The sequence below is a fragment of the Sceloporus occidentalis genome, unplaced genomic scaffold (genome assembly GCF_023333645.1).
Source record: "Sceloporus occidentalis isolate IW3139 unplaced genomic scaffold, rSceOcc1.0.p SCAF_3, whole genome shotgun sequence".
NCBI lineage: Eukaryota > Metazoa > Chordata > Lepidosauria > Squamata > Phrynosomatidae > Sceloporus > Sceloporus occidentalis.
The window spans coordinates 39,997,498-40,141,676 of NW_028316983.1; the positions used below are offsets into that span (position 1 = coordinate 39,997,498).

The following is a 144,179-nucleotide window of genomic DNA, read 5'->3' on the forward strand; positions in this document are numbered from 1 at the left end:
GTGTGCGCATGTAATGTGTGCCTTCATAGAATCATAGAATCATAGAGTTGGAAGAGACCACAAGGCCCATCCAGTCCAACCCTATTCTGCCATGCAGGAAATCACAATCAAAGCATCCCCAACAGATGGCCATCCAGCCTCTGCTTAAAGACCTCCAAGGAAGGAGACTCCACTACACTCTGAGGAAAGAGTGTGTTCCACTGTCGAACAGCCCTTACTCTCAGGAAGTTCCTCCTAATATTGAAGTGGGATCTCTTTTCCTGGAGCTTGCATCCATTGCTCCGGGTCCTAGTCTCTGGAGCAGCAGAAAACAAGCTTGCTCCCTCATCAATGTGACATCCCTTCAAATATTTAAACAGGGCTATCATATCACCTCTTAATCTTCTCTTCTCCAGGCTAAACATCCCCAGCTCCCTAAGTCGTTCCTAGTAGGGCATGGTTTCCAGACCTTTCACCATTTTAGTCGCCCTCCTTTGGACACGCTCCAGTTTCTCAATGTCCTTTTTGAATTGTGGTGCCCAGAACTGGACACAATATTCCAGGTGGGGCCTGTGAGCTTCCCTCCCCGCTTTAATTCTTGTCTGGCTCTTTGCTATGGAATTCTGGGAGTTGTTTGCTTGCTTTTGTGTGTTGCTACAAACAGAGGAGCTTTTGTGGGTTCCTTCCTGGAGGGAAGGAGGAGAAGGTCCTGGGCATCCCTGCCATCCTTGCCTCCTGCAGGCTGCCAGCACAGGAGCCCCGCTGGACATGACACTAGAGGCCCCCGCAGAAGCAGCCAGACCCTCTCCCTCTTGCTCTCTGCTCTGGCCCCCCTGTTTCCCTCTCTCTTTCTCTCTCTTTCCCTTCTTTCCTCTTCTCTCACTTGTCCCAACTTTCCTCCCTTCCCTCCCTCCTTCTTTCCCCCCTCACACACACACACCTTCCCTCACTGCAGTCGCTCGCCTGCCTCCCTCCCTCCCTGCCTGTCATTCTTTCAGCCAATCAGGAGACGGAGGAATGAGAGAACGGATTTGAGAACAGATAAGAATACCGCACACACCTCTGTTGGAACGTTCTCATCATGTTTCAGCTCTCTGGGAACACATTCATATCTGTACCCTCCTGGAACACATTTGGAACACATTTAAACGTTCTGAGAACCCGATTGGGACACATACGTGCGGTATACTCAAATGCGTTCCGTTCTCATCACGTGATGAGAACGTTCTCAGAACACAGTGCGATAATCTCCCAAGTCTTGGCACACAGAGAAACCAGCCAGGCTGCTCCTTAGGAGTCTGGCTGGAGGCTATCTATCATCTATCTATCTATCTATCTATCTATCTATCTATCTATCTATCTATCTATCTCACATGCCTCTCATGGTGTATCTACACTGTAGATATAGAATGCGCCATCCACTTTAATTGTTGTGGCTCCATCCACACAGGAGCATAGGATTTGTAGTTTTTATAAGTTTTATAAAACTACAAATCCTAGGATTCCAATAGGAGCCACTTGAACTGCCACGGCTCCATCCATACAGAATCCCTGGGATTTGTAGTTTGGAGCAGCCCCCCCGCATTCTTTGGGCAGAGAAGGCAAAAGACCTTATAAAACTACAAATCCTAGGATTCCAATAGGAGCCACTTGAACTGCCACGGCTCCATCCATACAGAATCCCTGGGATTTGTAGTTTGGAGCAGCCCCCCCCCCCCCGCATTCTTTGGGCAGAGAAGGCAAAAGACCTTATAAAACTACAAATCCTAGGATTCCAATAGGATGGAGCAGCGGCTCTTAAAGTGGCATCAAACTGCATTAATTTTACATTGTAGATGCACCAAGAGGAAGGGCGGGAGGAGTTGTCAAGGCGGGTGAAATAATATTGTGTATGCTGTTATTTCAAAAGTGGAACACACTCCTTCCTCGGAGTGTAGTGGAGTCTCCTTCTTTGGAGGTCTTTAAGCAGAGGCTGGATGGCCAACTGTCGGGGATGCTTTGATTGGGAGTTCCTGCATGGCAAAAGAAGGGAGTTGGACTGGATGGCCCTTGGGGGTCTCTTCCAACTCTAGGGACATTATCAGAAGGCCAAGCCAGCTGGTTAAGTCCTAAAGAGAGCTTGCGGCTCCCTTGACTCGGGAGAAGGCAGCCAGCTAGCTGGGGCCTTCCTCTTTCTCCTCCTCTTCCCCTCTTCTTTTTCTTCTTCTTCTTCTCCTCCTCTTCTTCTTTTTCTTTCCCTCTTCTTCCTCTTCTTTCTCCTCCTCCTCCTCTTCTTCCCCTCTTCTTTTTCTCCTCCTCCTCTACTTTTTCTTCCCCTCTTACTCTTATTCTTTCTCTACCTCCTCCTCTTCTTCCCCTCTTCCTTTTCCTCCTCGGCTTCTTCTTTCCCTCTTCCTCTTCCTCCTCCTCTTTTTATCCTCTTTTTCCTATTCTTCTTTCTCCTCCTTTTCTTCTTTCTCCTTCTCCTTTTTTCTCCTCCCCCCTCTTTCTCCTCTGCCGCTGCTGCTACTGTTATTGTGTGCCTTCAGCTCCTTTCTGACTTATCATGGAAGAGAGGGGTAGTCTTATACGGTGAGTATATCCCAAACACTCTATTTTAAGTTGTAAAGTTGGGGGTCGTCTTATACGCCTGGTCGTCTTATATGCCGGAATGTAAGGTATATATGCAAATACAGTAGAGTCTCGATTATCCATCCTTTGGTCATCCGACATTCTGGATTATCCAACGTCGCAGCTGCTTGGAGGTATGGCTGTAGGCATTTCCGCATCCCCAGACATGCCCGGAGAGAAGGGTGAGTGAAGTTTCGCCCCAAAACACAGCCCCAAGTGCAGCAGCAGTGGCAGTGAGCAGGGCAAGTACCTCCAGGTTAGCAATTCATAGTGATTTCAAGGCTTTTCTTGGACCCTCCGGATTATCTGACATTTTTGGCTATCCGACTATCAGCCCGCCCGTTTATGTCGGATAATCAAGACTCTACTGTAAGTATTTCAAAATCCCAAAAAAATATCCAAAATCCAAAACACTTCTGGTCCCAGGCATTTTAGATAAGGGATACTCAACCTGTACAACAAATAAATGTCTTAGTCTGTTTAATAAACAGGCATACTCCCCATTTTAAAAAGGATAATATACAACAGCAAAATAACCATGTTATATATGCACATCTGTCTTAAATTATCTTCACTGAAGAACTTCAAGGTTAAAAAGGAAAATACCAATCATGAAATCTCCAAAATTAATCTCCTTTCTTTTGGAAGAACTTTGTCACTGTCACAGTGCAACTTTGCCACCCAGTGTTCAAACACAGCATTTCATCAGGCTGTATAAATCCACTTCTGAATGGATGGAATGGAAACAGTTCAGGCAGAGGAGCTTAATGATGCTGGTCTTTCAAGAGGCTTGATGGAATGGCACTGTTACTCCTTTTCTGACTTCTGTAGCTTGGTTGCTATAATGAGTACAACCTGAAGACAAACATTCATTCTCTCTCTCCATTCATGAGAACACTGACACAAATTAGACGAGGAAATCCATGAATCCTCCTCTTTATATTTTTAAAAGGCAGTCGAGGCAGAGGAAGATGAAGTTGTGATCAGGAACACTGAATTGGGTTAGCTCTTTCACTATACATGGTTTTCCTGATTACACTTCCCTTTGAAAGCTAGTTTATGTAGGTACATGCAAACAAGATCCACTTACTATTCTAGTTTGATCCTGAGCATTTTCAAATGGAATAGGCAATTTTAAACATAATATATCAGGCATTGCTCTATAAGCTATCCAGACAGTATATCAGAGAGAGAGCTCACAGCACTGTGTATGATGTGTTCAGACACATGCAATCATGAACCCCCTGCTTTCTTCATATCAGCTACTTCTCTTGAAGTATTCAGCAATTTGCATTACACCCTTGCACAAATCAGGGCAATGTGCATGGCAGTTAACCCATTTTATCTACACAATGACCTTTCAAGGTAGAGCAGACAAGAGCAACTTCAACTGGCCATACAGCTGTTCTGTGTGCTTAACAGCTGAATGGGTATTTGAACAGGCCTCTTCTTTCAAGTCCAATGTTGCATCACCTAGAGCATTACTTTAATTTCTGTAGCATATTTCAAGAATATAACATTTTCTTCCACATCACCTAATGTTATGGGGACGCTGCTTTTTCTAACCTAAACCCAATCCAGCAAGTAGTTGGATTTGAGCCTTTTTTGGCCAAATCTGTCACAGTATCAACAACCCTATGAAAAAATTAGATGCTCATATACCGTGATGTACAAGAGACAATGGCAAGAAAAATTATCCAATTTCATGTATACGTCTTCTGCTTCGTCTTGCATCTGACCAATAGTGAAAATGCAATTTTTAAAAGCACCATACACCACTTCTGTACAGGCCTCCCCCCCCCCTTTTGTGCATCTGGCCTTTTGCTTTGTGGTGCTATATCCAGTCCCCATGAGAAAATTATTCTTCCAAGCTCAAGATATAAAGAGGCGAATTAAGAGCAAAGCTGAGGTGTATACATATGCTTCACTGATCTCTCATTCTACAGCCCACATGAAAGCCTTGGTTTAAACCAGGGGTAAATATATCGCAGATGTACTTGCACTGAAATTTTCATCAGCCCTAACCAGCACAGCCAAAGATAAGGCTAATGGGAGACACAGCCCATCACCACCTGGAGAGCTTCACATTCCTGAACCATTACATAGATCAATATATGAAAGTCAGACATTACTCTGAAGGCTATTAAGTGCCTTATCTTCAACAATCTTGGTCAAGAGAGATATATCATGTACCAGAAGAATACAGCTCAAGTTGAAAAATGAAGAAAAAAAGTTTAAGATCACTACTGTATATATGCATGTATATGTCCAGAAATTTTAGGCAAAAATTGATTCCCAAAATCTGTGTCTACATATCCAAGGGTCAATGAAGATTTCCACACCAGCTCAGAAGCACTGGTAAAACGTTGCTGGATCATTGAGGAACCGTGCACGTGTGAAAACCTGGTGTGGCGTTCACACAGTTTCCATTCAGAGGAAATTGGCTCTCCTAGAACGATTCAGTGACACTAGAGCAAGCTGACGATTCCATGATGATGAGGAAGCGCCATACGTTCATACACATGTGGTTCCTCATCGTTTGAGGGACGATTTACCAGTGCTTGTGCCTGGTATGAAAATCTTCATCATAAGTATGGTACTTTAACACTTATTTTAAAAAGGAATCGTTTAAAAAGGTGAAAGGCAAGAGCATAATCTGTCCTGAAAGCACTGCCCCCTCCCCCCCATTCTCTCATCCATCCAGCCTTTAGTATAAGCACAAACAATGTCTGCCAGAATTTTCTATGTTCTTTGACATTGTTTTACTTTGCTTCATTCTTTACATCCTTTGTTACATGTCCCTAAATTTTACTCTTGACTTATCCATGGGTCATGTCAAAATCCCTAACTTTAGCCCCAAAACTTGCCCTCAACGTATACATGAGGTAAACTTATATACAGTATACCCATTATACCATTTCTAAACAGCAAGCAAGAAAGAGCCTCACATCAATAAACTATGAGCCCTGCTTTAGATACAATTGGACTAAATGTAATCTGTGGCAGCAGGCTTGATAAGGATTTAGTGGCAGGGGAATATGAAAGAAAAGTGTTATGAATTAACTTATTTTTCACCTCTCTTTATGCATTCTCCCTGTGTGAAACATTCACCTAGATTACTCACCCCTAGATAGCAGTCTTCTTCAATTTTACTTTTATTGTACACCTAAGCAAAGGTACAACTATAGCATCTCGATATTTAATGATCCAACCGTTGTCTGGTTGGGAGTGGTGAGAGTCAGAAAAACGCTACATGGAATTTAGTCTGTGTTCACAAATAGCAGCTAAAAGTATTCTGCATCCTCAAAAGAAACTGTGTGTCCCAATGGTGTAAGAAAAATGATCAAAATTAACAAGTTTGCTTTTTAAAAAGTAAAGTTCACAATTAGTTTATTAAGAAATAGTTAGTTGTGGGGATTGAAAAGCCACTGGATTGTATACTTTAAGAGCCATTTATCCTAGCAGAAAAAATATGAATTGCTTTAAATGAACCTAAATTACACAACAAACATGTAAACCCCGGGACAAAGATGCACAAAACCAAAGGGATCAATTTCTCCAATATTAGACCCTTTTTTCATTAATGAAGCCAGACAGACTTGGCAAAGTACAAAATCATTTAAGTTTTCTTGTTCTGAATCAATCGGAACCCTTTTAATAAAAAAAAATAGTGAGCAGTATGAAAATATTTTAAAGCAATAATATTTTTGTACTATATAACTATGTTAAAGTATCTTACATTATATGTCAGATGGGCTGGATGGCTGAATATTCTTGCAGGGTATGACCTCTGCCTACATAATGCTTTTCAAAACAAAATTACTAATTCTAACATTTTATTAGGCTATACTACAACAAGGAATAGAATGACTGCAATTCTCCCTCCAATCTCTTGCCCAAAGTACAACATACATAAGAGTTTGTAAACAAAGAAATAGCATGGCAATCCCCCTATTATCTTATTGTACTTATTTTTCCAATTAATTGATGTAATTCATTTTGTAGTATTTGTAATTAAAGAAAAATTTTAACTTCAGAGAGTTGCTTAAAATAAGAGAAATGTGGAGGGGAAGGAAGAGTAAAGCTATGAAACCCACATACAGATGGTATTGTGGGATTTATTCCATGGCAGCAGAATAAAAGAAGTTTAACCTATTCATTATATTGATTAGAATTATTACAGCTCTCTGATTCAGAAGAATCTCATTCAGACACTCAGGCTAATTTTCTAAATACTCTACATTAAAGGGTCTAATAGGCTCATCAAGTTTAATTACAGAGTGAGGATTACAGTAAATACAAATCTGTAAAGAATGTGAATGGATCAGCAGCTGGAAAAGGATCACAGCCCCCTTCAAGAGGGAAAAATGCATTTTCAACAGGAGGCAACTATATGGTATCTACTCAAGAAAAACATCTGAATTGTAGCTACTTTAGGACCCCTGAGATATGTCTCAATGCCTTTTATGTTCTTCATACAATGCATGGTGAATGAGGATTATTAATGTAATTGCATATATTTACTGTTCTGAAGAAACTGGGCTCAGAATCCTGGGAACAGGACACTCACATACATAGCAAAATCACAGATATCAACACTGGGAAGCATACTAAAAATACACTGAAATGCAACTTCACAAGGAATGATATGCTGAGATCTTCTTCAGGAGTAGCACCCCATGGTTAGCAAGAATGACTAATATTTGATTCTTTCAAAACTGCACCTTGTGTTTAATTTTTTTTAAAAGAGAGAGAGAGAGAGAGAGAGAGAGAGAGAGAGAGAGAGTTAAACCACAGTGCATATCAGACTATAATCCTCAGGTACAACTCAAGTTAGGGAACAGAGAAACTGGCATGAGCAGTTGCATTGACCAGAATCTCTTCATTTGCATTTCTACCCGATCCTATCCCAATAATCCCAATATAAAATGTGATAATATCTGGATACCTACATTTCAGTATCAAAGGGAGAGTGAAGTGCCAAAGAGAATTATGAGAACAACTGATGTACAAACTAGAAGATGAAGTTTCATTATATAGCGATATAGTGAAGACATCAGGCACATGTGAAAATCACTCAAGATATTTAATACAGTGCAAACAAAAATGCTTCTTTAAAATAAAATTTTGTTTGTGCCTGAATGGGGTATTGGTAATCACAAACAGCAATCAACATCCAAGTGCTATGTAGAAAATGAACAGCTAGAACTGAAGTGTAAATTTCAACTAATTCCATCATAAAATCAATTTATCATTCCAAATCCACCAAAAAAAGTGGGAGCGGTGACCAAAAGTTCAGTATAGTGATAAGTAGAGTAGCAATTGCCAGTGGATATAAATACAGAAATAAAAGCCTAATGTATTTGTACATCTAAGCATAATAAGCCAACAATGGCTTATATTTTTTTTCTTTTTCAAATGCTTTACAAGACTTTTAAAAACTCTTCAATCAACTTAAATTACAGGAGTCACATCCCAATTCAGTCAGACTTTACATGGCCAGAAATCTGAAAGATGAAGGTCCAGCAGTGGCGTTAGCGAAGTCCAGAAGCTGAATGTTGGAATTTTGCCAATAAGGTTTATTATTTAAAAGAATTCAACATCCTAAACTACAGGCAACTTTCCTTGGAAATTTTTTTCTTTCCCTTGCTCAGACCATGCTATGTAGAATGCAATTCCCACAGCTTTGGGCTTAAAGAAATATAGACGTTGCGCTTAATGATGTCTCCCACCCATGCGTGGACCTGTTGTACCAGATGACCAGAGTCTTGATTGTTTCTCTAGCTGACATGCTACAGCTACATGTTCTCAGCCCAGGCTTCTAGCTCTTTCATATCATTATCCTCTTCTTCTTCTTTCTTCTTAGCTAGAAATAAACAAAATAACACAGAACTAAATACAGTACCTAGCTTTTAAACTTTGATTGTTCAATTACATATAATCTACACATTGAATCTCTTACAATTTATATGATTTGTGAAACAGCTTATTGAGCTGGACTAGTGAAACTATGCAATGGATGCAAGCTGCATGAAAAGAGATTCCACCTCAACATTAGGAGGAACTTCCTGACAGTAAGGGCTGTTCGACAGTGGAACAAACTCCCTCGAAGTGTAGTGGAGTCTCCTTCCTTAGAGGTCTTCAAACAGAGGCTGGATGGCCATCTGTCGGGGATGCTTTGATTGTGATTTCTTGCATGGCAGGGGGTTGGACTGGATGGCCCTTGTGGTCTCTTCCAACTCTACGATTCTATGATTCTATGATTCTACGCAGTCTTATACAGTACTGAAAATTAATTATACACTTTGAAGAAAAAGAATATTCACTTTGAAGTGTCCTTAAACCACAGACTTAAACTTGCAGGCTAATGTAAATGATGCCTTTCCTCATGGTATTACTCACAGATGAGAGCATATTGTTTTAATGTTCCTTGCTGTTTTGTGTACCCAAGCCATGAGTAGCATCTGCATGTTGCCTTCACCAAAAATAACACAATGAAACAAACTCCACGAAGACTCTTTCACATTTAAATTTCCTATTATGCCAAAGACAACAATTTGCAAACTGACAGTAACGACCAAACTAGCAGTATGGGTGGGAAACAACCCTTTCTAGCAAATACATTTTCTCAATTAGACAGTTGCTCTCAAACCTGGAGGAAGGCAAATAAAGTAAGCAATCCCTCCAATTTAACAGTTTATGATTAATTGTAATACGAGATCAGAAAGTTGTTCAGAGCTCAAGACATCAGAGATATGTTCTTAAAAAGCCAGCTGTGTGCCACTCCAATCCAACCTTCATTTTGAAAAGCAGCTTTTTATATAATAATAATAATAATAATAATAATAATAATTTGTTTTATTTATATACCGCTATTCCAAAGATCATAGTGGTGAACAGCAAGTAAGCTAATTAGCAAGTAAGCTAATTTGCCCCCAACAGTCTGGGTACTCATTTTAGCGACCTCGGAAGGATGCAAGCCTGAGTCGAGCTTGGGCCCTTTTGCTGGTCATGAACATGAACATCTCTTTCTTGAGACTTCTGTTTATGACAAGGTAAGGACTATTTCAAGCACCTATCACTAAGGTCTAATTTTGCTGAGGAACAGTCACAATTTGTGAACATCATCAAACCCACACTTAGATAATAAGAGAGAAAAATACACAGTATTTCTATAAGTTCGTAATAGGAAAACAGACAGGAAATCCTTTAGGAGCATCAATCTCTAAATATATATGATACACAACAATTTTTAATATATTATGCACTACAGTTGAAAAGTAAAGTACCACAGCTGCCCATTAACACACTTACTATGGCAAATACAGCTGCCATAAAACATCACTGCCTTCAAGAATGGAGACACTTGCCTGGCTTTGAAGGTATAGATATTGAGGGCACATTGGGTAGTGGAACTGTCTCAGGACCACTGATCTCCAGTAGGTTTTTGTCCAATTCTTCCTGTTCTAGTTCTTCTAGCTCAGCCATCAATTCATCCTGTTATTGAAGAAGAGAAAAGAATTGGTTAACACATGTATTGCTAACAATACAGCCCAATGCACCTTCATGATAACTCAACACAACTGGATGTTCTGGGAAATAGATAATGAACAGCATTCTGTCAGAGAGTTGTGTCATCATAAACCAATTTGTTGAACTATGTTGTTGGGCAGCATTTGTATTCCTCTGGAGCAGTCAAAATTGTCCAAGTGAAGCCAGAAGTGTAGTCACTGAGTAAGGTGCAAAGTGACCCAAACCACAAGGTGACTCAATCAGCAATGGAAGTACCCACTGCACAATAGGACATTGTGTGTAGTGCACCACTGTGCATTAAAACAAATCACTAATAAGATTAAATGGTGTCAGTGACATAGTTCTGTGATTGTAAACGTATGCATTGTAGCCTCTGGTGCAAGATCTCAGCCAATATTTACACACCCAAATTATTCTGCTGCTCTTAATAGCTGGCCACAATACCAAACACAAGATTCTCTCAAATACAGATGGGTAAATTGTGGCTATGGTACTGCATGTAGCCTTCTAAGGATGTTTTTGTAGCTTTCATTCAGTATCCCTCCAACCATCTTTTTTTCTGTCATCCTGTCACACTGCAAAAATTGAACTTGCTTTCCTGAAAGCCTGCAGGAGTGTCCATTCATAGAATCACAGAATCATAGAATCACAGAGTTGGAAGAGACCACAAGGGGCATCCAGTCCAACCCCCTGTCATGCAGGAAATCTAAATCAAAGCATCCCCGACAGATGTTTAAAGACCTCTAAGGAAGGAGACTCCACTACACTCCGAGGGAATGTGTTCCACTGTCGAACAGCCCTTACTGTCAGGAAGTTCCTCCTAATGTTGAGGTGGAATCTCTTTTCCTGTAGCTTGCATCCATTGTTCCGGGTCCTAGTCTCTGGAGCAGCAGAAAACAAGTTAGCTCCTGCCTCAATATGACATCCCTTCACGTATTTAAACAGGGCTATCATATCACCTCTTAACCTTCTCTTCTCCAGACTAAATATCCCCACCTCCCTAAGTCGTTCCTCATAGGGCAAGGTTTTCAGACCTTTCACCATTTTGGTCGCCCTCCTTTGGACACGCTCCAGTTTCTCAACATCCTTTTTAAATTGTGATGCCCAGAACTGTACATAATATTCCAGGTGGGGCCTGACCAGAGCAGAATAGAGTGGCACAATTACTTCCCTTAGTCTAGACACAATACTTCTATTGATGCAGCCCAAAATTGCATTGGCCTTGTTAGCTGCTGCATCACACTGTTGACTCATGTTCATCTTTTAAATGTGCTGCAGAACCCCTCCAATTTAGCCTTTAAAAAAAATCAGTTTTTCAAAACCATGATGAACTTTTTGATTTTCGCCATTATGGGCGGTCTATGAAGCCATCCCCCAGGTACAGAAAACAGGCCCCAAACTCTCCATGGTAACCTTCCTCTGCTATAGACCATTGCATTGGAAAACACAGATATTTTTAACAGCTCCACCACAGTATTTGATTAAGAAGATTGTACTATGTTTCCAAGTCACTATATGACAGCAAGTAAGTATATATACCTGAATAGTACAGGCTGACAAGCTCAACAGACCGCCCCAAACCCAACCCTTTACTAGCTGGATTGGGGCCACAACAACCACATGCCGTGTCCCCAATCCAGCCTTCTGAGGGCATGAAAAGGAGCTGCAAAAAGCAGCTCCTTTTTGTACCCCCAAATGGGCTCCATAGCCACGCTGCCGCAGCTTAGCAACACTCCTTTGGCACTGCATCGTATAGACACAGCGCTGGAGGAGCACCATGACACTGTGTAGAGCAGCGCACGGCGTCATGGAGCCCTAGGGTGGAGTCAAGGCGTGCGTCATCTGGACAGTCTTAATGGACAGTCTGAAGAGGGCCTGTGTCTCCCTTATATGAAAGTACTGGGGACCAGAATGTTTTGGATTTGGAGGTTTTGTTTTGTTTTGTTATTTTTGTTGTTGTTTTTATCTTGGAATACCTGTATTTGTGTATATGTACATAATGAATTATCTTGGAGATAGGATTCACATCTACATACAAAATTCATTTATGTTTCATATACAGCTTATGTATATAGCCTGAAGGTAATTTTATATAATATTTTTATAATTTTGTGCATGAAACAAAGTCTATGTACACTGAACCATCAGAAATCAAAGGTGTTACAATGTCAGACATTCATTGAAAAAGGTGTTGGGTTTTGGATTTGGAATATTTCAGATTTCGGAATTGTGGGTAAGAGCAACTCAACATGTAATGTTTAACTATTCACCCTTACCTCATCAAATTCTTCACCAATTCCTACAGGCTTGGAGATAGCTGTTGAAATTTCATCTGCTAACTCCTGCTGTTCTGCAATATCTTGCATAAGTTCATCTACTTTGTCAATATCCCTGTAATAGAAGGATTTGATATATTTCAACCATCCGTACATTCATATCCATAACTGTCTGAAAAATCAATAGAAATCTCTATATTTTGAAGGGAAATATACAGTGGACCCTTCCAATCCACAGTAATTCAGTTTTCCTGACCACCACCACCTCAGATGAGAAAAAATGAAGAAGCCCAAGCTCGTATTAGTCAACATAATCTAGAAGAGCTAGCCTGCCATCACGGAGGGCTCATTCTACTCTTGAGGTTCTCTATTCAGGTTAGAGACCCCCTAATGATATTAGGTATTTCCTGAGCAACAATATGTACTAGACATCTGGTGTAACATTTAAAATGTATCTGTTTGCAACTAAACATCTTTATGTAATCTAGAAACATAATGCAAAACATCTGTAATAAAACATATATAGCTTTCATACTCTATGCCTGCTTTTAGACAAGGACATTATCATTTACGTGAAGGCTAAGACTATAATTTTTTACATATTAATACAGGAACAAGCCCTTGTTATAAAGAAGAATTTACTGAAATGTAAACAGGCATAAATGAGCTGCAATGAGTGCCCAAAAGTTTTCAGAAGGGAGAGGGTGGTAGTTATTGGGCAAAGTAGTGGATACAACTACTGGCCACTTGGTTAAAAAAACCTGATGATAATTACAAAATAGGATTTCTTGAGCACTTCATAATACTTCATCTCCAGAGTTAGCAAAAGCAGTCTTTAATTTAGTGCTTGACAGATGGTAGTGATTCATATGTAAGAGACTGGAGGATTTAACATGCTCCCTCACACACACATCTTTATTTTTTAAAAGCCAATATATATAAATATAAATTGTTTATTTATATACTGCTTTTCCTTGTAGATCAAAGCGGTGAACAGCAGATAAAATATGACCAATGTCATAATACAATAAAAGCAAATTAAGAATAATACAATTTTCAATCCAGCATAATTATATAAAAGCATGCAATTCAACAATATTAAAATCGAAGGATATATATACAACATAGTCAATTGGGGAATATTTTCACTACAGGGAGTTGGGAGGATAAGCTTGTAGGAAGAGGTAGGTTTTTAATGCCTTTTTAAAGGCTTCCACTGTTCCACTGAGGCGGATCTCTTCTGGAAGAGCATTCCAGAGAGTAGGCGCTACTGCTGTATAAGCTCTTTGATAGGTAGTCGCCAGTCTCACCTTAGAGTGTTCAAGTAATAATTTACCTGTTGTTCTGAGAGTGCGGGGTGGATTATGCAGGGAGAGGCGTTCCCTCAAGTAACCCGGGCCCAAGCCATTTGAATGGGATATTTTTCTTCCTTATCTTTGTCCACAAATTATATGTGCATACACATCTGTTTCTGGTCTTTGAAAAACAACCTGGCACCCAAATCATGCAACACAGAGAAATGCCTTAAGTATGCAAGAAATCACCACTTAACGACTGGAAATTTTACAAAACAGTTTTCATTTTTCCCTTAATTATTTCAATTTCTGTACTTGATCATGGGAAAAGATGGTAGCTATATGGCCACAGGGCCTACTTCAGACACAAAATTGTGTTTTTTTAAATGAAGTGATTTAAAACTGGGGTTGAAGTGATTTATAAGAGGACAGTAACAGTCTGTCAAGTTCCAAAAGGAATGAAAACGGCTTCCAGACTTGTCTAATCTGCTCTAGACAGCGGCTAGCAGTAATGTCTACACTGTCTAAAAAAAATACAGGGCTTAGAACAATGCTTCTTAGGCTATTTTGGTTAGGAGACCAGGAATTATTTTTCTAATATATCAAGGACCAGTACTGTATTTTTGCCCATTGCCTACAACTGAAATGCTCTGAAGACTGGCAGATGGCTTGTGGACTGGCATCAGTCTAAAGACCACCGCTTTTGTACTGTGCTAGAAAATAGTATTACTGAAAATATAAACATGTTGTAAATAATGTACAGTATAACTGATTTGTAATATTAAAGTGCAGGATCTCTATTTCTTAGAATTTTAAAACTGTTGTAAATTGGTAATTTCTAACTAGTAGACAGACAAATCCCCAACAGACACTGTTTGGCTGATAGGTCAGCCCTCAAAAGAAGAATTCAACCTGCATTTTAGATTAACTTTAACTAATAAAATGACACATGCCCAGTGGTGTATTTCTAGTCATCCAAAATTAAATTCATATCTTGCTTTCCATATTTTAAAAGGCTCTAATATAGATGTTAAAGTATGGACAAGTAGGGGTTCCAGTTTTCTCAAAGAAAAAAAAATACAGCTTTTTTGGTGTGAGAAAAGTATCCATTTCAGAACTACACTGCCATAAAGTGCATGTCTAATCTATTTTATAAATTAGACAATATTAAAACCAGTCCAGTGGCCACTGTCTGCTAAATCCCTTTGTCACAGGCTTCACTAACTAGCAAGCTGATCTACATAGTAAACATATGAATATGCCATCTTACATGTTGTCATGAGCAGCTTTCATTGCTTTAGCAGCAAAGCCCATATTCTTGAGCACTTCTGTGTTGGTGTTGGCATTTTCCAGGGCCTCCCTCTGGAATTCGATTGTGGATAACGTGCCATCTATTTGTGCAAGCTGTTTCTCATACCTCTTCTTTCGTTTTAGGGCTTGAAGAGCAGCTGAAGAAGCACAAGACAAAGCAAGTTTGATATAAGATGTAAAACAGAAACTGTCTTTGCTAGAACAGTGTTCAGTACACAAAATTTTAAATTTATGCCGCCAATTAAAGCTCTTGCATTTTTTTTGTTTAAAATTTATTTATCATTTGTTACCAATATATTTTCTTTCCTAAACAATTCAATTCTGATGTAAGCAAGTGTCTTGTCTGCTTTGTATGAAACATCAGATCATAAAGCCAAAAGAAATGATAATCAGTACTAATGACAAAAGGCTTTTGTAAAGGTTCATTGACAACTAAAACCTTCATTCTGTCCTTCTCCAGGAAGATGTGGCAGCTGATGAGAGCAAGAGAAAAACTGTCAGAGTGTAAAAGAATAGGAAATAAAATTATCTCCTTCCCATTAAAGAAATGAAATTTGATGTTTTCTGGTCTAATTTATATAAGTGGTTCAGCTTTTACCGACTCCAAGACATAATTAGGAGTTTTAAATCCCACAAATCCTAACCAATGGTCAAGGATTCTGGAAGCTAAAGTGAAAAGCAATGCAAGAACTACAGCTTTACAGCACAACCAACTAAAAAATTGCAGGTAATGAGGGGAAGTGGGAGGCCTATGCCAAGCTGAGCATTTACATATTAGTAGCAGTAGTGTAATAGTACCCAGATCATCCTGTTCCCACAAGAAACCACTACAAAGAAAATATGAAGCAATAAGGCTTCCCATTTGCTTGATGTCAATCAGGTTTGGGCTGTTTGTTAACATGAGACAGGAGATATTCACAAGTATTTTTGATAGCACTGCAAGTTGCCCAGAGATGGTCTTTAGGAAGCAAAACCTTCATTTGAATATGCTTTTAACCCTGATTAAGTACAATATTATCAGTCCACATTCTCCAAGCAATCATCTACAATTTTTCTACTGGGGTGCCAGTACATAAAATCAGACTTTAAACAAACAAAGCTAGGTTTCCTGGTTGCATCACCTACATCACTTCCTTTTGAGGCTAAACAATCTGAAGGTCCGTAATTCTGATACTAGTCTTTTCTGACACCTTAAACCACATTCATGTCTGCACTTGCTATTCTGTTTTAAATTCTGGGTTCTGTTTTTCCCATTTTTATTTCCCTTTTATTATGAAGCAGCCCAGGTATGAGCTTAAAAGCTACCTAGAAATAGAAATTAGGAACTACTGCATACATTTCTGGTATATACGTAGGGATGCCATATCCCGGTGGCCCCCGGGACAATTCCGCTTTTGGGGGCCCCCTGCCTGCCCCGGTCCGGTTCCCCCCCAACCCCGGCCTTTGTCCCGCCTCCGGGCCGGCCCCACTCATGCGGCCATTGCCGCGACCGCTAATGCGGCTGACCGCCAACCCACCTCCTCCTCCTCTTCTTGGGCAGCGCCACCCTCCTGCTCCTGGGCAGCACCGCCTTCCTCCTCCTTGTCGGCGCTGCCACCACCGCTGCACCACCCGCGGCGGGGCTTTCGGACGAGCTCCTCTTCCCTTGCGCGCACCGCCCCGCCCGCAACATGGGCCAGCGGCAGCACGCGCGCATCCACCAAGGAGCCCTTGCGCTGAGGAGGAGGGGAGGGAGGAGGAGGAGGATGAAGAGGAGGAGGAGGTGTAAAGGTGAGTCAGTGGCCATTTCAGGTCTGCCTTGGGGTTTTTTTTAATTAATTTTTAAAAATATAAAATACTTATTTTTTTGTTTTTTTATTTTATTAATTTTTATTATTGCTTTTTTATTTTATTTTATTAATTTTTATTACTGCTTGTTTTTATTTTATTTTATTAATTTTTATTACTGCTTGTTTTTTATTTTATTTTATTAATTTTTATTATTGCTTGTTTTTATTTTATTGCATTTATTTTTATTATTGCTTGTTTTTTTATTTTATTACATTAATTTTTATTATTAAATATATACACCCCTGCCTTATTTTTTATTTTTTCCCCATTATTTTTTATTATTAAATATATGCAGGTGCATTTTCTGTGTATTTATGGCGCTTTGAATGCTAACAAGTCTGCCTTTCTTGGACAATTATAGTGATGATGATAGTGATGATGATGATGATGGTGATATTGATATCAACAAGCCTCTGAGGCACGGTCAATGTAACTTGCTGTGATTTTTACAAACTCATGCGCAGTGAAGAAAAACCACAGTCCCTTGACCAAGTACACACTTCTGAGAAGTACAGTTGAACCCGAGGGCAAGTCCATTTCTGCCATCTGTCTAGGAATAATGCCAAAATGTCCTCCATTTTGATCATGCCTAAAAAACATGCATTTATATTAACATTTTTAAAAAACCCTCAAATTTTTTGTGTGTCCTCCATTTTTTAAAAAATGTGTCCTACATTTGAAAATGTTGTCCTACATTTGTCCCGGTTTGGAGGTCCTGACTTATGGCAACCCTATATATACGCCAACATTTACAGATGCACTGTGTAGGAATCAACTGGCTTCTGCATGTCTATAGATCTAGTTCAATGTTATCATGGTACAAATCTGCAAATTGAGACCAAGAATATGAAATACAACAAACAAAGTTAGGTTTCCTGGTTTCATAATCTATATGAAGTTGCATGGTTTGGGCAGTTTAAGCCAATGCAACAAGTGGGGTTCAATCATAATTTTAGCTAATTACAATACCTGAAATATTGCCTCTATCTATTAACATCAAACAGTATGCAATCAGATGTCAGTTTTTACTTGTAAGGGTTAAATTTCTATACTAATGGAAATTGCATTATGCTGCCCTCCATGGTCGCTGGAATTTGAGCTCTTTCCATTGTAAAACATTCAAAACACAGGCCAGGGGTTATAACAGAGCCACAGCAAAGTTTCCACCAGGAAGAGTTTCATTATCTTCAAAAGAAAAACAAGTTTTCAAAGGATTCCATGGCACTGTTTTGCAAAGCAAAAGCAAGCCTTGCTCTAAGCTCCAAACTTTCACTATTTTCAGCTACATCATTTACAAGCTTGTACTGCAGACCAAAATGAAATGAAGTTATTCACATATGGTTTGTCAAGAGCTACAGCTAGGTAGAAGAGTATTTCTGACAATATTTGTATCCGGTAAGTATGAGAATCTGTCTCCTCTGTAGATCTATTCAGGAAAAATCTCAAGACCTTCTTTTTCTGACAAGCTTTCCCTCATGTGTCCTAATTCCATCTTGTTCTCCCCCCAATACACAACTGTTTCTATCCAGCTAACTTTGTTGTCTTGTAAATAGTAATGTTTTTAACGATGTGTTGTATAGTATGGGTTTTTTGGGATGGGGATATTTGTTGTTGGGGATATGTATTATGTTTTTTATTGTATTAATGTTGTTAACCACTATGATCTAATGTTGGAATAGCGGTATACAAATAATAATAATAATAATAATAATAATTATGTTTAACTGCAGTCAATTTACTCTGATATAGGTACTCAAATTTTCATGCAATTAATTTTTTATAACACTCTTATCTAAAATAGATACAGCACGATTATTCTCATGCAAAAAATTTCACAATCTTGCCAATAATTTCTGACACTTATGACCAGAATGCCTCTAGAAAACTATTTATCCAGAGGTAAAACATAATATCTAAAACAATAAATCAAATTCTGTCTCTTTTTTTGACAATTTGAACATAATACGATAGATCCTAATCATGCTTGTTATGCTACATTTATTGCATTGTATGTTATATCTGATAAGGACCTTATCTATTATGTCTCTAAGAGACTTGTAAATTTAGAAATCATAATTGATTCATTTTAGTATCCAGATTTGAATATTGATATGACTTGAATCAGAACAAAGCATAACAGAGTCATTTAAAAACTGTATGTAACTATGTAAATCTTGAAAGACTGAGGCCATGAGCAGTCAGGCCAAGATAGCACAGGCTGAGTCTGGGTGCTCACTGAGGTGGGTCCCCAGGCCACCGTAGGGAAGGGCAGGTATTTACACACCTATCCTTGGGGCAGCATGGGGACCCGCCATCGCCATGCACTCCTTACCTTTCTGCAACATTACTCTTACTGAGAAGTCTGTGATGTTTATCACACTATACCCCATGGTGGTCATGGGGGACTCTTTGCTGAATGGCACTGAACCAGTGATTTGTGGGACTGACAAGATGTCTCGGGAGGTGTGTTGTCTCCCTGGGGCAAAGATCCGTGATGTGACAGAGAGGCTGACAAGACTTGTCAAGTCTACTGACCATCACCCCTTTCTTTTGGTTCATGTGGGAACCAATGATACTGCAAGGCACAGCCTTCAGAATATCATAAGGGATTATGAGGTTTGGGGTAGGAAATTGAAAGAGATGCATGCACAGGTTGTCATCTCCTCTCTTCTCCCAGTCGAAGGGCATGGTCCAGGAAGGGAGGAAAATAGCAGAGGTGAATAACTGGCTCCGCAAATGGTGCCGCCACAGGATTCTGTCCTGGGCCCAATGCTATTCAACATTTTTATCAATAACTTGGATGACAGAATTGGGGGTATACTTATCAAATTTGCAGATGACACCAAATTAGGAGGAGTAGCTAATACCCAAGAGGACAGGATCAAACTTCAGAATGACCTTTATAGATTAGAAAGCTGGGCCAAAGCTAACAAAATGAATTTCAACACAGAGAAATGTAAGGTACCGCACGTAGGGCGGAAAAATGAAATGAACAGATACAGGATTGGTGACACCTGGCTGAATGAAACTACTGTGAAAGGGATCTAGGAGTCCAAGTAGACCACAAATTGAACATTAGTGAACAGTGCGATGCGGCAGCTAACAAGGCCAATGCAATTTTAGGCTGCATCAATAGAAGTATAGTGTCTAGATCAAGGGAAGCAATAGTGCCACTCTATTCTGCTCTAGTCAGGCCCCACCTGGAATATCGTGTACAGTTCTGGGCACCACAATTTAAAAAGGATGTTGAGAAACTGGAGCGTGTCCAAAGGAGGGTGACTAAAATGGTGAAGGGTCTTGAAACCATGCCCTATGGGGATCAACTTAGGAAGCTGGGGATGTTTAGCCTGGAGAAGAGAAGATTAAGAGGTAATATGATAGCCCTCATTAAATACTTGAACGATGTCATATTGAGGAGGGAGCAAGCTTGTTTTCTGCTGCTCCAGAGACTAGGACCCGGAGCAATCGATGCAAGCTACAGGAAAAGAGATTCCACCTCAACATTAGGAGGAACCTCCTGACTGTAAGAGCTGTTCGACAGTGAAACAAACTCCCTCAGAATGTAGTGGAGTCTCCTTACTTAGAGGTCTTTAAACAGAGGCTAGATGGACATCTGTCGGGGATGCTTTGATTGAGATTTCCTGCATGACAGGGGGTTCGACTAGATGGCCCTTGTGGTCTCTTCCAACTCTATGATTCTATGAAAACAATGTACTGAAATACTGACAATCCCATTCATTTGGGTATAAGACAGATAATCAGAACATACAATTCCAATCTTGTTCCAGCATGAGTGCTACCTGTTTTTGGACTAGTTTAAAATTCTCATATTAGTCTTTAATTTTTTTTGACAAGCCTGTGCATGACAGCTGTGCTCCCATATAATTCTACCTTGATGGGCCTATTCCCCATGACATGGTCAAAAGCAGCTGGACTATCAAAAATGAGACCATTGCTCTGGTAATTGCACCAAGGCTTCAGAGCTTCAGAGCCTTCTCTATGGTCCTCCAGTACAACCCTATGGTCAACTTTAACCAGAATTCACACTGGAGGCCCTATGGTCAGTTTGGCAAATGCTGACCACAGAGTTGCACCGGAGGACCTAGAGATTCCTAGAGAGGTGTTCTCTCAGGTAAAAACATGTTTTTGTTATTTGGCATTTTTCCACTTTCAGGGGGGTCTTGTGCCCCAGTGAATGGGGAAGGACGAGTGTAAAGCTAATAAAATATTTTTATGGAGAAAAAACAGGTATGAATATATTTCACAACCATGTTTTTTTTTAATACATTTAGAGAACCAGAGTAGTGTAGTGTTTTGAGTGTTAAGACAATGACTCTGGAGACCAGGGTTTGAGTCCCAGCTGGGCCATGAAACCCACTTGGGCAAGTCATATTCTCTTAGCCTCAGGGGAAAGCAACAGCAGACCTCCTCTGAACAAATCTTGCCAAGAAAACCCCATGACAGGTTCGCCTCAGGGTCGCGATAAGTCGGTAACAACTTGAAGTCAGAAACAACAACAAATACATTTAGAACTCCAGAAAGATTTTGCAAGTGCACTGTAGACTTTGACATTTTTAAACTGAATCAATTTTTGCCAAGCAATGGGAATACACAGAATAAATGAAGATTAAAAAAGAAATAAATTAACACTATATTGCTAACAAACACATAGCTGTAGTTTTTAATTTGGGAGCTGAAGGGGACAATCAAGTTGTTATTGGCACAGATATTGTTTATTACAGCACAGTCACTGCATATAAATAATAAATACAATTCTGCTGTAGTCGACTGAGTTAACTATTCTAACTACACACTAAATGTGGGGACATTTTTTGTCCTTTATATTCTATGCCTTTTGTTTTAAATGTTTTATGCTTTTAGATAAGCTCATTTTATCATGGCCTTTGGCTAGTACAATAACTTGACTTGACTTGAGTACAGTATAATCTTGCACCTCCTGATATGTAGTTGCATCTATTTTCTGAGGAGTATTTAAATAAAGCATCACTCTCCTTTAGTGTTAAGTGGAAACATGCAAGTCCAAGGTACAGTTAATGGAAAGATTGTTCACAAAAACAGCAACAAAAAACTTATAGGCATTTTCTCCAAACCCAAGAAAATGCCAATTACCTAGGCTACCAGGGTCTCACTCATACAGTAATTTGGCTAAGAAGGAAAATATCAAGATTTCACTTGCTGTTTGCCCTTATCCAAGTATCTGTACAAGTGAGCAAGACCCGGACTCTCCATACTTATCAGAGGAGAGAAGAGTGACTAATATGCAGGAAGCACTGGCAACACAAACAAACAGGACCTTCTTCTGTTTCTATCTTTTCCAGAGGTTCCTGCAAGTCAAGAAGGAAATGAAAATGGTGGGCAACTGCATTCTCACTCTGTGCTTTACTTCTCAGAGTCACCAGCTCTGCTTCCTTAGTAAAAGAGATGCCTGTAGTGGCTACTACTACCCACCACTATCTTATAAATCTATAGGAGAGCCCGTTGAGAAGGCAGGCAGCACAATGCCTAGGATATCCTCAAATCTGGCACTACCCCTGCAAATGGGGGTGATGCTGAATTCAAAGTGCTGATTAAAGTGTTTCAAACTAGCCGTATTGTCCCAGTCTCATTTAGCACCTACACGCTAGCAGTGCATACAGCACTGGCATGTAATCATACACAATAAGAAGCTTAAAATATTATTATCTGTTATATGGAGCATAACCTTAGAGACTGGATTAAAAAAGATTGGATCAATCTTTATTGTCATATAATGGCCAACTATATTCAAGCATTAACTTTATTAGGGAAAAATACTGTAAGTATCCATCCTTTTAATGATTTTTATTAACTTATTTTACAACTGCTTACTGGAAAACAAGTTTAAAAAAAATAAACTGTAAAGATATACAACTGAGCACTACAGTTAGACCCGTTCAAATCACCATATTCCCCATCACCATGTATAGGTGTGAGGGCTGGACAGTTAAGAAAGCAAATAGGAAGAAAATCAGCTCATTTGAGATGTGGTGCTGGAGAAGAGTACTGAGGATACCATGGACAGCCAAATATACAAACAAATGGGTTCTGGAACAGATGAAGCCAGAACTCTTCCTGGAAGTCAAGATGATAAAACTGAGGCTGAATACTTTGGTCACATCATGAGAAAGCATGACTCACTAGAAAAGCCAATAATGCTAGGAAAAGTGGCAGAAAGAGAGGAGGACCACATGCCAGACAGACAGACTCAATCAGAAAGATAACACGGGACCTGTGGGACCTGAGCAGAGCAATTGAGGACAGGGGTTTCTGGAGATGTCTCATCCACAGGGTCACCCTGAGTTGGGGCCAACCCAAATACAGCTAACAACAACAATGAATTATTATAGCTTTAACCATTTAGGTGAGGTTTCTATAAAGACCAAAGTTTTACAGAACAATTATTGGTTTTTATCTGGAACACTTGGATCAGACTACAGTTAAATATTTCTCCAATGAAATTAAAAGAAAAAAGAAAAAGAAGTAATGAAAACTAAAGTCAAATTTAAAGACAGTTTAGCTAAGTAAGCTACAGAGCAATTCTTCATGAACCTTCAGTATAATGGAAGATTTAACGATTTTTGACCACAGTGAAACAATAGGTGGTCACCAGTGTGCCAACCGAAGGGATGCTATTTTGGGGAAGATATAGCAGCATGCTGAGCTAGACAGATGGCATTAAACTTTTACAACCTTTCTGTAAAATGGATATGTAAAACAATATGAATCTAAGTCCATTTAACTATGAAACCTGAAAGTCATTGAAAGTCATTGAAAGACTCATTAATAAGGCCACAATGCATTTTTCTGAATAGGATAATAAAACGTCATTTTGAAAGTAGACTTAAGACATGGTTTGGTCTCTTACCATGTATATGCAACCTCATGTATAAGTCAAGGGCAGGTTTGCGGGCCAAAATTATGGATTTTGATATGACCCATGGATAAGTTGAGGATGAAATTTAGGGGCATATAACAAAGGATTTAAAGGATGAAGCAAAGCAAAACAATGTCAAAGAAGTTACAAAATTTCAGCAGACATAACTCTTTGTGCTCACTCTTAAGGCTGTATGGATGAGAGAGTGAGGGGCTCAGTGCTTCCAGGACAGATTATACTCTTGCTTTTCACCAAATGATGGTTCCTTCTTTTAAATAAGAGTTAAGATACAGTACTAAAATTGACCCATAGATAAGTCAACTCAGGTTTTTGGGGTTAATTCTTTGACCTAAATTTCTAGACTTATACATGAGTATATACAGGCTCCATCTTCAGTACGTGGATTATTGTGTGTGTGTTTCCAACATATGGAGACGTATGATGACCCTAAAGTGAACTTATAATGGTGTTTTCTTGCCAAGATTTGTTCAGAGAGGTTTCCCTTTGCCTTCCTTTGGGTCTGAGAAAGTGTGACTTGCCCAAGCTCACCCAGCAATTCCCATGACTGAGTAGGAATTAGAAACCTGGTCTCCAGAATCATAGTCCAGGGCTCAAACCACTAGATCATCCTGGCTCTCTGGGGATATGCAATCAACTTTGCTAATTTGTATAAGGATTGCAGCAAATTCATTTCTGAAAATTGCTTTATTACTATTTACATTATGTTGCTACATAATCATTTTTTGAACAAATTGCTGATGTCTTTATTTTTTCTTTTTGGAGGATGAATTAAGGTCATGGATGGTTTTGTGGGCTTGCCATGCTGTTCTTTGAAAATACTTTGAACAGAAAAATAGCATGTCTGTGGGAAAGACATTCCATTCCTTCGCCATCACCAAGGAGGAAGGTGGGAAAGAGGATAGAGCCACTCTCTATGACAAGCGGAAATATGAGCTTCTGATGACCAACTTGGGCTGTATATTTGTAGGCTTCTGTAACAGTGCAGCCTGAGCTACTGAACTGGGTTGATTTCAGTCAAAAATGTGCTATGAATGACTACACCACACCAGATGTCAGTAATTCCTGTTTCATAATAAAATGATATACTATTTCAAAGCCAGAACACCAATCTAGTTTCTTACTTGTCTAGAAAAAGGAAACATTTTTCCAAATTAAAAAAACCTTAATTATTCTAAGTAGTCTGGTGGCAAATCAAATAAGCCTATGGCTTTCTCTTTAGGGCATTTTCCTCTGGTCACTGTTATATGAAGTTGACTTTGCAAAAAAAAAAGGTAAAGAAAATAAACAAACTATTTATACAGAATTTCTCCATGATGTGAAAATAAACAGTTTTAGCATTGTTGGAGAGACCGTGTTTTGTTTTGATATGAATGTGCACAGTACACCAATTATCAGTCACAAAACATTACGCAGATCATATCTATCAACAAACAACAGCCTCATCCTACATAAATGGAAAACACACAGCAGTTTCATGAATGAGATCTTGTTTAACATCTCCTCCATGTGCCTGAAGCTCAATGAAGAAATGAGCCATAATAACCCTTACCTGACCGGAGTTCAAGCGCAATATTAAATTATAGGTCATTCTATACAGTGTGGTCTCTGTCTTGGCCTTGAATAATTTCAGTCCCAGGACACAACCCAAAACTAAGCAAACACTTAGAAAATGAGTTTTTAGGAGGGAACCCATAGTTACCATTTTTTACACCTCACTTCAATCATTGTCCTCAGTGCTACGGCAAAAGTTAAGTGGAGCAGGGTGAAAGACTATACAGTAAACTACTAGAGCAAAGTCTTGAAATATAGGTCCAAATAACAAAAATAGAGACATTACTAATATATACCTAAAAAAAACCAGGATGCCTGAAAGATGTGCATCCAACCTCTGTTTAAAGACCTTCAAAGGAGAGGAAGTATGAAGTGTGAGCTACTCTAGGCAATAGTCCACCTCAAAAATAATATAGTATTTGCTGTTGTGGTTGTTGTTTGCCTTCAAGTCATTTCCAACTTACAGTGACTCTAAGGTGAGCCTATCATGGGGTTTTCTAAGCAAGTTTCTCCAGATGGGGTTTTCCAGTGCCATCCTCTGAGGCTGAAAGAGTGGCAAACCCAGAGTCACCAGTGGCTTTCCATGGCAGAGCTGGGACTGGCCTCCAGAGTCACAGTCCAACCCTCAAACCACTAAATCACAATGGAGCTCTCAATAATGCTTAAATCCTCAAATGCTAGTGTATGTCACTATACCAATAAACTTGTAGCTATCCAGTGACATACACAAAACAGCCCCCAAATGTCTGCATTGTTGTGGTGAAAACCTTCATGATACTCAAAGCAGTGCACTTTTACTTATCTCTTGCAACCAGCCTTTCTGGGGAGGACACTTCAGTCACAGATTTCAGGCACAGAATAAAAGCTTCCCTTCTCTGTCAAACCTTTAGACTGAAGCGCTTGAGTACTTTGTGCCTGACTTCTGTACCGTTCTATTGACAGCTGTGGCTTCATTCACTGTCTTGCAGTCTCTGTGGGTGATAATGCCCTTACCTTAACTGCTTTAAGCAGCTGTGTGTGTGTGTTATGACTGCAATGCTATGCACATTTATTAAGGATTGTGCCTTGTAGGTTCACTGGGACTTAAACCTATGTAACCTATGTACTGTTAGCTGTCAGACTGTATGCTAGTTAACTAAATCAGTGCTTTCTAAGCTATCTGATGTGAGGGATGTGAATATTCATAGAGTCATGGAGTTGGAAGAGACCTCAAGGGCCATCCAGTCCAAGCCCATTCTGCCATGCAGGAACTCCCAATCAAAGCATCCCCTGTGACAGATGGCCGCCCAGCCTCTGCTTAAAGACCTCCAAGGAAGGAGACTCCATTACACTCTGAGGAAGGAGTGAGTTCCACTGTCGAACAGCCTTACTCTCAGGAAGTTCCTCCTGATGTCTTTTCCTGCATCCTGTTCTCTGGAGCAGCAGAAAACAAGCTTCCTCCCTCCTCAATGGGACACTTTGACACATCTGTGCCTCAGGAGGCGAAGGGCACCAGGGGAGGCTTAAAGCGGTGTCAAAGCGCATTATTTCTACAGTGTAAACGCACCCACAGCCCATCTCCAGCCATTTAGCTAATCAGGTCCACAGCATCCCATTGCTGTTTGTGGGAAGGCAGATAAAGGCACCTAGGAAGGGAAGGGGGGAGTTAAAGCGCCGTGAACCCGCATGCTCTCCCCAGGGCCGGGCAGGCAGGCGCTCACCGCGCTTGTTCTTGGTGCCGTGCTTCCGGGCGGCGGCCAGCTCCTGCTCGATCTTCTTCTCCAGGAACTCCTGCTTCTTGCTCAGCATCTCCTCGGTGTCCCGAAGCCGCTGGATGGCCTCCTGCGGAGAGGGGCCCTTCCCGCCGCCCTTCCCGCCGCCGCCCGTCCCGAACAGCTTCCCCAGGAGCCCCGACATGGCCGCGCCTGGTTCCGACGACCCCAAGACCTGAAGGGAGGAAAGCGGGGCGGCGGCGGCGGCCGTCGAGGCTCTGAAGCGGCAACGCCAGCCCCGGACTTCCCCTCCTTCCTTCCTTCCTTCCTTCCTTCCGTCCGTCCCCTCAGTCAGCAAGCTCCGGCAGGGTCTCTCCTGCGCAGGCCCGAGAGGCGACCCCCGACTGACACCCGGCTGGCCGAATCACGGCCCGGAGGAGCACCGCCCCCAGCCTCTTACGTCACCCGGCGCCACGGCGACACTGGAACCCCGCCCCCCGCACCTCACGAGGGAGGGAGAGAGAGAGCTCTAAATAGGGCGCAAAGGGTATCGGGAGTTGTAGTTCTTTTGGAGTTATAAAGTGATTTCCCTCCACCTCAGTTTTCAGGAAACATATTCAGGCAGGCCCGAGAGAGAATTGTAAATAGAGCGCAAAGGTCGCTGGAAGTTGTAGGGTTTTGGTTTTTTTTGTTATAAAGTAGTCCTCCCCTCAGTTTTTCTGAGAGAGGGGAAAAAAAAACCTGAAAACAGGGCGCAAAGGTTGCTGGGAGTTGTAGTTTTTTGTTATAAAGTGGTCCTCCCCTCAGCTTTTCTCAGAGAGACAGAGAGCAAAACGGTAAACACAGCGCAAAGGTTGCTGGGAGTTGTAGTTTTTTGTTATAAAGTGGTCCTCCCCTCAGCTTTTCTCAGAGAGACAGAGAGCAAAACGGTAAACACAGCGCAAAGGTTGCTGGGAGTTGTAGTTTTTTGTTATAAAGTGGTCCTCCCCTCAGCTTTTCTCAGAGAGACAGAGAGCAAAACGGTAAACACAGCGCAAAGGTTGCTGGGAGTTGTAGTTTTTTGTTATAAAGTGGTCCTCCCCTCAGCTTTTCTCAGAGAGACAGAGAGCAAAACGGTAAACACAGCGCAAAGGTTGCTGGGAGTTGTAGTTTTTTGTTATAAAGTGTTCAACTTCTTCCTCTCAGCTTTTTTTCAAGAAACCTATTCAGGCAGAGCCCAGAGAAAGAGAGATGTAAATAGAGCGCAAAGATTGCTTGGAGATGTAGTTTTTTCATCATTAAAATGTTCCTCCCCTCAACTTCTCTCAGGAAACGTATTCTGCTAGGGTTGAGAGGTAGAGCTGTAAATAGAGCGCGAAGGCTGTCGGGAGTTGTAGTTAGTAGCTCATTTATTTCATTTGTATGCCGCCTTTCTCCAGAAGGAACTCCAGGCGGTTCATGGGGGGGGGGGGGATATTTTTTTAATGCAATAAAATTTAAAAGAAGTCTAAAAATCCTATAAAAGCAGTCAAAATCCTAGAATTACATTAAAATACACAAAAGTTAAAAGACGGCCAGAATAAAGCTAGAAAAAGATTCAAGCCACCTGTCTTGACTTATGGCAGCCCAAGTAATCTCAAAGAGTTTTCCAAGGCAAGGAATATTGAGGGGGCGGTTTCCCATCCAACTAGGGCCAACCCTGCTTATTTTCCAAGATCAGGCAGGATTCACTGCCTTTAGGGTGCCTAACCTATAATCATGAATGAAAACAGTGCTTAAAAGAAAACATGTAAAAGGAAATGTTCTATATTTCTTCCAGAAATAACCTGGCTTTCCAGACATCCCACCCGCCGCGCCTCCAAAGCATCAACTGCAATGCAGCCAGACAAGCTGTAGAGAGAGGCCACATAATTATACTGTCAAGTGTTGCAGAAAAGGTTAAGAGAATATATTCAGCAACTTTTTGTTTATTCTGGTGTTTTTGAACACACATACCAGAAATAAACTAGGCCTTCAATGCAAGACACATTTGCAAACTCATTGAGCTATTGGACTGACATCACAGTAAAACTACTAAGGATTATTCTGCACATTTTCAAGAGTCTGTATTATTGGGAACGGGATCGTCTATCATTCATTTTCTGTTTTTCATCTCATAAAACACATATATTCTATTTTGCTGACCATGGCAGGGATGTAATAAGATTTGGACCGTTATCTAGAAAATGAATAATCTTTTTTACTGACTAAGGGACTGAACAGACAGACCAAAATAATGCTTCTTCGAAAGATGCCGGCCACAGACGCTGGGGAAACGTCAGGAATAAACTCTTCTAGAACATGGCCACAGAGCCCGAAAAACCCACAAGCAACTTCTTTGGGTCACTTTGGAAGTATGCTGTTTAAAGGCTGCATGCGTCTTAAGAGGTCGGAAGCCACTCCAAAGCCAAGCTTCAGTCCTAAGGACTGGAGTGCAGCTTTGGCGCAGCTTCTGGCCTCTTAAGATGTGTGTGTCATTTGAACAGCATACCTCCAAAGTGACCTGAAGCAGCTTTAGCCTGTTTGCTCGGGCCCTGAATTAAATTACTTGAAGCTAATGTAAAATTTTAAAGTGCTCTCTCGTGCTCTCTCGATCCCTGTCCCTCATGGTTGGCAGCTCAGGGGGGAGATGTGGTGTTGACTATGTTGCACCGCATCGTTAATACATCTCTCAGAGAGGGTCAGTTTCCATCCAATCTGAAAGTAGCAGTGGTTAAACCCTTGCTTAAGAAACCCTCCTTAGACCCCCTGATTCACAACAACTATCGGCCCATCTCGCTGTTACCTTTTTTGGGGAAGGTGATCGAGAGAGCAGTCGCCTTCCAGCTTCAATCGATCTTGGATGACACCGATTTTCTGGACCCATTTCAAACTGGCTTCCGGGCGGGCTATGGAGTTGAGACTGCCATGGTCGCCTTAGTTGATGACCTCCGTCTGAGCATGGACAGGGGAAGCGTGTCCCTGTTAGTGCTCCTCGACATCTCAGCGGCTTTCGATACCATCGACCATGGTATCCTTCTGGAACGCCTGGGAGAGTTGGGTATCGGGGGCACTGCTTTGCAGTGGTTCCGGTCCTACCTCTCAGGTAGATTCCAGATGGTGGAGCTGGGGGACTGTCGCTCCGATAAGAGGGCCCTTACATCTGGTGTCCCTCAGGGAGCGATTTTGTCCCCTATGCTTTTTAACATCTACATGAAACCGCTGGGAGAGATCATCCGGAGACACGGGGCGCGGTGTTATCAGTACGCTGATGACACCCAAATAATTTTCTCTGTGTCTCCGACTGATGCAGTAACTAAGGATGGCATCTCTCCTCTAGAGGCCTGTCTGACGTCAGTAATGGGCTGGATGAGGAAAAACAAACTCAGTGTGAATCCAGGGAAAACGGAAGTACTGGCGATTGGTTCCCCGGTCCCGGGTGGTGAAATTTGTCATCCGGTCCTGAACGGGGTCACGCTCCCCTTGAAGGACTCGGTGCGCAGTCTGGGGGTACTCCTTGACTCGTCGCTCCAGCTGTCTTCGCAGGTGGATGCGGCGGTTAGGAGTGCTTGTTATCAGCTTCGGCTGATACGCCAGCTGCGCCCCTACCTGGACCGTCGGAACCTTGAAACTGTTGTACATGCTTTGGTAACCTCTCGTTTGGATTTCTGCAATGCGCTCTACATGGGGCAACCCTTGTACCAAACCCGGAAGCTACAGTTGGTGCAGAACATGGCAGCCAGATTGGTCACTGGTAGTTCCAGGACAGACCATATAACTCCCATTTTAAAAGATCTTCACTGGCTGCCTGTTCGCTTCCGAGCTCAATACAAGGTGTTGGTTTTGACCTATAAAGCCCTAAATGGCTTGGGCCCAGGGTACTTAGAGGACCGCCTCTCCCCATACAATCCGCCCCGCACTCTCAGATCATCTGGGACAAATCTGTTAGAGGTCCCTAAGTCTCATTTGGTAAGGACCTCCCAGAGGGCTTTTACTGTCGTTGCCCCTTCATTGTGGAATGAGCTTCCCATAGAGCTCCGCACCTCTGCATCACTAGTTTCTTTTAAGAAACAATTAAAAACATACTTATTTCAGCTGGCTTTTTCACTTTAGCTACTGAGTTTTTTTTTTTTTGTTCTGCCCCTTGCTCTCTGTTTTTGACCCCACATTTTGTAATATTGTTGCTTATTTAGCCCCTGATGAATGTGATATGTTTCATCTCCTGTTTCGTTTCATGTTTCACCCCCTGTTTATATCCCCTTGTAATGTCTTTTAAAAATTTTATATACTGATGTTTTAACTGTATCTTGTACGCCGCTTTGATCACTTTTGTGGAAAGGCGGGATAGAAATAAAGATTATTATTATTATTATTATTATTAAAGGACCCCTACACAGATTGAAAGTAACAGGAGACTTCTGATGAAGTCGTTTTCAGAGATGAAATGGCTTTTGTTTTCAAGCTAATCCGAACCAAATATATTTTAAAAATCATCCACTGGGAAATAACTTTGCAATTTGTAGTTTGATATGAGACTTCTGCCTCATTGCAAAAAGGCATGCTTTTAAAAGCTAATTTTAATCTACTGTATATACTCATGTATAAGTCTAGAAATTTTAGTTTAAAAAATTGACCCCAAAAACCTGGGACGACTTATCCACGGGTCAATTTCAGTACTGTACTTTTACTCCTATCAAAAAAAGAACCATCCCCTGGTGAAAGGTGAGAGCTTAATCCCTTCTCAAAGCACCTAAAAGAAGTGCCACCCCCCTCTGCTTATCTCATCCATCCAGTCATTAGGGTATCGAAAACTTGTAAGTTCTTTAGCATCATTTTCCTTTGCTTCATCCATTACCTCCTTTGTTACATGCTGCTAAGTTTTACTGTCGACTTATCCATGGGTCATATCAAAATCCATAATTTTGCCCCCAAAACCTGCCATCAACTTATACATGAGGTCAACTTACAGTCGAGTATATATGGTATACATTTTCGTTCGTGATATGCGAAAAATTCTGCAGTACAGCTAGATTTTAATGCTGCGCATATTATCTCATGTAACTTCTTTACCTGTACAGTCATTGTTTAAATAAAAATGGGAGGTAGGAAAGTTTATCTATGAACACGTCTACTAAATGGCTTTCTCTCAATTTCTTCTCTGTAAAACAGACAATCCAGTTTTCAGGGACTGCAGGAACAACGAGGTCTTCGAAGCTAATTAAAATACAAATTTCTTCCTTCAGAAACACCCAAGATATTCTGAGAGTTCAGCATCAGAACCATTATGGTACAGATCTGAGCAGTTTTGGATGCAGAATGCAATTCAATGCACCTGCAGTCCTACAACAGACTGAGACTTGGGTCCAAAACACACTGTAGAAATCATCCACTTTGAGACCGCTTTAACTGCCCTGACTCAATGCTAGGGAATTCTGGGAACTGTAGTTTTGTGAGACATTTAGCTTTCTCTATCAGAGAGTTCTGGTGCCACAATAAACTACAATTCCCATGATTCCATAGCACTGAGCCAGTTAAAGCTCTCAAAGTGGATTATTTCTGAAGTGTGTTTTGGACCTTAGTCCCACTTAATTAGCTTGTATCCAAGTATGAACGGGATTATATTATAAATGGTCTTGGACAAGTTGATTTCTCACACAAAATGGTAAGACAAATGCCACTTTGGAGTTCCTTGGAGGACAGATACAATGTCGACATAATTAACAAGATAAGCAGAAGAATGCTACTTTAAAAAAAATTAAAATGCCAAGAGACTCAAGGCTCAAGGATTCATAAAGCTTTAATGTAACATAATGCATCCGTTTTTCTGAAGCTTATGGTCACAAACATTTAGGAACAGTTAAAAATGGATAGCCAGACAACTCTGGCATGTATTGTGACTGTAACATAAAATCCAAGTGCTTCATCAACAGCCAACATAATAATCATAATCTGGATTGAGTTGTCATTCATTATTTCTTAGTGCATGCGCTTGGCCCTTAATACATCCATAGCAGCTACTTGTTCAGCTCTAGAGAATTACTCCAGAACATTTGAGGAGGTCACTGCATAGTGCCAGCCTAGTAGCAACTCTTGCTTCAGTAAACAAGTGATTTCAAGCAGTAGCAGAGCAGTCCACAGTAGCTCCACGTCCTGTCAAGTGGAATGTTAATTTGAGCCCATTTGTAAAGAACTGGAGAACTCCCATTGTAACTTAATTGTACAGTCGGTCCACCGCAACTGTGGGCCTGCCATTGGCAGATTGGAACATCTACAGATGACCCCATCCTATTTTCCGAAATGCGGTGCATGCACGTGGCTGCGCCAGCATGACCACGCGGATGGTGCACCACCATTAAGATAGTGTCTAGATCAAGGGAAGTAATACCGCCACTCTGTTCCGCTCTGGTCAGGCCCCACCTGGAATATTGTGTCCAGTTCTGGGCACCACAATTTAAAAAGGATGTTGAGAAACTGGAGCGTGTCCAAAGTAGGGTGACCAAAATGGTGAAGGGTCTGGGAACCATGTCCTATGAGGAACGACTTAGGGAGCTGGGGCTGTTTAGCCTGGAGAAGAGAAGGTTAAGAAGTGATTATGATAGCCCTGTTTAAATATGTGAAGGGATGTCATATTGAGGGAGCTAGCTTGTTTTCTGGTGCTCCAGAGACTAGGACCCAGAGCAATGGATGCAAGCTGCAGGAAAAGAGATTCCAGCTCAACATTAGGAAGTTCCTGACAGTAAGGGCTGTTCGACAGTGGAATTAACTCCCTCGAAGTGTAGTGGAGTCTCCTTCCTTGGAGGTCTTTAAACAGAGGCTGGATGGCCATCTGTCGGGGATGCTTTGATCTAGATTTCCTGCATGGCAGGGGGTTGGACTGGATGGCCCTTGTGGTCTCTTCCAACTCTACGATTCTATGATCCAACAAGACTTGAGGTCCCACAGCTTTTGGCATCATGGGGTGGAGGAGGAACATAACCCCGCAGATATGAAGGGCAAACTATATAGTGGTGCCATGGCTTTACAAAAATGCAGTTAGGAATGTAACTTTTAGTTTAGGTGTTGTTCTTGATAAAGGTTGAGTCTTCCTTATCTGAAATGCTTGGGACCAAAGTGTTTGGGATTTTGATTTTTGTTTTTCAATGTTGGAATTTCTGAATATGCATATATGTACATAATGAAGTATCTTGGAGACAGGACCCAGGTCTAAGCACAAAATTATTTTATGTTTCATATGCATCTTATACACATAGCTTAATTATAATTTTATACAATATTTGTAATATGTTTGTACCTGAAACAATGTTTGTGTACACTAAACTATCGGATGAAAAAAGTTTTGGTTTTTGGAGTATTTCAGATTTTTGAATTCCAGATAAGAGAGACTCAAGCTGTATAACAATTTAAGTTTTCTGGACTCCCCCACTCCCACCTTCCTGAGGGATTACTAGTTATGTATAATTTAACATTCTCAGTCCCTTGTCAAAATCTAGACTCCTCTTGCCTAGACACATCCTGAATGCTTCCATTTTCAAATAATTTATCAGATACTTTACATTTTATGTAATACTACTACTCGCCATTTGAAAATCCTACAATGTTAACAGGGGAATGCTGAAATTTAGAGTCCATTGGATTCTTACACAACAAATTCTCCTTTTTATACTCATTGGAAAGATAGAGTGTTAGAGTCCATCTATGTGAATATTTACGAATGAGGTTCCCAAAGGATTACATAATGAAGTCACTTCCAGTAGGAAGAACTGCTTGAAGTGGAAAGGCAAACTGTCCCAATACTGGGCAAAGCAGATTTTAGAACAGAGCCACAAATGGGGTATACTATAACAGTTCTTAAAATAATCCCTCCAGTCTTGAAGAAATTTGCAGCATACTACAATTAACAGGATTGTGTTTCTCATTGGGTTCAGGACAGAACATGAACTTCATTTACCACTGACCACCAACACAAAGCATACAACTGTATTTTCATTACCTCTGCTGATTAGTAACAGTCCCTTTCGAATATGTTATCGAGAAAATGGAATTATTTTCTTTCCCCAATGCATTTTTTCATCTCAGCAGCCCAATAGTTATGAACACACACCTCTTCCTGACTGTAGGACATTTCTATCAAAGACAATAGGAATGTTCTTCCCACTAAGTGGATTCACAGATCACAGTATTATTCAGTCAGTCAGTAGCCTGAATGTAAACAGGGACAGCCAGCATGGTACATGGGCTCTCTGAACCAGGCTGCAACTCAGTGAGAGCAAGATTGGATTGGATGCCACTGCGCTGGGTAGGGTTACCATGGTCTGAATCTGATGATGACACTGCTGCTGGCCTGCCAACCACAATGGACAGGACTGTATCAGACTCTGGAAACTGTTCTTTATTGGAACCACTTTTTTGAGGGTTCTCTCCACCTGTATTGTCTTTCAGTTCAGCCAAGGCCAACTGAGTTGAAAGAGGAAGTCCCATTTTACGCCCACGAGTCCCCCACTTCTTCTGGGACTTTCTGATTGGCAGCTCTTTGTCCTTGGATGAGCTCAGCCTGCACTTGTGGTCTTTCATGTATTTCTGTCGCGTAAAGCCTTTGCTACAAGTAGGACAACGGTACTTGTAGTTGCCTGTGTGAGCACGTTGATGTTCCACCATGTGAGCTCGCCGGCTAAAGGCCTTGTGGCAGTATTGGCACTTGTGGATCTTCATCCCTAAACAAACAAGAACACAAACAGCTGAATTACAGTTGGCCCTTCTTATACACGGATTTTTTATACATGGATTCAAGCATACACGATTTGAAAATGTTCAAAAAAAATTATAAATTTCAAATCTCAAACCTTGATTTTCCATTTTTTATAAGGAACACCATTTTGCTACGTCATTATATTTAACAGGACTTGAGCATCCATGGATTTTGTTATACACGGGGGATCTTGGAACCAAACCCCAGCATATAACAAGGGTCTACTGTACTTGTGTACTAATGTTTTGACTAGAGCAGGAGTTGGCAAAGTGCATCCCTTCAGATACTGTTGAACTGCAACTCTCAGAATTCTTTACCATTGGCTATGGTGGCTTGAGCTGCAGTTCAGCAACATATCACGTTGCCCACCCTGGGCTAGAGCCACCTTGTGACTTTGCGACCAAGATGCAATGTGAACCTGGGACTTAACTGGACTGTAGAATCTGAAGGGACCCCAAGAATCATCTAATACAACTCTCTGCCAGTGTAGGAATCCAGTAAAAGCATCCCTGGCAAAAGACTACCCATCCTCTGCACAGTTTGCATTCTTAGCTACTATATTACATCAGCTCTATCTAACAAACATAAATATCAAACCAATCTGTCTCCCAAACCAGAACACAGTATATGACACATAGAGTTTTGCATGAAAAACCATATGAAGTCTATCATTCTGAATACCGTATATACTCGGCTATAAGTCGAAAAATTTATGCCCCAAAATGAACTCCAAAATCTTGGATAGACTTATGGAAGGGTCAATGAGTTAATGCTAATAAATTTTGTGAAAGAAGAAGTGCCCACCTTCCTCTGTAGCCTTGTAACGGCTCCCTGTTTGAAGCCCCGGCACCGGCTCTCCTTTCCTCCTCTCTCCCTCTGTGTGTGTGTGTGTGTGTGTGTGTCTGTTTCCCAGGCTCTCAGCCTTCCTGCGGAGCCAGACCTAACAAGCTTCTGCTGAGAGAAGAAACACAAAGAAAGTATGCCCAGGCTTGTACCCCGTTTTGCCTGGAAGTCCTGGGGGTGAGAAGGAGAGAGAGAGAAAGCCCTGTCCTCTATTTCTGAAAGCCATGAGTCTTGGGAATTCTGGGGGTGAGAAGGAGAGAGAGAGAAAGCCCTGTCCTCTATTTCTGAAAGCCATGAGTCTTGGGAGTTCTGGGGGTGAGGAGAGAGAGAGAAAGCCCTGTCCTCTCTTTCTGAAAGCCATGAGCCTTGGGAGTTCTGGGGGTGATAAGCAGAGAGACAGTGGGGTCTGTCTTCCTTTTCGTAAGCCATGTGCCTTGGAGATGTTTTTCATAAGGGGAAGTGTGTGTGTGTGTGTGTGCATGCTGAAGTTTGTTTCCCCTTTTCCATGCTGAGACTGATGCTTGGGAGAGGTCCAGAGAGTGAGATATAGGGAGGGAATTGGTGCTTTGTTTCCCCCCCCCCCCCCCTTTGGATCTTTTGTAACATCCTCCAGTGTTTGCCCCTCGACTTATCCATGGGTCATATCAAAATCCATGATTTTGGATCCAAAAACTGCCCTCGACTTATAAATGAGGTCGACTTATACATGAGTATATACGGTAATTTCTGGCTAGAACCTAAGTGTTGTATAATAATGGAACAGGCATGATTTATTGAGGGTTTTTGCTATCACTGGCTTCTGTGGATAGTTTCTGAAACAGAAACTTCAATGCAAGGTGGATTATTTATCTTAGGTGGGAGACAGAATTCAGTTTAGCTTAATCAAAGCTCAACAGGATGATCCTAAAACCTCATGGCTTGAGCAACATTGATTTGCCCTCTTCACTGCAATTGAAAAACAATAAACTAAAGCTTATTTGGGAAGAATGAAGGGAATTAAGAAATACTGTTTATTTACAGCATAGGAAAAAGCTAAAGCCACAAACTCATTTACCTGAATGGGAGAGAATATGGGCTTTCAACTTGTCCGGCCTGTTGAACTCCTTATTGCAGCCTGTATGATTTCTGCAACAGGAACAAGAAGCAAAATGATGAATTAAAATATAGATGGGAGTCTCAAATGTTGTTCTCTGTTTCAGTAGCATGCAGGTACTTTCACTGCAGTTGTATCCTGTAATTTAAATGGTAGAATGATTACAAGGGCCTACTAGGCTCCTCAACATAGCACTGAAAACAGAAATAGAAGCCTGAACAGCAATGCAGATACCATTGCTTTGCCAAAAGAAAGAAGCTCTATGTTGTTTTTCCTTCTGCAAAGCTTTTTTAAAATTGGCTTACTGAAAATGGGACACAAATATAATGCCAGAAAAGAAGCTGGAGATTTTTCCTTAATTGAAGAATTGGAAGAAACCAGAAAACCATCTGATCTAGCTATCCATCTCTAGCACAGCTACTCTCACCCTGCCAATTTATAGCAAACAAACACAGTAAACCTATATCCCAGCAAAATGCCTTCTCAGCAAATGTCTCAAGAAGACAGGTCCAACAAGTGACAAAAATCCTAGGGCTAGTAAACGTAAGAAGTCTGTTTCTCTGTAAAATCAACTGTTGTTGATTATCTGGTACTTACGAGAAGGGACATTTATACTTCTTGTAAGGCTCATGGATCAGCATGTGCCTTTTGAGTTTATCTTTCCTGTTGAAGGCTGAGTCACACATTGAGCATTTAAAAGGCTTTTCTCCTGCACAGGAAAGAGACATGAACTCACCAAACAGTACAAGCTGGGCTTGGTTTAAAGGCTGAAAATTTTCTGCTGACTGTGTGGAGGCTTCCAGGATTCAAAAACTTTATCACCCCTTCCCATTTTTTCCAACAGGCAGGTATAAGCCATCAAACATATGGGGACCACACAATGATCATCCCTATTAATTATTGAATATTTCTAGGGTATTCTAGATCAGGTGTTGAAATGACCCATTTAAAAAGTCTTTACAATGAAAGATATTGTAACATGGTTTCCAAGAAAGACTAAGGGGCCAGAGCAGACAGGCAGGAAAAAAGCAGCTCGATCCTGCATTTTCTGAAAGCAGGTGAAAACTCAGCTGTCCGCATGGCCCACTCTCAAGGCAGGCTGAAAATTCACAGGCAGTCCACAAGACAAAATGTCAAGCTGCACTGTGTTATTTTTGTTGCCCCCCCCCCCCGGTATGTGCGCCATTGTACAAACACACTGCCTGTGACCTCTACCTCCCATGTCCTGCCCAGATTCCATTCCACTGGATGGTTGCTGCTTTAATTGGCAAGACAATCACACATGCAATGCACTGCCAGTACAGGGCATCAGTACATTGGTGTGCTGAGTGATACACTGGCAAAACACAACCATGGACTCCCCCCGCCCCATGACCCCTTCACCCTGTTGTCCCCTTTTGGGCTGTCTGGTTTGTGTATGTTGTTATTGTATTTTTATATTTAAAATGTCCAGATGTGACATTGGTTTGCTAAAGTTTAAATTGGTTGCAGCTGAAGGCAAAAGTCTAGGCCTCAGACAAAGTGTTAAAGGACAACGGACAAGACAAAATGTAAACAAGACATGTTTTCTATTTATACTGTGATTGGTTCCTATGTTGCATGGCAACTTGTGGGAAAGAGGCTGGACCACATCGTGGGAATCTTATTCTTGTGAGAGAACAAAGACTGATCTTATGTTCTAGGTTTTTTTTCTGTGAGTATGGACTTTAAGAGAAAGATGTGTTGTACAGTTATTAGCTATTAGCTCGTGTATATAGCAACTAAGACAATAAAAGCCCTCATTGAGTGAAGCTTGCTGAAGTTTGTTTCATTAATTAAGCAGCTGTTTAACTAGGCATTGTTCCAGCAAGCTGAAGCCTGTGTTGGAGTTTGCTTTGATCCTGAGTTCCAGTTGGTACCAGTTTGGAACCAAGGGCAAGAGACATCACCCAAACAAATTTTTCTAACATATGTTGTATTCACATCCACTGGTATTGTGGCACTTTTACTTTTTGGCTTTGCTGCAGCCCTGTGCTAGCGCCGGGCTATTTATATGCAGGTGTAAAGATGTGCATTTTCTGTGTTAAGTCAGAGTACTGGGACTTTTTTTTGCTCTGTATTTTAGCTCTGAAACATGGTTTCATTCTACTTTCCACCCGCTTTTGCCTCATGCATCATCTAAATGCCCTGCCTTCATAGCGGCTGGAAACTGCTTTATTTTGCCTGTGTGTTTCAGCCCTAGGAGAATGCAACCTTTCATAAATAGGTAGGAAAGGGTGGTTCTAAAAATGCATGAGAGATGAGGCTTGAGGGAGAATCCCAAGAGACAAAAGGAATTTGTATAATGTTTCATGTTTCTAGCTCATCCCATTATTTCCAAATCCTCTATAGAGGTACACTGATTCTTATGAAGCTTTACTCTGGGAAATAATGTGCTTATCCTGTTTTATGCAGGATGCCCACAACCTGACCAGTAAGCTTCAAGCTAATTAATGCTAACAATCACCAAGCTGTTGGCAATTATTATTATTATTATTATTATTATTATTATTATTATTATTAACCTTTATTTATAAAGCGCTGTAAATTTACACTTACCAATAAAATAAAATAAGAGTAATAAAATTACTCTTACAGATAAGTGAAATCCAAACAGTGTGGGCTACTGACCAATGCAAATGATGGCAACAGCTAAGTCCCTAACTCTAAAACTGAATTAGTTTGACAAGTTGCAAAGACCTTAGCCTTATTACCTACCAGAGTGAATGTGAGCATGTAATTTGAGGTAGTGTTCTCGGCGGAAGAATTTCTTGCAGATCTGGCATTTGAATTTGCCTCCACCCCCATGTGTAGGGAGGTGCCGCCGCAAGTACCTCTCACAGGGGAACACCTGCAAAAAGGACAGATGACTTTAGAGTAAGGTTATCTGTTATCCTTCATCAAAGAGCATACATTTTTCATCCATAAGAAAACATAGTAAGGCAACTCACATCCAGAATGGAGGGTGATTTAAGAAATTTTAAATGAGTCTTTTAGTTATAACTACATGGTTAGCTCATGCAGATGCAACATGGAAGGACAAAATGTTCCTAGTTAACTGGAGACAATGTAGTACAGGCTAAATTTCTGTGACACTCTGGATCTGCAGTGTGGATTGCACAGGTCAGCTGGACATTAGAATGAATTCACACATGTGCTGCTGAAAGGCTGGGAGCATGACTCTATTTTCTTGACCCAAACTCTCTGAGCAGGACACTGTAGGAAAGCCTGGATAAATAAATAAGGTGGACTAAGAGCAATGGATGAAAAAAGCAGCTATACATCCAACAGTCAAGTAACTTCATCAAGCCCACCTACCTACCTTTTGGCAGTGAGGGCAGGGGAAATTGTGTGTTGCTGTCTGTAAATGATGTTCCAGGGCTTCTTGTGTGGAATATTTATTTACACACTTGACACACCTGAAGCAGAAAGGAGAAGAAAAAATGTATGAAATTAGCTCAATTGAAGTACAATGTAAGTCTTTGGTCCAAAACACACTGCAGAAATAATCCAGTTTGAGACTCCTTTAACTGTCCTAGCTCAGTACTAAAGAATCCTGGAAATTGTAATTTATCATGCCACCACAGCTCTCTGACAGAGATAACTAAATGTCTCACAAAATTACAGTTCTCAGAATTTCCTAGCATTGAGCCCTTGCATGCAAGGGTGAACAGTTTCCAAAATTTTCTCCATGCTAGGGGAGAAAATGAAAATTTGTGCACAGTTCTCAGGAGGTAATGGCATTCTGCAAAATCTTCCAGGGAACTGTTTTACACAAAATACATATGGATTTTCTACATTCACCAAAAATGTGCATAAAATGTTTTTCTGCATAGGAAACATGATTTTCTGCAAATATAAGGGTTATGCAAAACAAAAAGTGTATTTCTGTATAAATGAAATGCCCCCCAAGACTTTGAAAACCGTGTAGAATATTGTTACTGATCTATTCTTCTCAATTGAGGGTGGAGGTTTGCTGAATGTTGGGAAAATAACCAAATCCGGTGGAAAACTAATGCGAGCATTATTTTCCCATTTCTAGACTGAAATTTTCAGCAAGCTAAGTGCCAAGGTTTTTTTTAAATCATCAATTTTTGGAATATTGTCCAAAAAGGGGGGGGAGCGCTAAGCATTTTACTCTCAAGAGCCATTATGGTATAGTGGGTTGAACATTGGACTTGAATGTAGGAACACTTGAGTTCAAATCTTTGCTCAGCAGTGAAGCATACTGAATTAATCCTTCCTAACCTAACTCACACTTTTGTTTTCTTTTGGGTGGGAGGTTGAAGACCATATACATCACTCTGAAAATGAGTATGGAAAAATGATGCCTTAAAATGTACATGAAAAAATAAAGTGTCTTGAACTGTCCAGCTCCAAATTGTCCAGCAAAAATGGAAACAAGGGGGAAGCATGGACATTCTTGAGAGGGTAGAAAAAGGAGCAGGCTGAACACCTTTCTCCCTGAACCCAGAGTTCATGACTAATACCAGAGGACTAAAAACATATGAACATAATTATTTTTTGTTTTTAATTAGCCTATGTTTCAAGATCTAGACTCTAGATGTTACAATGAAAATGTTCTCCAGTCTGGAACCAGTGACAATGGCTTAATTCAGACATAGTGACAAACCATGATTTGTTGAGATAAGAATGATAAGCAGTAAGCCTCAGACAACAGGTAGGAATTCAAGGTTTTAGTTTCTAACATGTTGCAAACCACAGGTTGTCTTCATCACAGCAAGTTATGGTTTGCTCTCAAAACAGGATCCCAAACTATTTTTATCTGGCTTGCTGTTATTTCTCAATTGAGCAAATGAGATCTAATTGCCTAATGTTTTGATCAAAAATAGTTTCTAATAAGAGGCCAAAAAACCTCACAGCATTGATACTTTCCTAACTATATTTCAAATGCTTGCCCTGATAACAAATTCAAATTTGAAGTCACAGGGTTTTAATTCTCTCCCTTCAATCTCAGATTGGAAAACTGCAGCTACCGTACTTGTAAATGGCCAAGTCTTTCTTTGGACTGTGTTGAGGAAGCAAGCTGTGGGAATATTGGTGGACACCAAGTTCATATAATGAAGGAAAGTCCTTGTTGCAGAGGTGGCAGCGATAGCTCAACTCCTCCTGGTGGTTCTTGATGTGCTCTAAGAAAGAGTCCAGCTTCTGGAATGTCTGTGCACAATTTTTCACAACACACTTGTAAACCTACATATAAATGGAAAACAGAGAATTTAGGTGTAATCACAAAGACCAACTAACCAAACATAGTGTACTGTGTGAAATAAATTAACAGAAGTAATTGAAGGCTCTTGTGAGCTTTAGGTGCCCACCCTCCCAGGAGGCAACCTACTAGTTCTCTGTATGCTTAATCCCTACAAACTTCCCTCTGTCCATGGGGTAGTCTGATGCAGACAGGACATAAAATCAACTAACTTCAGAGGAATCTCTGCATGGGTTAACGTTCAGTACTGGCCTTCTTCAATTCAGGACACATGACTGATGGATCATTTAGCTTAGTATTATCTAAACTGACAATACTCTGTGGAGTTTCAGATTCTTGCCCAACCCTACCTAAAGATGTGTGGAACCATACCTGGGACTTTCTGCATGAAATGCATATGTTCTATCACTACGCTGTCGCTCTTTTCCCAATGGGCATTCTCTTCAAGAAAGCATGCAGACATACGGAGGTGAATTCTCCTACAACAGGGGTTGGAAATTTCACAACCTGGGACCACATCCAGCCCTCTTGGGAAACCAAATGACCACATCTTTTCCCCCATGATGCCATAATTTGCTTTAGCAGCTTCTGTACCTTTCATACCTTCTGCTAGTTTTATTGTTCCCATCATGAATTTTAAGCCTTTGGGTCACACATGCTTATTTTGGGCCCCAAAGAAATTTTCTGAAACTGAACTCATCCCTTGGGGCTTAAAGAAGTACCTACCTGCTTCAGAGCAAGTAGCCTGAACATGTTCTAAAATAAACATGGAGGTTGAAAGCAAAGTTAAGTATTTACCTCAGCTATCAGACATTTGGAAAAACCTGGGATGAAGCTTTTATGGATTTATTTTAATTTTTCTATTCAAACTTGGAGAACAGTCAGCGGATTATATTCTATCATTGAATGAAACAGATTCCAGATTACACTCTGCTGGGTCTGGAGAGGGACTGTAGATGAATTGTTAGAGCTCACACTCAGTGTATGTAATACCTCAGATTCCACCTCTAATATCTCTGTCTAAACAGTGACAAACAGCCATGGCTAACCAGAGGTGATTATACTATGCTAGAATGATAATTAAGAATAAAATATGATATGGAGTTAGATGTTCTAAACTGCACCCAAGAAAGAAAGCCCTTGCCCCAAGAAAAGTTTAATTCTATTATCTACACAGATTAAATTTAACCGTATGTATATATTCTTCAATTTCTATAGGTCAGAGAAAGACCAAAGCAGGACAAGAAGAAATCCATGCCCTTGGCTAGTAACCCACCTGCTCATGTTTGTGTTGAGTCATGTGTGATTTGAGCTGGAAGTATGTATTGAATTTGTTGGGGCAGAACTGGCACTGATATGAACTGTCTATCAAGACCACTTGCTTGGCTTCCAGCTTGCTGGATTCATGTTCTTCTGAGGGAAGCATGGCCTGGGGCTGTTGGGGACTGCTTCTTGGAGTTGGATTTAAGCCTGCAGGAAAAGATCAGGGTGTAAAATTATTAGACTTCCAGTTTGGAGTATTATGGGGAAGGGGTATTTTTAGACCAGGATACGAAGCAAAGCCATCTTTCCATTTTCATATAATATCCTACCATTCATTCAAATCACAATGTCCTAGCTTTCTCTTCCAAAATGCAAAGCTACAGAAATTAGATCACCTTCATTTTTCTTTCCCTTTCCATTGCATTTCACTGATTTTGCCCAATCATTGAGGAGTTGTATCTCTGCTCTGGTTAACTTTTAGAGCTGAAACTCTTTGGTCAATAAGTACCTGCAGTGGAGAAAGGGTCATAGAATCACAGATTCTTAAAGAGTTGGAAGGGACCACAAGGGCCACCTAGTCCAACCCCCTGCCATGCAGGAATACACAATTACTCCACTCCTGAAAGATGCCCATCCAATCTCTGCTTAAATATTGTACCTTCAAAAATGGAGATCCCCATCACCCTCCAAAGGCAGTTCCATTGTTAAACAATTCTTCTAGGTTTTTTAAAAAAGTATTTCCCAATGTTTAGATGGAGTTGCTTTTCTTAAGTGAATCCATTGGTTCATGTTCTAGTTTCTGGGACATCGGAAAACAAGGTGGCTCCATCTTCTACATGATATCCCTTCAGATATTTATGTCACCTTTCAGTCCTCTGTTTTTCAAGTTAAACAAACCCAACTCCCTAAGCCATTCCTCACAAGGCTTGGTTTCCAACCCTTTGTTGTTGTCTTGGTTGTTCTTCATGAGACTAAATGCCCCATCCACACTAATGTGGAAAGATTCTTGTCTAACTTTCACTGTGATATGAAGAATGCTCTTGTCTAGCTTTCACCCTGAAATGCTTGTTTTCTGTAAGAATGCATGCTTGTGAGGTATTCCATTGTGTGAGCTCTCACCTCTACTCCAGACTAGGGGCATTGTACATTACACACTACACATTGAAAATTCAGATCTGCCATTTTTTAGTAAGAGGAATGTATGCTTGTAAAGTATTCCATTAGCAGTGGACTTAAGCCAGGAGAGAGCATCAAAATGTTATTTTCCTCCAACTAGTCCAATGATGTCCACTGTAAATTGCACTCAGTACTTTCTGAGTCTTTTCTACACTTTTACTTCATCCTGTACATTTATTCCTTTTCCTTTGGCAAGATCATCCTAGAATGATGGAATGGATGTGCCCTTCTTATCCCACTTATTAATGGAATGAAGATTTGGCATGTACTACTCAGGAGAAGAGCCTGGCCATGCAGAAAACACATATTATCCTAACATCTGTTCTCTGGCACAGTGCAAAACATGATGTACAAAGAGCTTAGTGTACACAGTTCACCCACTATTTCTTAAAATGAGACACAGCCCATAGCAATGATATTCTGTAATTGTTTGTAAAGCAGCACGTACATGGATGGTGCTACATAAATAAATAAATGATAATGATGGTGATGGTGAGGATGATATAATTTAGAAAGCAAATGGGATCACACATCAAGCCACATACTGCATTCTACAGGTAGATCTTGTTGTTAAGTTGTCAAGTCAACTGCAATTTGTGGCAACCCTATGACAGAGACCTCCAAGTTACCCTGTTATCAAGAAACTTGCTCAGGTCTTGAATGTATGGCAAATTGTTCCTATAAACAAACCAGAAGGTACACACTCCCATTTCCCTTCATATTGTCTGTGTCTGGGGGATGAATGACAGCTATTGGCGTACAGCTGAACTCAGATCTGATCCACAGAAACAGGAATATATCACCTCTAGAGTGGGGTGAGATGCAGGGAAAAAGTAAACATGGCTGGAGAATACACAACATAGGGCTGTAACTAAATGAGCATGCTGACCTACATATCTGACCTGCAGTAAGCAGGACACACAAAAAATCTATCCCCAACTATGCTAGTCATAGGACTATGAAAAAGACAGGTGGGTAGAAGCAAGTGGAAGCACAAATATTCCAAGTTTTGGGGAGCAGGTCATCAACTGGTCACCCCACCAGTAAGTAATGCACCTGCATTTTCCTCATCCTCCTGTTGATTGGGGTTCAGTGCCATGACTTGAACAGTGACAGAGCTCCGAGAGATGGTACACCCAGTTCCTGGTGGCCACACCTTATGCGTCTGCATGTGCTTCTTCACATTGGACTTTTGTGCAAAGGCACGGCCACACACGATACACTGGAAGGGCTTCTCCCCTGTGTGACTGAAGGAAAAGAGAAAACAACCTCAGAAGCTGGAAAGTAGACTCTCCCAATGGCAGTATAATCTGACTATTGGTTGTTATCAGTATGCCCAATGCAGAACTTGTAAAAAAATTGGAGATTCTGACAATTATAGTTCCCAAAAAAGACATTTTCTAAGCTCTGCAATCTTAAATGTTGTGGACCCAATGTTATTTTACAAGGTTTTCTCCCACCAGGAACATGTAGTAATCAGGAACAAGGTGTACATTTATTTATTCATTCATTTATTGTGATTATTTCTAACTCCACATTTGCTTTTAATTACAAACTGCAGTTAAGTAATCACAAAATAAAGTAAGATAACAAAATTATAGAATAAACTAACAATAAAAAACCTTTCATTTTAAAAGAAAAGCAATTAAAAAAAATTAAGAGGCCAACACAGAAGACCACTTGCTGAAATAAAAAAAGGAAACCTACATCAAACACATCTTCCTAGATAAGCTATTCCACAAGTGGGAAGACTAATTTTCCTTCTCATATGCATTTACTGTAACTTAAATGGAAAAGGACAGATCTGTCTTTTCCTAGATAGATTCAATTTTGAGGGAAGCTGTTTGCATTTTCAGAATTAAAAACCAAAGTTTGTTACCTTACATTGTTTTTTCCTGCTCCCAGGAAAACAGCCTATAGGCTGTTTCAAAATTTAATACCAAAAACATTATCAGCCCTAATTAGAAGTTTGTAGTCCCTTCCTCCCATAACATCTCAGTACAACATGGAGACTGTATCACTTAAAGATCACTTTCTCATTTTTTTCCCTGTCTGCTTTTTGTGACAACTCAATTGATGGAGGGACAGTGAAAATCTGGGTTGGCCTACAACCAATTTTACTTGTTTTGTACTGTGTGCTGTAAATGCTTTTTATGGTTTTTACTAGTTTAAACTATGTGTTTTTAACTTATGTTTTTATATTAATAATGTTTAATTATTTTTAAACTTTTGTAATCAATGTTTTACTGTTATCTTTTTAAATTATTGTAACCTGCCTTGAATCCCATTGTGTGTGTGTGTGTGTGTGTGTGTGTGTGTGTATAAAGAACAGGATGTCAAGGTGCAATAAAAATTACTACAGGAAGAAGCAGGAGACACACAAAACACGAATGTGGACAGGGATGTACACATCAAAAATTTGAACATATGGACAGAAGGACTTTTTCTTGGTGTCAAATGAAGAAGCAGAACCTAAACGTGGCAACCTGGAATTATAAGATGACCTCATGTACAAGTTGAGGGCAAGTTTTGGGGACAAAATTATGGCTTTTTCACATGACCTGTGGATATGTTGAGGATAAAGCTTAGGGATATGTAACAAAAGATGTAAAGGATGAAGCAAAAGGAAACGATGCCAAAGAATTTACAAAATTCCAACAGGCATTACTGTGAGTGTTCAACCTAAAGACAGGATGGCTGAGAGAAAAGAGGGAGGTCAGTGCTTCCAGGAGGGAAGCTTGCCTTTCACCAGGGTATGGTTCCCTTTTTATAAGAGTTAAAGTACAGTACTTACATTGACCCATGGATAAGTCAACTCGGGTGTTTTGGTTCAATTTTTTGACTAAAATTTCTAGACGTAAATATCAATATATACAGTAATATTATTAACAGGATTACCAATGACTAGTCAGGAGAGTCAATGACAGGGATAATCAGGAAGGCTTGCAATAGACTCTGTAAAACCCAGTGAATCCAGTGGGTAAGCAGCCAACATCTGGACGTGAGTTAAACTCATGCATGCATGCACATGTGTACACACAAATGTACACCATGCTGTAACTAGTGTTCAACTTTTAGGGAACCACCCTGGCCTAGCAGATAGATGGCTTAAATTTCCAAAGCCTTAACCAGAAAGTAAAAGTGGCTACAATGGAATCATAATTATTGCGCTTGTTCTATCAAACAAGCTATTGCCATTGTGCCCCATCTGGAAGCTCAGCATTACCTTCTGATATGCTGCTGTAGGTCAAAGTTCTTGGTGAAGGCCTTGTCACAGTATGTACATTTCAGTTTGGGTGATTTAGGCTTCCCTGAAGGACAAACAGCAAGAAACAAAAATGCACATGTCAAGAAAGCTGCTGTCACAGATTCTTACTCCCTCATTTCAGTCCGTAAATACTGTATTTTAATTCCCTTTTTTATTAAGTTCTTATACTACATCAGATTAAATATAGTACAGACCTCTGCCAGACAGGCATTGCCATACAGTGCCTAGTGCTTTCTGTTTTCAGCACTTCTCTGTATCATTTAAACATCATTTTTGATCTTACATGCACACAGACAAAAATACACAAACTCCTAATGTGGGGGCAGGGGGTTCACCCTAGAAATGAATGATATGCACAATCCAGAATTTCACTATCCCTCCATGCCTAATGTAAGTTACTAAAATACATTCTGCAACATTCTTCTACTGCCATATTTTAGGTAAGATCACAGCAAAGGCAAACAGCCTTACCTTCTAGGAAGGTGCTATCTGTTTTAGAACGGCGGTTCTTTGATGGTGAATCAAAATTGGTCACATTTCCCCCACATGTATTATTCAAGGGAACAGCAGTATTCGGGCTTTTGGACTTAAAGCCTTGCTTTCCTGGACTATACACTGGAGGGGAGGGATACACAGGGGTTTCCACACATTGGCTGGGCACCTAAAACAGAAATTATTGGTGAAAACATACTTGAAAGTGTAGTACTAGCATCAGAAAATGTCATATTCAGAACAGACCTCAAGGCTCCAACACTCTTCTTCAAATGTTTGGCCAAAGGCTGAGCTAACTTCAAACATGTCTGTAACTAGCACTTGGAAATGTTACTTTTTGGACTACAATTCCTGTGAGGATCCTTGAAGTTCTCAACGAAAGAATAACTTCTTGAAGCTCTGCTCTTACCATTCGAAAGGTACAGCACTGAGAAGGACGAAGTGCACTCTCTTGGCTTCTCTTCTCAGTTCCTTTAAAAGCCTGAAAAACAGCAAGCAGGTCAGAGGCTTGCTGCTTCGAGGATACTACAAACTGAGTATGAAATGTTTTATTAAAGTCCATATGTGTTATGGCTGACATTTAGCTGGGGAAAATTAGATGTTCTGCTCTGTAGTATGAATTGTATTAATATTTTCCCACAAAAATAAAGTGGTTGCAAGATGTATGTGTTTTATATGCCACTTTTTTCTCAACATGGAACTCAAGGCGACTCACAAAATGGATTAAAACACAATATAGCTAAAAGCCAATCATAATAGTAAAAAGCAGTTAACTATTAAATGAATTATCTCATTAATAGGTAGTACTGTAATTTAAAACAATTTAAAAGCCTTTGGAAACACTAGGATAAAAATACACCACTGCCCCCTACATCAAAACAACCTCCCCAAGTTAATAGTAAAAAACCTTTATAAATAAAAAGGTCTGCCTGCTGCAAAAAGAAAACAAGAGAGGAGACAACCCTAGTTTCCCATGGCAGGGACTTCCACAGCCCAGCCACCGAGATAGCCCTGCTCTTACATCTCTTCAACAAACATGCCAGTGATTCTGGTGCGAACAAGAGGATCTTAAACTTGGAAAGGTTCACATAGGGAGATACAGTCTTTGTGATAGTCTGGACCCAAGCTATAGAGAATTTTATACATTTTATACAAGCACTTTGAATTGTGCCTCAAAAAGGAATCATAATGTAGCTTACAAAGTGAAGCTATTATAACAGAGAAGTTATATACGTTTCCTATAACCAGCCACAATCTGGCCACACCTTTCTGGACCTGCTGAGGTTTCTGTACTTTTTCCAAAGGCAACCTCATATAAAAGTGTATTCAGTAATACAAATGGGATGTAATCAAGGCATGTATCCCTGAAGTCAGATCAGATGTCTTCAGGAATGGGAGTAGCTGGTGCACTAACGTTAACTGTGCAAAGGCACTCCTGGCCACTGCAGACACTTAGGCATCCAGACACAGGACTGAACCTAGGAAGCAAATCTGAGATTTCAGGTACATTGTAACCTCATCTAGTTTAGGATGAATATTATTCCTTTATCTGCTTTTCAGCTGACCACAACTATTTTGTCTTGATTTAGAAGCATGCTACACCAAGTATCCAATTTTTGTTTTCAAACCATGCCATAACTTCAGGTGCGTCAGAACTAGAAACAATCCTAAAGCCATCTTTGGTCCCTCACTGGAAGGAAGATGACATAAAAATGAAATAAGTAACTAAATAAATAAAATAAAAGATAATTGCTGAATATGGAAGTGTAGAATTGCACAGTTAATGATTAGGCTCACTGGTTTGGGGAGACATGCTGTACTGACTTTATTAGATCTTAAATACAGAAAGCAACAGGAATTTCTTATAGAGATAGTCTGAGGTGTCTTTGAGTCAAACTGTATGTTATAAATCAAATAAATCTGTTTAAAATTAAGCTGGCAAAATGTTATGTATGTCTGTTTTTGTAAATTGAATAAAATTTAAAAAAAAATTAAGCTGACAAAATAATTCTGAAACACATTTTGCCTAGCCAGAGCAAAAGGTATAGCATTACATGGTATAATGAGGTTACAAAGTGCTTTCCAATTTATCTTATAGTCTTCATTGTGGCTCCTGCCTGATCTCAGGGTATGACTTCTAAGGAAAAAAGAAAACGAGGCAAAGGTCTTGCCAATTTACTTTCCTAGCATAATAGTACTTTGCCCACTACAAACATTTTCTTTTCTCTCTTAGCTAACAGCCAATAATAAATATTGTCAGAAAATAAATATGGCTTATGGAAACAGATCCAGGGATTATTTAAGATTTAAGCAATGTAGAAATGGTGAAGCCACGCTGGAGGGGCTTCTGAATTTCCAATAATAATAATAATAATAATAATAATAATAATAATAATAATAATAATATAAAATTTATTTATATTCCACCTCTCCCTATGCATCAACTATGGTTTTCAGACTATGTCCTGGAACAGATGGGTCAAAAGAAGTGGCTTCTGGCCGATTTGGAGGCGTGACATTCAAATGATGCACACCTCCAGTGTGGCCTGAAGCCATGCCAAAACTGCATTCCAGTCCTTTGGATCAGAGCAAAAAGGAACCAGGATAATCCAGCTCTAGAAAGCGTGGGTTGGATCCTGCAGCGACGGCCCAATTGGTGCGATAACAATCTCCTTGTGGCCAGACTCAGGCCACTCTTTCCTGCCCATCTGCTCCAGCCCCAAGTTTCTAACATACTGTACTTTTTTTCTGTTTCTCCATAAATCTCCCCTGCCCATAAAAACAAACACATCTCTGCCTCCTGGCTTTGCTTTAGAATTCCAGTACTTGCAGACAGTTACATGATGTTCCCACATAATCTCATTTAGCCTAATGATGTGAGCCATTTTAGTAACCTCTCCATATCAGTCGTTCCTATAGCCTATGCTGCAAGTAATTTTACTTGTTCTCTAAATTTGCTGCAGATGGCTGACTTCTTCTTGATAGATTATTTACTGATTTACTTATTTACTGATTAGAAGATAACCTTATGTATTTTGTTATGCTACTCTCAAATTTGTTTGGTAAATCACCTTTTGGGGTTGGGTGAATCAGAAGTAGCATTTTAGATAGCAAGCACAAACCCATCTGTACCTCCATAGGTGGGTAGGGCTGCATTCCCAGATTCTGTATCTCCACTGTACCATTCCCATTCATGGAGGTAGGTGCACTATACACTTCCACAACTCCACTGCTACCAGCACTGGCCTGACCTGGTGCTCCAAGGGTTGGAGGGGGAGGAGGGGGAGGTTGAGGTGGTGGTGGTGGTGGAGGTGGCGGAGGTGGTTGAGAGAGGTATCCTGCTCCAGTGTGCATATTCAGGCTGCTCTAAAAAGACAAAATGGGGAATTAACAAAACTTTGGAAAGAAAGCATCAAAAAGATTTGTATTCAGACTCTCGCCTCCATTCATAAACCTTATTATTATTATTATTATTATTATTATTATTATTATTATTACCATCATTATTAGATACAATATAACTAAAATACACAAAAGGCTAACATTAAATATAATTGAACTATCAATAAGATTAAAAACTATTTAGAATATGTCATTAATAAAAAGTCACTTGAAAAGATTACAGTTAAAAGCAGGACATCATCCTATTAAAAAAAACCTTTTTTTGTCTGCTGATGGAAGGATACCAAGGAGCAGGCTATTCTAGCCTCCAAGAAGAATGTGCGTGCAATGAACATGTGACCCACCCAGGTATTTTATTGTAAAACTCCACTGCTTCCAGAAGCCGTTGTTAAAGCCCCTGGCTGATTGTCTATGGTGAACAGAGTAGGAGAAAGAATGGGGTAAGAAGGAGGAAAAAATGAAGACACACATGCTGGAGCGTGCTGGAAGAGAGAAAGATTATAGAGACAGAGGCAGAGAAGGAACAGAAATTGGAATGGGGTAGCCTGAAAAAGCAAACAAACAAGGAGAAGATGTGGCTGGGAGAAGGAAGCAGGATTTAGGAGATGACAAGAGAAGGGATGATTAAAGATGGAAATGCAAGTAAGAAATGATGAAAATAAGTAGAGAACAAATGAATCAGTGAGGACAAAGTAGGAGCAGAGTTTGAGAGATGAGATTACAGCATTACAAGTAACAAAGCAGAAAAAAGGAAAGGTGAAATAGGACACACAGCAGATGAAAAGAAAGAGGAATTTTGTGGTACGAAGTATTAAAATTCTTAAGAATGAACTTCTGGGAAATATTTTCAAGAATGTTTGCCAACCTGAGAATTTTTCAGAATTCGTTTAACATATTGTAAATAATTTTTCAATTTGTGTCTCTTCAATACAATTTTTTAAAAACATGGAAGTTTCCAATCGTTAAAATGAAAATGAGTTATGTCTTCTTTTCTGTACCCCAAAACTTTTAAACATCTCCTGTTTTTTTTTTTTTTTCCTTTTGGTAAAGAAACTAGTCTTTCAGAACTAGTCTTTCAAAATGATAGCTTAATTCTCAAAATATTCTGGTGTTTTGCTTATTTTGAGCTGATCAGATTAATGGCTTGCAGTCTATCTTAAAACAGGATGAAGCTGTTTGTGTCATTTCTGGACCGATACCCCAAAATACATCTGTTAACTGCAGAAGAAAGACTGTGGAACAACAGAATGGTCCAAAAGAATCCCTTTACAGAAGTGGTAGGGAATAGGGATGGGGAGATGGTGGGAAGACAGCAGCAATAGGGAGGGGAAATGGATAGCAAGTGTGGTAGTGGTGGGATGTAGGGTGGATGAGGCAGCAGCTTCCTAGGGAGAAGATGGGAAAAGGTAGTTGTGATGGAAAGAGTGATGGAAGATTAGTCTGATGGAAAGGAAATATGGATTCTAGAATGGTGACAAACGTTCAGTAACATTCTGGAATGTTGTAAAGTTCTCAACCACTGGGAATACTAAAGAAAACTGTATAACATTCAAGAATGAGTGAGGTCAAACACAATATTTTCTTTAGAGATCAATGAAAAATTAGAGAACCCGGTTACATGGCCCGAAAAATCCACAAAAAACTATGGCTGCCAGCTGTAAAAAAGCCTTTGACTTCGCAAAAATTAGAAAGTTCTCAAACATTCTTACAGAGTAATATTTTGGAGAATCTTCTCAAGCTCAGAGAATATTTTCTTACAGATATCTTCACCTTGCATCACTAGTGGGAAGATGAATAAGTAACATAGAAATGTACTGTGTGGTGGCAGCATTGTACAGTGGTTTGAGTATTGGACTAAGAATCTGGGAAAGCAGGGTTCAAATCCTAATTCAGCCATGGACGCCCCCTGGGTGACTTTGAGCAAGTTACTGTCTCTCAGCCTCTTGCCCTGAAAATCCCATGAAAGAGAAAACAACTGGAAAGCACACAACAACAGTGGGACACTAAACCAACTAATTAATCCATGCATTATTTTGTTACAAGCACTCATGTTTACTATGTACTATTAAGGAACTAATTCTCAAAATGACACCCCCCCCCCCCTTCTACACAGGAAGGTATCACCAAGTTAAAACAACCTTAAGATTTGAAAACACAAAAATCACTTTGGGAGAGATAAAGGAGGGCAACTTCACAACAGTCCAAACTGGATTTCCATTGGTTCATCTTTTAAGACAGGAGTGGGCAATTTTTATAGTCGAGGGCCACATTTTCTCAGTGAAACGTCTTAGAGACTGCATACAAGTTTTGAAGATGAAGCATCTTTTCTTTCTAAAATTCTGCCACCAGGAGCCCTGATGGTGTGGTTAAATGCCTGTACTGCAGCCACTCACTCAAAACCACAAGGTTGCAAGTTCAAGACCAGCAAAAGGGCTCAAGCTCGACTCAGGCTTGCATCCTTCCGAGGTCGCTAAAATGAGTACCCAGATTGTTGGGGGCAAATTAGCTTACAGTTGTAAAACATTTAGACACTGCTTAGGCAGTATGAAGCGGTATATAAATGAAGCTTGTTTGTTTGTTTGTTTTGTTTGCCCCCCCCCCCTACTCACTGAAGATCCTCCAATAATGTTTTTGTGAAAAGGTTCCAGTTGCACAAATGGGAACTTTCTTTGTAAATGCATGGCAAGGGATAGGAAGTGAAATGGGAAGTTCAGCCGTGGACTGAAATATTTTACTGCTTTAGGATGTCAGAAAGTTTCTTTCTTGTTTCTCTCTTTTATACATCACCTTTACTTTTATGAAAATAAGAGATACCAAAACTGCACATATTTAAGCTGATGGTTTTGTTTTCCATTTCTTTTCTCAATGATTCATAATATTCACTGTCATTTTCTCTTGCATACATGGGAGTTTGGTATGGAATGGCTATAAGATCTCCAAACTCCCAACCCAACCATCAGGTTGTGAAATAACTCATTTTGTAACGACTGAAGTATACAGTGATGGCAAAAAAAAAATGATTACGTACTTCACACATGTGTTTTTTAACAGACTTTTGGATTCACACATGTATTTATTTATTTTTTACAACTTTACAGCAACTTCTCAACCTTTGGTGCTGCTTTACCAGAGTTTGTATGCATCTTAAAACAACTGAAAAACATTCTGTTTACCTGAACAGAAGGTTGTACTGCGGACATTGGTTGGTCCAGAGTTGTAAAAGCAGACATAGCTGACATCAGGACTTCATCACTTACTAAAATATTCCCTTGGACTAATGTCTGGATCAGAGGAGAGGGCGGGACCGTAATGTACGTGGAGATCTGTTAGGAAGAAAGGTTTTTTTAATTAAAAAAACTTACTTTGGTTCTCAATCTAGAAATCAAAAAATAATTCTTGTGATTCACATTAAAATAGGCTATAACAAAATTCCCAATCCCTATCTATCAGAAAGGATGTGGTAAGAAACCATTGAATACTACAATGTCTGAAAATATTGCCTTGGAAAATACTGACAATATTTAATATTTATACTAAATTCTGGAGTGTAAAAAGCACTTCACAAATCCTTACAATACCCCTGCCTCATTAAGTTACTGTTTTCCTTTATGCAGCTGACTGGGGGTTAGGGAAGATGTTATCTTTGTTTCTTCCTGGAAAAAGTGGAAATATAAAAGAGAACAGTTAAATGTATATTAGATAGGGATAAAAGCTGTCTTATATGTTAGTATATATAAGGAGTATAGTGAGCCAGTCTGGCATAGTGGTTTGAGTGGAGGACTACAACTCGGGAGACCAGGGTTTGAATCCCTACTTAGCTATAGAAACTCACTGGGTGACCTTGTATGAGTCAGACTCTCAGTCCCAGAAAACCCCATGATAGGTTCCCCTCAGGGTCACTATAAGTCAAAAACAAACTTGAAGACACACAACAACAACACAGAGTTTTGTGAATGCTTCTTTTAATCAAAGGAAGATAACCATTTGGATTAATTCCCTCCCCAAACTCTGAAATAGCAGAGCTAGTGTAGTGGTTTGAGCCATGGACTGTGACTCTGAAGAGCAGAGTTCAAATTCCTGCTCAGCCATGGAAACCCACTAAATGGCCTTGGGCAAGTCACAATGTCTCAGCCTCAGAGGAAGGTAAAGGCAAAAGTCCTCTGAACAATTATTGCCAAGAAAATATTGCCTCTGATAGCTTTGCCTTAGGGTCATCATAAGTCAAAAATAACTTAAAGGAACACAACCACAATTCTCCAAAATCCTAACTTAAACAGATGGTTTATGGTTATAACATTCTATCCACTGTTTATGGCACAGACATTGCAAAACATTCAGCATTTTTACCTGGCGATTGGTGGTCTGAGCCTGCTGTACTGAGGTAATGGATGGTGTGTACCCACTGTTAGCCAGGGAGACTGTAGCCAATGAGGGGGTATTGCCTTGACACTGTTCTCGCTTATGGGTCATGAATGCTGGGAGTGAGTTGAATTGCTTCTTACACTTCCCACAGAGGAATACATCCTCATCATCTGCGATCAAACAAGGGGAAAGTTATTGATCTGACTCTTGAGATTATTTTCAGATGAATTCAATAATAAATAAAACTTCAATCCAAGCTTGGGAAAATTACTTTTTTTTTTTTTTGGATTACAAAGTCTAGAATTCCTCAGATATCATACCCATGTTGGCTGGTCAGTTCTGGGAGTTGTAGTCTATAATGTAATGTTTTCCAAGCTATGGTTTCAGCAAGAGAAATTTGAACAGAGGCAAGTGAATTGCCAAGTTTTGGTATTCTTATTATGAGAACAACCAATGTTTATTTTTCTAGAAGTAATTTCCATCTGAAACAAAGTTCATGCTTTACACAGCAATTATTTTTCTCTCTATGCCTGTGAGGGAGAGATGCACATTTTCAAATACCAGGAAACATGCAATGGATATACACAAGGGAGCAGGCCTGGCATATCTAGTAAACATTTGGAGATATATGGCCCAGTATAGATTAGGAGAAAGTGCCACTATTCTGCTTTGGTCAGGCCCCACCTGGAATACTGTGTCCAGTTCTGGGCACCACAATTCAAAAAGGATGTTGAGAAATTGGAGCGTGTCCAAAGGAGGGCAACTAAAATGGTGAAGGGTCTGGAAACCATGCCTTATGAGGAACGGCTTAGGAAGCTGGGTATGTTTAGCCTGGAGAAGAGAAGGTTAAGAGGTGATATGATAGTCCTGTTTAAATATTTGAAGGGATGTCATATTGAGGAGGGAGCAAGCTTGTTTTCTGCTGCCCCAGAGACTAGAACATGGAACAGTGGATGCAAGCTCCAGGAAAAGAGATTCCATCTCAACATTAGGAGGAACTTCCAGAAAGTAAGGGCTGTTTGACAGTGGAACACACTATCTGCCCTGATCCGCTCCCAGCAGAACCAATCCGCTCCCTGTAGGGAGCAAAAAGAAACTGCTCTAGTCATCTTCCTGGAAGGGGCGCCATAGGCATGCTGGCATGCCATGATGATGCCTCTTCCACACAGCACCATTTAGGTCTTGCATCGTCACGGCATACGCCATGTAAACAGGCATGCGCCAATATGGCACCTGAGTGGCATGGTGAGAGCTCGTAGTGTCCGGATGCTCAACCCTCACTGTGCTTACAAGCCAGCACAAAGTGCCAGTCCGTACAGCCCCTATGTGTCATCTGCATTTCCATATAGGAAATTAGTAACAGAACTGGCAAACTGAGAGGTATACATTTTGACTCTCCACCCCCTCCCCCCATTTCCTTTAATATGCAGACAAAGGACTCACCCATGGCCTGAATAGTGGTGGATGCATTGACAGGTTGTGTTGACGGATCTGCTACTCCTCCTTGGCCATCTAACAAGGACTGAACAGCTAAGACTGTCTGATTATCCATTCCTGAAGAAGCCAGAAATAGTGATTAGAGGATCTGTCTTTAAAAATACCCATAAATAGTTTTGAAGGAAAAACAGACAAATCAGCTTGTTTTAAGACTCAAGTATATTAATCAATTTAACCCAACTTCTCTGTCAAGTTCTGCGAGTGTCACTTTCCATTCTATGATAAACCACCAAATTATATCACACCCATCCACAAAATGTTCTCACACAACAATCTTCACAATTTACCATGTGCATTGTTCTATTAAATCAGATTAACGTCTGACAATCCAACAAGACTAAAAAGCCTTTCTGATTAAGATGAAGAAAGATCATTTCAAGGATACATAAACAAGACCCAGATCAAGTAAGCTGCCATTAAAACTGCTAAATGCTTGTCCCCTAATTTCACCAATCTAGAATTTTAGAATCATAGTCTGACCCCTTCTACACAGTGAAATCTAGGCTTGTAGTGTTTTCATTACCAGATCTATTCAGAGGTTTGCCATTGCCTTCCTCTGAGGATGAGAGTATGACTTGCCCAAGCTCACTCAGCAGGTCCTAGTCGAACACTCAAACCACCACATCACACTATTTATTTGTAAAATATATTCTAAACATTAAAGGGAAGTATTAACAATACAATGCTTCCTGTAAAACTTGGAAGTGGGAGTGGGGGGATACTTCTTATTAAATTGCAAACCTGCCATGATTGCTGAGTACTTCAGTCCTATGCAAGTGCTAAGGCTGCAGGGGAAGACTACCACTGTAGCCAATGGAGAAGAATCTTCTTTTTAAAACTGGAGGATTTTGATATAAAAACAGGGGTGGGGCAGGATGTTTAAGTCTCCCCCACCCAGGCAAGATGTCCCCTAAATCTATGTGTGCTTAACCACAGTAAAAAAGAAACTGATTTTAAACAGCACGTTGCATACTTAGTATAGCAAGAACACAGTGTAGTGGTTTGAGTGCTGGACTACGATTCCAGGACATCATCCCCTCTCAGCCATGGGAACCCACTGGGATCTTAGGTAAGTTACACTCTCTCATCTTCAAAGGAAGGTAATGGCAAACCACCACCACCACCCCACTGTACAAATCATGCCAAGAAAACCATGGGTTCACCTCAGAAATTTGCCATGATTTTTAAATTATTTGAAGAAAAACAACAACAAAAGCAGTTTGTATCCTTACCCAGAGCTAGTCTGTGCAGTCAGCAATCACAGCATTTTATTTGAGATGAAAGGAAAGCCTAAGGCATAAGAAGCACTAAAAGGGCTTCTTAAATGGACTACATGATGGGGGTGGTGGTGGTGGGGAACCCTCTTCTTAAATGAACTAAAATGACACTGTGGTAAAAAAAATACCAAGGGCATTCTGTGACTGGCCTGGAGAAGATTCTTACAAAGCAAGGAACTGATCAAATTATAGAAAGGCATGCAGTGAGATAGCTGTGTTAATCTCCTTAATGTAAAAAGACATAAAGGAGACGGGAGGAGAAATTTCCAACCTAAGCTTTTGTAGACTCAGCTCACTTCATCAGATGCAATGTTCTGTTAGTTTTGGTAGCATCAGCAAGATCTGGGGATCCTTGTTTCACATTTCTATCTATTTGCAGCTACCTGGTTCTATGAAACCTGTTTTCTGATAAAAAGTATTATGTTATCCAAATAAAATCTGACTCTTGTGTTGGTAACATTACCAGGTTTTGTGGTTGTCTTCTTAATTCTTGGCTTGCTTCACAATTACAGCCACATTTTAAAAAAAATCAGAACACCTTGTGCTCCATAATCCATTAAAATAGATACATCTGCCAATTCTGAACAAAGGAATAAAATAAGGAATAGCTGCACAGGCGCTTGATAGGTAGGAGTGATACAAACAGAAGTATCCCGTGTCATGGGTTACCTAGATAGAAAACTTAATACTACTGTCAATAGTATGCTCCATAAATAAAACCCAAACAGAATATAAGAGGATTTAGGGCTTATCCAAAGTATATCCCTACAACATTATAACCTTTTCTGAGCATAGCTCCAAATAATAATAACTACTAATGCAAGGGCAAATGTGGAGTCATACTATTTTACCCACATATGCCCTGTAACTATTTTTTTAAAAAGAAACTTCTGCCGTGATGCAAAAGTGAATATTCAGCCTTCAAAAACAACTTCTTATAGGAGCTGAAACGATATGGCTTTATAGGAGTCAAATGTGTGCAAGCTGTCATATCCTTTTCAATTCAGAAAGTAGTGTGCAAAGGTATGTCACGGAGGTCCATGCCATTACCTCCTATAATAGCAATGTAATGTTTAGAATACATTCATATTTAACCTGTTTTAAAAATATTCAGATTTGTGCAAATAATGTCATATTCTCCAGCATACTGTCAGTTGTATTTGAATAGTAGAACTTAACAGGACCACAAGAGGATACCTGCTATCTTTAGGTGTGTGTGTGTGTGTGTGTGTTTTCCCAAAAAAGAATCTGCCCATCTCTGGGTTACACAAAAAACTCTTTAGGTACTGATTGTCCAGGAATTCTGCTGAAGATCATTAAATGGAAATCTAGTATACACTACATCCCTGTCAAATCAGAGGAGAAAGATAAAAAACAGATGGCGCAGCTAACACTTTCAAGCTCTACTTATGAACTTTTTTTGTGTAGGCATGTCCCTTCAAGTAATTTATAAACTTATGGTGACCATATGAATTTTGTAGGTTTTTTGTTAGGCAAGGATTATTCAGAGGTGGCTTTGCCAGCTCCTTCCACTAAATATAGCCTACAGCACCTGGTATTCACCGGTGGTCTCCCATCCAAGTACTGACCCTGCACTATGGATACAAACATTTAATTTAACAAGACATAAAGCTGCAATTGGGCAGTCAAGGGGTCAAGTCAATAAATGAATAAAGGGGTGACATGTGTGGAAGAAACCAAGATATCATTGGCAGGGGCGTCTCCTCTTGTGCACTGCATAAATAATCCAGTTTGACATTGCTTTAATTTGCCATGGCATCATGCCATGGCATTCTGGGAAATGCAGCTTGTTCTGACACCAGAGCTCTCTCTCTGAGATGGCTAAATGTCTCACAAAGGTACAGTTCCCAGAATTCCACAGCATGGAGCTCAGGCAGTTAAAGCGGCATCAAACTGGATTATTTCTGTGGTGTGGATGCAGCTGCACTCAAAAGCGCTAGTGGCTCTTAGCTTGTGGCATAAGAAATGTAGCTGTGTCTCTTGACAATTCCCAGAATTCCACAGCATTGAGCGATGGCTGTTAAAGCAGTGTCAGATTGGATTATTTCTGCAGTGTGGATGCAGCCTAATGTCTCACAAAATGCCTCTTGCCCTGGGTCCAAGCTGTGGAATTCTGGGGATTGTCCCAGAAACCCACAGCATGGAGCCAGGGCAGTTAAGTCGGCTTCAAACTGGATTATTTCTGTGGTGTGGATGCAGCTCCAGAAACTCAAAACAGAAGAGGGGGCAGCTAGTAGCTAAGCCAGGGCGTAACAAGAAATGTAGCTAGTCTCTTGACAGAGGTGACCAAATGTCTCGCAAAATGCCTCTTGCCCTGGCTCCACGCTGTGGAAATCTGGAAATTGTCCCAGGATACCACAGCATGGAGCCAGGGCAGTTAAAGCAGAGTCAAACTGGGAGAGGCCTTCAAAAGCGACTGTCCCTCAGAGCCAGGGCTGATGCAACTGAGGCAAAGGCCTCCCTTAGAACTCCAAGGCGGCCGTTCCGCCAGGGGACCGCCGCCCTCCGCGCGCCTGGACGGCTGTTCCACCCTGCCTCCCTCCCTCCCTCCCTGCGCGGCTGGCTGACTGGGGCGTCCCCTCCGCTTTCTCATTCTCAGCCACCGTCCCGTCCGCAGCGGCGGGAGGGGAGCCACCTGGCGTGGAACAGCCACGCCCGCTCCCCAAGAGAGGGATAGACAGATACCTTCCAGCGCCTCGAATATCGCCTGCGCCATCTTGGAGCCAAGGCAGGAGCAGCCTAAATAGGCATTGTGGGAAGCACAGAGGCTGGCTCGGCCGCCAGAGGGAGCCCGAGGCCGCGCTGTTGGGGAGGGGAGGCCGGCTGAAGGAAGAGCCTCTCTCCGAGAGGGAGAGGCATTGGTTTCATTATGAGCCAGTAGCGTTTGGCCTAAAGGATCCCTTGCAGAAGAGTCTCGCTTAAGAAGGCGACGTAGCGTAGTGTTTTGAGCCCTGGGTTCGATTCCCGGCTCAGCCATTTAATCATAATGGGTAATAATAATAATAATAATAATAATCATAATAATAAATAGGTTATATAATATAATATATTATATAACCTATTTATTATTATATATATATATCCCGCCCTCCAATAAAGTAAATAAATATAAAATATAACACATGCATAATAGTAATTTTATTTATAAAGTAATTTATTTATAATTAATAACTAAAAATTGCATGACTTTGGGCAAGTCACACTCTCTCAGCCTGAGAGGAAGAGATTTTGCCAAGAAAGCCCCATGCTTTATTTATTTATTTATTTATTTTTAAATTTTTTAAATTAATTTTAAAAACAACATACAACTACTTACAAATCAAACCAAAGACATACAACAATAACAAATGTGACAATAATACCCCTAAAACATTTAACATATTGTCCATGATAGGGTCCCCATAAGTTGGGAACAACTTGAAGGCACAGAGTACATACACAACTACCATTCCCAGGATTCCCTAGCATCGACCAGGGCTGTTGAAATGGTCCCAAACTGGATTATTTCTGCAGTGTGTTTTGGACCAAGGTCTGCTTCTCTCAAACCCTATGTCTAGATTTGACTGCTGCTTGGATGGGAAACACATGAGTTCAGTGGTCTCTCTGAGGAAAATTCATGGAGGATGAAGCAATCAATGGCTGCTAGTTATGACAGCTATGTACAGCTGGCCCTCCACATTTGCGGCTTTGACTTTTGCGGCTTTGACTATTTGTGGTTTTGATTAATATGCTCTCTCTAGGAATCTCTGGATCCTCCAGCGCAACTCTGCCAGAAGTTGACCACAGAGTTGTGCTGGAGAACCAAGATGTTCCTAGAGGAAGCACTTCTCTAGGCATTTGTAGGTCCTCCAGCATGATTCTATGATCGACTTCTGGCAGATGTTGACCATAGAGTTGCACTGGAGGACCTGGAGATTCCTAGAGGTGTTCTCATGGGTAAAAAGAATAGTGGGTTTTTTATTTGCGTTTTTTCCACATTCACGGGGGTCCTTCACCCATAACCTCACGAATGTGGAGAGAGCACTGTATTACCTCCTCCAAAAAAATCCCTCGCTTACACCTGTGATAAACCCTGGAAGAGAGAAGAAAGCAAGAATGGAGAGCCCAGATGCTCCTGGCCCAGCTGTTGTAGCATTTTCTGTCTCTGTGCAAATAAGGTGGGAATCACATTCTTCCCATTGTACTTGACAAGTTTGGAGTTTTATCACACTGGCACTAATTTCGGCATTAAAGAGAGATTAAAGCGCATTTAAAACATCCCACAAATAAAGCGAAAATGGCGAGTAATCAGGCAAATATTATCACACGCAATTGAGTAAATAAAGTGATATCGGAAATGCGTTGCCGCTTAAATCTCGAAAGTAAAAATATGAACATTAATGCTTCTTGGTGACCACTTTATGGCGGGTTTTGTGCAACGTCATGTGAAATCGTTTCGCTCAATTATGCAATTTTTCCAGGATATTCATGGGATAAACTCCAGATCTCATTCATGTGATAAACTCTGAAGCTTGGCACAGTGGCGGGGATCTTCCATCTTTCCTTAACAGTGTGGAAAAGAGAAAATAGCATCATGAGTGCATGAAATAAGACCCAGCATGGTGCAGTGGTTTGAATGTTGGATATTAGGGCATTAGGAGAGCGGGGTTTGAATCCCTGCTTAGCCATGGAAACCCACTGGATGACCTAGGGTGAGTCACAGTCTCTCAGCCTCAGAGGAAAGCAAAGGCAAATCTATGAATAAGTCTTGCCCAGAAAACCCTGTAACAGGGTCACTATAAGTAAGAGTTCACTAGAAGGCACATAATGTGAAAACACAGTGGAAGGCTGCAAATGGAAAATACAGGGTGACTGAAAATTATCTTTACAATTTCTATTTTATATAAAACTTGTAAAGATGATTTTGAGACACCTTTCGGTGTTGGGGGTTGCCAGCGGAAGGGGTCCCCCTATACTTCCAGTGAAAAGTATAATCCTGATTATCCTATCGATCCACACTTCTTCCACCTTCATGTGGTTGTAAGTATCTGCTGGTTATTTCCCCATTTGTGTGCCCTTTGCTTTATGTAGCTCAATTGATTCACCTCACCAGCAATAGGCCAAGAAGCATTTTTGGCTATCCTTAGTCAATGTTTTACTATTGAGAGCTTGGAAATGTTCCCTTTTTTGGACTGTAACTTCCAGACTCCCCCAGCCAGGCTGGCAAGTCCAAAAGAGGAAAAATTCCCACAAGTTTTGTTATTGCTGCATTTTCTACCCACAGAATTCAGGTTAGTGGGTGGTTTAAACATAAAACTCAGTGCAATCAATCAAAACATTTTTGATGCTAAACAGATAGAGTAGCGGAAGACAACTCTGTGCCTTACCCCCGTTGTTAGATTTAGAAGATCAATTTCTGTTAACCCTCACCATGATATACACTTGGGTCCAAAACACACGACAAAAATAATCCATCTTGAGACTGCTTTAGCTGCCCTGGCTCAATGCTAGGGAATCCTGGGAACTGTAGTTTATTGTAGCACCAGAGCTCTCTCTGACAGAGAAGGGCAAATGTCTCACAAAACTACAGTTCCCAGGATTCCCTAGCACTGAGCCAGGGCAGCTAAAGCAGTCTCAAACTGGATTATTTCTGCAGTGTGTTTTGGACCAGTCAATTTTGTAAATTTGTAGATGATCCAGTAGGGGGCAGTGTCAACCAGACATTGGCCTAAAACAGATTCAGCCAACTTTTTCAGAACAAAGGTGTTTGCAGGAGAAAAAAATCAAATACTTTCCTATTACTGCTGGGTAAAAATACTGTGTCTGGCTGTCTGAAATATGATGTCTTTACAAGAAAACAGAATTATCTTAATTAGTGCCTTTAATAATTAGAGTTCAACGGCTGGGTGCAGTATAAAGAGACAGGGAGCGCGCTCATAACTGAGAAAGGTAAATGAACAGTTGGTCGAACTGTCAAGATGGTTTGGCACTCATTCACATGCCTTAAAAGCTCTCAAACTGACAATCTTCTTCAGCTGTAGAAAAGACTTCCTGGTTACTTTTGACACCATGTTTTTTCTTTCTTTCCATTAAAGAGTGAAAGTGGCAGCTGCACACAGGAGGCCATGGGACATTGTTATAGCTTGATTTGGAAGCAGCGTACCCTGTGCTCCACAGGATTTGAAAATAAAATTATGAAATAAGACCAAATCTTAGAGCGAAAAGAGGGGCTGGGGCTCTTCTACATTTAGATCTTATGGTCTGGGGAAAATGTCATTATTCTTATTTTTGAAATGTGCAAAAAAATGTGTTGATACACACATTAAGAAACATAGCTGTCCCCATGGATCATGACTGAATATTTTGATATTCATGTAGTTCCACATTGCAGACTTGCTGAAGTATTAGACTTCTGACATGTTGGATTCGACTTTAGCATTGAATTGAATGTAAATGTTCAGTGCTCCATTAGTGCATGTGTGTGCGTGCAGAAAGATATTTGTTGGAGATGGATAGATAGATTTTAAAGAGTGTGTGTGTGCGTGTTTTACTGTTATGCCCCACTCTGTTTTAGCCAGTTTTATCTTAGACTATTTTATTTTGTATCCCATTTTATTAAATTTGATTTTATTTAGTCTGTATCTGTTTTAACCCCGTATATGAGTTTTAGGTGTGATCCTGTTTTATCTTTGTATGTATGCGGATATTTTGGTCTTTTTATCTTGTGTTTTATATTTTGTAATTGTATTTAGTATTCTATTGATATGGTCAGCTGACTAATAATTAAACTTGTTGATGTGTGTGTGTGTGTGTGTACAGTATTTATGGATGCATGGATATATGTGTGTGTTTACATATAAATATATGTGTCTGTGTGTGTCTATGTGTCTGTATATAGGGGGGAGTTTGTGTTTGTGTAGGGAGCCTGTGTTGCGTAGTGGTTTCACTGTTGAACTTTGGCTCTGGCAACCAGGACTTGAATTCCAGCTCAGCCATGAAACCCACTGGGTGACCTTTGGCAAGTCACACTCTCTCAGCCTCAGAGGATGGCAATGGCAAACCCACTCTGAAGAAATCTTTCCAAGAAACCCCCATGATAAGAGTCGCCTGGAAGGCACACAACAACAATGTATGTGTGTGTGTATGTACGTATGTATATCTGCAGATATAAACCCCATGATAGGTTTGCCTTATGGTCTCTAATGACTTGAAGACACATAACAACAGCAAATGTAGGTGTGTGTGTGTGTGTGTGTGTATGTGTACATACACACACACACACATATATATATATGAGTATGTATATATTTATACACATACATATATATGCATGCACACACATGTGTATATATATGTGTGTGTGTGTCTGTGTGTGTATATGAGTATGTGTATATTTATACACACATACATCCATATGTATACTGTATATATACATGCACACGCACACACACACACACATATATATATATTATATACACACACATGTATCTATATATATACATCTATCTAGATATGAGTATGTTTATATTTATACACATACACACGTGTGTGTATATATATATAGATGTATGTGTATACATATACAGTATATATATATACATGCAGACACACGTGTATATATGTGTGTGTGTACACATACACGTGTGTATATGTATCTGGGCATGTGTATATTTATATATACACACACACACATATATTTAAAACCCATAGACAAAGACACGCACACTAGATCTACTACCAGTATCACCAATATTGAGAATGAGAATGATGGTATTGATAGCAATATCCTCTCCTCGTGTGCCTTTCTTCGGAACCCCAGTTGGTGGGGCGCGTCTTCCGCCCGGACTCCATTCGTGAGGACTGCACTTCCGGTCCCTTGACGGGCGGCCGGAAGTGGCTCTTGGGGGACCGGAAGTGGGGTGCTCCGGCGACAATGGGGGCCGAGGCGATGCTGAGGACCGCGCTCTACGCGCTCAACTCCCTCCTGCAGCAGCGCAGATACCGGGCGGCGCTGGCTGTCCTCAAGGGCTTCCGCAACGGAGCCGTGTAAGGCGGGGATCGGGGCGAGGGGAGGCGGCCTCTCTCGCGCGCTGCGCCTAAGGGCTTCTGGCAGCCTCTTCTGTCCGGGAGGCATTCCCAAACGGATTTACATTTAGAGGAGCGCTTTTTAGCCTTCCTTTCCAGGAGGAATTCCAGACTCTGCTCCATTTTGAGCAGCACTAAGAAGCATGCGTTTTATATTCATAGAAGTACTTTCGCGTCTTTTGTTCTGTCCGGGAGGAATTCCAGAATGTCCTCCATTCTGAGCCCGACTAAGAAGCATGAATTGCTACCAATGCGAACGTTTCGAGCTTTTATTTGGCCGAGTCCTACATTTTCTTGGAAGTCCTACATTTTATGGCTCCTTGCCCTCCTCTGGGCTTATGACATCTCTTCATCCTGCTTTATGTAGCCACTTGGGATGGGGACTGGGCCAGATGCCCTCTAATTCGCATTAAGGACCAATCGTAATTAAGAGCCAGTCCTGGTGCAGGAAATGTGGGCATAGACTCCTTAGCTTGGGTTTCCATCCAGGCTGGAGCCCACCATCAGCATTGCCATTATTCGTTTATTCATTCCTCTTCCCTCTTTTCCTGAGACTGGGCCTCAAGGCGGCTTACAACTATTAACAAACGTGGTTTTAAAACACAAACAATCGGGGAAAAGAGCCTCTGGCTATGGCTGCCTCCTCACGGCAGAGTTTGACACCACTTTAGCTGCCCTGGCATTTTGTATGTTTTAACGATATTGTAATTGTTTTAATTTCTAAGCTGCCTCCCAGAGAAAGGGGAGGAATCAATAAAGATAAAAGTGATGATGATGATATCGATATCCAATAAACCTGATTTGCTGCTGAATCCTCTTGCCTTTGTCTTTATATCATGTATCTCTAAAACTCATCTGTTCTTTACTATCTACTCCAATAACACCAAAATCTACAGTCGGGCGATACTTTACCAGAACTTTTACAGTTCCTGTCCCACCATTCCCCAGTTTATTTCATTAACTCTCTGTGCCCCCAATCTTGACCCGTTGTTAAAAGCAACCCATCTGCTTCAGCTGTTGTGATTGTGTTAAACTACCATTTCGTTCTTTTGACTAGCACACAGTTTCATTTTGGATCTGATCTTTCTCAGGTGTCTAAAGTTTGCCATAGAGTCACTTCTGCTTCTCTCATCTCAAAGTGTTTTGAAATTTATACGCTTAAGGATTTCTGTATTATATCTGGGCAAATGTGTATTTTCCATTTGATTTACCCATAGGGAGCTTTTCTGAAGGATATTTGTGTCTTAATTCTAGCCATCTAGTAGCTTTCAGAGTATGCCCATTTGTATTTGCATTGTAAGCTTTTGATTAGCCTTGTTTTATTCAATCTTCTCTTGCTTTACATAGTTAATTACCTTGGAGCAAGGATGTTCTTTTACTTGTCTGTGAAATGTTAGATGTCCAGTGATTTCCATTTTAAAGAAAATTGTAAATGTGCTGGAAAGTAAGTTCAACTAAAGCAAATCAGAGCACAAATAATACTTTTTTACAGCAAGGTTGTAAAGTTGAAAATGTCAGACTTGCGTACTGTGCTAAGCAGCCATTTTAAACTTCTCTTGCTACTACAACATGTTTTTATTCTGCTACTGAAGAAAGTTACTTGTAGAGCAAGTCCAGCCAGCTTGTGCAACCTGTTTGCCTAACATATAATAGAGATGTTTTCTCTGCAGACGTGGTTGCTTTATGGCTAATGAGACACATATTCATAGAACAAAATAACATTGAAACATTATTTTTTGTGTATTTTATGTATTTTCTTTTTTCCCTTTTGGCAGTTATGGAGCAAAAATCCGCGCCCCTCATGCGTTGGTAATGACATTTCTCTTCAGGAGTGGAAGGTACATCTCTGTTGGTCTGAAATCTATGAACCATTTATTTATAAGCATGATTTTATTTATTTATAAGGGCATGTGAAGTTAAGCTCTTGTAGTTATTAAAAATAATGCTTTCTGAACATGTTGAAGCCATTGCTATGTATTTTTCACGTGGTTTTTTTCACTCTGTCTTTTTGACAGATTAACTTTTTCTTCTTATATTAGATGAGTTATCTGTTTTTATTTGTAATTAAGAGACTACCAGTAATACTTTTATAAGTTTGTTGCCATCTTACTGGTATTATTCAAACCAAACTTTCATTAAGGATTTACTTGGTACTAAATGAATTTAGGAGGTCAGCCTAAACCATCAATATATGCATGAATATTTAGAAGCAAGTCCTTTTTCGTGTCTCATAAAATTTTAGCTGCTATCCAAAGTCAGCACTAGCAGTTTGGAAGTAACAGTGCAATACTGTGTATGGCCTGTTACAGACAGCCAAAATAAAGCTGCTTCGAGTCACAGTGGAAGTATGGTGTTTCAATGATGCATGCGTCCTAAGAGTCCAGAAGCCACACCAAAGCTACGCTCCAGTCCTTAGGGCTGGAACGTGGGTTTGGTGCGACTTCTGGACTCTTAGGATGCATGCATCATTGAAACACCATTCCTCCACTGTGACTCGAAGCAGCTTTATTTTGGCTGTCTGTAACAGACCAATGTCTTCTCAGAAGAAAGTAGGCCCACTGAAGTCAGTGGCATTTACTTCCAGAAGCTGTATATAGAATAGCTGCCTGAGTCCTGTTAGTTCAGGGAGGCTTTCTACTGAAAAATCATGCATGTAATTTTAATATTAGATGCCATTAAAATGCATGTCTGAATTCCAAGTAAGACAAACAAATCAATATATACTGGATGTGGAGAATATCAGACTGTGGGTCCAAATCCAGTCCTTCAGGGTCCCCAGATTGTCCATCTCCTTCCCCACCGATATCACTGTTCGTTGGTTTCCCAGCTCTGTTATGCCCCCCCCCCCCCCCCAATATATATATAAAAGCTTTAATGCATATTCTAGGGATTAATTACTGAGAATAAGATTTAAAAGACATGTTGGTATTTGTTGTCTCATCTTTTTGTTTTCACTGTCCTCATGGAAATGTGATCCCCAAGATTATGTTTGATAATTTGTTGGTGCTGTGAACTTGGTATTCCCCCTTCCTTCTCAGAACCCAGAGGTTCCTCCCCACAGCTTTCCATACAGCCCTGGAACCTGGACTAATCGTTCTGTGGCTCATGTGGAACCCACAGGATCAGAGATGTATCTGACTACATCTTTGTAACATCTTTATAACTAAAGGTGGCTAAGGGGACACAGACAGACACTCCAGTGCTCTGTTCAGTTCCCATTAGTCACAGAATAGCCATGAAAGGAGGGCTTCTGAGGCTGCTTGCTAAGTCCAGGGGCTGGTATATGGCTCAGGCTAGCATAGGTTCACATACGTAATTACTACACTGTGCTGATCCATATAGGATTTCAATCATTGTTGGTTTTATGTATAACATTTAAAAAAAAAATCTGTTTTGAGTATCTTTGAGTCCTAAGTGTGGGACTTCACAAAAAAAAATCTCATGTTTTATTACTTTGTAACCTCACAGTTTACCACTCTTGTTCCTCCATCGTGTGTGTGTGTGTGTGCACATATAAAACCATGAATTTATGATATATCTTCATACGCCTGATAATGGGGACTCTTAATTCACAAATGCATATGCCTTAATAGAGGTGTTAGTCTTTAAAGTTGTACTAGAAGTTACTGTATTAGTTATGGGAATTTCTAAAGCTTCAAGGCTGACTAAATCTGCAGATTGATATGGGTATGAATATATTCTCTTTTTAATTCTCACGAACTTTAAATATGTGTCAGTAGTATTTTGCTATTGGCACACAATGAATTATGGCTATTTGGACTGTTTGTATAGTTTATTATGTGTAATAATAATTCTTAATTTCTTCTCTTCAGCTTAGGGGAGAAATTGAAAGCCATTATTCGGGCTACTTATACTCATTCCAGAAACCTGGCCTACTTTGTATTCACATACAAGGGTCTGATGGCCTTACAGTTGCGAGTGCAGGGGAAGAAGATTCCTTTTCACTCCTTTCTTGCAGCCTGCATTGGAGGCTGGTTAGTGTTTGGGGAAAATAATAATATTAACAGCCAGGTAAGCAACTTTGTTGTGTTCTGCTGGATTTCTGTTTCTGCCCATCCAATGCATAATTACAATCAAGTGATAATAATGATTGATGTTGCTTTATTTTGCTCTTCTGTTCTGAATTTCTGTTTATGCCCTTCCAGTTAAAGCTTTTAGGCACAATAAAATGAACTAGTCCATACCTTGCTGTGTTCTATTCATTGAAGTGCTAATGACAGTGATGATGGGAAAGAAGTTGTTATAGCAGAGCATTAGGAGGTCTCCCTTGCTACTATCCTATCCATTGCTTAGCTGCCTATTTTGATCAGGCATTCAGTGTGTAAATACAAGGTGATTCAAAAACAATGGTGCAAGACTGAATAAGAACAGTTTTACTTTTGTACCATTCTTTTTTAATCCTCTGGTATAATATACCTCTCTCTCTTCCTGGCCCAATATGTTGTTTCTGAAAAATTGCAGTTCATGATATTTTTGCAAAACTAGACATATATGGCAGAAAGATAATCTGTTTATATTGCCATTGCCAAGCCAGGGGCGGGGAGAATTGGGACTCCAGGGAAAAGTTTGTTTATTCGGTGTGTAGGCCACATTTCCCCACAAAAGTGGATTCAAAGCAGTTTGCAATTATGTAGAACAAATGCAATTACATATGACTTCTCTTTACTTTTCAGTCAGGAAAATTGGAAGAAAATAGTAACACTGCAATTGGGCCAAGGTTGCACATGCAGTCCTTTTTTCAAGCACCTATATTTTATAACAGATGTATATGAATCCATGTTAAAATGCCAGCATTCCAGTTAAGAGAATCCAAAAATGCTGTAATAGAAAAGAAATTGGTATAACAATTGTGATGATGTGAGTGAAAGACTGTTTGAAATAATTTGGCTTTTGACATATATTATTTGTCTTATAACATTCACATTTCCCCCCACACAGATAAACATGTACCTGTTGTCTCGCATCCTGTTTGGTTTGTCTCGACTGGCAGTGGAGAAAGGTTACATCCCAGAGCCAAAACAAGATCCTTTCCCACTCTTTGCTTCCCTGGTTTGGGGAATTGTTCTCTGGCTCTTTGAGTATCACCGACACACTCTACAACCATCATTGCAATCCTCCATGACCTACCTGTATGATGACAGTAATGTCTGGCATGATGTTTCTGACTTTCTTGTATATAACAAAAGACCTGCTGCCAAACAGTCTTGAAAGATTTTTGCATAATGGCACATTCCAGCAGCAATACTTACTTTTACCTGTACAGATTTTTCTGAAAATTTACTGTGGTTAGTGTTTAATGTGAATCTCTACTTCAGTCTGGCCATAGTGTTTTGTGTTAGCTGCTGGATTTTGTTGATTACAGCTTGAAAAGGGGTCATTGCAAGCAAAGTTGTCTAAAGTGTTTCTTTGTTCTGCAAAAGACCACATTTCCTTGTCTAAAATAAAGAGTTGTAGAGTTGCTTTTTGGTTGGGAAAACATGCTCCTAAGTGCACTGGTCCAAAATGCTTTGATTGTGATTTATTGCATGGCAGGGGGTTGGACTGGATGGCCCTTGTCTCTTCCAACTCAATGATTCTGTGAAAATGGAAGAAACTTCGCCTTTCATTTTCTAAATAACTGTGGAACTGCTTTGCAGATGGAAAAATAAGCTATAAACAGTTCATTTAAATACTTGAAAAATTATATTATCTTACATAATGCTGAAATGCCAGATGATGTAACTAACTCTCTGGTTGCTTATACACACTGAATCCTTCCCTGCTTCCTCAGTGAGCAATTGCAAAAACAAGACAGTTGTCTCCATGACAGATAGTAATATATAAAGATTTAGGATTTTGTCTCTGTAAACATGGTACTTGAAAACTTTTGATTTATCTTCTTTCCATATTTTCTATTTCTGTTTTAAGGATATATAACAACCTGTAAAGGTGCATTTAAAAAAAAGACTAAGGGGCTGTGTAGATGAGAAGAGATGTTTCTCCTCTGGATCATTGCCACCACAGCTGCACAGACGCAGCAACAATCCACTCCAAAAATGAGCTGCGGAACACAGCTCATTTCCGTGCTGCTGCCAAGGTGCCATTAGCACCCTGGAGCGGTGCGGTGACGTCTCTTGTGCGTTGCGCTGTTTGGACGCAGCGCACAAGGCATGTCATCAGCATACGCACCATCTGAACACATGCACACCCAAAATGGTGCCGGGAGAGCACAGAGCGTGTGGGTGCTGCACTCTCCCGAGCCCTAATTTCGGACTCACGCCGCTGCAAAGCGGCAATCTGTACTGGACCTAAGTTAATATTTTTTAAAAGGCAAGAAGCAGAGCTAGAGTTTGCTAAAGATACATGCATCCTATGGTAGGTTTTTTAAAAATATAATCAACATTGTATAGAAATGCCTGAGATTTATTGGTCATACATTCCAGGTTCAAGAGTCAAAAGATGAAGTATGGTGGTGGTGACAGCAGCAAATGAATTATCTACATTTGTTATGATGTTTCTCATTATTGGTGGGGTGTTTGTGTTTCTGTAATGCTGGAATACTTTTCTTTGTTTTAGTTCTTTTCATCTGAAACCAAAGATGCAGTTACCGTATACACAACTAAAACTGTCTCTGCTATATACACAGCTACAACTGTTGGAAAATTACATTTTGGCTCTAAGAATATCTTTGCTTAAAATGCTGTTCATTAGCAATCTGCTGTCACAGAACCAAATTTCTAAGTGGACCATTAAAATGACCCTGTCATCACACTGTCTTTGAACACTACACCAGGAAGGTTTCACAAGTAACTACCAAAGTGACAAGGGAGAGAATGGTAGGGTATCTGGGTACTATGTATCCCTAAGTACTGTATGTTGCAAACAGTGAAAGCAATCCTAGAATTTCATATTCCAAATTATATTTATAACAACACCATGTGATAAATATATTTACAACCACACCATGTGATAAACAATGAGAATTATCTATAGACCCTTCAGATATAAAAAACAGAATTACTAATTCAGAGTCCTACAATGTTTGAAGTTTTTCAAGCCTCTGCTGTAGAAAACATCCAGTAGCAACTAGACAGGATGATAAAATGACATTGCAACTGGTCACTGGAGTTCCATCAAACCTTCATTCTGAAGTTTCTATTATGATGAGTTGCTAATCAGTGGCATTCAGAAGGAGGCAATGTTTTAGGTACAATGGGTAGCATTTCATGTAACAATAGGTAGTAGATGACTACCTCCAGTCATCTACATTTTTATATGTAGAGAAATCTAGAAAATATTTAAGAATTACTCAGATAATTAGCCAAATAAATGAAAATATAGCCATATCATTTGGCTTGGTTACAAGAGATTTTCCTGCATTAGCCTTGCACAGGGTGGAAAGAAAGGCACTGTGGTGTTTTGTTTTTTAAAAAGTTTGAAAACAGCTTGAAGAACATTCAATAAAATGTAAATATAAGGTGATTCAAAAAGAATGGTGCAAGACTAAATAAGGAAGGGAGGATTTTGGAAACATTGAGTTCCATCGTTCCCAAAATATCGGTATTACTTCCTGTTTATGCATCTCTCTGCTTCAGTATAAGTATATATCTTATCCATGCATTCACTAGATCTGAAATGTCCCACCTTATAAATTATAGTATCTGACCTCAGTTCTTGTTTCACTTTAGAATAGTCGTCATGAGTTCTGTAGGTCTGCTGTGGAGAAAGTGTATCCAAAGTGCAGGTACATGATCTACTGTAGTCCCTTCTCAGTGGTATGGATGTGTGCTCTTTTATATATGTTGTTTAGACATTCTAGCTGTATAATGGGAAGATGCTGGTTAAAGAGCATTTAAAGTATTGTAAAACATGGTTTTTATTTTCTAAAAAAAAAGACTGGTTGAGGTTTTTCACTGAATTTCTTTTTGTCTTTAGTTGCTAACCATCTTCTGATGATTTAATTTATTTTTTAATCTCGGGGCCAATGATTTTTCTAAAATTATAGGAACATTCCGTTGTTGAGTATTTGTAATATTTTTGTCATCTGTTCCCCACCCCATTTCTCTGCACTATTTGTTTCTTTGGCATCCATATATCATATATCCATATATCCTTAAGCATCAGTCTTGATCAGATTATTTGTATATGACTGTCTTTTGATTGTCTGAGTCTTAACTACTCCATGTAAAAAATTGCAAACCACTATGCCAACAAACTCCCTGTCATATGGCATAATTATGAAAGGAGAAATTCCTCAACATGGGCCGTCTTCTTTGGCTTTCACTGAATTCCTCCAGCCCTCACCAAAACACATTTTGTTGCCTCCATGCAATGTCCCTATTTTCTATTGCCCGCTTCTCAAACAACTGCCAGTAATTATTTCTAGCTAAAGACTTAGGATACTTTTAACCGTGCCTGCAATATCTTTCCTTAACTTCCATATATTTTCTGTTCTCCATCTCCAGAATAGTAATACCAAGCTTTTTCTAACAAACTGTGTGAAACATTGTCTGCAATTCACAGAGCACAGAACTGCCATAAGACAAATCAAACTCTGATCCCACCACAACAGCACCCTTTACATATCTGTCTGTGACAATTAACTGGCCTTTTTACAGATTGCTTTCCTGCTGTGTAAGGCTAGAATGCTATGCTGCAAAGTCAGTCAATTTCCCAGGGAGGTAGCCAGAATAATTTTCAACAGTGTTTAACATCTACCACTGTTCCTTTGGCTCAGTAGGCGAGGTTGAATCCCTTCTGCCACTAATGTGACTAAACAATGCCAGTGTGTGCTGATGAAGTGAACTAGAAGTAATGGGTCTGTCTGAAGACTCTTGGATACGGATGTTCTGTTCCTCACTTTTCCAGATTGCATTGTTTAACAGCCTAAGTGTTCTGTTTGGTTTTCATGCTAATAAGAAAGAAACACAAACAGAAATAAGGAGGCCGTTTGACAACCCACCTCCCAAGCAGCACATCAAAATTAAGCAAGTCCCAACTATCCTTACTTGGAAGATCAAAACAGACATGCACTATGTTTACAACAGCTCAACGGTGGCTTCTCATTGAGGGCTCAGCTCTTTTGTGTTTTGTTCAACATGAGAGCTTTGTTCCCAATGCTAGGCTACTATCCATCCCTATGATTCTGTTGTGTTTAAACAATACTGTTTCTGTGAAGTGCTAAAATAGTCCAAGAAGGTAACAAGGGATTGGAGAAGCAAGGAAGGTGAAAAAGGCAGAGCTGAATGCCTGAACTAGTTCAGTTGCTCAGGAAAATATAATACTGTACTGAACTCATAAAAGCAAAAAGTTGAAACCTCTTTATGGCCTTGTACATATTCTACAAAATCTGGAGTTTTGCTAGATGGTCCATGATGAGGTATATTTGCAAGTCTTGATTGGCAGAAAATGAAATATTATCTATAGGATTAGGTAAGTGCCTTGAAAGTGCCAAGAGCCTATAAGTGCCTTTCTATTAATCTATACATACCCTTGTGGGAGAAATCTTTTTTTTTTTCTTTATATGTCATTTTGTTTTTTCCTACATCAGCCACTATACACAATACTATACCTACAACTGTACTGTATCTATACAAATTTTATATGCCATTGTATGACATTTATATGTCTGTTTCTCCTTGCATATGGACCTTAAGAATCTACCACCAGTTTTATCTCCCTAACACATGGCCACCTTTTTAATTCTGTTATGTTCTGTTTCCTTTGGGTTTGTGTGATGTTTCAAAGTGTTAACAGAAAAATCGAAAACAAGCAACACTGTTGTACAAAATTAAGCTGCTATTTAGTAAGACCTAGCCAAAAAGCCAGCTAGATATACCTTTTACTTGATAGTGGAGTAGCAGGAACAAATGAAATACAAAATATCTGTATTAAAATGGTCTTTCTCTGTAACATTTTCCCCCTTTTCGTTGTAATTGTTATTTTGTAGGGGTGGTCAACATGCATCTTGTAAATTCTTGTAAGCGTCCAGAGAATACCAGCTTTCATTCTGAATAGATGTGCCTGCTTCTTATTACTGTAAATGTTACCGACATGGAAAACACTAAAGGATTGGGCACAAAAGGTGATTTAATAAGTGTAAACTCCTTTTTCCCCCTAGAGTTCTTAATTGTATATCAGTTTGTATATCAGAATTCAACAAGTTGATTTAAGCTTTTCATACTAAAAAAATAATAATTGCAGATTAAGGATCTTCTACAATTGTAACATATCTGTCAACTGTAATTTGGCATCTGCCATCTTCATTAAAATGATATGCAAATTATGGAGAGCAATTAAATATGTATATTAGCTGCAGCTGTCCAGTTGTCTGTTTGCCGGTAGGGTCTTCCACTATCGCCAAGTTGCCTGTCCTTACTCTAAATGACTGATATTATAAATTAAACAGTTCTTAATTAGATACATATTCTTAACAGTCTTGAAATGATAAACCATAAGCAACTAATCTATTGTTACTGCCATTTGGTATCCTTTCTTACAACGGAAAATAGACAGTTGTGAACACCAGTTAAAACACTCAGATGAAGCAGTTGTCTTACCTTTCAGTACTGTTGGCTATGTTGGTTCCAAAGGGGCACTGAAAAGATGTTGTGAACATAAGTGCTAAAGCACGCTAAAAAAAGAAAAGAAAAGTCAGGCCCTGTACAAATGGACAGGAAGGGGTGGCAAATGCACACCATAACACCAATCCAGCCTCCGCAGAGGACAAAAAGGAGCCGGTTTTTCCAGCTCCTTTTTGCGCCTCTGAAGAGGTGCCATAGCCAAAGCCGGGCGGCTTGATCAAACCGCTTTGGCACCACCCCATTTGGGCGCTGCGCCAAAGGGACGTCATCAAGGCATGTGCCATCTGAACTGGAGCGTGCAAAGATGGCACCTGGGCTGCGCGGGGAGGATTGTGAGAGGGGATGCTTAGCCTTCACCCCGCATACAGACCAGCGCTTTTTGCCTGGCTATACCGGGCCTTATTCTAGAAATTTGAATTCTGCCATTTGTAAAGCTGGGGACAACTTACATGTTTGCATTACCTGTGACAACATCTTTTAATTGCCATACCTCACCCCATTCTGTAAGGATCTTAATAGTTAGTGTAGCAGGCTGGAAGAGCTGATGGGAAGGAGAGCAAGTCTTATTTCCACTAGCCCAACTGCATGCATCACAATCTGAATTATTAATTTATTTATATTTTATTTAAGTCCCACCTTTCCCCATTATTGGGATCCGAGGTGGTTCAGAATGTGATTAAAACATATACATTAAGCAAACACATATACATTATGTTGCACATTGTAAACCGCTAAGGGAGTGCTTAAGTGCTCTGATAAGTGGTATAGAAATGTACTTGCTATTGCTATTGCTACATCTAAAACCACAACACATTGTAATATAAAAATACAATTACATTGATTATCAAATGACAGTCAAAAACAATTTAAAACAATCAAACTGAGTTCACTGTTTGCATCTTATAACACCACCTTACTTATGTCTCTCTCATTACATAGAGAAGTAGGTGATTTTCCTCTTGTTGTGTGGTGTTTTAAAGAAAATAGAACTGTCCAAAGTATGTCTATCCACTGAAGAGGGGATACCTACTTCCCTTGCTGGAAGGAGTTTGGGGAGCATGGTTGTTCAAAAAATCAAGTGTGAAATAGTTCAGGGACTAATAAAACAGCTTCTGGTTATGAGCCTGATGCCACTACATGAAATCATCATCTATTTCCAAAAGCCTGCGATAGGTTTACCTTAAAGCTGCCATAAGTCAGAAATGACTTAAACAGTGAAAACCCTGTATGTGAGCTATGGGAATAGAACCGCCAGAAGGCATTGTTGTGTGCCAGCTGCTTCTAATCCAAGGTTTGAATTCAGTAGTTCAGTGAAAGAATATATTGATGAAGTGGCATAATATTTTGTAGTTAATTCACTGAATGTGACTATTATTATTTATTTTTAGAAATAAAGGTTTGAACAACACCAAAGTAAAGGCAGTTAAGTTTTGAGGAAGCTAAACAGAAGTACTTCACATGGGTTGACTTGGTTTGCCACCCACACCATTATTTTACTACTGCAGTCCTCAAAAGAAGGTACAATACTGTATAATGTTCTGTAAGACTGAAATACAGATTAAAGTTTAAATTGCAGGCCTGACTGTTTCCTTTGAGTATGTGGATATCCTGTTAATGTTTGCAAAATCTATCATGTTGCCTTTAAACATTTGATCACCACCCTGGTTGTGATCCAGTGTTGGTTGGAACATGGGGGAAGGGTTGGTGTCATCCTTACTATACTTCCATAGGCAGTGAAGACACTTTTGTTTCAGCAGGGCTTCGCAGGCCAATTGTGAAGGCTTTTCAGAATGTGCTGTATCAGTTTTAACCTTTGTACACAAGCTGCCTTGAGTCCCAGAGTGAGAAAATGGCAGGATATAAACACTATATTAATTTTTTTTTAAAAAAAACCCCACCACTATTCAGGGGCTACACAAACTACAGCATTCAGTTGGATTGCCATTTCACAGCCTAGTTAGCCTCAGACCATTTTGGAGATTGCCTGAGGAATTCTGAAACTGTACTCTCCATCCCATTAACTGTAATTGGAAAATGGAAAAAAAACCTGATATAACAAGCTTTGGTTTTTGGACAGAAAATACATTTTACTTCATTTACAAGTTGCTCATAGTTTGGGAGAGCCAGCATGATATACTAATTTGAGTATTGGCCTACAAATCTGTTCAAATCTCCACTCAGCCACAGAAATCCATTGGATGGCCTCAGGCAATTCGTTCTCTAAGCCTCGGTGGAAGGCAATGGCAAACATCCTCTGAACAAATCTTGCAAAGAAAACCCCATGATGAGGTTGCTATAAGTAAGAAACAAATTGAAGGTAGACTATAGTTTGGGAGAACGCACATGCTTCAGAGTAAGTCCATATTACTTAATTTGAATCTATTGTTTATTTTCTTTTTAAATTTCGTCATGCCTTTCCTCCAGTGACCTCAAGATAAGTATTCGTGATTGTTTTCCTTCTGATTCTTTATCTTCTCAACAATCCTGTGAGGTAGGTCAGGCTCAAATGACTGCTACAAGGTAACCCAGTGGGGACCAGAAGTGGAATCTCCCAAATCCCAGTCCAACATTCTAATCACTACACCGCAGTCGGCTCTCTTGGGATCTGCCCCATTTGGCTTCAGATTCATGTTAATCTGATGCATATCCTTTTACAACCAGGTCCAAAATGACTGAGTTGTATAATATTGAAGGGAAACGGACTGCTTTGTTCCCTAAGGGGGAGTGGCTGGTGGACTGCCTGCCTCCCCAGGGAGTAGGGTTGGGGGGTTAAGCAGATCTGCTCACCCTGAATAAACTTACTCCATGGATTTGAAATTAAACTTTTTAATTCCACTTGGCGTTTCTGAGCTGCCTGCCAATGAAGGGTGTCTTGCTTTTAAAAAAAAAAATGACATCTTTTGTGACAGTAGGAGGAACAGCTGGTGCAGCAGCTGTGTCCAAAAACTGCACAGTAAGGGAGTTGCAGAGTCTCCATGGGGGAAGGGCAGAAGCAGAGCCACCACAGAACTCTGCCCTAGTTTCTCACAAATGGGGTGGGGATGAAATCAAACTATAGGCTGCTTCCATCTGGTCAAACTGTTGCTCAGCAATGGTTGGGATTAAAATTGGCAATCATATGTGTACTATGATTAGATGGAAGCTGTATTAATCTCAAAGTATAGTTTCTTATAAAACTGCCCAAGCTTTTGCTATTTGCAATTTAAATAAATGATATTTAGCACCAGTCCTATAGCAGAAATGATACAGTATCTTGGCTTGAGGGCCCTATAAGTGTAACCACAGTGATACAGCAAGCACATATTTGTATAATCCCAAAGGGATTGCAGGATGTGTGTGAATAGCAACAGGTTTATGTGTGAAAGAGAGATGACATGTGGCAGGATCATGCACATGCATCTCACAGCCATGTAGGATCATGCCACAAGGATGTAATTCCTATGTCATTCCAGCTAAATGTCAAAGAAATCTTGATATAGCAAATACTAAGTGGGAAATGACAAAAGGGGTCAATGAGGATATGGTGTGAAGGTAAGCAGTTTCCTCATTTAAACTGGAAGCTATGGCAACCAGTTTAGTACTGTCCAAAAGTGTTTGTTTCTGGCTAAATATGCATTCTTGACTTTGAATTCTGAGTGGTCACTACATAAGAAATTTAGAGGAGCTGACAAAGGTTTACAGAGATAGTGCTTCTTCGTCAAGGAGACATTAGTACTGTCTGACATGAAATCCCCCAAACCGCAGTATCTTTTGGAAGAGGGTTGCAAACATCATGCACTGAAAGGTCGTGGGGTAATATTCTGCCACATAGTTTTCCACATCTTTTTTGAGACACTACTGTTATCTTTGTGGTAATGTGAAAACTGAAGGTTGAGGAGTGCAGGACATTTACCATGAAGCAGTTATGTGCTGAATAGTTAGTGGCATCCCCAAGAAAGAAGACACTGAAATACATTCAGAGTGTCAAGTATCAGGAGTCCTATTGAATTCTCTCCTTATGATAACTGTACTTCTCATGGGCAGACTACTTCTTAATATTTACCTTCTAACACACACTATTAATTAATTTTGTTGTTGTTGGGTTGCTGTTTTTGTTGTCATCCAGATGGGTTTAGACAAGAACTTTCAGTGAGTATCCTCTCTGGTAGGTTCTGATTGCATGGAAGTTCCACTATATTTCAGGAGATTAAAATGGATGTATCCACAGGAGTCATTGCATATGCAAAATGAAGGGTACACAATACCCAAACCACGCCCCCTTGTCGTGGGGGAGAGGCTTGTGTACCCTAATGAAATTGTGAGCTATGCTGGCAGTGATATGATAGCCACCAGTAGGGCCTCCCATGCCAGACAGGTCACAACCGAAGGGTCTGACCAAGAGCGCCAAAGGGCAGGATGGGCTCTCTAGCCTTATGGCAACCATCCTAGGAGAAGGAAAACTCTAATCCCAAACCTGGGCAGATGGTGCTCGTCTAACCCTGTAAGGTCAACCATCTAAGAGAAGGAAACTCTAATCAAACCTATGACCCGAGGACCTCGCTGCCACTGTCCATGCTTGTCAAGGCCTCAGCAGACGAACCTCTGGTTTAAAGGGTGAGGCCAGTTCTGTGCACGCTGCGCTCCACCAGAAAAATCCATTGCACAGGCTTGAAGGATACATCCAACTTCCGAAGGACCATCGCCTCCCAAAAATAGTATTCTACGGTGAACTCGCCACGGGTCAGCGTAAGAGGGGCGCTCCAAAGAAGAGATACAAGGACTCCCTGAAACAACATCTCAGGCTCGGCCAAATTGATCACCAACAATGGTCCACCCTGGCCTCGCACCGGGAGGCATGGAGACGCACTATCCACAATGCTACAGCCTTCTTTGAAAGCTCACGCCGAACGAATCTTGAAGAGAAACGACAACGCAGAAAGAACCACAACCTGGAAACATCACCCAAGGAGACTTTCTGCTGTTTTCTGCAACCGGACTTGTTTATCTCAGATTGGCCTTTTTAGTCATCAATGTGCTTGTAGAAAGTGCGGGATGAGTCCTTCCTGAATCTTTGTTCGTGAAGAAAAGCCAGAGAGAGAGAGAGAGTCTAATCCGGGAATGGAGTTATGCCAGCCAGTTCTGGATGGGGTCACACTTCCCCTGAAGGACTCTGTCCGCAGTTTGGGGGTACCCCTTGACTTGTCTCTTCAACTGACAGCTCAGGTGGATGGGACGGTCAGGAGCACTTGCTATCAGCTTCGGCTGATACTCTAGTCGCCTTCCTGGAGCAGGGAGACCTTGAAACAATAGTACATGCACTGCTAACCTCTTGACTCGAGTTCGGTAACGCACTCTACATGGGGCTACCCTCATGCCAAGTTCGGAAACTTCAGTTGGTACAAAATACGGCAGCCAGGCTGGTCACGAGCACATCCAGAACTGCCCATATTAAACCGGTTCTAAAATCTCTCCACTGGCTTCCTATCAGTTTCCAGGCAAGATACAAGGTGTTGGTTCTAACCTTTAAAGCCCTACATCGCTTGGGTCCTGACTACTTGCAGGAGCGCCTACTTCCATATAATCCTTCCCGCACACTTTGGTCCTCTGGGAAGAATCTGCTACAACCTAAGAAGACCAGACTTTCAGTGGTGACCTAGAGCACCTTCTCATCTGCCACTCCCAGGCTCTGGAACGACCTGCCGGAGGAGATCCACCATATTACCACCTTGGAAGTCTTTTAAAAAGCTATTAAGACGGATCTCTTCCGGCAGGCCCTCCCAGACTATGGCCCATTACAGACCGCCCAAAAGGGGCGATCTTGGGCCGTTGCCGGTTGCAGCACGGGGAAGCCGCTGCAGCCAAACCGCACGACTCCCCCGCGCTGTAAAAAAGGAGCACGAAAATCGCGCTCCTTCCAACAACCCGGAAGAGACGTCACAAGTGCCAAAGCGCGCACTCGCGACATCTCTTCCAGGTTTAGACGTCCGGATGCTGCGCATCCGTTACGTGAAGATGGCCGCGCCCGTCTGTATAGGGCACCGCCATCTTGCCGTACGGAATACGCGTGAGGGGCAAGGCACGTCCGGAAGCGCCACCCCTCGTGCGTATTCCTGGCGCAATGATGGCGCCGCTTAGGCCCATCTGTAAGGCGCCTAAGTTACCTATTAGACTTGCCTCCCCCCTCTAATGAGACCTCTATTGTTCTGATATCAAAATTGATTGATACCATCCCCCCCTCATTTTGTGCGCTAATCTGCCTGAAATTTTAGTGTATTCCTACTGTACAGTTTTAAATTTGGAAGTTTAATATCTTTTTATGGGTTGATTCCTGTTTTTATGATTGGGATAATAATAATAATAATAATAATAATAATAATAATAATAATAATAATAATATTTTCCCACCTCTCCCATGTGGATCGAGGTGGGATTACAACCCAACAATAACAATAAGATACAAGAATAATACATATAATTTTCAAGCATTAAAACAGTTGAAAACAGTACAGTCAACCAATTATAAGATATAATCTTCTGATCCTAAATAGAAGAGTGAATGATGTCTTCACAGAAAATTGGGTGGCTCGGCTTGCCAGAAGAGATCCATCTTAACTGCCCTCCTGAAACCCTCCAAGGAGGTAATAAGATGGATCTCTTCTGGGAGGTTGTTCCATAGTTTAGGAGCCACTGAAGTAAAGGTTATTTGAGAAGTTGAAAGTGGTCTGGATGGATATACTTCCAACAGATTTTTCCCAGAAGTTCTGAGAGTGCAGGGTGGATTATACAGGAAGAGGTGTTTCTGTAAGTAACTCGGGCCCGAGCCATGTAGGGCTTTATAGGTGATAACCAACACCTTGTATTGCACCTGGAAGCTAATAGGTAGCCAATGAAGATCTTTCAAGATAGGTGTTATATGGTCAAATTTCAAAGAACCAGTGACCAATCTGGCTGCTGCGTTTTGTACTAATTGAAGCTTCCAAACTTGATACAAGGGTAGCTCCATATAGAGCGCATTACAGAAATCAAGGCAAGAGATTACCAGTGCATGTACCACTGCTTCAAGGTCCTTTCGGTCCAGATAGGGAATCAGTTGACATATCAACCGAAGTTGGTACCAAGCACTCCTGGCTGTCGCATCTACTTGAGATGACAATTGTAGCGATGAGTCCAGGAGTACTCCCAAATTGCGAACTTTGTCCTTTAGGGGAAGTGTGACCCTGTCCAGGACAGGTTGCCTAATTTCCTTCCCAGGACCTAGGGAACCTATCGCTAGTAGCTCCGTTTTCTCTGGATTTAACCTGAGTTTGTTTTCCCTCATCCAGCCCATTAGTGACCCTAGCCAGGCGTCTAGAGGAGAGAGGCCGTCCCTAGTCACTGCAGCAGCCGGAGACATAGAGAAATAAGTCTGGGTGTTATCAGCATACTGATAACACCATGCCCCATCAGGAAGGATAATACAATTAGTGTCATTAAAACACTTGGTTTTTTGTGGTCTCCCAGGTTGTCTACTCAGATGAGTGCTCTTCAGAGCATATGAAGTCTTTTATGCCATATTTTTCTGTTTTAATCACATAAAGTGACAGAATAGGCATCTACTGCTGATTTCAACTGGCTATACATGTATGGCAATATACATCCTTAGTGTTCAAAGCTCTTCAGCAAACATAGTCCATGTATGCTGAAAGGCAGGGGTTTATCAGTGTCTCTATTCACTGTTCTAGCTTCCCTCAAGTAACTTGGACTGCTCAAAATATCGTCAGACTTACTGTTCTTCTGAAATGGCAGCACCTCAGCACGGAATACTGGTCCTTCTTCTTGCCTGTACTTAGACTTCTGTGAGAAGCAACAGGCCAATATATGTCTTCAGCTCAGAGATGTCAAGGTGCTCCCAACTGTAACCTTATTAAGGTTCTTTTAGTCCCAAATGCATCCAGATTGTCTTGACAATTTATTAAGGAGTTACAGATATTTGGAAGAAGATAACTTCAAAACAGGAAATTATCTGAAAGCTTATAATGTGCTAATTTACTACAATTATTGTGTCTATATTAACTTACTTAAAAATTCATAGTGTTTACTTATGAGTTAGTACTGCAGTCGGCCCTCCATATTCACAGATTCCTTATCCACAGATTCAACTATTCACAGGTTGAAAATATTTTAAAATATATATAAATTCTAAAAGGCAAACTGATTTTGCCATTTTGTGTAGAGGACAAATTTTACTATGCCATTGTATTTAATGGGATGTGGACATCCATGAGTTTAAGTATCCACAATGTTCCTGGAACCAAACCCAAGGGCCCAAGAGTTCTTTATTAATGTACGTATCTTCTAAATTCTTACTTTAGTTATCTTGTTTCAGTTAACAGCTTCTTACTACTTTTTGTACTGTTTGCTTATACAGTACTTGATTTTCTGTTATCTATTCATTTTGTGCCCATATAAATGGATTTTGTTATTCCTGTTAATACTTGTATACAGTGTGTTGATTTCACACAATATATCCTATCTGTTCTCTTAGCATTATATAATGTAATAGCATCCCAGTTGTGTGCATTTTAGCATCTTTTATGAGTTGTTCTCCAAGTGCTGCCCTTTAGTGTAATTTTGTGGCTCTCTGCAACAGGTCCTATCATCCTTGCTTCCATGACATCAGCTTTATCCTTCCAGGACAGGATCAACTGAGTGTACACATAACACATAACACAACAATGAATTGTACAGTCAGCATCCAAATAAAGTATCCTCCTTCAAAATATCATCTTCCAACCACTTTATATGCCAAAGGCTGACCTTAATTAAAGGATAATAAAGAGGGCCCCAGCCTAGCTTCCCTTGCTAGGAGCAGCTACTGAGAGGTCTCTTGTGTCAGCACCAAACATGCCTCACATTGGTGAAATGAAGAGAAGGGCCTCACCCAAGATCTTAAAGTCCTGGCAGTTTCATACAGTGGATGCATTCTTTAACATAGCTTGGTCCCATGAATATAGGGCTTTATATTTTGTAGATGATCAGCACCTTGAATTGGATATTGTTAAATTATTTAGCACATTCTCAAACTATTTTTTCAAAGCCACTGAAAATACTGTATATTAATTTATTTTCATAGTTAATATCCCAAAGAATGTAGAACTTGGAATAATTTGTTATGTTCCTACTTCTCTCTGTTTGCACTAGAAAAGGAATACTGCTAGCATGGCTTCCACTGGATGGCAGACTACAACTGGAGCCAGTCTTGACTTTTAACCTTTGGAACCAGAGCTCCATACTTTATTTGGCAGAAGCTGAACAACTTGTTTTGTTTTTAAACTAATCAATGTGACTAAAACCTATTTATTTTTCAAGCAGCCACTTCAGATATTAGGTTTCCCTATCAAAATATGATTTTGCCATAACAATATAGCTATTTATACCTCCATTTTTCCTGTATGCAAAGTTTGCCACAGTTAATAGCTGTGAAAAATGTACAATTGTTTTATCAATTCTGTTTGCATACCTGTGTTTGCCAACAACACAAATCTACTGAGCAGTGAGATACTGGAATGTAATTTGATGAACATTTCCAGGTCACGACTCTACAGTTTTGGAACATGAAATTGATAGCTGTAACTGTTTTCAATTAATTCTTAAAGAACAGATGAAAACAGAATAAACAGTACAATGTGATATCTCTACTGAAAGCTCAGGCATTGGCACAACAGTTGGTAGGATGGCCACAGCAACATCCGGCTTTCCAGAATGCATCCTGTGTCACAACGCATCCCTGTTTTAAGAGATCCATGTGTCTTCTTAAACAGTGTGCTTTATTAATCAACTTGTTTTTAGCATTCTTCACTGTAGCAAATGTCTTAGCCAAGCTTGATTTTGCATGTTATTACCTAGACAATTGTTTTCTCTCACAAGGAACAAAAAAAGGTAGAATGATGTGCACTACACAACAGGTAAAAATGGCCTCCTTCATTGCTTTGGAGGCATCTGCTAGTGTGACCTAGAGGAAAAGGTTCTCACCTTCATATATAGCAAATCATACTCAAGGAAGCAATATGTGTGCCAAACATCCTAAAAAATAATGTTTCATTCGAAATTCAACCTATCACTTAAAATGCTAGGGTCCGTATTTTATTTTAGTAACTTGCTGGGAGTCTAAAATAGCTTATCATCCTAATGCACACAAGAAGGCACATAGAAGGAATGTCATCATCTATGCCACATTTTGTGGGCGTCTGTTCAGAGCCAAATGCTTATTTACAGATAGGACAGCACTATCTTCTCTTCTTCCATCTTTTGCATTTTAGCTTGCCTTTCCTTCCTTCCTTTCTTATGCAGCAAAAGCCTAGCATGTTCACTCAAGATCACCGAGTTTAATGGGACTACGCGTAGGAGACTAGTTAGAGTGACTATTTCATCAAAACAGAAAGATGGCCAGGGGAAGTAATCATCTTAATCTGTTGTCTTAAAACAAAACAAAAAAACTCTTGTAACAAAAATTAGTAATCTTGTAGAATAAGTTACAGCCTATAAAAGCATGTGCCAAATAAAGTCAGTCTTCAAGAGGTGCCAAGTCTCTTGTAACAAAAAGATGTTTCTTCAAACATCTTATTATATGTTCAATGCAATTTTGATTACAGAAATGGTATATAAAAGGGACATAATTAGAAATAGGCGGGGTACAGACGGGCAGGGGAAGACGTCTTGGAGGTGTATTCTGCTGAATACAGAGCCTCCAGACCGCCCGCCCCGGGGGCGTGGCTCAGGTGTATGGGGCTTCCACATGGGGGGCAATGAAGACGCCTCACCTGGGGCCATTTCTGACCCGCAGTTTCCATACCGCCGCCTCGGAGGACGCTGCAAAGAGAGAGGCAGCTTCTGCACAGGCGGCCAAAAACGGGGCTTTTTCTTTTTTCTTTTGCCGGCTGGCGGATGCTCAGCTGCGCAGCTGCGGTTCTCAGCACCGGCGGCAAAAAGCCTATGTGCACATTTAAAGCGCCCAGGCCCCTTTAAACTTTTTCCCTCGCCCTGCCCAAGAACAATGGTGGCCTCCTGCCAGCTGGTGATCAGCTGGTGTTGGCATCCTTGTCCTCTTGCACGTTGGTAGTGTCACCAGCATCATGGATGCCTCTTCTCCTTTGGTCCCCACGCTCTTGCTGAATCTGCAATGCACAGCCACAGCTGTCGCCGCTGCCACCGCTGTCCCCCTGCCATCCCCCATCACCTCCCTTGAACATATGTAAATATTTAAAGTTTTAGGGGTTTTTTATTGTTAGGTGAAAATGGCACAGGAATGTGTGTAGGGGTTCACTTTAAATTCCAAACTTTCCCCAATTCTAGCAGCGCATACGTACATGTTGCTCTAGGGTTAGGGTTAGGGTTAGGGTTACGAGCATTAAAATAGAGTGCAGCTGTACTGCAGCTTCCACATCTGCATGGCATCTGACGCTCTAATTAGAGCCTCGGTGCAAACTGCGCATGTTCCAGGACCCCGACTCATTATGCAACGCAGCAGACACGGAGCTTTTAAATGGGCAACTTAAATTAGCGGCGTAACAATTCTGGCGTACCGGTGCAGCAGCTTACAGACGGAGATGCGCAGTTGCGCAGTATATAGAAAAGAAGCGGGGAAAAGCAGCACCTTTTTAATGCCGCTTCTTCCCGCTTGGGGCGTGCGGGCGGCGTGTTCATGGCGGCATTCAGGTAAGGGCCGTCTGAAGGCTATACCTTCATGACGTCATGAACACACCCCTTTTTGCCCGTCTGTATCCCGCCAAAGGTATTAATCTGACATATTAATGAGAAATACTGACAATACAATGCAATAATAGTGACTATAAAATCAAATATATATATTCTGTAAATACTAATAGTAATGCCGAGCTATGCGGGAGTGGCATAGCTCAGTGAAAAAGGATGTGCTTAGTTTGCAAAAGGTCCCCATGTCGAGTTGCTCATATGCCCAGGCAGTATTGGAAAAGACCTTTGTGATATATATATATATATATATACACACACACACACACACACACACACACACACACACACACACACATATATACCGGGGTGTGTGTGTGTGTGTGTGTGTGTATAAACATAACACAACATTGTCATTGAGGGTAACTATGTGCCCTCCAGATGTTCTTGACTACAACTTCCATCATTATTGATAATTAGCCCCACTGACTATCTTATGGGAGTTGTAGTCTGAAGCGTCTGGAAGATATCAGGTTGCCTAACCTGGTGTAGCTAGCACTGAGTCTAATGGAGACATTGGAGATTATCGCACTGCGTTCTGAGAACGTTCCTATCATCACGTGATGAGAACGTTCCTGGAACAGATATTACTGCATTAGTAAACTAGAACGTGATCAGAACGTGATCAGAACTGCATTTTACCACACAGCGATTCCTGAAACCGTTCCGAGAACATATTCCACCAAGGCCGCCTCCGTCTCCTGATTGGCTGAAAGAATAACAGGCAGGGAGGCAGGGAAGCAGGCAGGCGAGCGACTGCCGTGAGGGAAGGGGTGTGTGTGTGAGAGAGAGGGGGGAAAGGAGGAGGGAGGGAAGGGAGGGAAGAAGGAGGGATCGGGAGGAAGGCAGGGAGAAAGAGAAATGGGGAGAGATGAGCCTTGCAAGTTACATCCCAAACCTCCTTTGCAAGGCTGGGAAGAAGGAGGAGCTCCATGCAGGTCTCTTCAAGCCGAAGGAAAGCAAGTTGCCAGGAAGGGGACTGGGCCAAGGGCAGAGCCCCGGCAGCCATAGCAGCTCTTTAAACCGGTTAGAAAAGAAGAGTTCTCTGCTGTCATCCCAATTCCCCATTTTGGCTGCTTGTCAGCCTTTTGCCTCCTGTGTGTGTGCGCATGTAATGTGTGCCTTCATAGAATCATAGAGTTGGAAGAGACCACAAGGGCCATCCAGTCCAACCCCATTCTGCCATGCAGGAAATCACAATCAAAGCATCCCCAACAGATGGCCATCCAGCCTCTGCTTAAAGACCTCCAAGGAAAGAGACTCCACTACACTCTGAGGAAAGAGTGTGTTCCACTGTCGAACAGCCCTTACTCTCAGGAAGTTCCTCCTAATACTGTATTGAAGTGGGATCTCTTTTCCTGGAGCTTGCATCCATTGCTCCGGGTCCTAGTCTCTGGAGCAGCAGAAAACAAGTTTGCTCCCTCATCAATGTGACATCCCTTCAAATATTTAAACAGGGCTATCATATCACCTCTTAATCTTCTCTTCTCCAGGCTAAACATCCCCAGCTCCCTAAGTCGTTCCTTGTAGGGCATGGTTTCCAGACCTTTCACCATTTTAGTCGCCCTCCTTTGGACACGCTCCAGTTTCTCAATGTCCTTTTTGAATTGTGGTGCCCAGAACTGGACACAATATTCCAGGTGGGGCCTGTGAGCTTCCCTCCCCGCTTTAATTCTTGTCTGGCTCTTTGCTATGGAATTCTGGGAGTTGTTTGCTTGCTTTTGTGTGTTGCTCCAAACAGAGGAGCTTTTGTGGGTTCCTTCCTGGAGGGAAGGAGGAGAAGGTCCTGGGCATCCCTGCCATCTTTGCCTCCTGCAGGCTGCCAGCACAGGAGCCCCGCTGGACATGACACTAGAGGCCCCCGCAGAAGCAGCCAGACCCTCTCCCTCTTGCTCTCTGCTCTGGCCCCCCTGTTTCCCTCTCTCTTTCTCTCTCTTTCCCTTCTTTCCTCTTCTCTCACTTGTCCCAACTTTCCTCCCTTCCCTCCCTCCTTCTTTCCCCCCTCACACACACACACCTTCCCTCACTGCAGTCGCTCGCCTGCCTCCCTCCCTCCCTGCCTGTCATTCTTTCAGCCAATCAGGAGACGGAGGAATGAGAGAACGGATTTGAGAACAGATAAGAATACCGCACACACCTCTGTTGGAACGTTCTCATCACGTTTCAGCTCTCTGGGAACACATTCATATCTGTACCCTCCTGGAACACATTTGGAACACATTTAAACGTTCTGAGAACCCGATTGGAACACATACGTGCGGTATACTCAAATGCGTTCCGTTCTCATCACGTGATGAGAACGTTCTCAGAACGCAGTGCGATAATCTTCATTGTCTGATACTGGCAACCTTTTATGTTCCACTACTTAAGATGCATGAACAGCCTGGTCTTCAACACCTAACAAGGTGGCCCATACTTAAAACACTCTTGGGCCTGTTACAGACAGCCAAAATAAAGCTGCTTCGAGTTACAGTGGAGGTATGATGTTTCAATGATGCATGCGTCCTAAGAGTCCAGAAGTCGCACCAAACCCACGTTCCAGCCCTAAGGACTGGAGCGTAGCTTTGGTGTGGCTTCTGGACTCTTAGGACGCATGCATCATTGAAACACCATACCTCCACTGTGACTCAAAGCAGCTTTATTTTGGCTGTCTGTAACAGGCCACTGAATTGTAGAGTTGGAAGAGACCACAAGGGCCATCCAGTCCAACCCCCTGCCATGCATAAAATCACAATCAAAGCATCCCCGAAAGATGGCCACCCAGCCTCTGTTTCAAGACCTCTAAGGAAGGAGACTCTGCTACACTCAGAGGGAGTTTGTTATGATTCTATGATTCTATACTGATCCTAAACTCTTTCAAGCCATGAGGGAGAGGGGAAGGGGAGGAGGGAATGGGGCATATGCAACATTGTATATATGTTAAAATAATTTAATAAAGATTTATGTAAATAAATAAATAGGTACTTAATTATTAATTTAACAGAATTAGTCTACTCTAAAAGTTCAGGCCGAGTTCACAGTTCATATTACCTGCACAACAGGTCAAGAAGAAAAGTATGACATATACAAGGTCACCAGCACGGCTAAGCAGGGAGGAAGTTTCTAGAGATAAAATGGTTTCCTTCACTAACTAGAACTTTTGCAATCTTGCACAAAAGAAGTTCAAACAGAAAATCAGGGATGCACCGAGGAATTTTGGGAGGATATGTATATAATCAAGAGCAAAACCTAATAATTATTGAAATGCAACAAGAGCAGAAATCTTCTCAAGAGAAGCAGTTGGATGGCCACAAAATGAAAAAAGACTTCTGTAGGAGAATAAGGCAGTTGCAAAGAAGCAGATGAAATGTTTTCATCTCCCTTTACAGCTTAAGAAACAGAGGAAATAATAATTCATACATAATATTTCTAATGTCGGAAAACTAGGATCACAGGCAAAAAGTAGTGACAAGAAAAGAAGTTCTAGGCTTCATTAATAAAAGTATAATTTTTTAAAAGAAATCAAAAGTCCTCAAAAGTTTCAAAGGTGAAATTGCTTATCAAAAACATGTATTATTAGCTTAATGATAACACCAGTATCTTAATGTCTGTTCCAAGTAAATTGATGAAAAGCATTAATAATCAAAGTTACCCAATTTATAGAAAATGAAGCCATGCTGAAAAAATAAACAACAGGACATGGACACCAAAAATGAAGGATGCTCAGGTCCCATTAAACACAATAGCACACTAAAATGGTGCCCCTTATATGAAATGGCAAACGTAAGTTTTCCTTTTTGGATTTTTAAAAAATATTTTCAAGCCATGGATGGTTGAATCTGTGGATAAAGAATCTGTGGATATAGAGGGCTGAGTGTATTTAAGGTTGTGACAGCAAAAACAGATTGAGGAGCTTCAAAAAGATCTCTCCCAACTGGTCAGTAAAATGGCAAGAGAGATTCAATGCAAGCAAAGGATAAAGTGATTCAAACTGGAACAACCCTCCACCATCTATTTGTTGTTGTTGTGTGCCTTGAAGTTGTTTCTGACTTATGACAACTCTAAGTCGAACCCATTATGGGGCTTTCTTGGCAAGATAGTTTCAGAGATTTGCCATTGACTTTCTCTAAAGCTGAGAGCATGTGATTTGCCCAAGGTCAACCAGTGGGTTTAATGGCTGAACTGGGAGTTGTGAGGTTGTCATAGGCAGCTCAATGAAAATGTCAAACCAATGTGTAGCTGCTGTTGTTTTTGTTCTTTTCTATTTTTTAACCTTTAAAAGGGTATGTTTGGCATGATGAGACAAAACAGCCAATGCCTGTATACAAATTTTTAGTGCCACCATGTCTGGAATACTGCCATTTTGGTCTAAAAAAAAGCCTATCGTGGAGCTAGTAGATGTGCAGAAAAGGACAATTGAACTGATCAGTGGATTGGAGCAACATTTCTACAAGGAAGCTTTAGTGTTTGAAAGCTATTTAGCTTGGGAAAAGGGCAAGAAAGGGAAGGTATGATAAAGGTGTATACAATGATGCATAATGTGAAAATGTAGCTAAAGGAATATTTTATCTCCTCATAATACTAGAAGCTGAATAGTTGGAGATTCAGGTCAATTCATGAAGATTTAGGCTACCAGCTGCTACCAATTAGGATGGGTTATGCATCACTTCCATTTCCACAGGCAGTATGCATCCTATAGGCAGCTGAATGGTCATTGTATGGACCTAGTGGTAAATTAGACTGGTTTTTGGTTTGATCCAGCATGGCTCTTATGTCCTTTGCTCCATTACTGTACACCTTATGGCTGTCTTTTAAATGTGTGAAATCTATCCGTTGAAAAGCATGATGTGAATTTTTTTTTTAATTTTAATTTTTGTTTTATTTGGTCATAAGCCCTTCACACCTGCCAGGCAAGGCATGACTTTGTGCTACAGTTATCAACTGCTGACTTTGTTGTTTTCGTTGTCTCCCTTCAAGTTGTTTCCGACTTATGGTGACCCTAAGGTGACTATCATAGGGCTTTCTGGGGAAGATTTGTTTAGAGGAGTCTGCCATTGCCTTCCCCTGAGGCTGAGAGAGTGTGGCTTGCCCACAGTCACCCTGTGGCTTTCATGGCCAAGTTGGGAATTGAACCCTGGTCTCCAGAGTCATAGTTCAGCACCCAAACACTGGGGACTATGCATGTGTAAATCAGCCTTTTGAAAAGTCAGTAGGTTCATAACAGATGGTCTTCAACAGTGCTCATTAACAGTTCTTGCTGCTGTTTAATACCTACATTTGTTGAGAAACTTTTAATCTTCCAACTTTTTAACACCTTAGAAAAGAAATTGGGGTATGGTTTCTTGCAAGCAGGGCAAAGCAAAAAACAAGACTTCTGCAGCTTTGCTACTGTGATCTTTTGCAAGTCATCTACCCCTGCTCCCTTTGCTTTTTTATGTATTTATTTTTTGCTGGGATGCCACATGTCACAATACAGATAACACTCATGTTACGACTCCATAGAGGACTTTTTAAAAAAGTGATATGCAGCAACATACAGCCCTTTTGAAATTGGAGATGCTGCATATTACAGTTCCAATGACAGTAGTTATGCATAAGCTTTTAGGACCTGCTCTTAAAGAATCCAAGCTCATCAAGAGCATGTTCAGCAGTACAGCTATTCAACAGCAGTACTGTCATACAAAAGTTAAAGGGGTCTAAAAGTGTGAGTCTTTTGGACTTTTGTTGAGTTTTTACTTACTATATCCTCTCCTATTTTAGACATTTGGAGCAGTTCATGATATGCAAATCAAACATAAAAAAATGGTAGTAGACACATTTAAGTATAGCCACAAAAAATGATGGATCTGTGGACTACCTCACCCATTATAACTCAAGGTTAAATACTTTTTTAACCCTATGATTTCAGTGGAAGAGATTTAATATGGCCATTTAAAATGTACTGAGATTTAAATATGCTTCAGTTCAGAGGGATCTTGATCTATGCTTTGACCTTGAGCTTATGTTTTAAATATACACATAAAGCTGGATGTATGTGTGTGGCAAACACATTATACAGATTCACATGCCAAGGGGACAATGGTGACTTGAATCCCTAACTAGATGCGCACAAAGGGGCACGGATTTTCCTGTGAATGATTTGTTGCTGTTTATTGCCTGTTTATTCCCAGGATAACGGCACTTTAATTGTGACGGCGTGTGAAAATATTAATCACGATTGCACAATTTTCATGGAATAATCCCTGTTTAAACCCCCAATTTTCCCCATACGATAAAATCCATAGTAATGGGAAATACAGTGGATTGGATGATTCTAACTTTAGCGCTCAGTTATATATCTTTGCACTTTAGGATCTTATCTAGTTCTTTTATGGCTGCTGGACTGTAGTCTCCATTCTGATCAATGTTTGATCCAAGGTAGGGGACTTCTTACAGCACAGTGGTTCCTAAACATTGGTTCTCTGCGTATTTTGGACTTCAGCTCCTAGAAGCCCCAGCCAGCTTGGCCAACATACAGGGATTATGGCAGCTGAAGTCCTAAACCACTGTATATAACACATAGGAAAACCCGAGCACTTGGGGCAGGCTTGGCAGCAAAGTGGGCAAACCAAGGAGGGGTGAGACTTTAGTAGGGTTGCCATAACTGAGGAGCTCCGAACCAGGACAAATGTAGGACAAGGCTTAAAAATGTAGGACCTTTTTTTTAAAGGTCCTACATTTTAAAACCTTGTCCTCCTCCTCCTCCCCAGCTTGGGAGGAAGCCTCGGCCTCCTCTCAGGCCGGGAAGGATGCAAGGGCTGCTCCTCATCGCGGCGATCACCGCGGTGGGAAGCAGCCTCCTCCCGGCCCCCACTCCCTTTCCCGGCCTCGGTAGAGGCTTGGGCCTCCATAGGGGCCGGGAAGGAGGGAGGAAAGCGCCCACGATCGCGGCGATCGCGGGCGGCCCCCACTCCCTTTCCCGGCCTCTGTGGAGGCTTGGGCCTCCATAGAGGCCGGGAAGGAGGGAGGAGAGCGCCCGCGATCGGCGCGATCGCGGCGATCGCGGGCGGCCCCCACTCCCTTTCCCGGCCTCTGTGGAGGCTTGGGCCTCCATAGAGGCCGGGAAGGAGGGAGGAGAGCGCCTGCGATCGGCGCGATCGCGGCGATCGCGGGCGGCCCCCACTCCCTTTCCCGGCCTCTGTGGAGGCTTGGGCCTCCATAGGGACCGGGAAGGAGGGAGGAGAGCCAGGCCGCCTCCCTCGCCGGCGGAGGAGGCCAAGCAGGGAACGGAGGTGAGGCTCCTTTCCCTGCCTGGTGTCCGTCGCGTGGGTGGTGTGTGTCCCGGGGGCGGGGCCAAACCGGGGCGGGACTGTGCGGACCTGCCCCAAACCAGGAAAGTCCCGCCCCCTGGCGGGATATGGCAAGCCTAGACTTTAGGGTAGCAAATCCAAAACTTTGGTCCTCCAGGTGTTTTAGACTTCAGCTCCCAGAAGTCCTAGTCAGCTTGGCCCACAGTCAGGAATTGTGGGAAATGAAGTCCAAAACAGGACCGAAGTTTGGGAACCACAGCGTTAGGCAACCAGCACCTGTATGCCTCAGGGCTTCCCAAACTTGGGCCTTTCCAGATGTTTTGGGCTTCATCTCCCATAATACCAGAAGGTTGGCCAAGCTAGCTGGGGCTTCTGGGAGCTGAAGTCCAAAACACCTTAGAACAGAGGTCACCAAACTGTGCCCTTTAAGAGATTTTGGACTTCACCTCCCAGAAGCCTCAGCCATGTTGGCCAATAGTTTGGGATTCTGGGAGATGAAGTCCAAAATCCCTTAAAGGGCACAGTTGGGGTTGGGGGCAAAAGCGGGCAAACCAAAGAGAGTTAAGACTTTGGTCTGCCAAGTATTTTGGACTTCAGCTCCCAGAAGCCCTAGCCATCTTGTCTAGCAGTGAGGAATTGTGGGAAATGAAGTCCAAAACACTCAGAAGACCAAAGTTTGGTAACCACTGCTTTAGGGAACTGGCACCTGCATGGCTCAAGGCGTAGCGGTTCCCAAACTCTGGTCTTTCCAGACGGTTTGGACTTCATAGATTTTATAGGGGGTTTTTGTGGCGGTTTTTAGGCTCTGTGGCCTTGTTTCGTCACATTCTGCTTGGATTTCATAGTTTTTATAGGGTTTTTTGTGGGGTTTTCGGGCTGTACTATCTTCTTCTGTCACATTCTGCTTGAACCTCATAGTTTTTATAGGGGTTTTTTGTGGGGTGACTTTGTTCTGTCACATTCTGTTTAGACTTCATAGTTTTTATAGTTTTTTGTGGGGGTTTTGGGCTTGTTCTGTCACATTCTGTTTGAACTTCATCGTTTTTTTGTGGGGTTTTCGGGCTATGAGGCCTTTTTCTGTCTCAATCTGTTTGGACTTCAGCTCCCATGATTCCCACAGATTGGCCGAGCTAGCCGGGGCCTCTGGGAAATGAAGTCCAAAAAATCCTCAGAGGACCAAAGTATCCCCTTATTTTAGTGTTGCCAACAAGCCTGGAAGATAATTCCCCAAACGTTTGGCCAAAACTCACCAAATCCCCCCCACATCTCACCAAATACTTATTTCAACTCTCAAAATTACCATTAAAACCAATCACCAAAATCACACCAAAGGCTCTGAAAAGTGCCCATTTTGGTGTGAAAGTCACCAGATTGGCAACAAAACGAATGAAGTCTCCCCGCCCATCATCCCTTCTCTCCCTCCCCATTGGCCAGCCGCCCCTCCTCCCCCTCCCCCGTCAGCCCCGCCCCTTCCCTCCTCCAACGGCCGCCTGTCAGAACGTTCCGACGTCACCGCGGCGCTGCTGCTCCTCCCACCCACCCACCAACCAATCAGAGGGCGTTCTCCTGTATCCATCTCCGGCCGCCGTCGGCACGGGCCAATGAGAGCGGCGTTTTTTCCCCGGAGCCCGAATGTTGATGTGTCGGAGGCGACCAATGGGAGCGGCGCTGCCGGGCTCGCGCGGCTTTCGCGGCAAAAAGGATTTGGCGCGCAAAGGAGGTGGCGGCAGTGGCAGCAAGTAGTGCGAGAGACCCAGCTGGGAACAATACCAGGCGAGCAGGAGAGAGCAGCGCTGGAGGGGCTCGGGCAGAAGGAAGCGCGGGAGCCGGGCTCCTGGCTGGACGGAGCCTGAGCTGTGGCTTCACCATCGGGGAGCCCTCCGCAGATGCCTCGGCGGGAAGCAGCCTCCGTTCCTTCCCGGAGAAGAAGGAAGAGGAGGAGGAGGAGGAGAAGGATGGGGCGTGTTCCTGGCTGCCGGCCTCTGCCCTCCGGAGGCGCCTCCGAGGCCGGGACCAGCAGCAGGGCACCGGCGGCCCTCTGAGTCCCTGGGAGACAGAGACAGAGAGAGAGAGACCTCCAGGGGAAGGAAGGGAAGCCCAAACCCGGCCCCCCTCCCTCCTCCTCCTCCTCCTCCTCCTCTTCCTTTCCCCTTCGGCCCCGGGTACCATGATGTCTCTGGAAGGGGTCCACAACGTCTCGGACCTGGAGGCCCTGCTGCTCCGGGGCGCCGAGGCCATCCACGTCGTGGATCACCACCACCAGCAGCAGATCGTGATCATTTCCACCGCCAGCCCAGACCCCTCCGAAGGCGGAGCAGGAGCAGCAGGAGCAGAAGGAGACACTGAGGCTGCGGCGGCAGCGGCAGCGGCGGCGGCCGGGCTGCTCCTCTTCGCCACGCCGCAGCCGGCCCGCTCGGCCCAGGAGGCAGCCGCGCAGAGGCCTGCTCGAGAACGGCCCCCGGTAATCAGCAGCAGCAGCAGCAGCGACGCCTCCGCCGCCTCCTCCTCCGCCACGACAACGCCTCCCTCGGCCTCACGACTAGGCTGCCCTGGGGGTCTTTGGGGGGTAGGGATCCTCCATGTTAGAGAGAAGGAGGGCTTCAGTGAGGCTTAGCAAGGGGTGGATGGAGGAAGCTTTGTTACAGGGCCTCAGGAAGCTTCGGAAGTGTATTTACAACACACACACACACATTGGTTGATAATATGTGCATTTCCCACATGGATAATGGGGCGCTTAGGAAAGGTGGCATACTTCTCTATCTCTAAAGTGTTATACACACACACACACACACACACAAATATATGCATGTTATACACACATGGTTCATTTATAACTGAAGTGGCTCAGTTCTTCAACTCTAAAATAACATACATACGCACACACATATATATGCATACCTGAACCATATGTATATGTATGATTCATTTATAACTGATGTGACTTAGCTCTTTAATTCTAATGTGATACTTATATATACACACATATACATATATGAACCATACACACACATACACACAGGTGGTTCATTTATAACTAGTGGCTTAGTTCTTTATCTCTAAGGTTATATATATATATATATATGGTCAATTTATAACTGAAAAGGCTGCTTTATCTAAGGTAATATATACAAATATGCACACACACATATACACGCATATATGAACCATATATATATATATGATTCATTTATAACTGAAGTGACTTATTTCTTTAAGGTGACATGTCTATGTGTATGTATAGTTCTTCATCTTTAGGGTGATATATATATTTGTGTGTGTGTGTGTATATATGTACTGTATATATTTCATTTGTAACTCAGGTTGCTTAGTTCTTTATCTCTAAGGTTCTCTCTCTCTTTCTCTGTATAACCATACACACACACACACACTATATACACATACACACATACATGATTTATCTATAACTGGGGTGGCGTAATACTTTATCTCTAGACTGAGAAGCACTGTTGTTGTTGTGTGCCTTCCAGTGGTTTCTGGCTTATGGTGAGCCTATCATGGGGTTTTCATGGCCAGTTTCTTCGAGGAGGTTTGCCATGGCCTTCTGAGGCTGAGAGAGTATGACTTGCCCAAGGTCACCCAATGCGTTTCAGGAACATGCAAAGTACTAAATAGCATGTCATTGTATCAGGAGCAGGTAGGCCGCTTTCTGGTTTGTTCAGCTCCAACTGTATGGAGCGAAGGACAGGGTCAGTAGTTGTATTTGTGAGCTGATACGGTTGTAAATGTTTTCAAAGTCCCCTGTGGCTTTGTGAAGACTTTCCTGGTGCCTGTAATTAAATGAGGGATGTGGGGAGAACTTCAAAACAGACTGAAATGAGTGTTTCTTAAACGTGGCATATGTAGCAAGCTTGCAGGAAGGGCAAAGCTAGTGCTCTTGAAAGCTTGCAAAGAAATGATTAACTAGAAGGGCCAGTCCTCAAAAAGTTACATTGGAAGGCATGAACCCAACAACACTCCTGTGTTTGTGCCCCAGACGGATAGTTATAATTCTGATTGTAAGGTAGCTGGATTGCAAATGGGCCTAGTCCCGTCCCCCCATACCATATTGCAGAGCAAAGTCTGTAAATGTTGTTAATGAGGCAGCTTAACTTCCTGTTACAGGATGTTAAGGCCCAAGTTCTGTGCAATCTGTTCTTAAATTAACAAAAGCAAATCTTAGAGTTTGTTTATGTTATGCATTACTTTCTTTGCAGCAAAATACTCCAAGGTAGGCAGCATTTAGTCTGATATAATGGCAAATATATAATGGGATGGGAAAGCCTGCAGGTGGGTAAGATTGTCTTTGCCAACAAAGGATGTAATGGCACTAACATTGTAACATTCTCCTGTTATATCCAGCTATTCAAAAGATGTAATATGGGAGAAAAGGAAGATGCTATTTTTCTCCATAGTGTCATGTGCTGCATGTACGTTTATGTGTATTCAGGAGCTATATTGTAGGAATCATGTATTCATTATATATTCACCATGTTATAATATTTTTGTGTATGAACAAATAAGGAACTGGAGGGAGGGTTTCCTATGTCTTGTAATAAGATGTGATGAAATACCCTCAGGTTTCAGTACCACAAGCTACTCTTTAAATGGGTGGGTACTAAGGAAGACAGCTGGGGTGAAGTTGGGCTAAACACTTTTGCCATGTGGGCCGGTACTCCTTTTAAAGGCAGTATCTCTTTTGTGCTGCACTGTCCATACTATGTGACACTGACCGCCTATCAGGGTCGGCTCTATTATCCGTCTCAGGCAGCAGATGCTGGAAGGCATACAGCTGTGGCTATTACCTTCCTGAGGCTATCCCCTCTATTAAATGATAGAACTTTGTGTTTTGTAGTGGTTTATATTCCACTCTCTGAATTAGCCCAGGGCTTTTGGGTGTGTGATTCAAGAAACTGCCCCTTTGCCAATTATGAAGTAATAATTAATGGCAATTTTTGTAAGCTTCTTTACATAGGCCCGGTACATACCGCTAAAAAGCAGTGGTCTTCAGAAGCCTACTGCGTCCAGTTCTGGGCACTGCAATTCAAAAAGGGTGTGGAGAAACTGGAGTGTGTCCAAAGGAGGGCAACTAAAATGGTCTGGAAACCATGTCCTATGAGGAACGACTTAGGGAGCTGGGGATGTTTAGCCTGGAGAAGAGAAGGTTAAGAGGTGATATGATAGCCCTGTTTAAATATTTGAAGGGATGTCATATTGAGGAGGGAGCAAGCTTGTTTTCTGCTGCTCCAGAGACTAGAACATGGAACAATGGATGCAAACTGCAGGAAAAGAGATTCCACCTCAACATTAGGAGGAACTTCCTGAAAGTAAGGGCTGTTCGACAGTGGAACAAACTCCCTTGGAGTGTAGTGGAGTCTCCTTCCTTAGAGGTCTTCAGACAGAGGGTGGATGGCCATCTGTCGGGGATGCTTTGATTAAGATTTCTTGCAAGGCAGGGGGTTGGACTGGATGGCCCTTGTGGTCTCTTCCAATTCTATGATTCTATGATTTTACCTCCAGAGGGACGCCGCAGATGCCAAACAGCGCAGCATCCTTCCATGGTAAAAAGAACCAGGTTCTTCCGGGTTCTTTTTGCGCCTCCCGGTTTACGTCACGAGTGCCATTGGCGCACTTGAGACATAAGCAACACGCAGCGATATGCGGACTCTGTGCTTCACTTACGCCAAGATGGTGCCCCCTGTATGGATGGGAGGCCACCATTAGGCTGCCATCCACACATCGTAGGGCTCCGGACTGTGCAGTTGCTGCGTGGTCCGGAAGCCTATTATCGCCGCTGCCGCCACGCCACATTTTGACCATCTTTCTCGGCCCATAGATTGGAGGATGACGCAGTCATGTTCTTTGCTTCTTGCTGCAAACTGTCATGGGCTAGCCCTGAAGTCTATCTACCATACTTCAGAGAATTAATTCAGGACCTTAAGTTTAATTTATTGCTAGTTTATGTTATAAATATTGTGTATGGGAACATTTTGTTGCATCTGAGAAGAAAGAGGTCTTATTTGAAATTGAAAGGAAAAGGAGATATCGATGTGAGTTTGATTCTGCTGTCTGTTCCTGCAAATGTAAGAGAAGCATCTGGCAGGAAAAAAAGCCCTCTTTGGTGTTTCTCCTTCTCATGTTTGTTAGCACATAGTAGAGTAATGCACCCCCAACTTCTGCATGTTCAATGTAATGTCTCCAAAGGGAAACCTACATATAAAAAGATGTACCCCACTTTTCTGTTGGGGTGGTATATACCTGTCGTGTTGACTCCCCCTTGTTGTGGGGGAGAGGCTTGCGCACCCTAATGATGTTGTGAGCTATGCTGGTGGTGGTATAATAGCCACCGGCAGGGCCTCCCAGACAGGTCACAACCGAAGGGTCTGACCAAGAGCGCCAAAGGGCAGGATGGGCTCTCTAGCCTTATGGCAACCATCCTAGGAAAAGGAAAACTCTAATCCCAAACCCAGGCAGATGGTGCTCGTCTAACCCTGTAAGGTCAACCATCTAAGAGAAGGAAACTCTAACCAAACCTATGACCCGAGGACCTCGCTGCTACCGTCCATGCTTGTCAAGGCCTCAGCAGACGAACCTCTGGTTTAAAGGGTGAGGCCAGTTCTGTGCACGCTGTGCTCCACCAGAAAAATCCATTGCACAGGCTTGAAGGATATATTCAATCTCCGAAAAAGCCCTGTAGCGATAGGCGAGGGACGAAACAGCAGGTGTAAAGATGCACTGGAAGCTACAGACCCAACCCTGCATGCAAGCGGTTCAGGACTTTGGTCGCTTGAGACTGACTGGGGATGACAGTCTTGTTCGGCAGCATCCTGAATGACCAAGCAGCCTTTTTTAAGGAGAGCACTGCTTGCTCCATATGAAGAGGGGCCTAGAAAAGGTGGCCTAAAGAAAGCTCATCCCCAACAACCCGGTTGGCTAGCCGCGGCCAATGGGCATCTTCTGATGTGGTCAAACAAAGACAAAGAGACAAAGGCACACACCAGCCTCCAAAGGTGCAAATAGACTAACGCTTGCATGCTGGAATATCAGAGCCTTGCAAGATTCTGCAGATAGTGGACGTCCTGAGCGTCGTTCTGTCCTAATAGCCCATGAACTGTCACGACTTAACATCGACATCGCTGCTCTTAGTGAAGTTCGTCTCCACGAGGAAGGCAGCCTTAAAGAACACGGTGCCGGCTACACACTCTACTGGTCTGGCAAACCCAAAACTGAAAAACATCTTTCGGGTGTAGGCTTTATGATCAAAAACTCCATTGCCTCCAAACTCGAAACCTTGCCAACAAGACACTGATCGCATTATCTCCTTATGCCTCCCACATGTTGTTCTCTTCGGTATATATGCCCCAACTATGCAAGCCGACCCTGCGGGGAAAGACAAATTCTACTCAGACCTACGTCACCTTATACAAAAAGTCCCTGCAGAAGACAAAAGCATTATCCTTGGTGACTTCAATGCCAGAGTAGGAAAGAACTTCGAAGTCTGGAAAGGTCTTTTAGGCTAGCATGGTGTTGGAAACTGTAATGATAATGGACGCCTCCTGCTAGAGTTTTGTGCAGCAGCTGACTATTACAAACACTATCTTTCAGCAGAAAGATAGTTTGAAGACAACCTGGATGCATCCCCGATCCAAACACTGGCACCTCATTGACTATATCCTAGTGCACCAGAGAAATATTCACGATGTCCGTCATACCCGAGTAATGCCCAGTGCAGAAAGTCAAACAGATCAGTACCTCATAAGATGCAAACTAAATCTTCATTTTCAGTTCAAACCTAAGATGGGTGACATCCTAAAGAGGAGACTCCAAGTCAACAATCTTCAACAAGCTGCCATGAGAGACAACTTCCAGGCAAATTTGCAAACAAAACTTGAAGACCATCCTGTAAACTCTTCGCCTACAGCGCTTTGGCAACATATCAAAAACAGCATCATGCAGTCTGCGGAAGAATCCTTAGGATTCTCCCTCAAGAAAAACTAAGACTGGTTTGATGAAAACAACCAAGAGATCCAGGAACTGTTGGCAAAGAAAAGAACTGTTCACCAGGCACACCTCGCCCAGGCATCCTGCCATGTAAAAAAAGCAGCCTTTCGCCTTGCATGTAGTCAACTCCAACAAAAACATTCAGAACAAGTGGTGGATCAACTTAGCAGAAAATACACAACGTTGTGCAGATCTGGGTGATTCCAGAGAATTTTACGAAGCTCTTAAAGCAGTGTTTGGACCTACATATCAGATCCAAAGCTCTCTATACAGTACAGATGGTCAAACACTAATCACAGATAAAGCTTCCATTCTGAACCGATGGGCTGAACATTTCCAAAGCCTCTTTAGTGCCAACCAAGTAGTCCAAGACTCAGCTATTCAACATATGACACAACAAACGATGAAGAAGGAATTGGACATAGCTCCCACTTTGGAAGAAACCGTTAAGGCCATACAGCAGATGAAAAATGGAAAGGCTGCCGGGATTGATGAAATTTCACCTGAAGCTTGGAAACATGGAGGTCATGTACTCCATGCTAAACTCCACAAGCTCCTTGTGAGTTGCTGGGAAAAAGGCAAACTGCCATCAGATCTCCGAGATGCAGTCATCATCACCCTGTACAAGAAAAAAGGAGCAAAATCGGATTGCTCAAACTATCGAGGTATAACACTGCTCTCCATCGCTGGAAAAATCCTTGCAAGGATACTGCTGAACAGATTAGTCCCTGCTATTGCAGAAGAGCTTCTCCCTGAAAGCCAATGTGGCTTTAGAACTAATAGGAGCACTACAGACATGGTATTTGCCCTTAGACAACTGCAAGAGAAATGTAGAGAGCAGAACAAAGGACTCTATGTAACATTTGTCGACCTCACCAAAGCCTTTGACACTGAGTAGAAAAGGTCTGTGGCAGATCCTGGAACGACTAGGATGCCTCCCCAAATTCCTCAAAATGATCATCCTGCTACATGAAGGCCAGCAAGGTCAAGTCAGATATGGCGACTCTCTCTCGGAGCCCTTTCTAATAACTAATGGTGTGAAACAAGGTTGTGTTCTCGCTCCAACTCTATTTACAATCTTCTTCAGCATGATGCTCCAAAGGGCTACGGCAGATCTCAAAGAAGAAGACAGCATTTATATACGCTACTGTACTGATGGTAGCCTGTTTAACTTAAGCCGCCTGAGGGCCCGCACTAAGACTCTAAACTATCTAGTCCGTGAGCTGCTTTTTGCTGACGATGCTGCCCTCATTGCCCATACAGAAGCAGCTCTGCAGCTCCTAACATCTTGTTTTGCAACAGCTGCAAAGGTATTTGGACTGGAAGTCAGCCTGAAGAAAACGGAAGTCCTCTACCAGCCGGCACCTCAGGAAGAACACTACCATCTCCATATCACTGTAGGCACATCTGTGCTTAAGTCCTTCCAGCAGTTCACCTACCTGGGAAGCATCATCGCCTCATATGCCAAGATTGATAAAGAGATCGATCACAAACTGGCAAAGGCATATAGTGCATTCAGAAGGCTTCACAAAAGAGTCTGGAGTAACAAACACTTGAGGTGAAGCACAAAAATCAGTGTGTATAGAGCCATTGTACTGTCTATGAGTCTGAAACATGGGTCACCTATTGCCAGCACCTACGACTCCTTGAATGCTTTCATCAGCGCTGTTTACGCACAATTCTAAATATACACTGGACTGACTATGACGAATGTTGCTGTCCTTGAGCAAGCAGGGATCACCAGCATTGAGGCCATGCTACTGAGAACGCAGCTGCGCTGGGCAGGACATGTTTCTAGGATGAAGGACCATCGCCTCCCAAAAATAGTATTTTATGGTGAACTCGTCACGGGTCAGCTTAAGAGGGGAGCCCCAAAGAAGAGATACAAGGACTCCCTGAAACAACATCTCAGGCTTGGCCAAATTGATCACCAACAGTGGTCTGCCCTGGCCTCGCATCTGGAGGCATGGAGACGCACTATCCACGATGCTGCAGCCTTTTTTGAAAGCTCACGTCAAACGAATCTTGAAGAGAAACGACAACGCAGAAAGAATCGCAACCCGGAAACATCACCCAAGGAGACATTCCGCTGTGCTTTCTGCAACCGGACCTGTTTATCCCGGATTGGCCTTTTTAGTCACCAACGCGCTTGCACAAAGCGCGGGATGAGTCTTTCCTGAATCTTCGTTGGTGAAGCAAAGCCAGAGAGGGTATATACCTGTATGTATCTAGATATCTGTATGTATCTAGATTCTCCTTTGCATCTGTCATACTAAATGCATCAAGAATGAAAAAAGCTGGGGCTAGCAAGTTGAATGAATGGATGATATTGAGTTCCCATGTGTTAGTATACATTGAATCAGCAAATTGAAAGGGACTGTAAGGGCTATCTGGACCAACCTGCAGGAATGTACAACTAAAGTTCTCTTGATAGATGGCCATCCAACCTCTGTTTAAAAACATCCAAAGGAGAATTTACCACCCTCCAAGGCAGTCTGTTCTACTGTTGGAGCATTTCTTAAAATAAAGAAGTTTTTTCTATTGTTAGGTGGACTTTCTTCTCTTGTAATTTGAATCCATTGGTTCATGTTCTAGTGTCTGTAGCAGCAGAAAAGCTTACCCCATTTTCCACATGACATCCATTCAGATATTTAAAGATGGCTATCATGTCACTTCTCAGGCTTCTCAAAGCTAAACATACCCAGCTCTCTAAGTCATTTGTCATAAGTCTTGGTTTCCAACCCTTGGACTACCTTGGGTGCCCTTTTCTGGACAGCTTATTGATATCTTTCTTGAAGTGTGATGCCCAGAACTGAACACAATATTCCAGGTGAAGTCTGACCAAAGCAGAATAGAGAGGCACTACTTGATCTGGACACTATAACCTGTTGATTCAGCCCAAAACTTTTTTGTTTGTTTGTTTGTTTGTTTTTGATTGCTTTATCACACTTGGGGCCCATACAGACAGTCCAAAATAAAGCTGCTTTGGATCACTTTAGAGGTATGCTGTTTAAATGACACATGCATCTTAAAAGGCCAGAAGCTGCGCGTGGCTTTGGCGTGGCTTCTGGCCTCTTAGGACGCATGCATCATTTAAACAGCATACCTCCAAAGTGACCTGAAGCAGCTTTATTTTGGCCTGTCTGTATGGGCCCTTAGTTTATGTTTAGCTTGTGGTCTGGACCCCTTGATCTTTTCAAATGTATTATTTTCAGACCAGATATCGCCCATCCTGTATTTGTGCATTTGCTTTTCCCTGCCTAGATACAGCACCTAACAAAATTCATTTTGATAGTTTTTGAATCAGCTCCAATCTGTCAATGAGATTTTGAATTCTGTTCCTATCCTCGAGGGAGATAGCTACCTCCCTCTGTAATCTGGTAAGTTTGCCTTCTATTCCATCATCTAAGTCATTTATAAAGATGCAGAAAAATACTAGTCCCAGAACAGAAGCCTGACACATCCCTCTAGTCAGTTCTCTCCAGGGAAAAGAATGACTGTTGGTGATCACTCTCTGGGTTTGGTCTGTCAACCAGTTACTGATCTACCTAACTGTAATACAGTGCGCCCACTTTATACGTGGGTGCACTTTACGTGGACTTGAGCATACGTGCTCAAGCCATGGGGCGTAAGGGGCAGCGCATCCCATTCAAATGAATGAGGCATGCGCCCATGGCGCCCCGCATGCTCCTGCGCTGCCGCGCATGAGCCTCATTCAAATGAATGGGGCTTAAGCATAGGCGGAATTTGCCTTACGCGGGGGGGGGGGGGTCCAGAATGGATCTCCCGTGTAAGATAAGGGCCCACTGTACTATCTAGTTCACAGTTCACCAGCTTGTCTGCAAGAATATCATTGGGGACCTTGTCAAAAGCCTCAGTGAAATCAAGATACAATTTTCCCTTTTTCCATTCTTTTTAATGGGTGTGCACGTTTGTTTGCACTGCCACATGTGTGCACCCATTGAAAAAGCCATGGTTTGCCATCCACGGAAGCTCAAACCCCAGATGGCAATCATGTGGTTGGCGTGGGCACACTTGTATATTACATCCACAGAGCTCCCCTGATCTACCAGGCTTGTAACTGTTGAAAAAGAGGTAAAATTTGTTGGGCAGGCTTTGTTTTTCAGAAACACATGCAAGGTCTCGGTAATCACAGCATTGCTTTCTAATCGCACGCTGACCGTTGAATGTTCTGTTCAAGAACCATTACTGATATTCATGTCAAACAGACTGGTTGGTTAATCCTTGGATCTTCTTTACTCCCTTTTTGAAGATGGGTACAACATTTATCCCTCTCCACTCTGCTCTGAGATTACATCTGCAAGTTCCTTTTTTCCCTTGAATGCATTTCTTCTGGCTCTGGAGACATTGGCTACATCTACCATGAATGCAGCCATGAATTAATGTAGAATAACTAAATATTCCTCTATTACTTCTTTACTTATTCTTAGCTTCAGTGTCCTTACTTATGATTTGTTCTATTTGTACCATGCTTAGCACTTTTTCCTTTCAGAAGAAAGCAAATTTTGAGCAGTTCCACTTTTTCTCTGCCCCCTATTAGCATTTCACTAACTTGTTTCTGCAGTGGTCCCACCATTTCCTTATTCTTTCTCAAGCTCTGAACTTAGCCCCCAATTCCCCCTTTATATTATTTTTAACCTCTCAAGCAAGTCTGAGATCATTCTGAACTTTTCAGCTTTTCTTTCTCCCTACAAATACTGACTGTTCGTTTTTCTTCTTCTTTAATAATTTTTCTCATGTGTCTCTTTTAAATCTCAGCTCACGCAACATTTCTTTATAAATTTATCCTGTTTTTGTTATTCAGCTCCCCTTTTCTTCCTCATTGAAACTGTTTGTATTTTCAGAATTTCAGCTTTAAGAAACTCCCATCCTCATGAACTCTGTTCCCTTTGAGCATTTCTGAATGTAGGATCTTAACCTCTATTTCCTTACGTTTACTGAAATCAGCTTTCTTAAAGTCTCGACTACATTTGTCTAACTACATTTGGTTTCCCTTTACCAGTATATAACAACCTAGGACAAAGTGGTCACTCCCATCCAAAATAGTTGATCCCTTTGCTGACTTCTCCATTTTCTGAACAATGATAAATAAGTGGAGGACAACATTTGAAGAAGCATAAAGAGAACTATGGAAATGCTTATCTCTGCTTAGCGTGAAGTAGCTACCATTTCCCATACTGTTTTTGAATTACAGCTTCCAGATTTCCCATGGCCATTGCAACTATTACTTATATAGGACAGTCATTCTGGAAGTTGCAGTATGAAAAGTAACTTCATGAAGATTGCTTTGTTACTTACACAAGGACTGTACTAACAAACAGTCAGCCCTTCATTTCCATGGATTCAAGCATCCACAGTTTGAAAATACAGTGGTACCCCGGGTTACGAAAATGATCCGTTCCGCCGCCGCTTTCGTAACCCGAAAGGCTTCGTAAGCCGAAAAACCCATAGGCGCTAATGGGGAAAAGCCGCGATTTGGTGCGAAATAGCGCCGAAAAGAACCAAAAGTTTTTTCGTAACCCGAAAAAACTTTCGTAACGCGGAACAGTTTTTTTAAATATATTTTTTTTCGTAACCCGGAAATTTCGTAAGGCGGCGCATTCGTATCCCGGGGTACCACTGTACTGAGAAAATATATAAATTCCAAAAAGCAAACCTTAATTTTGCCATTTTATTTAAGGGACACTATTTTACTATGCCATTGTAGTTAATGGTACTTAATTTTGGTATCCAGCTGAATTTCTGCTCGCTCTTTCTCTGTGTGTGTGTGTGTGTGTGTGTGTGCGCGCGCGCGCGCACATGCCTTCAAGTCGCCTGTTGACTTGTGGCAACCCCATGGATTTCATAGGGCTTTCTTAGGCCAGGCATACTCACAGGTGGTTTTGCCATTTCTTTTCTTTGAAATACAGCCCCCAACGTCTGGTATTCATTGGCAATCTCATCTAAATACTGACCAGGGCTGACCATGCTTAATTTCCAAGATCAGATGGGATCTGGTGCCTTTAGGGAATTTAGGCCTCCTCTATACAGCTGTTAAAGGGAGCAGAGAACCTTGCAATTCTGGTGTGGAGTGGCATCCTATTCTCTACTGGTGATGATGAGAATAGATGCAGAGAGCCTTTTTCTCCTCCTTTCCCCAATTTAAGGGTCCATATTGGCAAATCTGGTCTTTTTCCTTGCCTTCTCATGGAAGATGAGAATCTTCCAACTTATGGAAGATTAAGGAAATGGGATTTGGTGATTTAAATTACTTACTGTCATCTATAAGGAGACAACTGCTGAGTTCAAGTAAGGAGCTCCATTTTTCCATGACCATATTGTCCACCCATGAGAGAGCCAAAGCTATTGTTGGAGTTTGCCCACTGCAAGGGGCATGGTGGACTAGCATAGCAATCCTTGTCCCTGCTCTTTCTTAGCAGGCAGCGTGAGGGAGGTGATGGTCACAAAGCTTTCTGCTAGTTTGACATCTTCCTCCCACAGAGGCCCTTTTTGTTGAGGGGCCTGCAGTAGGCGGCTGCTTTACAGTCAATTCTTTGTTTTAACTGTAGGGTCTACTGTTTGGGTCAGGAATTTGTAATGAGCTTTTACTTTGTGTTGTCTCATTGGGGTGCCTGTTGTTCTGGGAAGGACTGAAGATGTCTGGCTTCCCCACCCAGTTAGCACAGCTGAGTGCAAGCTGTGGGTGGGCTGGAGGGAATAACCTGTGATGGATGGATGGTGGCAGTGCCATGGTTTGGATAATTCCTGGCATATAAGGTAGTTGTAGATTGGAAAAAGAGGTGGAGGGAGTAAATGATGCCCTGGATCCTACTGGGAAAACACATCACATTCTAAGGTGCTGGTTTTAAGTTTTGGAGAGTCAGCATCAACTTTTTTGGTGGCAAACATAACACATTTACATGCTATCTTTATATTTGTTGGAAGCTAGATAAGCAACTGTTTGGGATTTTTCAGTTTTGCTTAGAGTGGATGGAATCTGATACCCAGTCCTGCAACCTAATAGAGCCACATTTCAATATCTGCTGAATCTTCCCCTTCCATCACAACTCAATATACAGCGAGGCCATTAGATTCCTGTAAGATCAAATCTGGTTACGGTTCACCACAACCCCATCGCATTTCCTTTTCCCACCCTGCTTTTTTGCAACACACTTTCTGGAGATCATTAAAGTGTACCCTAATCTGAGTTTTGTATCTTGGATTCTGCTTTAGTGTTTGGGCTGGGTGTAAAGATTGAGGTGCTCGTGTAAATGGTTTTACATATTTTGAGGTTTTATACACATAAAAAATTGTGCATGAAATTGCTGTCCTATTCTGTCTCGTACGAAGTTTATATATTACATGTTCTCTTTATCTGTTCTCATACCTAAGAGGCAAGGCATAAAAAACTGAAAAAATTTCTAAATTTATTTATTTAATTAATTTATAACTTGCCTCTCTCCTGATATGGAACCCAACGCAGCTTATAGTACAAGATTTAAAAAATCAAACAATTAAAACAATGTATTGTACACAAGTTGTTTTTTTAACAAAAGCATTACATAGACAACCATATTAAAATATCGTATTTAGTTTTAAAAATATATGAAACAAAGTAAAAGCAGACCTCATTAAAAGACCTTTCAGATATACTCCATTAAAGACTAATGCCCTGTTTAAATAAATCTTTATTTCTTCTGTGTATACTATGATTATGTGGGGTGGCACATGTTCATACATTGATGTGTTTATGCTTGTAGAAATAATATGCCTACTGCGATATAGGAAGAGTTAGGCTGAATGTATCATTTCCTTATACCCTAAATGAGTTTCTGTTGACAGGAACAGGAAAACACTCTTGGAGACTGAACAGACTGTTCGCATTAAAAAGCAATATTTTGGGGGGCTGAGTTAAAAATGATTGTCTTAATGCTTTGTGTGCTCCATTAACTGTGCTCACTAGTTCCAACTCTCACCTGCCTTCAAAGGGCATTTTTGGCATCACTTGTGAAAGCATCCATAGGGCATGTCTACTTTGCAGATCTAAACTGGTTTAATTGCCTTATTGCCATAGCTTTCTACCCAGGCTTCCTAGAAATTCTGGTTTTACAACAAAGAAAAAGCTTGCTGATTTATGATGCTCCAATTTACTAATTCTTGCTTTCATTGACAATTGAAGGAACCTTTATTCTAGGACAGAGATGAGGAACATATGACCCTCCAGATAATGTTGAACTGCAACACCCATCATCCGTCACCATTGATTGCTGTCAAGGGCTGATGGGAGTTGTAGTCAACATCTGGAGTTCCACACATTCCCCACCCCTGATCTAGAGTCTTCAGACTGCAGTGGGTCTGGACTAGTGCTGGCTGTGTGTTGTGGTGTCTGGAGACTGGTCTGACTTACAGTAGATGGATTTTACATTGCCATGACTCAAGAAAACTGCTGGAAGAGACCAGTCTGGGAAACTAACCACACAAAAGATAGTCTATAAGGCAAAGAGACATCATAATGTTTTGTAGGCTGCTAGCTAGCAGTCCATTTCAGCTTAATTTTTCAATTCATCATTATCTCCTAGAACAGGGGTAGGCAACCTTTTTGAGCCAGGGGCCGGGTTGCTGTCCCTCAGACAACTGGGGGGCCGAAGCCAAAAAATAAATATTTTTTTTAAAATTAAATATATAAATAAACCTGGACAAATGTAGGACAAAATTTTCAAATGGAAGACACTTTTTAAAAAAAAAAATGGAGGACACACGAAAAAATTTGCTGATTTTTTAAAAAATGTTAGTATAAATGCATATTTCTGAGGGTTCTATAGACAATTGCCCCCCAAAGGCCCCAGCGGCAATCGGCCGCAGGACTGGGCTGGGGCCGGTCCCAAGGCCTTGCCGGGCCGCAGGTTGCCTACCCCTGTCCTAGAATCATAGAATCATAGAATTGTAGAGTTGGAAGAGACCACAAGGGCCATCCAGTCCAACCCCCTGCCATGCAGGAAATCACAATCAAAGCATCCCTGACAGATGGTCATCCAGCCTCTGCTTGAAGACCTCCAAGGAAGGAGACTCCACTACACTCCGAGGAAGTGTGTGCCACTGTCGAACAGCCCTTACTGTCAGGAAGTTCCTCCTAATGTTGAGGTGGAATCTTTTTTCCTGCAGTTTGCATCCATTGCTCCGGGTCCTAGTCTCTGGAGCAGCAGAAAACAAGCTTGCTCCCTCCTCAATATGACATCCCTTTAAATATTTGAACAGGGCTATCATATCACCTCTTAACCTTCTTTTCTCCAGGCTAAACATCCCCAGCTCCCTGAGTCGTTCCTCATAGGGCAAGGTTTCCAGACCTTTCACCATTTTAGTCGCCCTCCTTTGGACACGCTCCAGTTTCTCAATGTCCTTTTTGAATTGTGGTGTCCAGAACTGGACATAATATTCCAGGTGGGACCTGACCAGAGCAGAATATAGTGGCACTATGACTTCCCTTGATCTAATAATAATAATAATAATATGTTTTATTTATATACCGCTATTCCAAAGATCATAGCGGTGAACAGCAAGTAAGCTAATTAGCAAGTAAGCTAATTTGCCCCCAACAGTCTGGGTACTCATTTTAGCGACCTCGGAAGGATGCAAGCCTGAGTCAAGCTTGGGCCCTACTTCTATTGATGCAGCCTAAAATCGCATTGGCCTTGTTAGCTGCCGCATCGCACTGTTGACTCATGTTCAACTTATGGTCTACTTGGACTCCTAGATCCCTTTCACACGTAGTTTCATTCAGCCAGGTGTCCTCCATCCTATATCTGTGCTTTTCGTTTTTCCGCCCTAAGTGCAGTACCTTACATTTCTCCGTGTTGAATTTCATTTTGTTAGCTATGGCCCAGTTTTCTAGTCTGTTCAGGTCATTTTGAATGTTGATCCTGTCCTGTGGAGTATTAGCTACTCCCCCTAATTTGGTGTCATCTGCAAATTTGATAAGTATGCCCCCAATTTTGTCCTCCAAGTAATTGATAAAGATGTTGAATAGCACTGGGCCCAAGACAGAGCCCTGTGGGACCCCACTGGTCACTTCCCTCCAGGACGAAAAGGAGCCATTGTTGAGCACTCTTTGGCTTCGGCCGGTCAACCAATTACAAATCCATGTAACAGTTGCCTTGTCTAGCCCACGTTTTACAAGCTTGTTTGCAAGAATATCATGGGGAACTCTGTCAAAGGCCTTACTGAAACCAAGATATACTATATCCACAGCATTCCCTTCATCTAACAAGCTGGTAATTTTATCAAAAAAAGAGATCAGGTTTGTCTGGCATGACTTCTTTCTCTGAAACCCGTGTTGACTTTTTGTGATTATGGCATTGCTTTCTAGATGTTCACAGACTCTTTGTTTAATTATCTGCTCTAGAATCTTTCCTGGTATCGATGTCAGACTAACTGGATGATAATTGTTGGGATCCTCTCTTTTCCCTTTTTTGAAGATGGGGACAACATTTGCCCTCCTCCAGTCTGCTGGCACTTCTCCTGTTCTCCAGGACTTCTCAAAGATTATTGCCAATGGCCCCGATATTACATTTGCCAGTTCTTTTAATACCCTTGGATGTAGTTCATCTGGTCCTGGAGACTTATATTCGTTTAGGTTAAACAGGTATTCCTGTACTATCTCTTTGCTTGTTTTGTGCTGAAATTCCTCTTTTCGGTCCTCTGCTCCATTATCATCAGGTTGAGTTCCCTTTGCTTTTTCTGAGATTCTGAGATTCCTGATTGTTCCTGTTATTGTCTGTTTTTTAACCTATTCTGAATGCCCGTATCAAACTTGTTCACTGTAGTAGTCATTCAGTGGAGTTTTTCCTGCTCAATTTCCAAACAATTTAATATGGTTAACATGGAAGAACTATATGTTTTAGCTAACAGTGTCATTCTGCTACCCCAACTTTTTCCCCAACTTTGTGTCCTCCAAATGTTTTGGGCTACAGTCTCCATTACCTTCTGTCAGCGGCTAAAGATGAGAGATTATGCAAGACCTAAACATCTGGAGGTCAGGGTACAAAGCTTCTATTTTTTATGGAAACCCTGCCTTCATCCTTGTGCAAGTTTAAATACAATATTTTGATTCTGGTTTTGTTGACTCTCCAACAACTCTTTATTGCTGTGAAGGTAGGTGCTGCTTGTCCTGTTTGTACTGGCAGTTCAATTAGTATTTATTATATAAGTCCTAGTAGAACACCACCTCAGGCACTCTTTTACTACCATAACATTGGAAGCAACTCATCTGATGTGTTAAATTCAGATTTTTTCTTTCTTTCCCAGAAATGGAACTAATGGCATGTTGGTGAGGGATCCATTCACTTTGGATGCACCAGTCTTCATGGGTTCTGTGGAAACATCCATCTTAACATTTTCTATGTTGGTTGATCTCTAGTCTTCATCCTTCTTTCCCTCACTGAAATGTGCCATCTCAATCAATTATTGTAATAGTTCTCCAAGTGTGATTCTTGAGCCACCATGCTGCAGCTGAAGTCCTAATTTCTTTTTGCACAAATCAGTTCTCTCTCTTTTCACTTTGCTAGACATTCTTGTTGGAGTATCTACTGGAGAGTGTCGGGGGGTGGGGTTCTCCATTAAATAGTAATCATGGGGTTATTTTCTTCAGGCAAATGATAAGAGGTTAAATATTTAGCATTTGTTGACATTGAGCATTGAAAGTATCATTCAAAGGTAGGAGCATTTGATTGTACATGGGGTTGCAGAATACATGTTTTCCTCACTCTCTACTTTGAGCCGATGTCGCAAAAAAAGGAAGGGTGACAGTACACTGTGGTCAGAGGACCTTATGTTGCCAGGGTGTCAAGAAATGAATAGCTGAGTCACCTTCCTGAGCCATCTCTTATCTAAAAAGAGTAACTGCCCGTAGGGATCAGTCTCTTTGAGAACCAGTTTTTTCTCTGTATTTCAATTTATTTGCACAAGTTCTGGATACTAGTTTCCTTTTTATGCCAAGGGCATGTTTATCAGATTTGCAGATGACACCAAACTGGATAGGATCAGAATTCAAAATGACTTTAACATATTAGAGAGTTGGGCCAAAACTAACAACATGAATTTCAATAGGGAGAAATGCAAGGTAACAGATAGTAAAAATGAAATGCACAGATATAGGATGGTTGACACCTGGCTTGAAAAACATACATGGGACAAAAGGGATCTAGGAAACTTTGTCAAAAGTAAAGACATAAAGCTGGTTGGGTTGGATTGTGCCCAAGCTATTTGATAGAGGGCAGCATTTTGTAGCAGTTTGAGCATTGGACTACAGCTCTGGAAACCAGGGTTTGAATCCCCACTCAGCCATGGAAACTTGGGGCTGGTCACACTTTCTCAGCCTCAGAGGAAGGCAAAGACAACCCCCTCCTGCCAAACAAATTCTGCCAAGAAAACCCTGTGATAGGTTCACCTTAGTGTCAGCATAAGTCAGAAATCACTTGAAGTTACACAGCTAAAATGAGATACAGATATTTAGTTTTCTATGGTAGAGATACTATATTGCTGGCTCTCTATGTAAGTAGAATTGTTATAACTATTTTATCCCTCTTTTTAAGCTACCATAAGAACTGTAAAGTTGAAACGGTTTTGTTTTTTGTGCCTTTTTTTGAAGACATCTCTTTCTTCTTCAGGTAAAACGGAAGCTAAACTTGGAGACTGACCACCAGTACATTGCAGAGAACATTCAGGGCCGAGGAAAAGCTAGAAACCCTGTCAAAGGTAGGCAGAAAAGAGCCTTTATGCTTTAATTTGTTCTCCAGTTCTATCTGGGTTCCTCAGCCCAGAGGCTAAATAGGTGTGGCATTTCTGCTAATGGGACAGTGTATGGGTCTAGAAGCAGGGACTATCAAGGCAGCTTTTGAGTCTTTGGATGTGCTTCTTCAGTTTCTTTCTTTTGAACCCAGAGATGAAATGGTCTTTATGGATTTCCAAGTTCATAGTCAAGGTTCTCAGCTATAAGAGCAATTCTTGGCTTCTCGTCCATGTTATGGCGATATTTGGGATTCGTGATGGCTTGTTACAAGGGTTTTCTGACTACGAGGATTCTAGAATTTGGAATCCAGTCAGGGAATCCAGTTTCACAAAGAGCATAGTGATTAATGCTTCAGAATTGTTCAGACATATGGCTGCATGATTTGAAGAAGCAGTGAAGGAACAGTAGGCCTTGTGTCTCTGACAAAAGCTGGTTTTGCTGCATCTTCCAGTAAGAACTTTGCATCTCCCTTTGCCATTCACCAGACCATTTGATAACTAGTTGCCCATCTAAATCTGATGCTGGAACCTTTCACTCAATGAATATCCTTGCTTAAAGCTCACAGAACATCACTAGCAGTAAGAGATCATGGGAGTTGTGGTTGAAAGCATCTAGAGATTCCAAGATTCCCCATGTCTGACCTAGAATAAAAAGCAAGCAGATTCTGAAGGAGCATCTGCTGTTTGTGGATTTGTGCACTTCTGTGATTGCACTATTATGTACCTTATTTTAGATGCTTGACAAAATGAAAAAGTGACAATTAAAATAGAAAAACTTGTTTTGAGCCTTGAAACTGCCATCTGAAATTGTGAGCTTTCTGGCCCATAAAAGCAAATTTCCCTCCCTAAAAGGGTGTCAAGATGAGACATGAAAGTGTGTTGGCAATGGTTGTTGGAACCTTTAAGGAACCAAGTATGATGATGCGAGGAGCATTATCACTCTTTCATCACTTCATCCAATGCAGGGATGGAAGTTGTGTCACCCTCCAAGTGTTGCTGGAGTACAGCTTCTATGATCCCTCACTGTTCACTGTATTGGCTAGGGCTTTTGAGTCTTAAAAGTTCAGCAACATCTGGAAGGCTGCACAATTCCTGTCCTGATCTAATGTATTCTGCTTGTGTTAGTAAAGGTAAGAGGCAAAGATCTGTGCAAATATGATGGATTCAAGGGTCAGGTTATCTTTCAGTGTAATTTATTGGTGGATGAGCTCCCTGTGCTCAGTAAAGAATTTTGTTTAGCAACTTGTAACTGTTTCCACGCTTATTTACCCCTTTTATAAAAAGCAAATAGCTTGGCTGCTCCTCTCTTGTCTTCCACAATTTCAGAACTGAATGGCTATGGTTTACGTAGCATTAAAGTAGGTCCCTTTGAACGCCTGTACTCTCCTGTGATGAGGGGAAGGTGAGTTTGCTGAATGCTTTCATCCCCCCCCCCCCCCCCCATCTTTCTGGTGCTTCAAATACTGACTGCACTGTTCAAGGTGGCAGGTAAAGTAGGAAGTGCTCCATTTAAGGTCTGAACCAAGAAGGAGTCATCTTTGGCAAAGCAGCTTGATCTCACGATATAGACCAGCAGGTTCATAACTTCAGCAGGACAGGTGTGAACATCAGCCATATCATGAGGTGTAATGAAGTCCTCCTTAATCTCTAGGGGTGAAGTCTCCTGGAGAGAAATCTCGCTATGAAACCTCTTTGAATCTGACCACCAAACGTTTTCTGGAATTGCTGAGCCAATCTCCTGATGGAGTTGTGGATCTCAACTGGGCTGCAGATGTGTTGAAAGTGCAGAAAAGGCGGATCTATGACATCACAAATGTCCTGGAAGGGATCCAGCTAATCACCAAGAAGTCCAAGAATCATATTCAGTGGCTGTAAGTAGAAGGTTATAGTTGGTTTATGTCTCTTAAGGCAGAAATGGGTTATACAGCACACACACATTCTGGTTGTTGGACTGCAACAATATATCCAATGCTATCTAATGAAATAAATGAAATAAAGAAGTGCAGTCCATCAGGATCCGGAGGGGGCCACAAGTTGGCTAACTTGGATTGTGATGTTTAATATTTCCTAGAATGGCTATTTGAAGGATCATATTTTCCAGTGTGAGTTTGCCTGACCTTTTGCAGGGGAGGCACTTCCCCCTGTCTCACTGCCATCGCAGCCTTGGTTGCTGAGAATGCAGGAGAAGGCCTTCTTTGTGGCTGCCCCCACACTATTCTTGGACTTAGAAATTACTCCCATTACTTACAAGAGACATCCTTTGCCATCCCCTTTACGTTTTTCTCTTAGGAAAAATATCTATGCCTCTGTTCCTATTTTATAATGAGAAGATCAATACAAATAAAATCTGTGTGGCTGAATAAACCCACCTACAGTAGTTTTCTACATATTCATCAGGCTATGGAGCAAAGCACTGTCAAAAAGGGAAATCACTGAAATACATAACCCATATTACTTTAGATCAGTGATGGTGAACCTTTTAGAGGCCAAGTGCCCAAACTGCAACCCAAAATCCATGTATTTATTGCAAAGTGCCATGTCCCTCTGGCTTTCTAGTAACAAACTCTGTGCTGGGGCGATGGTACATGTGCCCACAGAGAGGGCTCTGAGTGCCACCCCTGGCACGTGTGCCATAGGTTCGCCATCACTGCTTTAGATTATATTACTTTAGAAGCACAAATATTAGTACAGTGAACCCTTGTTATACACTGGTGTTTGGTTCCAAGATCCCCCGTGTATAACAAAATCTGTGTATGCTCAAGTCCCATTAAATATAATGGCAGAGCAAAACGGTGTCCCTTATAAAAAATGGAAAATCAAGGTTTGATCATTGAAATTTATACTTTTTTGGAACATTTTCAAACCGTGGATGCTTGAATCTGTGTATAACAAATCCTTGTATAAGAAGGGCTGACTGTATTATATTTGTATTATAAACACACAACACCACGAATGACTAATATAGAATACAGTAGAAAATGAACAAAATGATGGCGCCAAGTTAAAAAACAACACATGGTCACAAAAGCATTGTGCAAAGCACCATCTTTTTGTTCAGTCTGTGTAAAATAAGCAATGCATATTTTCACTGTCATGAGTAAAGAACTAATCATTGTGAGTCAATGTTGTAGCCAATATGGATAACAGGAAAGTGTTTAGATTTTGGGATAAACTATATCCTGTTCAGTCATTAATTATAGATAACACAAAGTTTCAGAATGTTTAAATTTCCCACATCTCTCCCCCCCGCCCCCAAATATGAAGATAACTAGTTTTTGTAGTTTTATATCTCCAACAGATCATTTTAATATGATAGTTCATATTCAGCATATGTGGAGTGAAATACATTGGTAAATATATTTGTAAACATTGTTTTCAAACTTCAATAGCTGTATTTTGTTTTAACCTTGTTGTGTGCTCCCTTTGGCCTTATGTCAGGAGAAAAGTAGGCTATAAATAACTTTGTTAGTATAGAAATGACTGGTCAGAGCAAAGTAGAGGGTAAGAGCAGTAACTGTATTGGACTTAATTCAGCTTCTCTGACTTTCAGGGGCATACATCAGGGTTAGGTATGCTCTAGAGCAGTGGTCCCCAAACTTTTCCCCTTTCCTCTTGGGAGACAACCCTAGTGCCCCTCCCCCCCCCCCCCGCAAATTTATAACAACCTATCTTGGTCATTGCTCCCTTTCCCACCCACTCACTTTGGGAGCAGCAACCGAGCAACTGGCTGAATAGCATCCAAGAAGCCTCTTGCCTATGCCAGCCTTGTGGTAAAGGCAAGCACAAGCAAGAGGCTTCTTAGTTGTTGCTCAACTGGCTGTTTGGTCGCTACTCTCTTTGCACCGTCATAGCAGAAACCATGCAGCTGGCAGAGCAGTGACAGAGAAGCTTCTTACCCATTTCAGCCTTGTAGCAAAGGCCAGTACGGGCAACAAGCTTCATGGTTACTGCTCAGCCAGCTGCTGGATCACTGCTCCCAAGGTGACTAAGTGCAAAGGGGAAAGCTTCTCACTAGTGAGGAAGGACTCTCAATCCTTCTTCATCAGGGCAGAGAGAGGAGCAGCCTGTGTGTGTATAGTGGTTTTACAGAGGCTACATGTTCTGGATTGGAGACCTCTTCTCTCAGCCTGTCCGATGAAAAAAAGCAAGAACAGGCTGGAGCACACAAGTTTAAGCAGGGTCTGAAACTTGAAAGCTCCTTTTTGCTGCTGCTTTTTCTCCACTATTACATGATTTAACTCCTTGCTCCAGTCAATCAGTCTGTCCCAGAATGGTGTTGCTCCAAGCAACAGAAATGATGCCTTGCACCCAACCATTGCAAGAGTTTCCTGCCACTACTAGTGAAAGATATGAGTGAGCTCACACATGCAGGTGAAGAGCAGGAGATACCACCCACAAAGAAAGGCTTTGTGGTGGTTTTAAGGGACCCTGAAAAGAAATTTCATGCAACCCTCATCCCCAACATGGTCCTAAAGGCCACTGATTTCTCTTGTCTTTCTTATACACCAACACTTTTACTAAAGGCCCCTGATGCCCACTTTTCCCCTCACTGCCCCCTGGATCTTTGTGCCACCCCTGGGGGGGGCATACTGCCCACTTCGGGAATCACTGCTCTAGAGCCTGAATCTCTATACCACCTGATGTCTGCTGCTCTGGAGGATTGTAGCATGTTGTTGCAGTTGGTGTTTTGAGTGACTATGGCTGCATCCATGCTGTAGAAATAATCCAGTTTGACACCACTTTAACTACCATGGCTCACTGCCATGGAATTATGGGATTTGTAGTTTGCTGTGGCACCAGAGCAATCATCTTCATAAATCTTAAACCCTGCCAAGCCCCCAGAATCTTTTAAATTTTCCATTAATCTGGTTACATTGTCCAGTGGATTTTCCAAAGTAATCACCAAATCCTTAGCAAATGTCTTTAGTTTGTCTTCTTCCATTTAAATCCTTATACCTCTAATGTTCTTATTTTGCCTTATATCTCTATTTAAAACAACCAACGATAAAATAAAGAAAAGTGGTGACAGTGGATATCTTTGTCTTGCTCCTTTTTGTATCTCACATAGATCAGATAATTCTTCGTTAACTATTATTTGTGTTTTTTGCATAGAATAGAAAAATATAACCCATTTAATAAAATTATCTCCCAAAACATTTCTTCCAAGACTCTAAACAGAAAAACCTAGTTCAGATTACCAAAGGCATTTTCCACATCAGATAAATATAAAAATAAATGCAACTTGTTTCTCATTGTGCCTTTCTAGGTATTCCTATATGTTTAATAAATTTCTGATATTGTGTCTCAGTTATCCTTTTGGTAAAAATCTACACTGATTTTGTACAATCAGCCAGAATCAATGTGAGCTACTTGTAATCATTTTTCAACAGTGATATGGGTCTATAGTTTTTTGTTAATGTCAAATCCTGGTCTTATAGGTGTCAAATGTTTTATTACCTTCTTTCCAACTCTCAGGTATCTTTACATTTTGCATAGTCAAATTTATTGTTTGCTGAAGTGGGACTATGGGTTCATCCTAAAAACATTTATAATACAGTGGACCCTCGGTATCCACTGGGATTTGGTTCCAAGAACCCCCATGGATACCAAAATCTGTAGATGCTCAAGTTCCATTAAATACAGTGGCATAGTAAAACGATGTCCATTAAAGAAAATGGCAAAATCAAGGTTTGTTGTGGGGTGTTTTTTTTTTTTTTGGAATTTATACTTTTAAAGAATATATTCAAGCTGTGGATGGTGGAATCCATGGATAAAGAATCTGTGGGTATGGAGGGCTCAATGTACAGTAAAATGCCAACAACTCATCTGACCCTGGTGTCTTTCCCATCTTAATAGCATCACAAATTTCTCTTACTGTATTAGGCACATTTAGACTATGTCTGTTCATTTGAAATCTTTGGGAGATTCTACTTGTTCATATATTCCTCCAACTTCTCCATAAAATTTCTTGCCATTTGTATAAAGATGAATAAAATCAGTGAAATGCTTTATGAACGTTCTTATTGTCAATTATCACAGCATTACCTGTTTGCAACTTTGGAATTGTTTTGTTCTCTCTCTCTCTCTCTCTCTCTTTGTAATGTGTACATCAGTGACATCCCTAGTTTATTTGCAAATTAAAAATTCTTTTATATGCATACCTCAACTTTTTCTCCATCTTATCCCCCATCAGCACTGATACTTGTCACTGTATTGGATGCTTGTCACTGTATTGGTTGTTGATTAAGGTCTTTGAAGGAAACCCTTTTAACTCATCGTCTTTTCTTTTCCTCCAAGATTGGTTGAATCTTTTCTTGCCACTCCCCCCCCCCCCCAATCACTACTATATTGAATTAAACATCATGTCATAAATGCTTTCCTAGTATTCTCCACCATTCTAATATCAGTTCCTTCATACAAATTATCCCCCCCAAATCAATTTCTTTTTACAATTTCCACTGTCTTTTCATTTGCAAAATAGTCTCATTCAATCTACAGCTAAAACTTGCCCTTACTCTGTTAAAAACCAGGGCCATTGGATTGCAATCTGAAAAAGTCAATATATCAATACACAAAACATATCAGTTTTCAAAAACATTCTGTGCCTTTTGGAAAAATAAGCATTGGCCTCAAACAGATGGGCAAAAAGAGGCACTTTCAGGCTGCTTTGGGGCTGTGGTGTTTAGATGAAGCGGCCAGAAACTGCACTGCAGCCACTCTAAGAGGGGAAAAGCTGGGCTAAAAAGAAGCTGAATTTTTTCGCTCTTTCCTGAACCTTCAGCCCTGCATATAAACTCACTGATGCCAGAGCAGTTCTGATGGAGCGATCTATCGTAATCCCCTGCATATAAACACACCAATTCAGGTATGCTTTTAAAAAGGACAAAGCTGTGGTATCCAAGCGGTGGGGGCGGCAGAGAAATGACATGAAAGTGTGACATTTCTGATGGATGTCAATACAAACCGACTCCAAGAAAGCGCATGGGGTGAAGGGGAGGCATGATTGTACCTTGCTAGCATCTTCATGGGCTGCACATGCAACTGTGTGGAGGTTCAGAGGGATGGCCATCCAATGGGATGGCAGTCGCAGGTGGTTTGTTGCTGCAGTGGTGCACAGGGATGACGGGGAAGTAAAAAAAAGTACATAGCAGCACGGCTTGATGCCATGCCATGCAGTCATGATATGTGCGTTCTGGCCGTCTTGGGAAAGGGTAGTGCAGTCAGCAAGGACTCACCCCACTCTTGGAAAAAGCAGCTTTGGGCCACTCTTTCCTGCCCATCTGCTTGGCCCCATTGTCTTTCTATTTTCATATCTCCATGTTTTGACCAGTTTTAAATTTTCCAGTATTTTTTAAAAACCTTTTGGTAATTTACATTGAGGGATCTTAATATTTTTTCTGAAGCTCTAGTTTTTTCAGAAGACGCCACCTCATTGAACTAAGGCAGTTTAGGATCGAGAGCAGGAGGAAGCAGATATGTATGCCTGATGTGCTTAGATCAGCTTTCTGTTTGTCATACACACTTTTTACAACTGCATTGATTCTTAGATGGAAAAATAGGAATGTAAAGACTGCAGGGCTTATGACATTGCCAAAGGTTTCTTATATGTGACAAGACTAGGGAGATTAATAGGAACTTGTTCAAGTCCAGATAATGAAATAGACACTTGCTTAAGATTTTATTCTTCATGGAATGGGGAGAAAAATTTGGAAAGATTGGTGTGGACAGTTCACATCAGCCTGTTAGTTGAGGGATCTTAGATGTTTTCACCCCCCAGTAACTTCTCCAAACTCTTTGCTTTAGTAGTCCTCTCCTTTTCAACATGCCTAGGAGTGGGGTCTTTGGGTGTGGGATTTCTGACTCAGATTGCTGGATCAATAAGTTAATATACTGAACCAAAATTCCAAGATTGATATGCACATCAGTATGTCACCAGGGGTGTGCCCATACACAATTACAGCACGGTGATACCACTAACTTCCTTGATTCTGTGGAATCTTGGGTTTTATAACTGGTGAGATACTTAGAATTCCTTGTGACCAGTCACTAGAGCACTCAACTGGAGATTTCTAAGTGTTTCAAGAAACTACAAATCCCAGGATTCCACAGGATGAAGTAATGGCAGTTACTGGCATCAGAGTGTATAATTGTGCAATGTAGTTAAATACCAAGCTGAATATATGCCTTTGAAGATGATGAACTAGGATCTGTTAATATGGTAATGGGCATTGGATCTATATAGAAGCTTGGTTTATAATTACCATAAACAGATCTCTGCTATACTATAGCTCATCCACTTGCTCTCTTAATATATAGTTGCTACTTGTTATAAACACGTCCTACAAATTTACAATCTCATCTGTCCATAATCAAATGATAAGTACCAAAAATTTTTCTAACAAACAAATGACCTGTTGCATTATGGCCAGATTTCAAAGCACTTGCTCCACTACGCTCAGGCTTTGAGTTCAGTTGCTTAGATAACCAAAGCAAAACCACCCACATGCAAAAAGCAAGCTTAGGGAACTCCAGGATTTGCAGAGCTACACAAAACATTCAGGGCGGGAAAACCCTAAAGGGGAAACTGGAAGATTAACCAGAGCATATTTGATGGCCACAGAATGATGCGGGGTGGGGGATTACAGGGGGAGGGAAATGGGGTAGCTGGAATCACAGTCAGCAGTAAACCACACTGCAACAGTTGCTTGCAGGTTCTGCTCGTTGAACCTGTTTTCTGCCTACTTGGGTATGCACCCAGGTGCTGAATCAATTTCGACTATGTGGAAGCAGGTGAAATGCTTTTTGGTCCTCTTCTCTTATGTGTTTGGAAGCCTGAGTCATCAGGTGACTGGAGGTCATGAAATACTATCTCTTCATCTTGTTTTTTCTCTTTTTCCTAGGGGTAGCAGGTCTGCAGTGGGAGGCCCCAGCAATTGCCAAGGGTTAATGAAGGAGCTCCAGGATCTTCAGGCTGCAGAACAGCAGCTGGACACCCTCATCCAGATGTGTACTACTCAATTCAAGCTCCTCACCGAGGACCTGGAGAACAAGCAATATCCTTTAGGGAGATGGAAGGAGGATTGGGTGGTTTTAGCCAGCTGGAAGATATAAAACAGATTCATAGCAGCTAATCTGCAGGGTTAGCCAAGCACAACCCAAGTCCCAACTTCCAAACAGGTAGTTGCTCTCCTGGCATTCCAGAACTGGGTGTTGGTGTTTTAATTTGTGCCTCTCCACCCTGTGAGTTCATGGAAAATCCCTGTCTGGTTGCTAGTTAAGACTGTATATCCCAGTGGAGAGGAGGAGGGTGTGAGTGAGAGAGAATGAGAGTACGTAAAGGTTGGTTATGAATCAGTCAAATGTTCCTTGTTGATTTTTGCCTGGCAGCTCTGTAACTGAGCCTTTTCTAATAATGAACCTTAAGTTCTGCCCTCTGCCTTAAGTCAGCATTCATGGATGCAAGCATGTGTGATGGAGTCATGGCTGGTGGCTACCTTTATTATTTGTCATATTAAATAATACATTATTTATTTTATTAATCTGTTTGCCCCCACCCTATAGAATTTCTGAGTGAATTTAAATGAAACCAAGTTGAATAATTTGAAATTTTGAACAGTGAAAAAAGTATAAACATTTGACAACTACAATAAACAATTTAAAACAGTTTAAAATCATGTATGTATACAGATTTGGACAAAATTAGGGGTAAGCTCCAAAGGCTTTCCTAAAAAGTCATGTAATGACTTGGTACCAGAAAGAAGCACACTAGGCCTCTAAGGGAGGGACTTGCAAACACCAGGGTGTGACAGCAGAGAAGCCCCTCTCCCACATCTTTGTAAAGTACACTGTCCCAGGAAGTTGTGGAACAGAAGATGAACCATTGACACTCATGGGAAATTATTATCACTCTATTTTTCATGCTAATTACTAAGTCAAGAAGAAATTAATAGATGGAGGATGACATCTCAATATTGTCATTATAGTGCTGAAACAATTAGAAAATCTCATAACTGTCTTAAGATGGGGGAAATTGCAAGCAGATTTGTGGATGTACAAAATCCAAATTAGAGAGAGTGAGGAAAATTTTGTCTGTTTACATAGGGGTTTTCATTCAAGGCAGAAATGTATGTGCTTAATAGTTCAAGTACATAAGCACCTTCTGTGCTCAGGAGAGCCATGGCAGGCTTTAGTATGACTGTTTTCCAGCTCCTTCTGATATTGGTATATATATTGTTGTAGCATTAAGTTTTGGTGTCATAGCCTGGGATCCTCCTTCTGGCAAAACTTGACTGAGCCCACTTCAGCTTATGTGACTTGCCAAGATCTCCGCAGCGTTGTAGATCCATCTGAGCAATTGGTGATGGTGATCAAAGCCCCCCAGGAGACACAGATGCAAGTCTCTGACCCAGCAGAGGTAAGTTTTCCTGGTTTCCCAGTTTTACACTGCTCATACTCCTGGATCAGGCATTTAGAAGCCAAATTCACATGGCTGTGCTTGACCATCTAGCCATGGGATTTTTGAGTGTAAGTGATACTGACTGAGCTGCAGTCTATTTTGAGCCATGGCATGGCTAGGACTAGCAGAGATCCACACATAAGCAATCCAGTTTGGATGTTGAAGGTTCTATTGAAAAATATCCAATTGTGATTCGATATGTTTCACATTTAATGATATGCATCTGAGGAAGTAAGCTCAAGTCTACGAAAGCACATGCTACCAACTTCATTCTTTCAGTTAGTCTCAAAAGTGCTACAAAATCCCTTTGCATACTAATTTCCTGTTAAATCAATCTCATTCTGATACTGGTATATAGAGCAAATTTGTTGTTTCTGACTTATGGCAACCCTAAGGCAGGGTTTTCTGGGGCTGACCATGTGTGACTCATCCAGTGGGTTTCCATGGTTCAGCAGGGAATCAAACCTTGATTTCCAGAGTTATAGTCCAATGCTCAAACCACTACACCACATGGGCTTCCATATAGAGCAAATACTCCTGCACAATTAAAGGGATAGTCTATTAACCCAACCTAGGATGCTCAGGCAGATGAGTCCAGCTACATATGGACAGTTGAAAAGGACAGCACAACTCATAGTAGGATATTGATTTCTCGTAGACTGTCTGGACCAACAGGACAATACAGCAGACAGTTAACAAGAATCACAACTCCTACCACAACTCCACCACCCACAAGTCTTTCCAAGGGGAAAAATGTTCAGTTCTTTGTAGGATAAGGCACCACACCTTCTTTTTAGCTGCTATTTTTAAGCCACTTGCAAATCCCCTCTAATTTCCATCTAGATCCAACACTTGCACCATCCTTCATATCGGACGTAGAGCCCTTTGCCTAAAAAGCCAATTGGAATGTGCCTCTCTCACATTGCTCTATTAACAAAAAGAATGTTTTAAACTAGTGAAATCCACAGAGCTTCTTGCGTGTTAAGTTTAAGGAGTTGCAGAATAGTGAAAGTAGATGTAAAGAGAAATCCAGATTCCTCTGCCCCTTTGTTTCTTGAAGTCTAACAACATGCACACTCTTGACCTCTTGGAAGGAAAGTGTTTTAGCAAAACAAAAGGAGCTATGGGGCTTTACCAGCAACAGGAGAACCAAATGAATGAAGCAAGCCACAAGTCACAGAGGTTGCTGTGATTTGTTCCTCATACAATGCTAGAACTGAGTTGTGGCTGTTCAAATTCATGTCCCCATGATGCCTCATTATGGGCCAGGCTAAGGAGAATTAGAATCAAATTCTAGAGGGCTATAGATTCCCCAGTCTCATACGTTCTTATTAAACAAAAAATCCTAGCAAGCTCTTCTTTTGCAAGAGGGAAGCAAGGAACAGCAACCACCCCAAACATTTCTGCACCCTCCTGATAGCATCCTCACATGCCCACCTTTTTTCTTCCAGGCTTTCCAAATTGCTGTGAAAAGCACTCAGGGTCCTATTGATGTATTCCTCTGTCCAGAAGAGAGCTCGGGGGTCTGCAGCCCCACCAAGAGTCCACAGAAAGTGGCTGTTGAGCAACCTTCTCCTGAGTCTTCACAAACAGCAGCAGCAACCACCACTGCAACCACATCTGTGCCTCTACACTCTTCCCAGGAAATGAACTGGCCACTGCTGAGTGGAGACCGAGGTATGATATGGAAGGGAACAAAACATTTTTGTTGGGATTTAGCATCCAAGAGTAGCATTTGTCACCAGGCTTCTTCACTGTCACCTGCTTTAGCACTATTTTTCCATGGCCATGAGATTGTATGCTTCCATGAAGTGAGAGGCTATGCTGAATTCAGACACTGTTGCTACTGGTAGGGTCTCCCAGGTCAGACAGGCTTTTGCTGAGACGTCAGATTAAATGTGCCGAACAGTTACTGGGGAGCAGCAATTTGATGGGTGTGGGGTGGGTTGATGACATTGGCAAAAAGTATGTCTGAGATAACAGCAGTTACATTTTAGGTAACTCTTGTTAGTACTGGGTAGAAGGAGGCATTGGTAAGTCAAAAAACTCTGTTTTGATGAGACAATCTGAAATGAAGGAAGATGTAGTGTTATTATAACTATTATAACTAATATAGCTAATACCCCAGAGGACAGGATCAAGATTCAAAATGACCTGAATAGACTAGAAAGCTGGGCAAAAGCTAACAAAATGAAATTCAACACAGAGAAATGTAAGGTATTGCACTTAGGGCGGAAAAATAAAATGCACAGATATAGGATGGGTGACACCTGGCTGAATGAAACTACGTGTGAAAGGGATCTAGGAGACCAAGTAGACCACAAGTTGAACATGAGTGAACAGTGTGATGCGGCAGCTAAAAAGGCCAATGCTATTTTAGGCTGCATCAATAGAAGTATAGTGTCTAGAGCAAGAGAAGTAATAGTGCCACTGTATTCTGCTCTGGTCAGGCCCCACCTAGAATATTGTGTCCAGTTCTGGGCACCACAATTCAGAAAGGACATTGAGAAACTGGAGCGTGTCCAAAGGAGGGCGACAAAAATGGTGAAGGGTCTGGAAACCATGCCCTATGAGGAACGACTTAGGGAGCTGGGGATGTTTAGCCTGGAGAAAAGAAGGTTAAGAGGTGACATGATAGCCCTGTTTAAATATTTGAAAGGATGTCATATTGAAGAGGGAGCAAGCTTGTTTTCTGCTGCTCCAGAGAACAGGACCCTGAACAATGGATGCAAGCTACAGGAAAAGAGATTCCACCTGAACATTAGGAGGAACTTCCTGACAGTAAGGGCTGTTCGACAGTGGAATGCACTCCCTCGGAGGTTGATAGAGTCTCCTTCCTTGGAGGTCTTTAAACAGAGGCTGGATGGCCATCTGTCAGGGATGCTTTGAATTGGATTTCCTGCATGGCAGGGGGTTGGACTGGATGGCCCTAGTGGTCTCTTCCAACTCTACGATTCTATGATTCTATGATTCTATAACTCAAAATCCGCTTGATAGCACATGACAATAGTTCTGTCAAATTTTATTACATTGTGCTTTCTGTTAGATCTCCCATGTCCCAGTCCAAAGGCATAACTACATTATGTGTCTTGATTTTGTGAACAAGCTTACGTACTCTTACCCTTTCCCTCTTTTCTCTTTCCCTTAGCAGAACCCTTGTTGTCTGGAGAAAGTACACTGCCTTTGAAGTGCCCTGCAGATGAAGTGAGCCTTTCGCCACTGGCCTCTGTAGATGCCCTGCTCCACCAGGGCAAGGATGACTTCTCAAGCTTCCTGCCTACTGAATTTATCGCACTTTCACCACCCCAGACCCAGGACTATCACTTTGGGCTCGAGGAGGGGGAAGGCATCAGCGAGCTCTTTGACTGTGACTTTGGAGACTTTACTTCCTTGGATTTTTGAGCATCCTCTGGCAGTGGGGGATGGAATGCCACTCAGATGATCCTGCCACACCAAGGCAGGGAGCTGACCTCTGAATGTAACCATATGGCCAGCTGTGGCCTCCTGGGCCAACATCCTGTGGAGCAGATTTCAGGGGAGGAAAGAGTAGGCTGGGGCAAAGGGCAGTAATGGGCAGGGGTGGGATACAGTCCTTGGAGATGTCCGCCCATTGTGAGCCACCTCACCAAGATTAAGGAAGGTGACTGTGAAGCTGATGAGTGCTCTGAATGTTGCAGACCTCGTTCTGTGATCTTTTATGTAGGATCAGGCAGGCATCACCTCAATCCTATTGTGCCCAGGCCCCTAAGTAGTTTTGGCTAGGAGTCAGTGGGCAGATTTGCCTTAAATCTCTGGTGCCATGTTTTGACTCTGTAGGGATAGTCCTAGCAGTGCTGTTGCTGTAACAACAGTTGCCTTGTCCAGGCTGAACTAATCTTTCCACCTAAATTCTCAGTTTAAATCCTACAGAGTGGCAGGCAGGTTGCTTTTGTTGCATGGTTTGCTCTCCTTCCTGTGAGCAGTTCCCCTTCATGCCTTAGAAAATGTGGTGGGCAGAAGCTCTCCTTTGGAGAAGATAAGACAGTTTTGTCACTCTCAGCAAAAATTCCTTTGGGATGTGAATCAGCTGAGGTGTCCCAAATATTGCCATTTTAAGAGGGATGTGGAGGCACACCATTTGTCAGTCAACTATGGGAGAAAGATATAGGGATGGTACTTCTAATAACAGTCAGCAATAATCTGGCTCCCCTTTGTCCTACACAGTAGACCTTTTTGACTGGCTAGCACTGAAACATAACAAGCAGTTCAGGGATAGATGGACATTCTGTTGCTGGAATGATGTGAACCTAGGATTTGTAATTGAGTAGTGAAATAATGGGCATGTTGAGGAAAGGAAGCCAAGACTGTGGAACTGAGCAGGGTGGTGTCATGGGTGCCTTTTATTAAAATGAGCTGCTCAGGCTAGTGAACCAATCTGGATAATCAGACATGCTTTTTGCTGTTAATTTTTTTTTTTTAAATTCAGATTGGAAAAAGGAGTTAAGCTTTTTTATATATATACACAAGGCATACAAGAATGATGAGGTGAGTTGTTTCTGGATATTAGTGTCAAGCTTGTTCTCAAAGGTCCTTGTGGCAAAGCTTTAAGGAGAGTTCTGTATAGATTATTTATTTATTTTGGGCTTTTTCTTTCCTATCCCACTACACCCTTTCTTGGAATGTCTCTGATCCTGCCTAACCCATGGTGGAATATGTACATATCTAAGAGAGGGTTGGATTTTATTTTTTTATTAAAATATTTGGCTAGGTGGCCAGTGGGCTCAATTGTCCTTATTTCTGAGCAGAAGGCCAAAAAGGCAAATGGGACAACCCTTAAGGCAGAGAGTGAGATTAGCCAGATCATTTACTTTAGCAGAAGAAGGGCAGTGTGACTTGCTAGTTTGCAAAACTGAGGGATTCAGGCCCAGATAATACTGTAAGCCAAGAATGGATGAAAATGCCTTGTATTCAGGGACTGCCTGGCTCTTCCATTGTGAAGCAAGGAAGAAAATGCTGACTTCTATCTCCATATTACCATCTCCTGTGCAAATCTCTCTTTTTTTGTGGGGAGGAGGGTGTCCAGATCTCATGGTTTCATATTAATTTATTTATTATTTATGTGACTCCATCCAGCACTTCTGGAAGGTAAGGAAAGTTTCAGAGGAAGAGGTGGAACTCTACATGTCCAAGTATGTGGAAAGAGGCCATATTGTGTTGTTAGAATAGCTAACATAGCAATTAAGAATGAAGAAAGGAGTTCTGGAGGGAAAGAGTTAGCCTGTGTGTGTTGTAGAAGTGCTGTTAGGATCTGGTGATGGAGTGTGACTGGTCAAGATTGCTGTATTGAAATGCTATTTATTGGTAGAAAGTGGGCCTCAGGTTCATCTTGTAGAGAAATATTTGGGGATCTTGAGGGATGGAGGTTGAGAGAAGGAGAGAGGAAAAGACTAGGCTAGTATGTGAGTATGAGAAAGAAATGACTCTCTTTTTGACTTACCTATTCTGATAAGTAGCTTTAGTTGTCCAAAAGTAAATTTTACCAGCTCGATTAAGAGTTGTACCTAGCTAGAAAATGTTTCTTTTTTGACTACAACTCCCTGAATTCCTTGGTCACGGTAGTATAAAAAAGTAATGTTTCCAAGCCTATGACAAGGTAGTGATTGGTGTTGTCCCTTAGGTGCCTTCCTGTTTCAATAAGTACTATATATTTCAATTAACTGGAACTCACCAAAGCATGCTCCTGCTTGATAGGAGCTTTTCTTGCTTTACAAAAAGGCAGCTGTAATATTGTGTGTGTGTGTTGTCTGTGTGTTCATGTATGATAAAGGAGGAGCTATAGCGCCCAAGAAGTTGATGTGTGTATTTACAGCACCAGTAGGTTAATGGATCAACTATATCCATTTGACCTAGCTGCGTGAGGAAAACAAATTGTTTGGGCTTGTGAGAATAATGAATTGGGCTACTGTCCTTGTCACACATTGTGGCCTCTGGTCTTGGGTTACTGTAATAGAAATTCATTTTTTTCCTGGATGAGGGGAAACATAGGAATGAGGCCTCTCTTTAACTGGGTCTTCTCTAGATGTTAAATACACCATTAGTCCTTGGTCAAACTTAGTCAGACAGCAGATGGTTAAATAAAAGGTGTGTCTCCCACACCAGTTCCCTCCACTCCAGGTCTGAGAACCCCTTTAGTCTATGATTGCATAAAGAGAGAGTGGCTAACTGCCCCAGTTTTCAGTCTACCACATTGCAAGTTTGGTATCTGTAACTAACACTGTCTTGAAAGAATCATTAATGGCTATAAGAATATATAGCCCAAGAACCACTACTTGAGAATGGCTGCCATTATGCATTCCTTTTCATCATTATTCTTGAAGAGCCTTACTTTCCTGTTTCAAATACTAAGGAGTGAAGGCTGTTGGTTGCTTTCATGAGAGCTACCACAAGCTCTGCACTTATGTCCACCGTGCTTTTGTATTTCTTGATAATCTTTCCTCTGTAATGTGGAGAGGTTCTTGGGAGTTGTTTCTGGAAAACCTGTAGCCCTTCAGATGTTAAGCTATTGGTCCGCATCATGCCTCACTATAGGCCAGGTTGGTTAGGACTAAGGGGAATTGGAGTCAAATTCCAGAGAGCCATAGGTTCTCCAATTCTGCTCTGGATGCTTTCTACTTTGTTGTGGTGAGCAGCAAACTATTCTTGCCTCTGATCTCTTAGAGATAAGATGGATGCTGTCTTTCCTAATAGTTTTATTTCCCACTGTGTCACTAAAAAGCTGTTCCATTTTTCAGCCTTCAACTACCACCTGCAGTGGAGGGATGTCTGGTAATTGTTTTTCAGGTGACATGTTTCATCTCTCTTTCTCTCACCTTGCAGCAGTGGGTTGGAAGGTTCTTGCTTCCATCAAAAGTGATCACAGCCCCATTAGTAATGGAGAAAACAGCCAACCTATTAAAGCTCCTGTATTGGGAGAGGGGGAGTCGAGGAGCACAAAACACTCACCTAGGATAAAGGTGTAAACAAGAAATACATTTGAAGGAGGCTGTGAGATTAGCTTGTTCTTTGCAATTTGGCCCCGCATGGTAGAAGACTCTAAAACTCAGAAGTTTGTAAACATACAACCATCCTTCTGTTGGAACAGCGACCTACAGGCTGTTAGACCTCTAAGCAATATTTGCAGAGTGGGACATCTAAGCACTTACTTTACTGAATAAAATGGGTGGTGAGGAGGGAGGTAAGCCTATGAGCAACAGTGTTTATGGATTGGGGAACTATCAAGAGAAGAATCTCAGATATTCCAGGTATCTTGAACTGAGGCATGGAAGCCTAGAGACAGCTGCAGAAAATTCTATTGGTATCACCCCAAGAACCAGGGTTGGGTGGGAGTCTTGCTGGTTTTCTCACCCAAATATGAGCACTTAATATGGCCCAAAGTACTAATAATGTTGAAAAGCCTTGAAATCTCTTGAAGCAATGAAGTGTGATACACCTCCTTCTGGCAGGTCTGTATTACTACTACCTGTGAGAAACCTAGGCAGATCCAAGTGGACGTTAGCTTTTGTCCCATTGGTTTATTAAAATTGAAAGCACAGTAGAGGAGAAAATGCCTTCAATCCCAGCAAGAGAAGTGGATACTTTAATGTAACAGGTTGTGGAAGTGAAGAATTTTGGGAAAGCAGTGGTAATTCTCTTGAGTTGGGTAAAGGCTGCTGGGATACTGTGATGGTTCTTAAAGGATTGCACCTTTTTTGACAAGTGCCCAGCCAGGAGATCTGGTTATTTCAGTGGCCAAGCAGCAGAAAGGACAGCAAATTCCAGTGCCTCATACTGAGGGGAATGCACTTCTGTGTGTGCCTTTAAAAAATAGCCTTGTTCATGATTTGTGCTTTTAGTTTTAATAAATATTTCTACTCCATTTCATTTCCACTTTTGAATGTGTTCTTTTCTTTTGAAATTGCTTAATGGCTTTCATGGGCTGGTTGGTAGTCACTACTTGTCCTACTACGCTAATGTCCTGTCCTAAGGATGGTGAAGGTTTTACATTGACCTTTATTCTATTTAATGGTTTATCTTTGGAAAGGGACTGCTTCATGATTAAGAGCCTAAGAAAAGCCATGCTGTAGCAAACAGAAATATCTGCCTAGCCCAGCATCTTTCTGTTCACTGTGCGCAAACAGTTGCCTTTGAACAGAATTGGCAGAAAAGTTACTTTCTGGGCTACTGACTCCCGAAATGAGTAAAAAAAAAAATGATAAATTTTCTGCATCCAGAATTAGGTTTTTTTGAGGGGGAAGCAGGGGATAAAACAAGACTATAGCACCACACTGTTTCACTGTCAAACAGCTTTTACTGTCAGGAACTTCTTAATGTTGAGCTGGAATTGCTTTTCCTGTAGTTTGAATCCATTGCTCTGGGTCCTATTCTCTGGAGCAGCAGAAAGCAAGCTGCATATCACTTCATCTCAGCTAGTACATCTATTCTGCCCACTTGACCTAGTGACAACTAGTGCAATATCTGTTGTGTTCAAGTTGTTTTTGACTTATGGCATGGTATAGTGGTTTGAATGTGTTGGACTGGACATGGAGACTAGGGTTCGAATCCCCTCTTGGCTATGGAAACTTAATGGGCAAGTCACATTTTCTTAATTTCAGAAGAAGGCAAGGGCAACCCCCCTCTGAACAAACTCTGCCAAGAAAACTCCATAACCTTAGGGTCCCCATAAGCCATAAATGACTTGAAGATGCACAACAACAGCAACAACAACTAGAAAGGCAAACCTATTATGGAATTAGCAAGATTTGTTCAGAGAGAGTTTGGAATTGCCTTCTTATGAGGCTGGGAAAGTGTGACTTTCTCAAGGTTTACCCAGTGGGTTTCCATGGCAGAGCATGGTTTCAGACCCTGGTCTCCAGTGTCATAGTCCAACATACACACCACTACACCATGCTGGCTCTCAGGACAAAACCTGCAAAAAGGCAAATATAGGCAAAATAACTCATACAAAATGAATGTAGTTCAGCACGGTTCTGGATGATATAGTGGATGAGAGACTAAAAGCTTGGTACTTTGGAGTTACTGCTGTTGTGAAATCCCTGGGTATGAACTAGTTAGATGCCAGTCACTTAACTTGACTGCACATGAAGAAATGGTTGTAAAATGCCATCTTGGCTACATGCCCATCATAACTCAAAATCAAGTTAGACATTATCAGAAATGCATATTCACTATAATTATTTTTTTTCCTCCTGTAAAACTGTTTCCTCAGAAATATGTGCCTCAGCAATTAGACTTGCAAATTAAGCCAATGATTATTAGTGACCAATCACAAAACAAAGTGTCAAATGCAATATATGCAGGTGAGAAAGATCATATGCTATGGCCAACAGTTACCTTTCACCTTTTCAGTCACTTCTAAATATATGCTAAATGTGTTGTCTAGGTTCATGCTCACTACTTCAATTTGCTATCAGTACAGTATATACATCATAACCCACAGGAAGGGATAGCTGTGTCTGCTAGCAATTTTCTCCCTCCTTACTTAGGGATGCACTTTATAGTGGGTTTTATTTTATTACTCAGTTTTGAATTTAAACCTAAGTATCAGGGATATTGAAGTACCTTGCAAACCTACAACCCGCAGGATTCTATAGGATGGAACCAGCATGGTCAAATTGGTATCAAAGTGCTTGAATTGTGTTGGGTATGCCCAATGTATTTTGCTTTGCTTTGCTGTACTTCCCCTTGGAATGCAAACATTCACATTAAGGTGATCACAGAAATAGTCAAAAACACTTTTGGTGTTATTTACTTTTTACTCAAACTGTGATAATGCTTGGGAACAGTTACTTTTTTGGCTACAATTCTAAAAATGCCCTAGCCAGCATGGCCATGTTGGTGGAGGGTGGGGTGGGGTGGAATTCGGAGAGTTCTAATCATATCAAAATAAATAATCACAATTTATACTTGACTTTTCCATTTATATTATCCCACCTGAATGTATGAAACTGCTTTATGTGAATTCAGACCTTTGATTCATCTTGCCCAAGAACATAGAATTTACATCATTCTGGTGGTACACTTTTACACATCCTCTAAAGTCCCAGTTTCTTTCATGCACACAGCCCTTCTTAAAAATACTTTTTTATTCTCCAACCCCCTTGTCCTATTCCCAGGATTTTATGGAGGTTGGCAGACCAGCCTTGTATTTTAGTGATGCCACTTCATTTTCCTGAGAGGCTCATCATGTTTAAGAATTATCCAGCTGATGCAATTAAGTTTTCTCTGTTGTTTGAACAATTGTACCTATTAAAAATGAGAGATGATTTTGGTTTGACAGAATTTATCAACATTTGCAATTTTCTTCATTTTTGAAGAAAAGAAAATTATTGAGATTTAAGACTCTTCATTGTGTGTATGTAGGTCATACTGTGCCTCTACTATTGCATCCCCAATGTGTGACTAAGTAGGGCTGTTCCAAGTGGTGAGCAACATTTTGGGATCAGGCCCAAAGAGAATGGGCATGGAACACTTGGTTGCCTGCTGAAACAAATTTGCTAGGCACTTCAAGGAGAAAATATCTTACGTTTGTTCAGATCTTGACACCACAATTATTGTAGAGTCTGAGGAAGTGTCTAGTGTTGTTTTTGATCAGTTTTTCTGGAATCAATTTCGTTTGCTGTGAACAAGATGCTTGAATTAATTCATCTTGCTATATATAAGCTTGAACCTGTCCTTGCTCATCTTGGCTGATAAGATCTAGCAGAGGTGTTTTAATTGGCTGGATCCATGGAGTGGAGGATGCTTGCTGCTTTGAAAGAGGCTGTTGTTGCATCATCGCATGACCTCCCTGGACACAGAGGTATGTAGGAATTACTACCTTTTCACTAATATCTGAAGCACAAAGGGCCAGACGAAGTCTCTAATCTACCTGATACTAGAGCTGAAAAACAGGTGTGTGGTATTCAGAAAAAAATTATGACAACATTGCTTATTATATCAGTAAAATTATACAAATACAAATGGTACAAAAATGTATTGATCGGATAGAAATAACACAATAACACAAATATTTTTGATGAATGATCCTCGATGCTGAAAAAGGTGTATATAAGCCAGCTGCAGAAAGCACTTCTGAGCAGCAAGCAGTTGAAAGAACAGATTGCAAGCCTGATTCTCGAGAATAGCATTGGAGGATTACTGTTGATCCCCATGGCCATTAAACTCTGAGATGCTGAAGGGTTCCCTTCCATGTTCCTTTGTATTCAATATCTACTTGAAGTCAAGGTGAGAGATAATTGGGGATTATGAGCCATCAGCATGCTGATGACAGTCAAGTACTTCTTGTCATTGGAATTGGCTGGGGCTGTATAGCTGCTAAACTAGTGCCTGGATGCTGTAATGGGCTGGATGAAAGCCAATAAACCAAAGCTGATTCCCAATAAGAGGCTTTGTGGATTTGTTCTTGGGTCCAGGAATTGGGTAAGTTACTTTCCCTGGATGGGGTTAGAAACCCCTAAGGAAGCAATTGCATACCTTGGAAGTTCTCTTAGATCCATCTCTGTCACTGAAAGACCAGATGCACTCTGGGTCCAAGCTTTTGGAGCCAGCTTTGACTGGTCTACTAGCTATGGCCTTCCTTGGACAAGGATAATGTAAACATAGTACCTCATTCACTAGCAGCTAGATTTTCAACTGGAATATTGCACAGAAACTATGGCACCAGTCTTAGTACAGTTCCACTGGCTGCCAATACACTTCCAATCTGAATTCAAAGTGTTGATGATGACATTCAAAGTTCTAAACAACTTGGAATCTATTATTACTATTATTATTATTATTAACATTTATTTATAGAGTGCTGAAAGGTTTGCACAGTGCTTTACATAGTAAGGGTCAAATAAAATAAGAAGAAAAAAAGAATAAAAACCTGCCAAGTGGCGTACAATCTAAAACAATATTACATGATTAAAATATCTCTAAATAATACTAAATAGTATACAATAAAGACAAAGTAAACAACGTAAGCAAAATAACTTAATACAGTGCACCCTTGCTATATGTGGGGGATCCGTTCCAGACTCTCCTGCGTAAAGCAAATTCCACCTATGCTCGAGACCCATTTAAATTAATGGGGCTTGTGCACGCTGCGCGCACGAGCCATGGGCGCACACCCCATTGTTCCCTATGGGACACACCGCCCCTTCTCCCCATGTGGCATTCAGCATATGCTGATGCCCATGTATGATGCAGGCACACTGTACATGAAGGAGCATCTCTCCTTGTATTTAAACATTATATGATTAAAATATCTCTAAATAATACTAAGTAGTATACAATAAAGACAAAGTAAGCAACTTAAGCTAAGTAACTTAATACGTGAAGGAGCATCTCCTCTGTATTAAACAGCTCAGAGTCTCAGATTTGCAGGAGGAGACGTCCACTGTCTGGGCAATAAACTTTGGGAATTTGGTGAGAAAGGGTTTCTCTGCTGTGGCACCTTGGATATAGAATATGTTCCTCATGAGGCTCTGTTGGCACCAAATCTGCTGATATTCTGGTGTCAAGTAAAGCATAGGTTTTTACTAAAGCCTTTGGGTCTATCTGATTTTATATAAATCTACATATGTGCATGGTGTGGTTTTTAAAAAAGAAAAGAAAAAACTTTTCACTGAGTTGTCCTGTTTTTACTTGTTGGATAGTTTAATATGTTTTTAGTCTGCGTAAAATTATTGTGTTTTAAACTAGTTTAAGTTGGCATGAGATCTTTTGAAACAAGATGAGATATAACTATTTTAATAATCAAGTAAGAATATGGAACAAAGAAAAATGGCTGATTTCTCCCAAGCATGTCAAGATGGTTCTTAAAGAATATTGCTCACCAAACAAAATGCTTACTGAAATGTAGACAAGGAAGATGCAACATTCATCCACTTCCAGTAGATGGTAGCAAAGGGAAGGAAGGAAAAACACAACCAAGACAAAAATAGATTGCAGAACTGCGGTGAGCCTAAACCACAGGGTTCAAGCCTGTGTATTTGCAATGTGTATGCTTTTAATTTAAGCCTCTTGGGCAATGTGCTTTGTTTTCAAACCACAAGTCAATGCATATATAGTTGTAAATAAAAATTTTAAGAGGCTTAAACGATTATATGCTGTTTTAAAGATTTCAGACTCACAGAAAGCTACTTTATATGCTTGGTCAGACTATTCTCAGTATTGCCCAATGATATTGTCTAAAATGGGTGGGTATCATTTGTCTTCCATATATTGTTGAATTGCAGTCCCAGCAGGCCTAGCTGGCTTATCTAGCTGCTAAGAGCTGCAGTCCAACATCATGTACAAGGCTGCATGATTTCTGAACTGTGAACAGAAAATACAAACAGAAAGCTCCACCATGCTTCTCACAGTTAAGCCAAACGATTCTCCCAAGAAAGGTGGTCAGCTCATGTTCTTGTCTTCTGAACTACCAGGCCAAGAAGAATACATCAGTGAGGCTTTTTGTGTATGCTCAGCAGAAGAATTATTCCTTCCATGCCTACTTAGTCCTGTGAAATCATGTTGTGTGAACCAGAGAGTTACCCCAAACAATCTCTTTTGGTGGTGCGTGTCAGTCTCACTACAAATTCAGATGGATGCTTAATTTCCTGGGGTTTGGGGGGAAGCCCTATATTGCTGCTACTGAATGCATGCTAGTCGTGGCCATGTGTTATCACTAAAAATACTCATAGGGAAAACATTTGAGTCTTATCTTTAAGTTAGTAAAAGTGTGTTCTTCATTCTTCTGTAACCAATATGTACATTGGAGTCATGGATTAGATAATTTCAGACAGAATAAAATTTGTCACCATCCTTAAATGCTGAGAATGCTATCATCCATGACAAGACTTTACAAATAGAAACAAACATGCTGTTTGAGAGTAGTTCCAGATGCTTAAAAAAAAAAAAAAGCAAGCAACTTGCAAAAATGTTCCTGCTTCTCTGGTCCGGCACCATCTTTGACTTGTAAACCTTTTTTTTTATTTCAGCACCTTTCCCAACCTTTCTTTTAAAACACACACATATTAAAGAAGAAAAGATAGAAAAGCAACCCATTATCTTTTGATTGGTAGCACTAGGAGCCATCAATGTTTTTGTTTTTATTATTTGCCATCAAGTCAACTTCAGTTTATGGTGACCATATGAAATGACAGATTTTCAGGAGCCCTGGTCATCAGTTGCCTTGGTCAGGTCTTCCAGAAATCTGTAGCTTTCTTTATTGAATCAAATTCATCTGTAGATCAGCCTCCTCCTTTTCCTACTGCCTTCCTCTTTACCAAGCATGACCAAGTATGATATATCCATACTACGGCCACTTCAGTCCATCGGTATGCAAAGGGATCTTGTAACACCTTTAAGACAAACTGAGCATAAGATTTTGTAGACTATCAGCCTTGACAGACTGGCAATAAAGGCCAGCATCAGGGCAGAGTGGGGGGCATGGTGTCCACATAACACATGCCCCAACTCTGCCCCCATGCTGGCGTGATGCCGTGCGTCCCACCACACAGCAGACAGGGTCATGGCACTCCTCTGGCACTGCGTCCAGATGATGCAGTGCCAAAGGAGTGCCAAAAAGCTGTGGAACCAGCAGCTATGGCAACCTTTCCATGGCACAAAAAGGAGCCACTTTTTACGGCCCCTTTTTGCGCCACAGAAACATCAGATTGGGGCCGTGGTGTGCAGTTGCCATGATCCCAATCCAGCAAAGACAGAGGGGGTTACAGCCCCCCCCCTTTTAGGAGTGGACTGTTCAGGCCCTTGCTCTACCTCCTTGGTATCCATGCATCTGAGGAAGTACACCAAATCTACAAAAGCTTATGCTGCAACCTTTTGCTCAGTTATTTTCAAAGATACTACAAGATCTGTTTGCTTACTAATATTCCAAAGTAATATAGTTGTGTCTGTATTCTAGCCTCAGTTTAGTCAGCAGCCCTTCTAGTGATAGTTCAGACTTGATTTCCTCTACCCATTCACTTGTCTTTTTAACAGTTCATTTTATCCTTAGAACTCCTTTCCATCACCACATTTCAAATGTGTTGATTTTCTTCCTGTCAGTTTTCTTCTTCACTTTTCAGCTTTCACAAGCATACATAGAAATTGGAAACACTATGGTATGGATAAGAACCTTCAGTTTCTCCAAACCTTAATTAATCTCTATCATGTGATGACACTTGTAAATTCTCTGTCTTACATTTTCCATTCCACTGCTCAGCACACAATTGCCTTTGGAGAGGAGGTTTGCTTTGCTCTTAGTATTTCATGACTTTCATAGGAAGATCCTGTGGCATGTTCAAAAGGCACACTATGAAATGTGATCATCAATAATGAAAGCTAAAAGACAGCTGAGATGATGAATAAACCAGGAGTGCTTTGTGATGCCCACTCCTTGCTTCACTGCCTCTGTCTGATGTGCAGAATTAATTGTGGGAGGACACTGAATTGTGAAAATGTGGACACTTTCAAAATCTAAAAGTACATTGCCCTCTGTGTAGAAAAAGTATGCCTTTTATCTTCTCCATAAGTGGGAAGAGAATTAATTTCCATCCATACAAGAACTGAAAGGGTATGTGATTTCTGTAGAAACATGCTTT

The 144,179-nt window shown here is 41.4% G+C and overlaps 5 protein-coding genes across 11 annotated transcripts; 3 read left to right on the forward strand and 2 right to left on the reverse strand.

The window, feature by feature from the left end:
- Positions 1-7,656: 7,656 nt before the first annotated feature.
- On the reverse strand, positions 7,657-27,462 carry CHMP4B (charged multivesicular body protein 4B). Its single transcript, XM_089514083.1, has 5 exons — positions 27,020-27,462; positions 14,964-15,141; positions 12,399-12,513; positions 9,960-10,086; positions 7,657-8,455 (listed from the first exon to the last, which is right to left on the reverse strand). Exons 1-5 carry the CDS (start codon positions 27,213-27,215, stop codon positions 8,388-8,390), a joined length of 684 nt encoding a protein of 227 aa, XP_089370209.1. The 5' UTR covers positions 27,216-27,462; the 3' UTR covers positions 7,657-8,387.
- A 2,209-nt stretch (positions 27,463-29,671) lies between these two features.
- Positions 29,672-31,120, forward strand: LOC149315788 (uncharacterized). The gene is made up of 2 exons (XM_089518274.1): positions 29,672-29,708; positions 30,408-31,120. Exons 1-2 carry the CDS (start codon positions 29,672-29,674, stop codon positions 31,118-31,120), a joined length of 750 nt encoding a protein of 249 aa, XP_089374400.1.
- Positions 31,121-32,815: 1,695 nt separating this feature from the next.
- Positions 32,816-62,409, reverse strand: ZNF341 (zinc finger protein 341). 4 transcript variants are annotated; one of them, XM_089514084.1, is made up of 16 exons: positions 62,378-62,409; positions 58,341-58,451; positions 56,883-57,067; positions 55,709-55,858; positions 52,266-52,499; positions 49,543-49,614; positions 49,113-49,302; positions 48,600-48,684; positions 46,430-46,620; positions 44,211-44,404; positions 42,710-42,918; positions 41,030-41,126; positions 40,426-40,558; positions 38,287-38,398; positions 37,651-37,721; positions 32,816-35,718 (listed from the first exon to the last, which is right to left on the reverse strand). In XM_089514084.1, exons 1-16 carry the CDS (start codon positions 62,406-62,408, stop codon positions 35,195-35,197), a joined length of 2,589 nt encoding a protein of 862 aa, XP_089370210.1. In that variant the 5' UTR covers position 62,409; the 3' UTR covers positions 32,816-35,194. The 4 variants fall into 4 exon arrangements, with proteins under 4 accessions (XP_089370210.1, XP_089370211.1, XP_089370212.1 ...); XM_089514085.1 differs by lacking the exon at positions 62,378-62,409 and adding an exon at positions 60,135-60,918; XM_089514086.1 differs by lacking the exon at positions 62,378-62,409 and adding an exon at positions 59,627-59,677.
- Positions 62,410-67,576: 5,167 nt separating this feature from the next.
- On the forward strand, positions 67,577-77,840 carry PXMP4 (peroxisomal membrane protein 4). 3 transcript variants are annotated; one of them, XR_016280394.1, is made up of 6 exons: positions 67,577-67,717; positions 69,532-69,594; positions 71,590-71,788; positions 72,716-73,062; positions 75,445-75,500; positions 77,706-77,736. XR_016280394.1 is itself a non-coding variant. In XM_089514091.1 (6 exons), exons 1-6 carry the CDS (start codon positions 67,605-67,607, stop codon positions 77,771-77,773), a joined length of 690 nt encoding a protein of 229 aa, XP_089370217.1. In that variant the 5' UTR covers positions 67,577-67,604; the 3' UTR covers positions 77,774-77,840. The 3 variants fall into 3 exon arrangements, 1 of the variants encoding a protein (XP_089370217.1); XR_016280395.1 differs by having other exon boundaries at positions 72,716-72,917; XM_089514091.1 differs by having other exon boundaries at positions 72,716-72,906; positions 77,706-77,840.
- A 21,658-nt stretch (positions 77,841-99,498) lies between these two features.
- E2F1 (E2F transcription factor 1) lies at positions 99,499-134,114 on the forward strand. Of its 2 annotated transcripts, none has more exons than XM_089514089.1 (7): positions 99,499-99,795; positions 117,995-118,082; positions 119,767-119,986; positions 127,016-127,168; positions 128,415-128,529; positions 130,023-130,248; positions 131,720-134,114. In XM_089514089.1, exons 1-7 carry the CDS (start codon positions 99,502-99,504, stop codon positions 131,971-131,973), a joined length of 1,350 nt encoding a protein of 449 aa, XP_089370215.1. In that variant the 5' UTR covers positions 99,499-99,501; the 3' UTR covers positions 131,974-134,114. The 2 variants fall into 2 exon arrangements, with proteins under 2 accessions (XP_089370215.1, XP_089370216.1); XM_089514090.1 differs by having other exon boundaries at positions 131,723-134,114.
- Positions 134,115-144,179: the final 10,065 nt, after the last annotated feature.

Coding starts and splice junctions, on each gene's coding strand:
- E2F1 (XM_089514089.1), top strand. CDS start 99,502: ATGATGTCTCTGGAAGGGGTCCACAACGTCTCGGACCTGGAGGCCCTG. Junction 128,530..130,022: donor AAGTCTCTGACCCAGCAGAG/GTAAGTTTTCCT, acceptor TTTTTCTTCCAG/GCTTTCCAAATTGCTGTGAA. Junction 130,249..131,719: donor ACTGCTGAGTGGAGACCGAG/GTATGATATGGA, acceptor TCTTTCCCTTAG/CAGAACCCTTGTTGTCTGGA.
- ZNF341 (XM_089514084.1), bottom strand. CDS start 62,408: ATGGCGCAGGCGATATTCGAGGCGCTGGAAG. Junction 55,859..56,882: donor CTCAGACCACCAATCGCCAG/GTAAAAATGCTG, acceptor TCTTCCTAACAG/ATCTCCACGTACATTACGGT. Junction 42,919..44,210: donor CTCAACACAAACATGAGCAG/GTGGGTTACTAG, acceptor ATTTATATGTAG/GTTTACAAGTGTGTTGTGAA.
- CHMP4B (XM_089514083.1), bottom strand. CDS start 27,215: ATGTCGGGGCTCCTGGGGAAGCTGTTCGGGACGGGCGGCGGCGGGAAG. Junction 12,514..14,963: donor AAAGCTGCTCATGACAACAT/GTAAGATGGCAT, acceptor CTTCTATTACAG/GGATATTGACAAAGTAGATG. Junction 10,087..12,398: donor TTGGTGAAGAATTTGATGAG/GTAAGGGTGAAT, acceptor CTTCAATAACAG/GATGAATTGATGGCTGAGCT.
- PXMP4 (XM_089514091.1), top strand. CDS start 67,605: ATGGGGGCCGAGGCGATGCTGAGGACCGCGCTCTACGCGCTCAACTCC. Junction 67,718..69,531: donor GGCTTCCGCAACGGAGCCGT/GTAAGGCGGGGA, acceptor CCCTTTTGGCAG/TTATGGAGCAAAAATCCGCG. Junction 69,595..71,589: donor TTTCTCTTCAGGAGTGGAAG/GTACATCTCTGT, acceptor TCTTCTCTTCAG/CTTAGGGGAGAAATTGAAAG.
- LOC149315788 (XM_089518274.1), top strand. CDS start 29,672: ATGTTGCACCGCATCGTTAATACATCTCTCAGAGAGG. Junction 29,709..30,407: donor TAATACATCTCTCAGAGAGG/GTCAGTTTCCAT, acceptor GTGTGAATCCAG/GGAAAACGGAAGTACTGGCG.